At 43.1% G+C, this 109,727-nt stretch overlaps 2 protein-coding genes across 7 annotated transcripts; both read right to left on the reverse strand.

The window, feature by feature from the left end:
• Nucleotides 1-6,486: 6,486 nt before the first annotated feature.
• On the reverse strand, nucleotides 6,487-36,005 carry LOC130204894 (5'-AMP-activated protein kinase subunit beta-1-like). 3 transcript variants are annotated; one of them, XM_056431882.1, is made up of 16 exons: nucleotides 35,925-36,005; nucleotides 33,844-34,002; nucleotides 33,598-33,767; nucleotides 33,099-33,192; nucleotides 32,859-32,973; nucleotides 32,470-32,603; nucleotides 32,087-32,155; nucleotides 31,143-31,186; nucleotides 16,001-16,103; nucleotides 9,136-9,290; nucleotides 8,880-9,016; nucleotides 8,391-8,484; nucleotides 7,930-8,268; nucleotides 7,667-7,826; nucleotides 7,400-7,527; nucleotides 6,487-7,270 (listed from the first exon to the last, which is right to left on the reverse strand). In XM_056431882.1, exons 2-9 carry the CDS (start codon nucleotides 33,967-33,969, stop codon nucleotides 16,082-16,084), a joined length of 774 nt encoding a protein of 257 aa, XP_056287857.1. In that variant the 5' UTR covers nucleotides 33,970-34,002; nucleotides 35,925-36,005; the 3' UTR covers nucleotides 6,487-7,270; nucleotides 7,400-7,527; nucleotides 7,667-7,826; nucleotides 7,930-8,268; nucleotides 8,391-8,484; nucleotides 8,880-9,016; nucleotides 9,136-9,290; nucleotides 16,001-16,081. The 3 variants fall into 3 exon arrangements, with proteins under 3 accessions (XP_056287857.1, XP_056287855.1, XP_056287856.1); XM_056431880.1 differs by lacking the exons at nucleotides 16,001-16,103; nucleotides 31,143-31,186; nucleotides 32,087-32,155; ... (4 more) ...; nucleotides 33,844-34,002; nucleotides 35,925-36,005 and adding an exon at nucleotides 9,424-10,123; XM_056431881.1 differs by lacking the exons at nucleotides 6,487-7,270; nucleotides 7,400-7,527; nucleotides 7,667-7,826; ... (3 more) ...; nucleotides 9,136-9,290; nucleotides 16,001-16,103 and having other exon boundaries at nucleotides 29,406-31,186.
• A 5,593-nt stretch (nucleotides 36,006-41,598) lies between these two features.
• Nucleotides 41,599-88,781, reverse strand: phf24 (PHD finger protein 24). 4 transcript variants are annotated; one of them, XM_056433317.1, is made up of 9 exons: nucleotides 88,669-88,781; nucleotides 76,698-77,116; nucleotides 71,929-72,114; nucleotides 55,012-55,090; nucleotides 53,099-53,301; nucleotides 50,595-50,761; nucleotides 47,142-47,174; nucleotides 45,105-45,182; nucleotides 41,599-43,064 (listed from the first exon to the last, which is right to left on the reverse strand). In XM_056433317.1, exons 2-9 carry the CDS (start codon nucleotides 77,112-77,114, stop codon nucleotides 42,968-42,970), a joined length of 1,260 nt encoding a protein of 419 aa, XP_056289292.1. In that variant the 5' UTR covers nucleotides 77,115-77,116; nucleotides 88,669-88,781; the 3' UTR covers nucleotides 41,599-42,967. The 4 variants fall into 4 exon arrangements, with proteins under 4 accessions (XP_056289292.1, XP_056289291.1, XP_056289293.1 ...); XM_056433316.1 differs by lacking the exon at nucleotides 88,669-88,781 and having other exon boundaries at nucleotides 76,698-78,481; XM_056433319.1 differs by lacking the exon at nucleotides 88,669-88,781 and having other exon boundaries at nucleotides 42,972-43,064; nucleotides 47,146-47,174; nucleotides 76,698-78,481.
• Between the last annotated feature and the right edge of the window lie 20,946 nt (nucleotides 88,782-109,727).

Genomic DNA, 109,727 nt, shown 5'->3' on the forward strand with positions numbered 1-109,727 from the left:
TACAGATGTGTTCTTTTTAATCAAACTATTGCATCTCATTTGAGTCATTTAAGGTATATATTTCACAATGTTCAGTCATGGAAATTTGGTAAAAGACTCTCCCAGATGTGCTCGTTCTTTATTGATCAGTGTCCAAGAAAACTCTTTCCTCCAAACTCGAAATCTTCACATCCTGTCTGCAACTTTTTGATGATTTTCAGTTATTGTCTAATAACTAGAGAGCACGTCTTAATGCAAATTGTTACGGAGTTTGTGTCCGGCCTTCACTCATCGACGTTGTCCTCTTCCCACAGTGGAATGCTCTGTCCGACACCGAGAAGGCCGAGTTCAACGAACAGGCCGCCCGAGAAAAGAGGCACCACCAGCAGTGCCACCCCAACTGGAGCCACAATTATGTACGTACGACTCGCGTTAACGTCAGAATCCGGGAGTTCATGCAGCGAAGTCGCCGAAAGAGTCTCGTCCGTATCCAGGGTGTCTACAGGAATAAACCAGTGAAATTTAAGACTTTTTAAGACCACGTCGAAATAAAATTTAAGACCTAACTTACGATGGAAATATACATTAATCTAAATAAACTAATTCAAAGTAAACACACTGATGTCTGTTTAAAATTAACAGTGTGATGTAATGCAAAAGGATAACACAAATGTCATTGCTGTTGTAAATTATATTTATTAATAAATTTTCAGAACATTTAAGTCCCATGAACAAATGCTTATATCAAGTAAATATATTTTAAAAATACAGGCAACATAGTTCCTTTTGAACAAAAAAATCTATAAAATAACATAAATAACAATTCCAGCTGCTTTTAAAATGCAAATTCATTTACATAATACTGTGTGTGTGTGTGTGTTCTTATGTCTCTATGTGATGGATGTTTGTGCACAGGTTCATGTCTAATCCTGAGCTTTTGTGAATATACTAGGAAAACAATCCTTTTCAAACTGTATTAATATAAAAACTTCCAGTTGACATTTGGTCCATTCTCCTGGAAAAAAGAAAGAAAAAAGGCAGACATTAGCCAAACAACAGTCAACACATCTCTTCATGACACCACCACTTCAGATTAATGTCAGACTGGATAAATATGAATGAAAACTATTTTTACAAATTAAGCAACGTGAGCCATCCCTTGAGCCTAGTGAACACTATTTAGACATATTGACAGGTAAACACCACTCTACTTACTACCATTCTAAAACTATTTTTAATTAGTCTAATTAATGTGTAGTGCGCCTATGCATAGCTGTTATTAACTTGACACATGAGTAAAGCTTAACTATATGATACACATACTCATATACATGAGGTTAGTTAATACATATATATTTATGTTAGACTTACTTTGAGGTGCTGAAGTAGGTCCTGGGCGTGTCATGGCCCATGAGCTCCACAGGATCCTGACTGGACGTGGTCATTTCACCAATAGCGCACATGAAGTCCAGCTGTCTGCTCGCGGTGGTCTGGTCCAGAGTCTCGTGGAACAGAATGAAGAACACGGCGCCCTGTTGGACTTCGGTGATGAGCTCTTTGTTGCACGGCGCTGGATTTCCTCCGGTGACCTCCAGCGTTGACGTCGTTGCGAGCAGCGGAGCAGGAGCTCGCGGCGGAGCAGCAGCTAGCGGCGGAGCAGGAGCTAGCCCCGCGCGCTGCTGGCGGCCTTCACTAGTCTCTGTGCTTCTTGCTCTGCTCGTGAGATTCCACCGCTGGAAAGTCTCGCGACACACAACGCAGCTTCAGAAGCATTTCACCGACCGTGACCAGAAACACTCGTTCTTTTCAAGCCGTTGTTGAACTTGCATCCTGCCATGTTTTCTAAACTAGTCGATGCTTCACGTTGTAGGGGATTGATGGGACTGAATACGCGGGGCCCCTTTAAGAGAAGGGGCGTGGCCCCGGTGACACCAGAGACACCGCAGAGCGACCGGAGCAAAATACGGACCTGGCGGAACAGAATGCCTCATATTCGTAATGACATGACACCCAAAAAATGTAAGACCAATCCAATCTGAATTTAAGACTTTTTAAGACTTTTTAAGGCCTTACTTTTAGGAAAAGCAATTTAAGACTTTTTAAGACTTTTTAATGCCCCGCGGACACCCTGGTATCGGCTCATGTCGGACGGAAAGTCTTGGCGTCTTTTTTAAGCCATTGATGTTTTTTATGATGTCTTGATTTAAATGTCCTCTTCTAAAGTTTTCTATACATGTTTTTACCTGTCACTGCCGTACTGACTGATGAGTCGGAAACTTAATTTCGTTGCATGTTTTTACAATGACAATAATAAACATCTTTACCGTTGTGTAGGGAATGAAGAGAAAAAGACACAGGAGCTTGGCCGCCCGACTGCCCAAAGGTAAGATGAGATTTCTGAGGATCACAGCTTGTTGTGTGAAATGGGATTAAAAACTGAAATGACCTGCTCCTATTGGACTAAGATCATAGATAGTCAAAGACCATAGAAGAAGTGTTTGCCATGTTCTACCAAGTCGTAGAGGATTGCTCCGTGTTTTTGTTCGTTTGTACTGCAGAATTTTTATCGGGAAAGGTCAAGAAGATGACTGATGACATGCCAGCGCCCCTAGACATGGAGCCCCCACACCTGGAGCCCCTATACATGGAGCCCCGAGACATGGAGCCCCCACACCTGGAGCCCTTATACATGGAGCCCCTACACAGCAAAATCCGCAGTGTCAATTCAACACCAATAGAGTTAAATTCAACACTTTGAAAGTGTCTATATTGGTCCACCCTATTTTGAGTTAAAACTCCACTTTTAAAAGTGTTAAAAGATCAACACTGTGATAGAGTTGAGGCAACTCTCTCAATAGTTGACATTTATCACCAGTCAACACAGGCCAGTGTTGAATTTACACAACACTAGTGTGCAGTGTCAGAATTTAACACTATCTGTATATTGTTTTAACCCTCCTGTTACCTTTGGGGTCAATTTGACCCCATTCAATGTTTAACGTCTCTAAAAATATGATTGACATAATTCTTTTTGCTTCATATTTCATGACTTTTCCTAATTTATTGGGGACAACTGGGAAAACATAAAATGCACATGATATGTTTTCAATGTCCCGTACGCATCGGTGTTCTTTGGGGTCAATTTGACCCCAGGCTGTTTTTCACTGTGTAAAACATATGAAGAATCAACTTTTTAATTTATTTAAAGGGCTATTGAGGTAGTCAACAAACAAAGTACCTGATACTTAAACTTGGGAAACAATATTAATTCTAATCATTTTCTGGAGGTTATAACTCAAAGGGTAAAAGATATTAGTACATTTGAAGGTAACAGGAGGGTTAACACCGACTAGAGTTGCAGAGCTATGTAACACTATAGGGGATTTAAAATTAAACTCTGTATTTTACTCTTGTAGAGTTGATTTATATATATTTTAGGGCTGTCAGCGTTAACGCGTTAATCTATGCGATTAATTTGGCCGCGTTAACGCACTAAAATATTTTAACGCAACTTTGTTTACTTCCGGTGTTCGTTGAAGTTTTTACACTCCCCTGAGTGTCAACCCGCGGCAGTGCGGTTTAACACTGTTTCCGTTTTAAAACAATTATTTCTCCGCGAAAATAAGGAGCAGAAATCAGTTTAAACTCGTGGATGAATCAGTCGGGTTTCCTCCTGCTCCTCCTTCCTCCCGTCTCCCCCTCTGATACACGGAGGGGCGACGTGTCGGGTGACGCGGGCGGAGAGAAACCTTCACCGTGATTTGTCAATCCGTTTGTCTGTCAACATTTAGCGAAAAAAACAACCAATACTCAGTAAATCACAAAGGACCGACCCACCACACAGGTAAGGCTCATTAGCCACCTGTCAGTCAGAGAAGCCAGAGAACACGGCGCGAGGACAACTGAGCCTCATTATAGAGAGCTGAGATTGTTCTGGAATGTTTGATGTATAACACGTAGGTATGTGTCATATAAAAAAGCCTTTAAAAGGTGAATTTACATTTTTTTGTAAAACGGAGAAAATGAGCCCAGACTCCAGAGGGTTAACATATTTGAATGTCAGTCAGTTTACCAAGGCCACTGGTTCTGCTGCTGTTCAATGTGAAAGATGACAGGACCAATGGGGTCTCAATATACTTCTTTTTTTTTACTAATCTGGATGTTTCACCGAAGAAACAATTTATCATCCACAATATTAAATACCTCGCTGGCACTTTATAGGTAGGAGTCTCTTTGAAAACACAGCTCTATGAAGTTTTGTCTTTAAAAAGAAGAAAAAAAACCTTTTAATCGCGAATAATGAATTTCAAAATGTGCGATTAATTAGTTAAATTTTTTTAATCGATTGACAGCCCTAAAATATTTTTTAACACTGTAGGGAGTTATAATCCTCAATGCTATAGAGCGTATTCACTCACGTGACCACAACAAACTCTGGCGGCCATGTTGGGGTCCCACCACGGCATTGTTTTGCTTGTTTGTATGCCGCTCTTCCCTTAGAAATGACCATTATATCCTGAAGGAGATACGATTTCAGTTCAAAGCGGTGTGCCTTGTGATTATGGTACTGTGCCTCACTGTTGGATGTGGGACTAATGATTCAGAATATGGGTTTATCAGCTCAACAAGACAGGCTATTACTTCAACTTGTCATGCATCTACTTCGGCTTCACTCGGCGTATGAGCGTTAGGACTGTTCTCATGTGTTTCTGTTGCTACATCGGGTTGTGGGCACGTTTCCATTGACACATTCTCGTCAATAATCTCTTTTTGCTTTTTTCGCCGAGCGAAAATCAATGTCTTTCACTTGCGCAAAAGGAACTGTGGATGGAAACTTGAGAGGAAGCCATGAACATGGCAACTCCGTCGGGCGATGTCTGCCTTTACTCTGTGATTCATTTCAAGGTAAAATAAAACACTGGCTCCATGGGAACAGCACTCAGCACGGCCAGCCAAACAGTCACTGCTGGTCCTGAATGAGCACTGGAAGCGGCTTCATCCAGACACTCGTGCTGGAGGCGGAGCTGTGCGACTACGGATCATTGTATGAACCCAGACAGGGGGCGCTTGATGTTCCGACATTTGTGGTATTTCCACAACAAGTATAACGCAGAAATAGTTGTTAGTCCCATGGTCGATAGCGGAAATGAAAACTGTTTTACAGGAATGTGACCGGGCTATGTGCTGGTAACTAGGGGTAACTAGCGAACTAACCACAAAGTGTTGAGCGAGTAAAATCAGGTAAAAAAAGCGTTGCAAATATTCAATTCCAACCGCTGAAATCTTTCTTTGGTAATGCAGAAGGACATGAGGTTGCTGGGCTCTCGCATAATCAAACAGCGGACACGATAGCCAGGTCAACTTCTTCTGACATTTAATAAGTGGGACCCCAAGATGGCGCGATTGAGATTCTGACGTCACGTGAATACGCTCTATACATGGTACAATTTTATTTTGGAATTCAGTATACTCCTAGTATTTAATTACAAAGAAGAAAATCAATACAAAAGTTTGTTCAAATAAAACTTGTATTTTCAAGCCCATCACAAACATAGCATTTGCATTACAATAACAATTCTTAAATGGCAGCCTCAATAGCACAGGTCACACAAAACAATAGCACGGGTCACACAACATGGCAATGTGGCACAATGTATATTTTTTAGGGCTGTCAGCGTTAACGCGTTAATCTGAGATTAATTTGGCCGCGTTAACGCACTAAAATATTTTAGCGCAATTAACGCAACTTTGTTTACTTCCGGTGTTCGTTGAAGTTTTTTCACTCCTGAGTGTCAAACCGCAGCAGTCCGGTTTGACACTGTTTCTGCTTTTAATGCAATTATTTCTCCGCGAAAATAAGGAGCAGAAATCAGTTTAAACTCGTGGATGAATCAGTCGGGTTTCCTCCTGCTCCTCCTTCCTCCCGTCTCCCCCTCTGAACACAGGAACGGAGGGGCGACGTGTCGGGTGACGCGGCGTGGAAAGAACTTGTCACGAAACCTTCACCGTGATTTGTCAATCCGTTTGTCTGTCAACATTTAGCGAAAAGAACAACCAATGAACACTCAGTAAATCACAAGGACCTCCCACCACACAGGTGAAGCTCATTAGCAGCCTGTCAGTCAGAGAACCAGAGAACACGGTGCGAGGACAGCTGAGCCTCATTGAATAGAGCTGAGATTGTTCTGGAATGTTTGATGTATAACACATGGGTATGTGTCACATGAAAACGCCTTTAAAAGGTGAATTTAAATATTTTTGTAAAATGGAGAACATGAGCCCAGCCTCCAGAGGATTAACGTGACATATGTGAATGTCAGTCAGTTACCAAGGCCACTGGTTCTGCTGTTCAGTGTTAAAGATGACAGGACCAATGGGGTCTTAATATACTTCTTTTTTTTTACTCATCTGGATGTTTCACTGAAGAAACAATTCATCATCCACAATATTAAATACCTCGCTGGCACTTTATGGGTAGGAGCCTCCTTGAAAACACAGCTCTGTGTGAAGTTTTGTCTTTAAAAAGAAGAAAAACAACTTTTAATCACGATTAATGAATTTCAAAATGTGCGATTAATTAGTAAAAAAAATGTAATCGATTGACAGCCCTAATATTTTTTCATCCATCTCATTAGATAACTGTTTAGCATAGGGTCTATAATAAATCAACTCATCAATAGAAACAACAGAAAATGAATCATCCCTCTCCTTGATACAATAAGCACTGAAGTGACTGACAGTATTTGTTGAAAGTGTCCCGGTGCAAACGAATAAGGTGTTTCTTGAACCCTGAATAAGTGCAAAAGAATGAAGAACATCCCGGCTGTCCACATTTCAAACGTAATGTCTTTCCTGGATATAAACCATGGTAAAATCTCAAATGCTTACAAAGCAACATAGAACTTCTGTGGTGTAACTTGCAGATAAAACAAATCAACATATTTGCATCCAAGGATGGTGCGTCACCTCAGATACTTGTGTTCAGCAGTCTTGCTCTGAGCTCCTTCACACGAGGACTTTCCTTGGTACTTCCCACATCAATGTTGAACACAGTTGTTTGGATGAATGTGTAGAAGCTGTTAAGGGATTCGTGGTAGTGAACACTAAAGATGAAGTGGGCCTTAAAGAGTTCATCGAAAGCTGCCAGGGACGTCTGAGCCTTGCAAGGGACGGCCTTGTGGTCAACGATGACATAGAATCTTTGGATGTTGTTCTTCTCTTCACCGACACACAGGAGGATGGGTTGTCCTGGTTCCAAACTCTCAAGGAAGGTCTCAACACTGGCGCCAATCTGGAAAAAACAGAAGCATGAGGAACAAATTTAATGGCCCACTACATTACTAAAAACATATGTGCCTCTTCACAAAAAGAGTCCTTGTGAATATAACTAAATAAAGAAGCATATTAAAACATTGCATACCCTCAAATATCTCACAACATGTTTGATTGCTTGATGCGAGCTAATTTTAGGACTCTTCTTGGGTCCTTTTGCAGTAGGGGGAAGTAGGTGAACCAGCAGTAGGATGCTTGACAGGTCACTGTCCCAGCCTAGGGGGAAACCAGAAGAAATTAGAAGATTTAACAAAGACTTACATGTGAAAATAAATATATCCACATTATGCTCATACAAGATTTCTGAATCGGGCAAGTAAATTAATGTTTTAAAAAGATAATAAGCGATGCTTACCAGACGCATCTGAGGAGTGATGCCCAGACAACAAGTCTTCAACATTCTCATTAGAATTCTTGCAGTTTGCCAGGATCCTGGGTTTGAAGAAAGTGGGCCATTTTGCCAAGAATCTGCCAGAAGCCTCCTCTCCAAACATCATGGCAAAGTCTTGGTCAATCTACAGAAGAAACTCCGTAAGTCCCTGCAACCGTGCTGAAAGTGTAGTCCTTAAATGTACATTGTTCACTTTAAAAATAAATAAAACCATATGCGTTTCTTACCAAGCCAGGTGTATCGAGAAAACGTGGGAAAACATCCAGGACTGTTGAGGAGTCTTGCTGGTCTTGTTGAACTACCGTCTGACGGTATTGAAATGTTGCCCTCATTTTCTCTTTGACAACCGATTCATCAGTTGTATGTTTCAAAATGGAGATTGCCTCACGGCATTCCTCGCCAGACAGTTGCTTGTTAGTTTGGAGAAAATTTCTCTTGCTCTTTGGTCCAGCTTGATAGGTACAGGTGGTTGAGCATCTCCGAGATAGAAATGCAGTGTTGCGCTGGACTGTCTTTATCCTCCAGGCCAAATAACCAGATCCACTGTCAGCATCATAGAAGTGCTCCTATAAAATTCGAGAAGAAAAAACTAAACTAAACATAACTGATGGGTCACAACCAAACAAGGCAAATTCAGAATAACCTCCCTACATACATTGTAGTAAAAGCCATTCATTTACAAACGTACATATCCATTTTTTGAGTAAGGATCCCTGAGGTAAGGAAATAGAGTGGTAATGCCAAGAGCGTATTTTGTTCGCACATAGGTTGGTGGGATCCTCCTTTAAAAGTAGAAAAACATATTATTTTTCAAACTTTAAAATTGTAAAATGTCAAACTAAAAAAAGTATTATTATCAAGAAGAAAGCAAAAAAGACAGTCATCTCTAAAGTAAACCATATTAATGCAAACAAATGATTTGTGTTATCATGATAACTATTAGTCTTTTTGTTTACCATTCCCGTGGCTTCTTTTGCACTGATCATACATTCGCCCGGTTTTCCCATTGGCTAATTAATTTGTATAACTTAATTGCTTTAATATTTTTGCTCCAGAAATGAGATATTTTATATATATATATCATTTAATAATGTGACAGGGTTCTGTAACAACTGCATCTTATGCTATGAAGAAAAAATAGATTTAAGATCTGCACCAGTGAACATAAAATGCTTACCCATGAACTTCAATCATGTCAGCCACCAGTAGGTTTATCATATGTCGCCGGGTACCATCCGTCAATGTCTTTGTTTCGTCATATTCATGCAACACTTTTTCTCCCCCTGGCTTGGACTGAAGAACATCTCTCACCATCTAAAAATAAAAAGAATCAGACAATAAGTTATCATGTTAACCTTTACGGCAACAAGAGCACTCGTTTGGACAATGTCTTTGGGTTTCAGTTTTATTAACAAATGTAATGTGCTATATACCGCTTCAGCTGATTCCCGATCGTCGTGGGTCCTTTTCCTCCCACCATCGTTCTCAAGAATTATTGTTGCATCAGATGAATCAGAAGGCACAGAGGATACGGTGTCTGACACATTCGACTCAAAAGAAATTTCTGCTAGATCTGGTTGAAGCACAACTGCAAGACAGTTCAAAGAAATACACAAAAAATTGGTTATACCGTCACAACTCTACAATACTAGTCAGTAAAACAGCTCACAGTACATTACAGTTCATGATCCTCATTTTTCCCTAACAAAGCTAAGTCTTACCTCCAGACTTTTCTGTGGACACATTGACGGTAAGGTCCCCTGCTTGTAAAAGTTCCTCAAACACATCTGCATCCACCTCTGTCCCTGATTGATCCGTCAAGTGCAAGTCTGTCTGTAGAGGAAGACCTAACTTTCCTATTCTATAGGTCCTCCATTCTGACACCAAGTCAGTGATCGGGCCCTATAATAATAGTAAGATTGTGTATAATATGGTCATTCATGAACCAACTTCCTTTTTTTGTTGTTGGCGTGAACAAGTCTTCAAGTCTTGTGCTCTGCTGAGCCATGAGTCTGTTCCTCGAGTCTGTTCTGCCTCTACCTGGTTGTCACGATCTTCTATACCATACCTGCCATAAATATCATGATACAATACCATAAAAACAGTATACCATAAATACGATACTGGTATATTTATCTATAATAGTAATAAATAAAATATCTGTATGGTTCACTTTTTACCAACTTTTTCAACACTTAACAAATAGCAGTAATATTAGTATTAATACAGCAAGATATTAATGAAACTACATGGAGCCATCATAGCATTGATCAATGATTATCACTATGAGGCCATTAGTCTCTGACCAGAGGATACAGAGTTCATCAGGAAGAGCAGCTGTAGAGTTACAGAACTTTACAGACTGAACTTAAACATTTCACTTCTGGCATCTTTTTATTTTTTTATTTTTAAAGCCGAAAATTCCGCCACTTAACGCCCCTCGCTGTGAGCGCGCTGCGCTGTGCAAACAGCTTGACACGGAGCAGCGCGTGCGCTCTGATCGCTCTTTTAATGAAGTATTGAGACTAAAAATATGCTAAATCACATCGCTCTTAACGTACGGGTACTTTGTTAGCATCGCTCCACCGTGCAGCGACAGCAGCAGAAGTAGCGTCTAACATTCAAGCTAACCTAAACCACCAAACGCTGAAGACATCTTGACGCTGATTGGCCGAGACGCGACACGTCCCATCAAAGATGTTTTATTGCGAAGAGCAACACTTCACACTTTCTCCGCGTCCCACTCCAATCTCATAAACGCCGGCCGGCCAATTGACCCCCCCCCCCCTACCCCAAAACAAAAACTCTTCGGAGCTACACGATTCACGTAAGTCACCTATTTTGGTTTCAAAACGGCGAATTTCGCCGAAAGGTGAGGGATTCTCATCCCTGTTTGTAAACTTCTATTGACACTTTTATTATTATAATGTCTGAGCAGTGTGCAGAATATGTGATATAAATTCCCCATCATACACCAATTGTCCATTTTGACTTGCTCACAAGACATAACAATTGGTCAACATAATAAAAAAACAATTGATAGGCGAGGCAACCAAACATATTACTTAAATTTATATAAAAAAGACACTATAACATGAAGTGACATTCAAGCAAATAATTAGTTGTTACGACCTCAGACACTTAGGAAGTAGGACCCAATTGCACGACCCGGGAGACAGAGATAAAGTATTTGTAAGTACTTTATTTTTCGGTTCTGCAGTGAACAAAATGAAAGCGCTCACGTAGTGAGGGATCAAAAACTTTTCAAGAGCATAACATAACCCGACCTGATCATGGCAAAAGACCAGACGAACTGACAAGGAACACTGGGAGACAGGGGAATTTAAGCACATGGTAACAAGACACAGGTGGGACCAATCAGGGCGGGCTGACACTGATGAGCATAGGAGACAGGTGTGATGACAGGTGAAAACAATCAGGAAGCCTGGAATGAGAGAAAGCGAACATAAATGACATGAACCTCTCTAGCATATCTGTCGGTGCACAACAGTACCCCTCTAGGGCCAACTCCTGATGGCCCAGGCTGATTGTAAAAGTCGTGGATAAGAGTCTTGTCTACGATAAATGAAGCAGCTATCCAGCTTCTAGCCTCAGGACCGTAACCCTTCCAGTCTACCAGGAATTGCTTGCCCCTCCCCCTATTACGGACCTCCAGTAGCTTACGGACCTTGTAAACGTCACCCCCTTCAAAGAACTTGGGCGGTGGAGGGGGCTTGGAGGCGGGAACAAGTGTGCTCTCACACACCGGCTTGATCTTACTAACGTGAAACGTTGGGTGCACTCTCAAGGTCCTGGGGAGTTGCAAGCGTACCGCCGGGTTGATGACTCTGGACACTGGAAACGGACCCACAAATCTCGAGCCAGTTTCTTTGAGGCGACATGGGTGGTAAGTCTTTGGTAGAGAGCCAAACCTTTTGGCCTGGACTGTAGGAGGAGCGACCCTGCGATGAACGTCCGCAAAAGCCTTCATCCGAGCTGAACTTGGAGAAGAGACTGGCGACACCAGCCCAAACTCTGCGACAACGTCTGATCATGGCATGTGCCGATGGAACCCTCACCTCTTCCTCGTTGTTAGGGAAAAGTGGAGGCTGGAAACCATTGACACAATGGAATGGAGAGAGGCCTGTGGCCGCCGTGGGAAGGGTATTGTGGGCAACCTCGACCCATGTGAGGTGGTCACTCAGGTGGTCTGGTTCGGGAGGCGAGACAACGTGGCGTAGTCTCTAGTTCTTGGTTCAGACGCTCCGACTGTCCATTTGACTGAGGGTGATATCCTGATGACAGGCTGACGGTGGCACCTATGAGTCGACAAAACTCTTTCCAGAAGGCGGAAATGAATTGTGGACCCTGTCAGAAACAATGTCATTAGGGAATCCATGGATCCTGAACACGTGATTCATCATGACCTCTGCGGTGACTTTGGCAGAAGGAAGCTTGGTCAATGGGATGAAGTGAGCCATCTTTGAAAATCGATCAACCACTGTTAGAACCGTAGTCTTGCCTCTGGATGAGGAAATCCTGTCACAAAATCCATCGAAATGTGTGACCAAGGACGATGGGGAATCGGCAGCGGCTGGAGCAAGCCCATCTTAACTTGAGATGAGGTCTTATTACACGCACACACCGGACAAGCCGCTACATACTCGGCCACATTTTTCTTCATGGATGGCCACCAGAAACGTTGTTGAATCCTGAACATTGTTCTTGCTACTCCCGGATGGCACGAAAGCACAGATGAGTGAGCCCAGTGGATGACCTTGGAGTGAAGAGCCTCAGGAACAAACAGCAGATTGTTGGGACACTCGCTAGGCGCTGGATTCATGACATTTGCCTCTTTAACGTCTGACTCCACTTGCCAGGAAAAGGCTCCGATCACCCGGTTAAGTGGAAGGATGGTCTTGGGCTCTACCGCAAGTGGTTCGGGATCGTAAAGACGAGACAAAGCATCGGGTTGTGATTCTGAGACAGGGGACGAAAAGAGAGTGTGAAGTTGAATCTACTAAAGAAAAGTGTCCACCTGGCCTGGCGGGAGGTGAGGCGCTTAGCCTTTCTTATATATTCTAGATTCTTGTGATCTGTCCAGACTAAAAACGGTTGCTCTGCACCCTCTAGCCAGTGTCTCCATTCCTCGAGGGCAGCTTTTACAGCTAACAATTCCTTGTTTCCACGTCATAATTCCGCTCTGCCGTTGTCAACTTCATGACAGGTAAGCACATGGATGCATCTTGTTGTCTTCTGCAGAACGTTGAGACAGTACTCCTCCAATTCCCTCATTGGAAGCATCCACCTCGACCATAAACTGGCGCTGGGGATCTGGAATGGTGAGTATGGGAGCTGATGTGAATCTATCTCTGAGAAGTTTGAAAGCAAGATCCGCCTGGGGGGTCCACTTGAAGGAACCTTAGGAGAAGTCAGAACATGCAGAGGAGCAGCAACAGAACTGAAATTCTAATAAACTTCCTATAGAAGTTAGCAAATCCTAGGAACTGCTGAACCTTTTTCCTGGAGTCTGGTGTGGGCCACTGGGATACTGCACTGACTTTCGCAGGATCCATTTGGATATGATTAGGTGAGACTATGTATCCTAAGAAAGACACCTCTTCTGTGTGGAACTCGCACTTCTCTGCCTTGACATATAGCTGATTATCCAGTAGTTTCTGCAAAACTTGGCGGACATGGTTAACGTGAGATTTAGCGTCTGGGGAGAAAATCAGTATGTCATCCAGATACACAAACACTGAAATATTCAAGAATTCCAAAACCTCATTCACAAAAGCTTGAAAAACAGCGGTGCATTGCACAGTCAAAAGGCATTACCAAGTACTCATAGTGACCATTCTGAGTGTTGAATCCAGTCTTCCACTCATCCCTTGTTTTATTCTAACCAAGTGATATGCATTTCTTAAATCCAACTTGGTGAATATCTTGGCCGTTGAAGCAGTTCAAAGCAGATGACATGAGTGGCAGAGGATAGCGGTTCTTCACCGTAATGTCATTTAGTGGACTGTAGTCTATGCAAGGTCTCAGAGACCCGTCTTTCTTTTCCACAAAAAAAAATCCCGCTCCGGCTGGAGACGATGAAGGACGGATAATCCCTGATTTGAGTGAAGAGGAGATGTATTCATCCATTGCTGTTCTCTCAGGTCTCGAAATCGAGTAAAGTCTCCCCTTGGGAATGGGGGCTCCCGGTACGAGATCAATGGGACAGTCAAAATCTCGGTGAGGAGGTAGCGACAAGGCTTTAGACTTGTTAAAAGCTTCTTTTAAATCATGGTAACAGGAAGGTACCTTCTGTAGATCAGGATAGTCAGGGTGATCTATAATGATCCTACTAGAGTCTGTTGGTGCATTAACAGGTTGCGAAAGTTTACACCTGCCCTTACAATCCTCTCCCCATTCCTTAACTTTCCCTGAAGGCCAGTCTATGTGAGGATTGTGGATCTTCAGCCAAGGAAACCCCAAAATAATCGGGTACTGATTCGACTCAAAAATATGAAATTGCATGCTCTCGGTATGGTCCTTATTTATAGTAATCCGTATGGGCTCAGTGCAATGGGTAACTGTGAACAACAAGCGGCCGTCTAAGGCACTGGCACTAACAGGATGAGATAGCGGGACAGTTTTTATCTTTAGCTGTTTGACTAGGCCCCAGTCTATAAGGCTTTCGTCAGCCCCTGAGTCTATTAACACACCCTGGTCAATGGTCTGATTGTTAATACAAATGTCTACCTGAGTAACAGGTCGAGGAGGGAAGTCTGCGGAAAACTTGCTCACCAGCGCCTCCTTTTGACTGGTGAGCACGATCTTTTCCCGGGCACGGCGAGTTGATGACCCGGCTGGCGCAGTAGAAACAGCAACCCTCCGTGACGGCGCTGCCTCTCCTCCAGAGAAAGCCTGGTTCTTCCAAGCTGCATGGGTTCACGGAGTCATTCGGAAGTGTAGTCCTCTGATGGTCCGGTAACATGAGCTGGAAATCCTCCGCTGGCGGCGCGACCCTCGGGTAATTCTGGAAGCTGGGAATAACATCTCGGTTGCGTCGACGCTCCTCTCTCTTTCGAAGACGGTTATCGATCCGGATGGCCACAGCGATGAGGATTCCAGATCCCGGGGTGTCTCCAGTGGAGCCAGCTGGTCCTTTATCGGTTCGAAAGTCCTGTCATGAAGGCGTCACGAAGAGCGGAACATTCCATCCGCTGTCCGATGCTGCTGTACGAAACTCGATGGCATAATCAACCACCTGACGGTTGAGCTGACGTATTTGAAACAGTCTTCTGCTGGCCTCCGTAGCAGGCGATGAGTGGTCAAAATGCGCCTCATAGTCTCTATGAAATCGGCCAATGAGTAACATAGTTCGGTGTCTCTAGACCATTCTGCAGTAGCCCAGGCTGCAGCTCTTCCCGTTAAATGAGACACAATAAACGCCACTTTACCATGCTCAGATAAAAAGCTGCTGGGTTGTGTTGAAAATGCAGATCACACTGTACCAGAAAGGCTCTGCAATTCGAAGAGTCTCGGAAAATCTCTCCGGAAGAGCCAGCCGTAATGGGAGGACACAGCCTGACCTGGGTCTCCAGCTGGAGTATTGACAGGCAAATCCTCAGCTGTGGATGACGTCACCGGAGGAGCAGTCTGTTGATGAGTGAAAAATTATTTATTTGGGCAACCAGTTGTTGCATCTGTGTAGATAATTCTTCCTGAACCCCGCCTGGCGTCCTCTCAGCTCTTGTATTTCCGGCTGACTTTGTCCAGTTTTTCCTCGTGATGAAAAATCGTCACGCCCTGTACCGACAGAGCGCGTGAAGCGTTCTTGGGTCGGCTGGGTCCATAATGTGGTCAGTCTGCTCTGTTACGACCTCAGACACTTAGGAAGTAGGACCCAATTGCACGACCGGAGACAGAGATAAAGTATTTGTAAGTACTTTATTTTTCGGTTCTGCAGTGAACAAATGAAAGCGCTCACGTAGTGAGGATCAAAACTTTCAAGAGCATAACATAACCCGACCTGATCATGGCAAAAGACCAGACGAACTGACAAGGAACACTGGGAGACAGGGGAATTTAAGCACATGGTAACAAGACACAGGTGGGACCAATCAGGGGCGGGGCTGACACTGATGAGCATAGGAGACAGGTGTGATGACAGGTGAAAACAATCAGGAAGCCTGGAATGAGAGAAAGCGAACATAAATGACATGAACCTCTCTAGCATATCTGTCGGTGCACAACATTAGTTTACTCCAAACAGATACAGCTGTGTAATAAACAAGTACTACCAACCTTTCTCAATAAATGTATTGTAGTCTTCATAGCCTGCTTCGGTTTCTGCCACCTTAACATACTTCTGACTTGAACCAAATCTCACCTTGACCAGCATATTGTCCTACAAAGAAAAGAAAAAAACATTCATGAAAAGTCTAAAACTCATGTTTTGTTTTCCCCTTGCCTAATCTATGCCACCTGGCGTCGACAGTGTACGACTTTCATACTCCAAAAATGTCCTGACCTGGAGAATGCGCGACCCGCTTTCGTCGGGTTCAGCGGTTTATGGACCCGCTTAAGGAAAACTTCCTCCAGTCGAATTAAAGATTATCCGTGGCTCCATGATTCGGCGTGGTTTACCCAAGGGTGGGGTCCGAATTTCGATCACTTTGGCCGGGTTGAAAATCCCCCAAAAAATCCTCCATAACGGGCGGGTACCCTGGTGGTTTCGCGGCCGACCTCGGGACACGTTCGTCGGGTAAAGCGCTTAACAGAGCCGCTATTGAAAACGTTGGGAGAGTGGCAGCGCCTTGACTTCTGCGACTGCATGGAGCGCCCAGCTCTCCCATCGTTCACTTAAAAGAGCCTGAGCCTGACCTTCTGTTTAGCTAACTATGTGTCGGCCAGAACAGCAAGCTTGCACATCTCTTCACATCTCCATTGTGCAGACATGTTTGTCCAAAGCATGTTTTAATTACTTTACTCCTTCTGACATGTGCATTTTTCTGGTCACGCATTATATCGACACACACAAATGCTAGCACAAGTTCTTGACTGTACATGCTACCTTAGAACGTTAGCCACATGGCAGCCCTACCCACAGACATCGACACATGGACATACAAAATAACTTAAATTGCAAGTAGATAATGCCTACATGATAATACATTGACTTTCCATGTATTTCAAATAACTTCAGTTTAAATTTGAACCAAAACTACGAAAGTGCAAAGAGCAGAGTGGAAACGTGGCTTACCCCGAAAAGTCCCGACACTAAGAGGAAGTAAAGCTAACGGAACAGTGAGATAAATGCAGTCAAAATAAAATGCTCTCGACATTTCACGACAACCCCCACACATTTCTCTGTATTTAAAAGTGTCTAACCTTAATATGAAGCCCAATAGACTTGTTTAAATAATTTAAGAAACACATTTGGGCGAAATGGCAGTAATAAACGAAAAGAAAAGAAAATAGTGGACAACATAGGATAATTGTTAACCTGCCTTCAAAATAAATGTCTGCTTTACCATTACAGAATTCTTTAAAAAAATTACAATTACGGTTCATAATATAACGTGATTGCAACGTGTGTTGATTATTCTAATTTCTTAATGAGAAAAATGTCACTATTCATCCTACTTGGCTAACACCACAGTCTTTGGCTAGCTAAATATTCTTTATGCTATTCGGTTAGCTAAACATGGTGAGCTGGATAGCTAGCTAATGTTAGCTAACCATCAAGGATATACCTTTTCCAACGTTAATGTTACCTGTAGAAATACACACTAGGGTAGAAAATTTAATGAAGAGACATATGCTGAGACATACTTACACACGTATCTTCCGAGTCACAGTTGGAACTAGAACGGGCACTCGGTAGAGCGCATACCTTTGCATATTACAAGATTGGGCATTGAATTATGAACATTTTGGCATTAGTTGAATGCCAATTGGACAAAAATGTATCGTGCTATGGTAAAAAAAAAGATTTTGACCTTTCCATGACCTTGACCTTTGACCCGATTGATCCCAAAATCTAATCAAATGGTCCCCGGATAATAACCAATCATCCCACCAAATTCCATGTGATTCAAGAAGATTTGACCTGTTCATGACCTTTGACCTTGACCTTTGACCCGATCGATCCCAAAATCTAATCAACTGGTCCCGGATAATAAACAATCATCCCACCAAATTTCATGCGATTCGGTTCAATACTTTTTGAGTTCTGCGAAAGATTTTGACCTGTTCATGACCTTTGACCTTTGACCCGATCGATCCCAAAATCTAATCAACTGGTCCCCGGATAATAAACAATCATCCCACCAAATTGCATGCGATTCGGTTCAATACTTTTTGAGTTTTGCGAATAACACGCATACAAATAAATAAATAAATAAATACACGGCGATCAAAACATAACCTTCCGGCATTTTCAATGCGAAGGTAATGATGTCCGAACATGTCCAGTCCACAGAAAATAGTCTGACTGTTTGACTGGCTGCGTCAAACAATCTCCCGCCTCTTTCAAACATGCAGCCTTCTGGGGGATGGGTAACACTAGCTGTTGTGTAAAATCAACACTGTAGAGTTGTTTGCAGATTATGACATTTGACTCCCTGTATTAACACCAACTCATTTTGAACAATAACTCTCTTGGTGTTGATTAACACAAAACCTGAGTTGAAATAACTATATTTTAACACTCAACCCTAACACTGAAAATCCAACACTTTTGATTTTGCTGTGTAGACGGGGAGCCCCCACACATGGAGCCCCTAGACGGGGAGCCCCTATACATGGAGCCCCGAGACATGAAGCCCCCCGGACATGGAGCCCCCAGCGGAGTCCGACGACAAGGTGTGTATACTGCCTCTGTGTCTGCATGGGTTTTCTCCTGGTACTCAGGTTTCCTCCCACAAAACAAAAATCATGAAAGGGTTGTACCTCAATCCCCAAAAGGGAAATCCAAAGAATTAAACACCAAATAATTGTCCTGTCCTTCTGCTTCTCTGGTTCAATATATTTCAGTCGGACGAAGAGGATTTGGAAAAAGTCGTGGAAGGCGTGGAGGCCGTGGCGGCCGAGGAGGCGAACCCTGGAAGAGGCGGATCTTCAGCCCGCGTCACTCATGATGCCACGCCCCTGTAGTTGATAACACGTGTTGGAGTTTGACAGCGACACACCACCTGGACGACACTCACTGGAAGAAAATAGCGGTAGACTTCTACGTTACATTTATTAGCGTTTTATTCAGAAATCAGGATACAAGTAGACATCATGCATGGACCCCCCTCCTCAGCTGGGACCAGTGGCCCCAGCGCTGGAGAGAAGACGACCGTTCAGAGTGTGCAGCCATTTTAAATAGCCGAAAGGACCAGTTCTGATTGGTCAGGAGATAAGGGGGTGGGGTTTTCTCATTGGCTCTTGTTCCTCTGCTTCCGCCGTTGTCGCTCCTTCATTGGTTCTTCTGCCAATGAGTGCATATGTTGTGAAAGTGTGAGAAAGGAAGATGGAATTCACATGTAGCTTCCTTGACTGAGCTGGGGAGTTTTCTAAGATAGTCTTATCTCTTCCTAGGTGGGATGCGCTGTGGCGAGAAGGTCGTTCCCAGGATACTTACAAAGGGCCAGTGTAGGTGTGTGTGTGTGTGTGTGTGTGTGTGTGTGTGTGTGTGTGTGTGTGTGTGTGTGTGTGTGTGTGTGTGTGTGTGTGTGTGTGTGTGTGTGTGTGTGTGTGTGTGTGTGTGTGTGTGTGTGTGTGTGTGTGTGTGTGTGTGTGTGTGTGTGTGTGTGTGTGTGTGTGTGTGAGAGAGGGCTGTGGTTGAATCCGGATATTAAATTGTCAAAGCTGGACCTTTCCTTATCTTATCTGCGCTCAGTAGTTGTCTCTGTGGCTCTCTTGTTCATGTGTGTTGCTTTGTTCTATTCAAATCTAGGGTGAGCGTTGGTGCATAAAGTTCTTTCGTGTGTCACTGTTATCTTCTTTGATCAGTTCAGGCGCCGGAATGCCCTGCTGATGTTTCTAACTCTCGTCCAGTGTTTTTCCACTTTACACATAACATTTATGCACAATACACTAGGCTATGCTAAGCTATAATATATATATTCTTTACACACGCTATGCATCAAAGGAATTCCGCAACTGAATAAAAATGATATTTAACCCTCACAAACTTTTTATACACCTTTTTTTTAAATGTTAAATTCATTGTTACATTTTTAAAAGTTAAAGAACAATATTTTTATTTGGTTGAAAATTCCCAGGTTTGTGGGCCCCTATACCATCTCCAAAGTGCTTAATCCTGTGTCTGTCCGTCTCCGCCTCCCCAGGTCCCTCCGGGTCCACCCCACGTTTCACGTTTCAAAGATCAAGCCCGTCAAGGAGAGTCCCCTAGTTCCGGCGGCTAAACCACCGCCTCCTCCTCGGATTTTGGAGGGGGTCCCGTCTACACGGTGAAAAAACTGTTGGATGTCAGGAGTCGGGGTCGGGGACAACAGTTCCTGGTTGACTGGGAGGGGTACGGTCCTGAGGAGAGATCCTGGATCCCGGCTAGGTTCATTGTGGACAAGGGCCTGATTACAGATTACTATGCACAACGCTCACAGAACCCTGGGCCGTCTGGAGACGTCCCTAGAGGGAGGGGTACTGTCATGTCTCGTCGATTGTGTTAAGTTTTAGGTTTAAGTCCTGTTTTCCATGTCTGCTTTTATTTTGTAGTAACTGTCCTCTCTCATTTCAGAAACTTTATTTCCTGCACTGGTGTTTCCTCGTTAGTGTGATTGTCTGCTCCACCCCTGATTGTGTCCACCTGTTCCCCATTTTCCTCATGTGTCTACCTGTGTCTTGTGTCAGATCGTCTAGTCTCTTGTCTCGTCATGATCGTTCTTTATAGTGTAGTTTTTTGTCCTGGTTTGCTTTTCCAACATAGTTGTGATTTAGTTTTGTACTTTGTTAAAAGTCATTTTCCAGCATAGCTGTGATTATCTGTTTTTCTTATAAACCCTTTTTGATACCCCTGAACTTTGGAGTCGTGCGTTTGGGTGGTCCTGCCTTTTGAGTCGTGACACCCTCTCTCTTCACAGGACCAGCCAGCTCCTCCAAAGCCAGCAAGAAAGAAAGGGTGCCCCCCGAGGCTCCACCACAGGCCGTACGTGAAGAAGCCGCTCAACGCCTTCATGCTCTTCATGAAAGACCAGAGGCCGAATTATGCGATCATAGATAGTCAAAGACCATAGAAGAAGTGTTTGCCATGTTCTACCAAGTCGTAGAGGATTGCTCCGTGTTTTTGTTCGTTTGTACTGCAGAATTTTTATCGGGAAAGGTCAAGAAGATGACTGATGACATGCCAGCGCCCCCAGACATGGAGCCCCTAGACGTGGAGCCTCTAGACGTGGAGCCCCTATACATGGAGCCCCTATACATGGAGCCCCTATACATGGAGCCCCCACACCTGTAGCCCTGATACATGGAGCCTCTAGACGGGGAGCCCCGAGACATGGAGCCCTTATACATGGAGCCTCTAGACGGGGAGCCCCTATACATGGAGCCCCGAGACATGAAGCCCCCCGGACATGGAGCCCCCAGCGGAGTCCGACGACAAGGTGTGTCCTCTGTGTCTGCGTGGGTTTTCTCCAGGTACTCAGGTTTCCTCCCACAAAACAAAAATCATGAAAGGGTTGTACCTCAATCCCCAAAAGGGAAATCCAAAGAATTAAACACCAAATAATTGTCCTGTCCTTCTGCTTCTCTGGTTCAATATATTTCAGTCGGACGAAGAGGATTTGGAAAAAGGCATGGAGGCCGTGGCGGCCGAGGAGGCGAACCCTGGAAGAGGCGGATCTTCAGCCCGCGTCACTCATGTTGCCACGCCCCTGTAGTTGATAACACGCTATGCATCAAAGGAATTCCGCAACTGAATAAAAATGATATTTAACCCTCACAAACTTTTTATACACCTTTTTTTAAAATGTTAAATTCATTGTTACATTTTTAAAAGTTAAAGAACAATATTTTTATTTGGTTGAAAATTCCCAGGTTTGTGGGCCCCTATACCATCTCCAAAGTGGTTAATCCTGTGTCTGTCCGTCCGTCTCCCCAGGTCCCTCCGGTCCACCCCACGTTTCACGTTTCAAACATCAAGGAGAGTCCCCTAGTTCCGGCGGCTAAACCACCGCCTCCTCCTCGGATTTTGGGGGGGGTCCCGTCTACGGTGAAAAAACTGTTGGATGTCAGGAGTCGGGGTCGGGGACAACAGTTCCTGGTTGACTGGGAGGGGTACGGTCCTGAGGAGAGATCCTGGATCCCGGCTAGGTTCATTGTGGACAAGGGCCTGATTACAGACTACTATGCACAACGCTCACAGAACCCTGGGCCGTCTGGAGACGTCCCTAGAGGGAGGGGTACTGTCATGTCTCGTCGATTGTGTTAAGTTTTAGGTTTAAGTCCTGTTTTCCATGTCTGCTTTTATTTTGTAGTAACTGTCCTCTCTCATTTCAGAAACTTTATTTCCTGCACTGGTGTTTCCTCGTTAGTGTGATTGTCTGCTCCACCCCTGATTGTGTCCACCTGTTCCCCATTTTCCTCATGTGTCTACCTGTGTCTTGTGTCAGATCGTCTTGTCTCTTGTCTCGTCATGATCGTTCTTTATAGTGTAGTTTTTTGTCCTGGTTTGCTTTTCCAACATAGTTGTGATTTTGTTTTGTACTTTGTTAAAAGTCATTTTCCAGCATAGCTGTGATTATCTGTTTTTCTTATAAACCCTTTTTGATACCCCTGAACTTTGGAGTCGTGCGTTTGGGTCCTGCCTTTTGAGTCGTGACACCCTCTCTCTTCACAGGACCAGCCAGCTCCTCCAAAGCCAGCAAGAAAGAAAGGGTGCCCCCCGAGGCTCCACCACAGGCCGTACGTGAAGAAGCCGCTCAACGCCTTCATGCTCTTCATGAAAGACCAGAGGCCGAATTATGCGATCATAGATAGTCAAAGACCATAGAAGAAGTGTTTGCCATGTTCTACCAAGTCGTAGAGGATTGCTCCGTGTTTTTGTTCGTTTGTACTGCAGAATTTTTATCGGGAAAGGTCAAGAAGATGACTGATGACATGCCAGCGCCCCCAGACATGGAGCCCCTAGACGTGGAGCCTCTAGACGTGGAGCCCCTATACATGGAGCCCCTACACCTGGAGCCCCTATACATGGATCCCCGAGACATGGAGCCCCCACACCTGTAGCCCTTATACATGGAGCCTCTAGACGGGGAGCCCCGAGACATGGAGCCCTTATACATGGAGCCTCTAGACGGGGAGCCCCTATACATGGAGCCCCGAGACATGAAGCCCCCCGGACATGGAGCCCCCAGCGGAGTCCGACGACAAGGTGTGTATACTGCCTCTGTGTCTGCGTGGGTTTTCTCCTGGTACTCAGGTTTCCTCCCACAAAACAAAAATCATGAAAGGGTTGTACCTCAATCCCCAAAAGGGAAATCCAAAGAATTAAACACCAAATAATTGTCCTGTCCTTCTGCTTCTCTGGTTCAATATATTTCAGTCGGACGAAGAGGATTTGGAAAAAGACGTGGAGGGCGTGGAAGGCGTGGAGGCGAACCCTGGAAGAGGCGGATCTTCAGCCCGTGTCACTCATGATGCCACGCCCCTGTAGTTGATGACACGCTATATGCATCAAAGGAATTCCGGAACTGAATAAAAATGATATTTAACCCCCACAAACTTTTTATACATCTTTTTTTTATGTTAAATTCATTGTTACATTTTTTAAAGTTCAAGAACAATATTTTATTTGGTTGAAAATGTGTTTGTTTTTTAATTATCAATTATCAAAACACATGCCCCGGACTCAGCCAAACCACTTCCGGGAGTGAACGCTGGCGCGTCTAGCTGCCGCTGCTCTCCGGTCGTTTTATATTTTTAAAGTTTTCTACGATTTTTTGCACAGTTTGCAGCAGACCACCTACTCCTGGCGAACGTGGTACTACTAGTCTCTATCCTGGGCTTACTGTCAAGCCGTTTAGTTTAGTTAGAATTGTGTTTACAGCGAGTTTGTCGTCCTACCTACCCGAACGCTGACAGCTACGCTGCTCGGTGAACATCTGTCCGTGGATCATGTGGATCTACAAGCTTGCTGTGAGCTTTGTGCTCTTGTGGACTGTCCTGTCCTTCGTAATACTCCCAGTCTCACCCCTGATCCACTACTTGAGCGCGGAGCTCCTCCAATTCAGATTCCACCGATCTGCTCCTCCGCCTATACTATACCACTTCCCGGACACCGCTCGCCACCCCCGCCGGAGGTACATTCACCGCGGAGCGGGACGATACCACCGCATCGATAACTCCACTGCCATTAACTCATTCTGGTCCTCCACCCGCCGCCACCCTCCGAGAAACACCCGCAGGAAGGTGGACCACAGCACGTTAGCCAGCCTAGCCAGGTCGGCTAACGTTAGATTTACCAACCAACACTCCGACGTCAACTTTGGATTGTTCAACATCCGTTCCCTCTCAGGCAAGGGACAACTACTCCAAGACCTCCTCCTCGACCACAAGTTGGACTTTCTCTGCCTGACTGAGACGTGGCAAACCCCTGACGACTTCTCTCAGCTGAACGAGTCTGTTCCACCTGGGTTTGTTTACACCGCACACCCCCGTCTCACCGGAAGAGGAGGAGGTCTCGCGATACTTCACCGCGAGACTTGGAAGGTCTCATCAGTATCATTGCCAGTATCCCAGACATTCGAATCTGTGGCTCTACAACTGAATGGTCCTACTCCAACCGTTTTAGTCAATATTTACCGCCCACCCAAACCAAATAAGGACTTCATCAATGAATTCACCACACTTCTCACACACATCTGTTCACTGTCTCCCAACATAATTCTGTTGGGCGATCTGAATATTCACATGGACAACACTAATCATCCCCTCACTAAGGACTTCACTTTTTGCTTGGACAGTTTTGGTCTCCTACAACATATTCACTTCCCCACCCACTCTAAAGGTCACATTTTGGACTTGGTCTGTTGCTCTGGTCTCACTCCCCTCAACTGTTCTGCTGTCGATCTCCCTATCTCCGACCACATGCTTATTTTATTTAATTTAAGTTTAACATTATCCAAATTCAAACAGTTACGTGTCATATCCTTTCGCAACATCTCAAACATTAATCTAGCTGACCTCACAACAGGCATTGACAGTTTCCCCATCATCACCCCCTCACACACCTCGGACCATCTGGTTAATCTTTAAAATGATAGTCTCCATACTCTGCTGAACTCACTTGCTCCCCTCAAAACCCAGACTGTCTCGTTCCCCCACTCTGCCCCCTGGTTCTCCCCTCACCTCCACCAGTTGAAAGCCAAAGGACGTCAGTTGGAGAGGCTTTCCACCAAAACCGGACTCACTATTCATAAACAGATGCACCATGCCCACATCCTCCTATACAAAGATGCCCTCTCCTCAACCAAATCACAATACTTTACAAACAAAATCACTGCTGGTGCTGGGAACACCAGGACCCTTTTCTCTGTGGTCAATAATTCATTCCGCCCCCCTGATTCCCTTCCCCCTCACTTCTACTCCACTGAACACTGTAACTCCCTAATGTCATTTTTTAACACTAAAATAGCTGCCATCCATCAGCAACTGACCCCTCATACGTCCTGTTGTCCTTCTACTTTTATTCCCCCCCCCCTCTCTGTACCTCTATCCTGCTTCCAACTCCCCTCTGCCATCGTTTTATCAAAACTCATCCAGACTTCCAAGCCATCCACCTGCCAACTCGACCCCCTCCCATCCTCCCTGGTCATAACCTCCCTCCCCTCTCTGCTACCCCTGATAACAGCTATCATCCACTCCTCCCTCACCTCTGGTTCTGTCCCATCACCTCTCAAATCTGCTGCTGTTACTCCAATACTCAAGAAACCTGGTTTAGACCCCAACATTTTCAATAACCTCCGTCCCATTTCCAACCTACCATTTCTCTCTAAAATCCTAGAAAAAACAGTGGCATCTCAGATTCAGACTCACCTCTCCAACAATAACCTCTATGAACAGTTCCAGTCCGGTTTTCGCCCCCGTCACAGCACAGAAACAGCCCTCATCAAAATCTCAAATGACCTCCTCATGGCAGCGGACTCTGGACTATTATCAATCCTCATCCTCCTCGATCTGAGCGCCGCCTTCGACACCATCTCCCACTCCATCCTCCTTGATCGACTAGCCTCCATTGGAATTTCAGACACACCCCTTTCATGGTTTCACTCATATCTCTCTGGCCGTACTCAGTTCATTCAGTTAAAATCATTCACATCACATCCCCCCCTCTCCTCCGGTGTTCCCCAGGGCTCTGTCCTTGGTCCTATCCTGTTTATCATCTACCTCCTCCCACTTGGACTCATTTTCCGCAAACATAACATTCAATTCCACTGTTACGCGGACGACACCCAACTCTATGTTTCCTCCAAACCCTCTTCCACGTTCCGCCCCTCCCTCTGTGCCTGTTTACAGGAAATCAAAGACTGGATCACCTCAAACTTCCTCAAATTGAACAGCAATAAAACCGAGGTTGTCCTCATTGGCTCCAAGTCCACTCTCACCAAGCATCCCAGTTTCACCCTTACAATAGACAACTCCTCGGTCTCCCCCTCTCCTCAGGCGAAGAGTCTGGGTGTCGTCCTCGACTGCACACTGTCATTCCACACTCACATCAACACCACCATCCGGTCTGCCTACTTCCACCTCCGAAATATCAACCGCCTCCGCCCTTCACTCACACCCAACAGCACCGCAATCCTGGTCCACTCTCTTGTCACCTCCCGCTTGGATTATTGCAATTCCCTCCTCTTTGGTCTCCCCCAGAAACTCCTCCATAAGCTCCAACTGGTCCAGAACGCTGCTGCCCGCATCATCACCAAAACCCCTTCGATCTGTCACATCACCCCTGTTCTACAACAACTCCACTGGCTTCCCATCAAACACCGCATTGACTTTAAGATCCTGCTCCATGCATTCAAGGCCATCCACAACCTCGCCCCTCCATACCTGTCTCACCTCCTCCAAATCAACATCCCCACCCGGTCTCTCAGGTCTGCTTCCTCCATCAACCTGACTGTCCCCCCAGCTCGTTTGTCCACCATGGGGTCACGAGCCTTCAGCCGCTCTGCCCCTCGCCTATGGAACTCCCTCCCCCCTGACATCAGAAACATTGACTCTATCACTTTATTCAAAACTCACCTCAAAACTCACCTTTTCAGGCAGGCCTATGGCTGACCTGTTCCCCTCTTGGTTGCTCTGCTGCAGACTGTTCTGCTTTTTAACTGTTTTGCTTTTTAACTGTTCTGCTTTTTAATTGTGTCCATTTTTAAATATGTTGTACGGCGACCTTGAGTGCCTTGAAAGGCGCCTTATAAAATGAATGTATTATTATTATTATTATTATTATTTGGCTCCATACAGACACCTTCCTCTTTCTGTCTGTGTGAAGTTTGTATATTCTCTGTGTCTGCGGGGGGTTTCTGGTCCTCTGGTTTCCTCCCACAAATCCCCAAAAATCTTCAATTTCGGCTAATTGTAAACTCTAAATGATCAACTTTAATCAATGAGAAACATGTAAGAGTTTCTCCCTTTTAGTACCTAAACAAAATAAATGTGAAAGAAAATAAATGTTTCTGCCTCTCCGGTTCAATATCTACTGTGTGAATACAATTGCGTGACATGATGGTGACGATAAAGAAGAAGTGCTGGCATCTGTATAAGTTGTGATTCTCAGTAAACTGAAGCTGATCAATAAAATGATCAATTTTACATCATGAAAGAAGTTCCAAATGGTATTTTGGGTTAACGACAGGAGCTGGTTCTGTAGAATTATATTCTTCTTTTAAATCACTTCTTAAAACCCATTTTTATATAACAGTTCATAAGTGATCTCGTCCTTTTATGCAGAACTTTGATACCCCTAATTTAGTGTCTGTTCTTTTATTTATTTTTTATTTTCATAAATATATTTTTTTACATGTTATATTTGTTTCTTACTATTCTATTTGTTTTTCCTTGACTCTGTAGAACACTTTGTAAACTTTGTTTTTAAAGGTGCTATATAAATAAAGTTATTATTAATATTACAGTAAAAAAAACATCTAATCTTCATCAATAGAGCGTATTCACTCCCGTGACCACAACAAACTCTGGCGGCCATGTTGGGGTCCCACCACGTCATTGTTTTGCTTGTTTGTATGCCGCTCTTCCCTTAGAAATGACCATTATATCCTGAAGGAGACACGATTTCAGTTCAAAGCGGTGTGCCTTGTGATTATGGTACTGTGCCTCACTGTTGGATGTGGGACTAATGATTCAGAATATGGGTTTATCAGCTCAACAAGACACGCTATTAATTCAACTTGTCATGCATCTACTTCGGCTTCACTCGGCGTATGAGCGTTAGGACTGTTCTCATGTGTTTCTGTTGATACATCGGGTTGTGGGCACGTTTCCATTGACACACTCTCGTCAATAATCCCTTTTTGCTTTTTTCGCCAAGCGAAAATCAATGTCTTTCACTTGCGCAAAAGGAACTGTGGATGGAAACTTGGGAGGAAGCCATGAACATGGCAACTCCGTCGGGCGATGTCTGCCTTTACTCTGTGATTCATTTCAAGGTAAAATAAAACACTCGCTCCATGGGAACAGCACTCAGCACGGCCAGCCAAACAGTCACTGCTGGTCCTGAATGAGCACTGGAAGCGGCTTCATCCAGACACTCGTGCTGGAGGCGGAGCTGTGCGACTACGGATCATTGTATGAACCCAGACACGGGGCGCTTGATGTTCCGACATTTGTGGTATTTCCACAACAAGTATAACGCAGAAATAGTTGTTAATGTCCCATACACATACACTTAGACACGCACATGCATACACACACGTACAACCACACTTACACACATGCATATAGTCACACATGCACACACATACATATACACACACGTACGGAGATGAGTTGCTCCCGGTACAGCGCCACCAGGCTGGAGGGCAAAGACACGCAATGAGACCACCGGGACCGGAGAGACGGAACAGCGTCAACAAGGAACTACAAGGAGGCTACAGCGCGTGTGGGTGTTTGTTGTTGTTGTGGTCACTGTTGCGCCAATGCTGCAACCTGTGCACGATGAAACACAATCGGGCTACACACAACACGCACCACCTGCATGAGACTTGATGTCCGTGTTCACCGACTGACAAGTAACTGTTTAGGAACATCCAGGACAGTGAATGCTACATAAACACAATAGTTGTGTTATTGTAAATCATCTATGTTTAAATATGTAACACACAGATTGTGTTCACTGTGCTGACACAGTGACTGTGTTGGAAGCGTCTTTGACCCGATTCTTTCTGTTCCGGAGCTCACGATACATCCGGAGCACCGCGCTCTTGATATCCGGTGTTGCGGATTAAGAAGCGACCGTGTTAATAGTCGTGATAGACCAACTGATCCGTTTCTCCAGGTTAATATCTCTGTATACAAATAAACTGAATTGAATTGCATTGTATGTTGTGGTGGGGAGCTGGTTCTAAGCTTCTACCCAATCAGATGAAATGTTAAGGTCAGCCCCGCCCACATACACCGTCAACATCAGCCAGTTATGGCCGACCTTAAGAGCGACAGTGTGCTCAAAAACAAACAGACACACCTCATGTGCATTTGGAACTTAATCTTTATTACAAATATCTCTCAATTTAAACGTCTCGCATTTTCACATCAAGAAATGATCCAGATCACCACATTCTGAGACAACAGCAGTCGAACAAAGTGAGATCTTTCCTGAAGAGATTGTCAGCCTCCGCTGGAGAAGGAAAAATAATTAACACCAAGCTCTCTTTTAATAATTGCCATTCCACCAAAGATGAGAGTAGATGCTACGACTTTTTTATAAACTTCCAACAAACACTGTCCAGACTTCATCAAACACATCAGACCATCAACAGTACAAAGATGAACGAGTCTCACATGATCCTAATCTGGCCCCCCGAATTGTGATTATTCAAGGTGCTCTGGGTCACATATCCATCTTACTTTGTCAGAATATCTTCAATATTTAATTCCCCGTCACATCGGAAAGTGGCGCTGCTATTAAAAGATTGGCAACGTTCCCCGGCACACAGCGATGATGCCGTGCTGTGGAACATTTCTGGAAATATTATAATTATTAGGAGTCGGACCCAACATTATTTCTGGAATGCATAAAAAAAAAAAAAAAAAGTGATTCGGCTTGAAATATAGTTCAGACGAGTCAGCGTTATTCCTCCGATGCCAGTCGTGCTGCAGGTGTACATACATTGTATGCATATTCTACACTACCAATAAACTCTGGTTCTCATAGTGCAAAGCTAATAAAAGTTTGAAATATTTTTTTTTTTAAACAAAATGAATTCCTCAAAAAGAACATATATATTATTATGGTGTGGTGGTCGTGACTCTAACCAACCAGCTGCTCTTTGTGCAACTCCTGACCACAACACTGCAACCAACAACACTGCAACCAACTAAAGAAAGTGACAACAAACCACGTCATCAGCCAAAGTAGAACAACAAAAGAAAAAAGAACACCACGGAGTATTCTCACAAATGATAATATGTGCGCTTTGTCAGTAAATATAACTCGACACGTTCTCAAGGTTAACAGGAATGTGAAAACAGTGGAGAACCTCCTCCTCTTCCTCCTCCTCCTCCTCCTCCTCCATTCTTCAGCTTTCGGTCCCATTTTCCCAGAGTGACCATTTGGGCTGGGCAATATCTGGATTATTTTCCTTCTTTTTTTCGTGACACCAGACTAGATATCATCTTAGATTTTGGATATTGTGATGTGGCGCGAGTGTTTTTTTTATTTTAAAGGCTGCATGACATCATAAAGGCTGCCCTTGCTCACTCAGTCGTAGTACCTCCACATTACTGATCTCAAATCTGGTGTTTTGGGGATTCTCTCCTCATGGCCCGGCCCTAACTCCCCTTACATTTCTGTTCGTCTTGACCACAGATACGTCAACAAAATGTCCCACCTCCATTATTACTGCCTATATCATCTACGAAGCAAAGACGGCGTTGCTGACACCTACAGAGGGCAATCAGTGAACACATTTTAAAAAGGCAGGTTACGTGGGATTGGAATTGCCGAGCGACATTTATCATCCTGGACAGATGTGCACAACAACTGGACACAAAGGGAGTGGACGACATAGAATCTCCGAGCCATTTGTAGCCTTTGCTTAAAAATCGTGGATTCCCATCCAGGACCCCGCCAGAAGAATTCCTCTGCCGCCTCGACGTAACAAGTGGAGCTGATGTTTTGTACACTCGCTGTACAGGGGTACACACGGGGAGCGGATTTCTCAATGTCTTCAATCAGATGGGCTTGTAGAGCAACGTGGTCACGTACTTTTTCTTGTAGCGGTGAGTCGCGCTGAGCACCATCACGCCATCCTGTGACCGGGGAGAGAAAGACGACGTGGAAGAAAAAAGAAAATAGACTTAAAAATAAATACAACTCATGAGAAACAATGGAAGGCATGCGCGTGGAACCGAGGGGAACAATGTTATCAGTCGTCACCACGCGCGGCGTCGGGATTAATGGCGGGGCCGCCGCCCACTCACTTCTAATAAAAACAGGGTTCTTACACATTTTGATCAGTGGATTTCCAGGACTTTTCCATGACTTTAAACCAAATTTCCATGACCAAACTGAAATCTCGGTATAAACATGAAAACTGTCGAAGATGTTGCGTATTGAGAGCTATCACTGGCTTATAATTTGAGCGTCTGTCTTTAAAAAATATATTAATTATTTCAAACTCGGCGTGAATGAACATGTGATTTTAACAAATTTCCATGACTTTTCCAACATTTTTATGATTTAAGTTTTTTCCATGACTTTTCCAGGCCTGGAAATGACCATTTTAAAATTCCATGACTTTTCCAGGTTTTCCATGACCGTACGAACCCTGTAAAAATAAACTGAATTATCTCAACGGGTGGAAATGTCGACCACGACGACGCTTTCCCCCCCGACGTTGGGCTCGTGCCTCCGGTACACTTCCTGCTTCCTGCAAAGACGGTCTGATGGAGAAGTTTGGATCAAACCTGCCGGTTTCTCCCCAACATCTGTGGGCCATTTCTCAAAAATAACTTTCACCTTCCGATGGATATGTCAATAAGACACGAAAAAAAGAAAAGCCGGCATCTGTCCTTCAGCTCTATCGTCATCATCGACATGCCATAGATACAATCTGCTGAGCTCGCCAACAGCTGCAGCGGCTTCTCAGTTTCTACTCAAAACGCCAACCAGAACACTAAATACATGTGTTTGTTTGTTGGTGGCTTTACCTTAATGGAAAGAGCGTAGAGGTGGTTGAGCATGACGTGGTTGGGTTCTGGGAGGAGTGCCGGGTCACACTGGATCGGAAAAGAAACGGAAGGAAAAAAAAGGAGACTTTCTTTATCTTTGCAATGAGCAACCTTCACGTTGCACATTGTTATTACATTACATGTCATTTAGCAGACGCTTTTATCCAAAGCGACTTACAATAAGTGCATTCAACATGTACGTTGTATGACACCTGACAAAAACGTGACTATTTCAAGTTAATGCATCACAAGGACGTGACAAATAAAGTGCCAAGATGAATCAATAAAAGAGAACAAGGAGTTTATTATTTCAGCAAAATCCACCATGGAAATAATTGGCACTACGTCTCCCGGCTACTTACAGAAATTCCAGTGTCTTTGTTGAGGATGACCTGTAGCAGGTGAGGCGGGAGGATGGGCGGAGACTTAAACTTCTCTTCCTGTTTAGGAACATATGCGTCCTGATGATACGGCCCGGGAGGAGAGCTGGAGAGGTCTGATTGGGAGGGAGTTGGGGGGGGGGGTTATAATCCGTTTCATAATCAGGACCAGACATTTTAATTAGGTATTAATGCCATTTAAGTTGTAACCGATTTAATTCACTTGAGGATCATGGTGCATGATTCAATAACGTTTATTTCCACTTTATTTGCCTTAATTCAAAATATAAAAAAATAAAACAAATGGCATTGTGTCCCGGCGATGGGGCCCCGCCCCCCACAGAGTCGAACGGGGCTCGTCCGGCACTCACCTGACATGTCGGAGCATTTCTCCGAGTCCACCATGAGAGCGTCGAACACCTCGAAGTCCGACTTCCTGACCTGGATGATGTTGTTGATCGTCCCCAGCTCACTGGTCACAACCGGCTGCGAGGAAACGGCAGTGACAAAAAATTGACAACTTGAAGTGCGGAAATCTAAACGCTGCCGGACGCGATTTGTTGAACCGACTGCCTCATGGATCCGGTATGATTCACTCATGTAATACTCGCCTCCACTGGGTCGTGCGTCCACTGGCCGTCCACGTAGAACTTGTACTGGTGCTCCCCTTCCGGCAGATCAACGATGGCCACAAAGGTGTTCTGACTTTGGACACGGATGACAAAAGAGGGAAACGTTCGGCGCACACAAGTCGAGTTAACACAGCACGTCTCCTCAGCCTCATTGACAATTATGATATGAATGAACAACTCATTAACCCGGGTCGAGAAAATGACAGAGAGGTGGAGGGAACGTTTGGGGGGGTGTCAATTCACACGGTTTTCATTCATCAAATAAAAAGGTGTCATCATGGAAAAACAATCTTCATATTTGCACTTGAATGGTATTAGCTTGGACGAGAAATGGCAAACGATGTCCCCATAACAACAGTGCTCCTATTGTGGACCTGAAATATAAGAACCTGCTCAGGGACTACAGACGAAAAATTTGCTCTGGAATATTTACATTGAAAAATTAATGTAACACTGAAAAAGAAACTCTACCGCTCACCTTCGTATGAGAGGAATCTTGTTGACCCAGTTGTTGAAGGATCCGGAGAGGTAGACCTCCTTGCCATCCCCGGTCCAGCGAAAGACCGTTGGTCGGTCCAGAGTCGGCCCTTTGTCGTCTACGTCCAAGTCCTGCTGCCACGCAAGGAACTCCTCTTTCTCCGAGGGAGCCTAAAACAACCGCCATTATTTCCCCCGGGTGCAAAAATCGACGCGACCCCATCTCCGAGGCACCGGCGCAACTTACCTTCATGTCCTCGCCGTGAAAGATGTCCGCATCCTCGGGGCTGTCCATCAGGATTTTGGGCCCGCCTCCCTCCTTGCTCCCTCGGCTGTCCCTCCGCTGAGCCCTCTCGCTGCTCGTGTTCCCCATGGCTGCGTCTTCTTGGCGGCTGGTACAAGGTCACTGTGAGGTCAGAAAGAAACAATGTGTAAAGCCGGCCAGCAGTTTAGAATTAATCATTAACAGTTGCTCCCCGGGCGCTTCACTGCAGCCCACTGCTCCATTTAACTTAAGGATGGGTTAAATGCAGAGAATACATTTCATATATGTATATAACTATATGTAATATGATAAAAAAGTATTTTTCTTTCTTTCTCTTTCTATCTGGTGACAAAAGTTGCTTTTTAAGACCGTGTCGCTCAATTTTATTTAATTACACCCAAGGTGTTTCACGACAGTATACCATTTACTTACCGAGACCAGAAACCTCATTGAGGTTAGAAAATCCATCACAACCAACACCAACTGGCTGTCATCTTTTGTTTTACCCATTTGTTTTTCCTTATCTATGACATCGCTTCGAGATAGTACAAATGCAGTGCCGGTTGAATAAACAATGGCATCATAACCTTGAGAAAAATAAATAAATAGCGGGGCCGGAAGGCATTTATAGCAATGGATCACCTATTTACAGGATGCTTTGAGTCGAGATGAAAACAACTGATTGCATTAATGTGTTTTGTGTTTTTCCATCTTGAGAAACACACCAAAAAGAGAGACTGATTATTTCTGGTCGGTCTATGGTCAAAACAAAAAGTATCAACAATTGACTGCGAGATCTTATTTTTTAATAACTTGGGTAGTTATAAGTAGTGCAACAGATCACACTCACAGTTGTGCACGCATCACGGAACAGAGTCACAAATCAGAGCTGCACAAAAGAAAATGTGAGCAAAATGTAACTTTTAGAGATCCCTGATCTTTTATTTTTGCCGCTGATACCATTTGAAGATCTATATTGGCAGATACAGATCCCTTCATTGAGCTGGTCTACATGGCTCCAGGCTGTATTGCCTTCTAAATGTTATCCTTTTACTTTGTTATAGTCATTTATAGTGTGTTTTCACAAAATTCAAATGATTAGGAAATACAATGTTTTACTTTTATTGATTAAAACAAACCTTGTCATTAGTAGTTCCCATATTTAATATCTGCTTCGACATAGTGTAAAGAGGTCTATAATTAATCTCTAATAAATATATATATATATATATAAATTGCTGTGAAAACATCTCCTTCAAACAAGTGGATTTATTAAAGTTTCTCACCAACACTACATGTTACGAGACTCCACGTAAACACGTCGTGATACCGTTTGAATGTACCTTCGCTTCAGTCATTTTTTACCGGACGGCACCTGAACGCATCATGATGTAGCTGAACGGATCCTTTATCTGTGGTCCCGTTAGCCACTTTACCGACTCTCCTCCGGTCTATTTCAACAGACTGCTCGTCAACAACGTACAACTTGATTTCACACTGATGGTGAAGGCCAAATGTCTAATTAATCAGCGGTTCACATGCGCGCCGATCCGTGAAGGGGGCGGAGACCTGCTCGATAACGTTCCGTTACACCACCAGCGTTAGCTATCAGATATCTAGTGGTGTAACGGATCGTTGCCATCTAGCTACCAGCTACCAGTAGAAGTCGATATTCCTGAGTGTTGCTCTGCTCGCATTAGGTGATGATGATGGGAGTTTAAGTTATTTGCCGACTTTGCATCAAATTGACATTAACCACGAAACGTGACGTTATAGCTCGTGTTCTTAAACGTCACGAGCCAGACAATTAGTTAGCTCCATTACGAGCTTAAATATTTTAGAATTAAGAGTAAGAACCGTCCGTATTTAAGCTACTGCACGGCGGGGGCGACGTTTGATATTTCACCTTGCAGCTTGCCTCTCGGTGTGCTGCGTACCACCCGAACCGCTGCTACCCTGCTCGTTAACCTACATGGACGCGACTGAGATTCCACCAGTGAATGCACCGACTGCATATACGCAGACATGCGTGTTGCTTTTTTAAATTCATTTCTTAATTTTACCTGACGTCTGCTGTCGTCGGTGTCCGTGTTAGCTCATCTGACCTGTTCATGAAGGCAAACAAAACAAAACATTTGGTCACGCTCAACAAACCCGCCCCCCTCATCAATTCGCGCACGCGCAGTAGAGCAGACATTTATCAGGAGTACACTTGATTTAAAAACGTCCGAATTATCGCACAATAACGCACACTACGCACACACAGAGAGAGAAATTAATATATTATTTATTCAACAATACATATCTGTGTCAGTGTTTAGTATTTTGTTTTCATGATAATATGGTAAAGGCCGTAGCCCTGTGCTGTAATTGTATGTTTTCAACACTAGAGGGAAGAGTGAGCCCAGCGACAATGTAAACTGTCTGCAGTGGGCAGATTAAAGGGTGAGCCAATTACTTTCTAATGTAGGTTACAGAAAAATTAATATGTTTTGGTAGGAACAGGAAGGGAGGTCAGTTAACTTTGCTTTTGGTTTTCATGAAACTTTTGGGGATAATAACAATTTAGCATAGACACTAAGTTTGTCTCTGTTCCATAATGTCTTATATTTTCAAAATGAATAAATAAAGTTTTTATTCAGTAATTTTATTCAGTATTCATCTGTAAAAACGGATTCACTTTCAGGGAATTGTATAAAATACACCCAATATAAACAGTGTATCATCTTAATTAATCAGGTGACCTGTGCAACACTTTCTAAACAATTGGGAATAAGAACGGAACAAAAATAAATCAAACAGCCAGGCCTGAAAGCCAGACGGCTGTGGTGGCATATCTGGCACCATGACAGCTGAGGAGGCCGAGTGGGCTCCAAGGAAGAAGTTGGCCATGGCTGCTGGTTTGGAGGTGGGCTGTGATGTCTTCGCTTTCGAACGGAGGTGGATCTAAAACTGCATCGGCGAGATGGTGTGTGGCATGTTGTACATTGTATTTATCAATCTGTTGTTATGTGTTGAAAATCAGTATTTCCATTATTATTATTATACATTTTAGGAACATTTCCTTCTTCCTATACCAACGCCTTGATTGTCTGCTAAATCCCAAACTGGGAGAGCTCGTTAGACCAAAAGAACTTCCAATGAACTCCGCAGATGTGAGAGATGGGCTGACATTTCGCCACGGCTCCATCCCGGCGCCGCTTCCACAGCGACGTCGTTGTTTACCACCACTCATCCCTGCTGGGTGAAGCCATGGCACAGCAGCAGCAGGCACGGGCCCTCCGCCACGCTCTGTAGGACAAGCCAGATAACCTTTTATACTGAGGGGCCGTGTTCGTGTATGTGTGTGTGTCTGTGTGTGTCTGTGTGTGTGGGGGTGACTCACAAACTCACACTAGTTGCCTTGGCACTCTCTCGCAATCACTAAATAAAATCACTGAAAATGTAAGACATTATGGAACAGAAAAAAATATGTCTAGGCTTTATAGGATAAATAGTTATTATCCCCAAAAGTTTCATGAAAATCAATAGCAATGGTCTCTGACTTTCCTTCCTCTTACCAAAATATAACACATCAAACATTGTGGTTTCATAACTTTAAAAAGGATTGGTCAATATTTTCATATGTGGGCACTGCTGTTAATTGCGCATTTCTTTTGCAATATTTTTCGAGGCGGATGAATACACGTACAGTGCTCTCCTGAGTATTTTTAGAACAGCAAAGCTATGTTTGACTGTTGTAAGAACTCTTGGGACCAATTGGTTATGGTTTTAGGCTCATGATGAGAAAAAAAAAATACTGAATATTGTCAGCCTCACCCTTCATATAAAATCCTGAACACATGGCTTATACGTCTGTGAGTTTCACACTTTTTGCCTGAAAGCTTGATCGGTCAATATTTTCTTTGGTCTTCTAGAAGTTTAAATGAACTGGAACAATTTTTTTTTGAATGGATGGTTCCATTGACTCCATCCAAATGAGTCATATGCACCAGTGCAGCTGAATGACCCGTCTGTGTAAAACAATATGAAGAACAGTGTGCAGGCTCTTTTGATGCAATCAATACCCATTAGGTTAAAGTGGTCCAAGGTTATATTTCACTCGTTTATCAAAGACAGAGTCGTCTTTAAACCTTGTCAAAACATGTGCAAGCAAGTATAAAATGATTTTCAATTTGCATTGTAAAAATCGTTCAGAAATATCTGTACTCAAAACTAGAATGTGTACTCAGTGCAGTGCAGATTTCTGAGATATGTTCCTTATATTTGTAACATTTTATGAACATGAAACTGATCATTTCTTTCGATTATCATTGCTATATGTGCTGCTGTCTTCATAGCTTAAAACGTGGCCTTAAATCAAACCAGGAAGTATACTTTATTTCAACCTTGTAAAGTGTGTCAGGCGGACTTTCTTTTCATATTTTGTTTTTGGAGACTTACAGTAGTGACTTGATCCTCAGTTAAATATCCCAAATGGCCTGAAGGCTGCATCACAGCTGGGCTTTTAAACAATCTTTCTCATTAGCTGGTAATTTGTGAGGCTACTTGGGTAGGACAACCTCGGAGCTCAAGTTCCCCATTTGACCAAGCATTTAATGCAGCAATTAGCCTGGTCAAGAACGCCATGATTGAATCTGCTATGAAACAATTACATAAGATCCTCATCTCAATGATTTCCCTCCCACACACACTCTCTCACATTCTTTGTGTCCTTTGTGTCATCTCTCTCTCCAGATTTGTCTCTGTGTCTGTCTCTCTAGTTCTACTGTGTGTGTGTGTGTGTGTGTGTGTTGTTCTCTCTTCCATTCTTACTGTGCGACCTTCGCTTTAACATTTACGGAGAGATGCTTCTGACATTTTTTTTCTTTTACTGACGGATGAAAAAAGTGAGACATTAATCTTGGAGGCAGAATAACCTTTTATAACCCTTTTGCCTGGCTACTAACACAGTTAGGATAAACAGGAAGGCCATCCAGGGACTCCAAAATATGAGAACCAGTAACAACGAGAAAGGCAATGTCCTCTGTTGCTCTCCTGAAGGTTTCTTCCCTTTTCTCCCTGTGAATTTTTTAAAATTCTATTTCTTGGGAGTTTTTCCTGATCCGATGTGAGGTCAAAGGTCAGGGATGTCGTATGTGTACAGATTGTAAAGCCCTCTGAGGATAATTTGTACCTTGTGATATTCGGCTATACAAAATAAACTGAATTAATAAGCCTTTATTGTAGCAGCTAAATTATCCCAAGTCTTCCTGAAGGCTATTAACGTCACAGACAACAGAGTTCCCCTCACACGTCCAAAACTGATGCTAATCGGCTTCATTACAGAGAATGAGTTGCCTATGTATGAAAAAAATGATGTGATTGCCTCATTGGTTGATGCTTCTATTTAGGAGATGCAAATACCCGGGTAACACATTCTCTGTAATGAAGCTCTTTAGCACCAGTTTTGGAAGTCGTGCCAACAAACACTAGTTACACGCATACAAAGCCTTCTCAAATGAAACTTTTCACCTTCACAGAAAGTTTCGGGTTTTTGGAACAAAAGCACTTAGTTCGGATGAGGATGGTTGGCACGACTCGACGAACACCACGTGACACACGAGTGACACACGACTCACTCGACTAAAGACTGACGACAGAATGCAGAACACAAACGGTGGTCTTCTGGGCAAGAGTCCTGTGTTTGCTTCCCACCTTGTGTGGAGTAGTAGTAGAGAGGGGCGACGTATTGTTGGCAACTCGGTACTATACTGGTTCTACAAAAGGTCAAGGGAGCTTTTCTATTTCTGGATTTTGGATCGTCTCAGAAAACAAGCTCTGTGACAACCACAAGTGTAATGATACTTCGGCAAGATAATCTCCATATTTGAAAACACTGCTGTTCTGGCCTTTTAAACACGAATGAGTGTTGTTGTTAGACACGTAAAAAAAAAGGCTACAAAGTTCACGAGAGGGGTGTCTCATTCAAACGTTGACAAAAATGCTGACTCAGCTCCAGGTTCAAGGACTCTGTCGGGGATGCAGGTGTGTTTACATTGTATTTAGTTGAAGGGATGGAATATGATAAGTATCCACACACATAGGCTTAAATACAGGCTGTGAGAAAACAAAGAGAACAGAGGAAACATGTGGAGTAGGTCCTCATTGAGACCTCAGTTGATGGATCCAAACACAGCTTTGGTTAAGTTTCTGTATTCTGTCTTCCCGTTTCTGTCCGGCTCTCCAATGAGAATGTGACCTTTTTGGTGGAATAGGATCCTCTTTCATTTTGTATTGTGGGCAGGTAAAAGCTCCGGTGGCCATGATGCCTCTAAGAGCTGTCCTCTTGATGAAAGCTGGAGCAAACAATCAGCTCCCGACGACCCTCTTGACATTCAATCTCAAACGCACGCCGGCGTACGCTTTGCGATCGTACGGGTAAGCAAGCCGTGTGCCCCCCCCCCCCCCCCCCTGTGTAATGTGTCATTAACACTGGATGAACTAAGTGTTTTTCTGCTCCCAGCCACTTGAGCAGAGGACAATCAGGTTGAGGTGGCTGATAAACGATGATGCAGCGCCGAGGCTCACCAGAAGAGACACTTATTGGCGATGGCGTGCAGAGGGCGTGTTGGTGGACGGAAGCCGCTCTGTATTCTGTTCGGCTGTGGATACCTCTGCATCTCTTGCCAGATGGCAGCGGGGTGAACAGGCTGTGTGGATTGGGAGAGGCACCGGCTTGAAGCGTCCTTTGGGCTCATAGATGGGTACCAACGGCGTCCTGGGCGACTTTAAAGATGTTGCCCTCCTAAGAAGTTAAGCCCTTTGCTGAGCCTTTTTCTTTCTTTCTTTTTTTTAGTGGATGTGTGTGATGCAAAAACGTTCTAAAAATATTGTGTCATATTTGGAAATGAATTGAAATTGATGGCATTAAACAAAAGCAAACTTCTCTTTTCCTTGCGACTGAAATGGAGCCCGATGGCTGTCGTTGTTAACAGCTCTGACTTTTTTTTCTTTTTCAGCTTTTCAGTCTTAACTATGACGTCAACAATCGGCGCACAAAGGGATGGCTTTAGCAAATAATCAGTTGTCGTTGTTCTTCTATTTTTAAACATTTGTATCTATCAGCGTGATGCTGGTCGTGTCAATATGCTGTCAGGGGAACACTAAAGGTGTGTCTGACTTGTTCCGTTTTTAACATTTGCCAAAACAGTCGTATAGCAAAGTTGGACTTACAATACAATTTCATATTAGAGAACATCCATTCTTAATTTGGTAATAAAGAGAATAACAAGAAAGAGAAAAACGCAGAATAGCTTTGGTTTCCATATTATTATTATAATGATAAGCATAAGCGGACATAGCCAATTCCCCTATAAAAGCAATAAAATCAGGAATACAAACTAAATACAACATTTTTTTCTCTTTATATTTTAATATGTGCATTAAAAAAATGTGGGACAATACTGGGCAGAACTATTTTCACAATTCCTTCTAAATTAAGTCCAAATTAATGATTCCATATGCATAGTAATTAGCTATTGAATTAAACAGCAATGTGATTATTTTAAATGTAAGTGTAATATATTCACATGTATTGTTTGTGAACAAATCTCTTAACATTGTGCTATCCTTGGCTTGTTTCCTTCTTTTTCTGGTTGGCATTGGAGTTGAACAAATATAGAAAAGAAACCAAGCCAAGATTCTCAAGTAGAATATATATTATGCATTTGTGACACATCCCTCAGACGATCCCGATTCATTTCATAACCATACTTTATTGACAAAGAGGACATAGACCCATCATTACATGGCATAAACAATACATGGAGTTCTACTGGTTACAACACGTTTCCAGTGATTCAACTGGCAGTTTTCATGTGCATTTTTAAATAATTGTACCACCTGTAACATTATAGAATCCTCACCACGTTTTTTCCCATTTACATGTTTTTTTGTTTTTTTAACAGTTGTTTTAACAAAGGACAAACACTTGCGCCAGATTTCCCGAAGTCTCTCATCATTCTTCCTGACAGTGATCATGTCACACAGCAGCCCATCCGCATCCTAAGGACGACACAAGAGGAGGGCGGATGTCTCCACCTTGACCTTAATGCAGCTCTGAGCGCAACGGGAAAGAAAAAAACAAACTTTATGGCAGTATATGCAGGTCTTTTACCCGGGTTAGCTTTCGTTAAAGTTCACGTCCCTTTTTTTTCTTCTTTTTTTTTTTACAGCTAGTACTTCGGAAGAACAACTCTTGGCTAGGGATAAACAGAGGACACATTGGAGGATACAGGAATAAATACAGCATTATTTTTGATGCATTATAATAATAAGAATTCATACCGGCGTGAATAGCAGTTCCTAATATAATATCAGCTTTTCATTCCCGCTTTGGTATACGTTCTGAGAATGGCAGCTGCGGGGGAGGGGGAGGAGGGGCTGGGGGTTGGTTAATCTCCATCCCCCCCCGGAAGTCGATCCACTTGTGAAACACGACGGACGGTGAATTTGCGCGTGCCTCTGGTGCAGTGTGAATAACACAGATCCATTACAGTAGCAGGGAACTATTATTAGGGCACGGCGAGGCCCGAAAGAAACGAGTGCGTGAAACAGAAACAACCCGTCACGCTGAACGTACCCGCATGGAGAGGTGTGTTATGCAGCTTGAGGGGCCGAACAGTGTGTGGCACATGGTCATTTAATGGAGCGCGAGCATCATGGTAGCTTTGATTTGGACGCGCGATCGCTACACTCAATGAATCCGCCTGCTACAGCAGTCGTGGGGGGGGGGGGGTGTTCTCTTGCCCGTCTTTTTTCATCTAACATTTGTCGGAAGTATGTCGTCGGAGTCGTTTCGTGGGCCCGTGGCGGCTGCAGTGGCGTGCGTCGGCTTCGGCGTCGTCAATCAGCGGGGGTTTGCGTTGTCGGGTGTCGCGGGTTGTCGGGGGAAACGCAGAGGAAGGAGAGGTTCCATCGAGGCCTTGATCCGCCGCCTCTCGGTTCATCCAGTTCGCTCAGTTGACACAAACGTGTCTTCCTCCATCTTGTCGACTCTAGGGTACAACCTCTCTCTAGCTCTTTTTATCTTTCTCTCTCTCTTTATCTTCTCTCTCTCTCTGGATTATAGAGGCACACGGATGTGCATGGCAGAACTATTGGGCCGTGCAGCCAATAGGTAGATGGCACTCTCCTTTAAAAAGTCTGCCCAGGTCACTGGCCTGTTGGATGAAGAGAGTTTTTAGTCATTTAAAACAACAGCACAACAACAATAGAGAAAGGGCGGTTTAGTTTAACTTACAGTAAAAAGACCAAAGATAAATCATGAATTGAATCTACTGCCTGCAGCCATTGCCTGATATATCTTCCTTCTATGTGCCATTGAAGCTCCATATTACCCCAGAACTATTAAAAACATATCAATGACTACATTTACATGGACACCCATATTCCACTTTTATTCAGAATATATGACAATATTATTCAAATTTGATATGGCTCATGTAAACATCATATTCCGTTTGGATATTCGGAATTATTATTCTGGTTTTAGGAGCCTTTTCTGGACATTTATACAGCATATTTGGAATATGCTCCTCTTTCACTCTTTCCTGTGTAGGACATGCTCTGTGCGTTAAACACAAACCAGCTAGCCAATCGTTTGTAAAGCTGGAGTAGAGATGTATGCCCAAAGGAAAAGCCCACATTTGTGGTCGGAAAGATAAACACATCTATTTTAAACATCATAAAGGACTTGGATAATGCATAAGTATTGTTACGCGCCGACCTTTTCAAGATGGTGGTTGAAGAAATGAAAGAGGGAGGCTGAGTCTGTCACGCTAATTGGAATAAGCACAGCTGCATGTAAGCAGGAATATTAGTGGAATTATTTATTTTCATTAACCATGGAAACAGCTTATGAGGAATATTGTCTTTTTTCAAAATAAGGGCTTAAACTTAAAATATTTAGTTTATACGAATATTTAGTATACACGAGCCACACTTGCACTCGGCGAGGTGTTCCCTCATAACAATAAACGTGCCCTGAAGCTTATTTGAAGTAAATCCTTCAAAATAATCAAAATAGTGCACCAAATATGTATTTATCCGCTGGTAGAATTTCCCCCATAAAAACGCATTATTTATCAAGATTTGCTGAAAACTACACGGCCCAGCTAGTTCATTTCTTTTATGGAAAATATCATTGACCCTTTATTTAAATATGTATATTTTCATAGAAGTTAATGGTCCATTCAACGTGGTCTGCAAGTTAGTAAGAGACAAACTTACAGATCGCTGGTTTTGTCTCTTCATGGAGTTTTTGACATTCAGAAAAATATAGAATAACACCTGCCATTTTCTGGCCACAATTAATCATTCTGACCTTTATTATTGTCTCTTAAGTTTCGCTCATGATAACTGTACTAAACATGTGCAGGTGTTACCCCACACAGAATACACCACTTGACAATACAATATAGTGAACGTGCAGTAAAACAATATTTGGTAATATCACAGTTAAGCCTGTGATCTCCTGTAATTGGCCTCATGCTGTTTTAATTATTAATACCTCTGTCTGCATGTTTTGCTAATTGGTACTCAACTAAATATGACTCTCTCGTGTAGCTCTCTTGTTGATTGTGGTTCCCTGTAGTCGCTGCCTCGTGCTGGTGAATTAACTGTGATTATTGCAAAGTGTTGTTATGTGGTATGAGGAAAAAATTTAAAAGCCAAGATATGCCAAAAAGGACTCTACATCTGAGGTTCCAGGCAAAGCCTGAAGCCGGAAGGGCGCTACTTTTTAATCTAATTTGCATTTGATTTATTACCTCGAGTACTTCAGTAAACATTGGGAACATGAATTAATGGTCCCAATGGTTGCTTTCAAGTCTTCTTCAACTCAGCATGATTACAGCATTCATAACATACATGTTCATCCCATTTGGAATATAATAAATAATACGAGTATGCTCTAAACTAAAGGCTTTAAAACTTGAAACCATTTTTTTGTGAAGGTTTATTTTTGTCACCTGAAAATGTCTTGTTCTGCTTTTGATTGTATTTAGCTCCACCCTCTGGTTCCAAAAAACCAAGATGGCGACGATCGCAACGCCCAACTCGAGGCTTCAAAACCATCGTCAACAACCCAACGAGTAAACTCATATTGTCATATTGTTACGTATTTCTTCCAGTTGTATTTTCTGAATCACACACACACACACACACACTCATGAATCCACTTCAAATACAAGAGGACCAACCTGCTGTCGTCAGTCTTGCTCCTACCACTGCCGGAGCTGGCGGGACTGCTCTCGCACATGGGGCCCACGTGACTGATGCTGCACCACAGGACAGAAAAGTACCCGTGAGAAAGAAGGCTACAAGAACAGTGAAGAGACAATACTTTTCCTTGCTCTGAAAATAACGGAAGAACAAGGGAATTCATGTTTTTGGAAGGAAAATGTGCAACATGCGAAGTGAAGACCGATTGGAATTTAAGTGGAATTACAAGGACATTTTCTGTTTCACATCCATAGTTCCTACATTCAAATAAACTTATTTTGATTGGGTATCGGTGAGCCCATAGAGGTAGTCAGTCACTTGAAAGGCCTTGTAAAGTGCCGTGATGTGTGTGAAGGATTCAAGTTTGAAGTTTCAAGGATTTTACATTCCGAGTTCTTTTGCCCATGAGATTGTGTAGAACTGGGTATGTGTTGAAAACAGAGTCATCAGATGGCATAGAAATCAACAAAATTCGGTCCAGTTTTTGAACAGAAGGCAAGAAGTCTCGTCTGGACTCGGCCGCCGTCAGCTGCTCCAACAGTAATCTTCAACTTTGTAGAAATTGGAAAGCAAAAGTCTCAAATCTCTGCTTAAAAAAAAAACTAACTTAATTCCCAAAAATGTCCATCAAAACCTCATGTTTAGATCGCATTCTGTGCTGCTTGCCGACTAAGACTGGAGCATGGAGCCACCAGTGTAGAGGCGCTGATGCAGGTTATCTCTTCCTCATCTTGTAGCGCAAAGCTCTTTTACGTTTACTGGCCAAAATTCCATTCTGACAGTATGTGTTTCTGATTTCATTCAGTATTCAGTTGGCATAGATTGCATTAAAACTGGCAGGAATTATCCCGCTAGTTTTAATGCAATTACGCCAATAAATTTGTCTATCAAAGTCCTTAAAAATGCTAATATGGTAAAGTTACTGTTTTCAGTCTCAATAGTGTTGAAACTCATACATATTTGAATCAGCAATTCATCCTTTTGCAATAATCTATGAAGTATATAAAAATAATAGATAAAACCACTTCAGTTTTTCAAAGGTCATAGGCTAGTGGCTTGTTTGTCCACGAAGTGTGAAACTCCAAGAGAATCATATATATCTTTGTATTTATTACATTTTGTTTTAACACGTTAGTAAAGCAATGTTTAAGTCGCAATGTTGGCAAAATCATAAAAGAATAAACCCACTCTCATTCACACAGGGAGGCCGACATATTATTAATTAAACCCTGGTAATGGACGATACCCAATGCCAAGGTATCGCGATCGCAACAGAAAAAAGTCAGATTGGTGTAACATAAGTAAATAATGGTGAAAACATCTTTACCCAAGGTCAATTCATTAGCTGTTATTTCTCTTAGCCAATGGTTAGATAAAAAGTGCACAGCAAATCAAACTACAAACAAAACAAAAAATAATTCAGACACAACGGCACTTTCCTAATTTCAAACCGACACGGATGTCTTCCACAACTTCACGAGTCATGAGTTTTATATCTTTCAGAGTCTTATAGACTCTCTTCTGATGGATGGCTTCTTGAAAACCCAGTTTTCAGACTCCTGTGATTTTTATTTGCTTTCTAATGAGCACGAATGAAGTTGCATCTTCAGTGCACTCCTTTGGTCCACAGTGTCCTCTTATGTTGATAAGTGAGGCTTTTGAAGCGAGGCTCCACCGATGAGAACAAAAGTCTTTCTTTTGATCCCTATAATTAAAGGCCAGCCTGAATTGTAACCAAGCCTTGGTATAACAAGACCTAATCACATGAACGGCTTAAACTCCATTCAAGGAGGTGTCCGTCTTTGATTGCTGAATATAGTCTCGTAATCTCAGATACTGTTTGGATTCCTTTTTCTTCTTCTTCTTCTTCTTTTTTTTAAGAGCGAAGGGTAATCTTCAGAATTAAATCAGAATGGTGGGGGCTGTCGGTGAATACGTGAGCATTGCAGGGGTGCTCAAGGGTGTTGAAGTGAGGGGAAAACGAGACAAGCCATGCAGTGCTGAGTCACACTCACCCACAATTCATAGGAGAGCAGAGTCCCATGAGTCTGTGGGGGAATGCCACATGTTGAATAGGTGAGAGGGATGGAAATGGTACAGCAGAGGAGATTTGACAGCACAAAAAGGTTAGAAGCAGTAACAAGCACACGCGCGCACACACAGACGCACACACACAGAATACATACAAATGTGACCTCATCAGAGTCCATCAGAGCCTTTTTTCCTCGTATAACTACTCTGATGAGGTCTGTCTATGAGTATAGAAGCTCATAGACATTATAAAAGCAGATTTTTATATATATATATATATATATATATATATAAAGCTAATAAAAGCTGAATTTATATATATATACCTGTATATATATATATATATACAGGACTGTCTCAGAAAATTAGAATATTGTGATAAAGTTCTTTATTTTCTGTAATGCAATTAAAAAAAAAAAAAATCATTCTTCTTTCATTTACAAATCAACTGAAATATTGCAAGCCTTTTATTCTTTTAATATTGCTGATTATGGTTTACAGCTTAAGAAAACTCTAAAATCCTATCTCATAAAATTTTAATATTTCCTCAGACCAAGTAAAAAGATTTATAACAGCTGAGTGTTTGTCAAGGCTCAGGAAACCCTTGCAGGTGTTTCGAGTTAATTAGACAATTCAAGTGATTTGTTTAATACCCTACTAGTATACTTTTTCATGATATTCTAATATTTAGAGATAGGATATTTGAGTTTTCTTAAGCTGTAAGCCATAATCAGCAATAAATCAGAATAAAGGCATTACAGAAAATAAAGAACTTCATCACAATATTCTAATTTTCTGAGACAGTCCTGTATATAAAATCAGCTTTTATCAGCTTCTATACATATAATTATAGGAACAAATTATATATCTACATGTCACAGCAATATATATATATATATATATATTTTCACAGCATTTTATTTATATATATATGTGTATATACAGTATATGAATATATATGTGTATATATATATATAAATAAAACGCTGTGAAAAATATATATATATATATATATATTGCTGTGAACCGCTATGAACTAAAATATTTGTCATATTAGTTGCAGGGTTTGTTAAATTGTTGTGTCCAGACCTCGTGGCCATATTGATCTCAGCCAGAAAAACGTATCTGTACTGAAAGAGGCTTCAAAATAGCATAATTTAAGTGAGTTCCAGGCGACAAAAAAAGCAAAAGCAACCAGCTGTATTAATCTAAAACATGCCAATTTATGAAAAGCATAAAATTCCGTCTTGCTCAGCATCAAACCGACGGGCACTTTGTGCCTGCTAATGACACGAGTGGCAGCCCAGGAGACACAATTGAATGAAACACATAAGTTTCGCGCTTTTAATATGATCATGGAAACTATCTAAATTTACTTTTTAAATTGTTCCCCCCACTTTTAATCTTCACGTGACTTATAATTAAAAAATGTTCTTCTTCTATTTCTCTGTCAGCGTTGTGCGTTGATTGCATTCTGCACTGGACAACGTGCCAGCCGAAGACCTTCCAATCTTTCCGTTTCTTTCGTGTTTGAAAGGTGCAGAGGACAAAGAAGGAGCATTACGTGTCTCGTTAGAGTGCAGAGCGAGAGGGAGGGCGACGAGTCCACTTTTGTGCTGCATTAACTTGGGGAAATTTTATTCAAGGCAGATATTCAAAGGGTCGTCGCTGTTGGGTTTTGATTGTGCACACACGCCCGAGGTCACGCTTGAATTATATATAAATGTGGCCAGTGCAAAGTTCAGAATTCATGTACCATCTATCCTGAAAGTATCATGTGGGGTGTTTTTTCCCCATTCTATTGTTGATGTAGAGATACTATCCTCCCTTTTGATATCTTGGAAGAAAAGCCCGATGGGTTGCATTTGATGTAACCAGCAAATGGCTGTTTTCAATTTAATTAGCTAACATGAGTTTTCTGCTTTGCACACATGGACTGCAGAGACAGCTGTAGCAATAGAGCCCCGCAGACCGTGTGTCATTTAAAGTTCCTGATCAATGTAGACGTTGACGAGATTTACAATACAATGGTCTACCGTTTTGAAGCTTCATTGACGGACAGTACAGCTCACGCCCCTTCATGGGAAGTCTGAGCACATACAATAGTTAATTGGTTCAGGTTTGGATTTGTGGCCTTTCTCCATAAAGAGAATGTGTCAGTGTCGATGAACACAATAAACGTTATGCTGACGCAGTCAAATTCCATTTTAGCAATACGGTAATTGAACTTTTATTTGGGCAACTTTGAGAACACAACATTGACGTGTCATCAACCAATCAATCAAGTTGCTGACAGTTGCTTATTTACACATCCAGTAGTTAGAGAGCATTACGATTACATTTGGGTCGTGTTTGTGTCCGAGTGAATTTATGTCCAACATTCGCTCACTTGTAGCTCTGTTTTTGGAATCTACCAACACCTGACGAAAATATCTGGTTCTCCAGCTGGTAAATGCTTAATTATGATGACCGGCTGGTTACGGTAGCAGTGAAACCGAATCAAGACAGTAATGTAGCAGCCAGACAACCAAATAATGAGGTACAATTAAATATTAAGCCCTTTGAAGCCATGGGGATCTTCAGTGATAATTCTGTCGGTTCATTGCAAAGAGCAAACCCTTGTCACGTTATTATTTTTACATAGTTTTATAACAGAACATGATTGATTATAGCTGCTTAAATGGCAACAGATATACAAAATAACCTAATTAACTATGAATTTATCTTATTATGTATATTAGTGGTAGTAGTTTCTTAAAACATATTAATAGTAATGTAAATGCAGATAGTGCAACATGGGATACAAATGCAGCTCTAAGAAAGCAGCTCTAAGAAATTCATAAAAGATTGGAGTTATGCACATCAAATCGTAATTATATATACATATATATGTATATGTATATATATATATATATAGATAGATAAATTGTGAAAACATTATTAATATTTAATTATAAACTCTGAGTTCAAGCCCAGGTTTTACCACTCAACTGATAGAAATTTTTTTCTCTTGTCCATCTCAGATGCTGAAGTCACAAAAGACTGATTTTCTCATTTGATAGACTGGGTATTGGTAAAGATGTGTGTGACCTGCAAAGCAATGGAAATGTTATTGGGGATTACGTGGACCGGAGTGAGAATACGTAAGAAAGAACTCGGGTTCCTATCTTGCTTCCAGTCTTCTTCCTGAGTGTCTCTCCTGCCCAGGCGGCCAAGCCTGTTTCCCCTCTGCCAGCTGCAGTTGGCATTCTGATGAGATCCTCACTACTCCAAAAAGTCCTGCTATAGACTTGAACACGGATGCGGGCCTTTTATCTCAGTCTGGACATGGAATCCTTATGTTTTCTTCAAAGGATTCAAACTAATGCTCTGGGTTTTTGAATTTGACTTTTCTCCCGTTGCGATGCACTGACCGCCCTTTTTTTCGGTGTACTCACCTCACGTTGCAGGACTGCGAGTCTTTGTTGAGCTTGTGGAACCAGGACTTCTGGGCCTGGCGGCTTTCTGCTCTTGTGATCACGCCATCTTCATCCAGGTCCAGATCCAGGAACACCGACCGAACGCTGTTTCGCTCCTTGGCAGACAACAGGCGCACCATCGAGTTCTAGAAAGAAAGGAAGAAAACAAGTTGAAGAAAAAGGAATCCAAACAGTATCTGAGATTATACAGTTTTGATGTGATGTTTTTCTTGAGTCTTGAAGAAATAAAATATGCACTTAGAGGCTGTCTTGACAACTTTAATAAGAAATAGCAACCTTTCATTTCATATTTTCAAAATATGAGAAATGTCTCATGTCTGGTAATTTGTATGTACGTATCTGGTCCTCTGTCCTTCTCTTATCTGTCTGACTAACTGTAACTAAACCTAATTACTTAACTTTAGTTTTACAATATTGTACTACGCAAACAATGTGAAAGAATGTGAAGGCCATGGGTGGGTGGGTGTTTTATTATTCATTATTATTATTAATTTAATTTATAATTTGTTATATTATTTTGTTTTGCCTTTGTTATTTTTTTTCTTCTTTTATTTCTTTCTTTAGTTTAGTTTTTTTCTGTTTTACTTTCCCGTTCTCTTCTTTACAATTGTAAACTGACAAACATAAACACACAACATTTAAATACTTGTTCTTTGATCTCTGTATGTCATATTGTGCATTATCATCAATAAAGAATATATATAAGGACAAAAAAGAGTTAATGCAGTTTTTATTTACCCATATTAATTCATTACTATCCTCCTCTTTACGCTGCTGTAATTCAGGAACCTGGATATAAGATTTTAGGGCCAATATCTTTGCCCTTTATCATATCAATCACAGAAGCACATATACTACATACAACAGACATTGACGTAGCCTATTGGCCGATTTACTCCATGCTACACCAAAACCATTAAAAAAAAACACACATTTTTAACTCTTGTGAAGTGAAAAGAAAACAAATTGTCATTCATGGAGGTGGATGCAAGGCAACTTGTATGTAGCATTTGCTTCAGAGCCTTCCGAATAAACTAATCTCAAAGTGAAGTGTTTGACCTGTGGTCCTGCATTCTCTACGAGGCTGATGAGAGAGTTCTTCTGCAGTTTGTTTGCTGATCTCTGCCACAGTAAACCGAAAAAGAAGAATTGCAACAGAATTACTTTGGCTTTGTTTTTCTTGTAAATGAACTGTGGTCACGATTTGACTGTCTTTTTTCTCTCAAAACTACCGGCGCAGCTTTGCGATCCTGTGCTTTTGCTTGATGTCGCCTAGCAACACAAGTGGCAAAACCAGAATAGTACACAGCAAGTGTGTGTGTTCCATGATGGTAATGGTGATGAGAATGCTTCACGTCATGTGGTTCTCAGCCTCCTCTTCGGTGACGAGTCGTGCCCCCGAGTCCCAACATGTGTGACTAGTTTAATCTTGCTGTATAAAAGACCAGTGGGGAGGATTTTCAGGGTGTCATTGGATGCTGTAGTAAAATCAGGAAGTTTATAAGTTGTGTTGGAGCATGTGCACTCTTTGAAAAAGCTGATTGCTTCTTATTTTTCTGTCTTTTTTATAATTTTATCGCTTGGTTTCTTCACTTTTTTTCCCCTGTGAAAGGTTTTTTTTCTATTTTTTGGGAGTTTTTCCTGATCCGATGTAAGGTCCTTGGACAGGGATGTCGTATGTGTCCAGACTGTAAAGCAAATTTGTAATTTGTGATATAGGGCTATATAAAATAAACTGAATTGAATTGAATTGGTTCAAGGAATTGCTGCTTGTCTCCCGGAGTTTGTCTCGAGTTTTCGAGAGCCGCTCATCCTTTGTAACATTATTATATCTAGAATCAAGAGGCATATATGCACGACAGCCAATGAGCTACAGAAGACATGCTGGACTCAGAGCTCCCAAAGGCCCTTGAAGGCAGAGATGTAAACCGCTTGGAAAACAGTCAGTTAATTATAAGGTTATGAGTCCCAGAGGTTATGAGTTTCAGAGTCTCGGGCCTGTGGTACAAAGCTGTTCCTGAGCCTGGCGGTTTTTGACCAGGCACTGAAAATAGGTTTACAGGCCTTATGAAACGGAACAGCGTCAGGCCAGTTTAGAGGGAAAAAATGAAATGACGAAAATAAACGTGAACTAGTTCATATTTGGGACTGTGAACTTGGTTTAAAATCTATAATTTTGAGCTATGAACTGATTTTTTCAGGAGCTCTCGTCAAGTGTCCACATGCCAAACGCTGGTTATTCATATCGAACATGTCCAAGCTGCACCAACTTCGACACTGCACGTCTTTGGGTCCTCAGAAATATACCCGCCAAGTGGGAAATAGATTGGATTAGCAGTTACCGTGATATGTGAGGAACAAACACACACACACACACACACACACACACACACACAGATCCTTTGCTTTACAGTTAGTTGTTTTGAATGTATGCAACTCGTTTCCCAAACCTAATACATTACCTCCGTGCGCAACTTCCGCAACACTGCCAGCGACTCGAAGTAAAGGAAGTCACACCATTCGATGTGACCCTTCTTCTCGGGATCCAGCGCCGCAAACTGGGCCAGGACCTCCTCCTCCTGCTCATCAGTCAGGTCCTTATCGAACTGCTGCTTGGATGCAAAGTGGCGGTACTGCAGCAGCTCGTCTGACACCAGGCACGACTCTGCAGCGGCAGGAAAGAACAATGTATCCCATCAGGCCTGATTAGTCACCGAGCCGTCTCTCCAGATGCAATTAACCTATCGAGACTCGCTCTCCGCAGAGAACGGGTCCACCTCCCGCTGTTTCACCTCCACCCGAGCTGAGGAACGATACCACGCGTTCGGAATTAGACTTCGAGAGATGAGGGGAGATGATGTAACTCTGTCGGAGCGAAACGGTTGATTTAAAAAAAAAAGCAACAACTGTAGAAAATTTGTTTAATGTTGTATGTCATGTATGTCTGTAAAAGAGGCAGCACTGGTACCCGTCTCCAGATCAAGGTGGCTTGTTTATTTAAAAAATAAATGTAACCAAGAAGTCTCTTGAGGTTGTAAATATGTGTCTTGACTGGCAAAAAATATGTTTGGGGTTTCTTTGCTATACAATGTGACATAATATTATTATAGTCTGAATTAATTGAATTGGGTGTTATTCCTTAAAACTAGCACTGCAATGTTGGTCAATTTATAACGTTGTGTGTCTGTTGTGCGTAGAGCCAACCCGTCCTCCCTCATAAGGCGCCAAACCCAAGCTCGCTCAGTGCTACTCGGCGTCGCACATACTTTAGTGCCAGCATGCGACTCGCTGGGCTTTTCACCTGAACGCCGATGTCGCCAACACATCGTCGGTCTAGTTAAAGTCAACCACGCTCTTTTCCTACATCTAACTCAGCGGTTTTGTTCCCTAAAACTAACTTCCTATGAAGACGTAAAAGTATTGTGAAAAGACTATGTGTGAAACTTGAGTATATTGACACGCTGTCCCTTGCTGACTAAGAGGGATACGTGCAGCGTCCCAGCGTCGACGCTTAGGAGTTGGAATTTGACGCGTTGGGGTGAGAATGTGTTGATGGACTTTCAGGCTGTCCGCAGGGTGGAAACGGAGAGATGAAACCGATAGACAGATGGGCACGGGTTTCTTTTTGTTGTTTCTTAGTCTGCTTCCTTTTTGTGTTCATAAAGAGAGAGAGAGAGAGAGAGAGAGAGAGAGAGAGAGAGAGAGAGAGAGAGAGAGAGAGCTAGAAGTAATACAAAAAAACTTTTTTTCTACACTGTGCAGATTTGAGTTAGGATCGTTCATGAGTTCAATAAATATGTATCTACTTCTACATTCTTATATGAGTGAGGAATATGAGTAATACATATCTACTTTTGATTGAGGAACAATAGGCTCATGTGGTTATCTAACTTTTCTGAGGCTGTTAAAAAACTAAATACTTTTATTTTATGAGAGAAATTATCCCTGGCAAATTTCCAACAGCCCCTTACCCAACTAGGTCTATGGAAATATAATACCTAGACTAAAAGTCTACAACCAACATTGTCATGCCTAAATAAATATCAAATTCCATAATATATATTTATTATTTTCTTTATTATTTTTCTTTATTTTGTATTAATTATCTGATTTATTTCATAATAATAATTTAGGATAGGAATATATGAGCATTTTTGCTTCTACCTATACCGTTTCAGTCTATTTGTTTACTATATTATATAGAATAATAGTGTATTGTATTGCAATGATTGACTGAATAAAAATACACAACAACAACAAAATACAGAACAACAACAACAACATAACGGCTGAACGAGACAGACTGTACCGCCAGTTCCTCCTGGCATACAAGGAAATGTATAATGCATGTTCCAGCTTTGATTCGTTGACCCACCTGGGATGATCTTGCACTGCTTGAAGGTCTCCATGAGGCTGTACATCTCTTCCTCTGTCAAGAGTAGATTCAGATTATCCTGCAGAAAAGGAAGGAGGGCAGACAATTTCATATATACACACACACACACACACACACACACACACACACACAGACAAAAGATTAGAATGTGCTCTAATTACATGGGCTTAGTCCCAGATGGGTCTCCCGTAATTAGCCACAAGCATACTAAGTATTGGATTGTGAATGCATCTCGGCAACTACTCTGTTTCCCAGGTGCTTCATGATGATGATGTGCTGTTCTGTGTCTCACTCTCTTCATAATGGTATCATTTGTAAAAAGAAAGCCATGAGAGAATAGTAAATGCAGAGTGACGCTGCATGTCTTGTTAGTACTTGACAACGTCTAAGAGTCCCCTGAATGACGATACTCACTATTCTCATTATTGTTTGTGGATCCATAAACAAATTTTTTGTGAATAATTAGCAACACTCTTGATCTGTAAATGTGTACATTAATCTTGATCTTGGCACATTTACAGAATTTTTTTTATTGAACATGCATTCTCTCTACTGACCATGAGGGGGCGACTCCTCCTGGTTGTATAGAAGTTTATAAGAAAATTACTCTCCTTCTCTCTTGATTTGTTTCCTCAGTAAATATTGTAAACATGAGTTTATGGTCTGAATCTCTAGTTTCATGTCTTCTTCAATACAGCGTGATGTTTATTTAGTGAACGATGATCCATTTAGAGTAAAATAAACCATGAAGCAGGGGAGACTTTAGGGCGAGGCTTGTACGACCACAACGTTGTCCCGTCTGAGAGTTGTCTGTGTGTCCGTCTTAGAACTTGTGTGTGTGTTTTCAGTTCACGAAAGTTATTTGTAAATGTAAATGTTAGCTCCACCCTGTCGTGTCACTACCTATGCAAAAAAACCAAGATGGAGACTGCCAAAAACAATATGGCAGCGGGCAAAAGGACGAACTCGAGGTTTCAAAACCGCAGTCCACAAACCAGTGGGTGACTATGCTCACTTCCTATAAACATTCTGTGACCATGAGGCTTTGAGTGTAACACATTTGTCTGACCTGAAAAAAATTTAAATTTTAAATTTTGATTTTAATAATAATAATAATGCATTTCATTTTGATCGCACTCTTCCTTCAAAGAATCTCAGAGTGCCACACATATAGTAAAAACAAATAAAACCGATTAAAACATAGTTAAAGCAACCCATAAAAAGAAAAAAATCAGAATGTAATAGCTGACAATAAATTAACTCAAGGTAAAAGAAATGCCTTCCTGAATAAAAAGGTTTTTAGGCCAGTTTTAAAAGAGTTCAGTGTCTGAGTTTCCCTCAGGTGGTCAGGGAGACTGTTCCACAATGTGTTTGCATTATTTCAAAAGCAAAAGGGCATTGTTTTAAATGTGAGCATCTTCTCACACAAACGCACACACACAGACCAATTCTCAAAACTGTATGTGGCCAAAAAGATATGGAAAATGAACACGATGAAAGATGCGTATAATTCATACATGTCTTCATCAGCAAATCCACAGGCAAATCAGAGGAGACGCTGATTTACATCTGTATATTATTTGTACATTATTAATCTGTCGTGTGGGGCGAGGTTTGGACCCAAACGCAGCAGGCAGAGTTTCAAAATAAAAAGGTTTCTTTAATTGTTCACTGAGCAGAACCACAGTCTGGCAACAGGAGAGAAACAGGAACAGTGACAAGAACCGGACAGGAACAAAAACGACCAGACAAAGAACAAGCAGAAAGACACAGGCTAAATACACTGGGGAAAACGAGACACAGGTGGAGACGATCAGGGCGTGGCTGGGGACAATCAGGAACGAAACAAGCACAAGGAAGGAAGCGCAGGGAAACAGGAAACGAGACAGGGACTTCAAAACAAAACAGGAAACACTCCAAATCATAACAGTACCCCCCCCTCAAGGGACGGATTCCAGACGTCCCACCAGGGTGGGTGGAGGGGAGCCGGAGGAGGGGCCAAGTGCATGGCGGACAGAGTCTGGGGGGCGGGCCGGAGGACGACCACCCGGACGAGGGACTCGCTCCGGAAGACGGGCCGGAGGACAGGAACGGGAAGCTAGGGGAACCGGGGCTGGACGGGACGGTTCACGGGGAACCGGGGCTGGACGGGACGGCTCACGGGGAACCGGGGCTGGGACATCGGGGACTAGAACTGATGACGGAACGCCGGGGACTGGAAGCGGAACACTGGGGACTGGAACATCGGAGACTGGAGCTGGTGACAGAACACCGGGGACTAGAGTTGGTGACGGAACACCAGGGACTGGTGACGGAACACCGGGGACTGGAAGGGGAACATTGGGGACTGGAAGCGGAACATTGGGGACTGGAAGCGGAACACTGGAGACTGGAACACCGGGGACTGGAACTTGTGATGGAACACCGGGGGCTGGAACCGGAACCCCGGGGACTGGAAGCGGAACACTGGGGACTGGAACATCGGAGACTGGAACCGGTGACGGAACACCGGGGACTGGAGCTGGAACACTGGGGACTGGAACATCGGAGACTGGAACCGGCAACGGAACACCGGGGGCTGGAACTGGCGACGGAACACCGGGGACTGGAGCTGGAACACTGGGGACTGGAACATCGGAGACTGGAACCGGCAACGGAACACCGGGGGCTGGAACTGGTGACGGAACACCGGGGACTGGAACTGGTGACGGAACACCGGGGACTGGAAGCGGAACACTGGGGACTGGAACTGGTGACGGAACACCGGGGGCTGGAACTGGTGACGGAACACCGGGGACTGGAACTGGTGACGGAACACCGGGGACTGGAAGCGGAACACTGGGGACTGGAGCCGGATGCTTCCACGAAATGGTCCGATTGATTATGTCGGATAAACTCTGCTGAATCTCCTCCCGGGTCCTGGGTGCTGGCGTCGGTGGAACCGGAACTGCCGGGTGCTTCCACGAAATGGTCCGATTGATCATGTCAGATAAACTCTGCAGTATCTCCTCCCAGGTCCTGGGTGCTGGTGTCGGTGGAACCGGAACTGCTTTTCAACCCACAATGGCAGAAGGAGGAGAAGATGTCGATTTGGTCGAGCATATACTTGAAATCTGCTTTGGGTGCGACAATGCCCTGTTTAGTGAACAAACGAGTGCAAGTGACTTTTTTCTTCTTCTTTTTCTCCGTCATGATGCGCGCATTCTGCAGCGCGCGAGACGGAGAGCCGAGAGAAATGACATGCTGTTGTGTAGATACGATCAACATCAGACGGCTGTTTAGTTTAATAAATAAACGAAGACGTGCTATAGAGAAAATGACGGGGGCGGGCCAATTTTTTTTAATGTCATGCGATCTACCAATACTACGCCGCGATCGACGTATTGAGCAGCCCTGGTCTAGAGCCATGGCATCATAATGATAGTAATAAGAGGTGGATTAATTCGGGTGGGACTGTGTAGGACCTCACTGAAGGCCCAGGCCCCAGGCCCCAGGCCCACGGCCCGCCACTGCACTGCTTAGACCCTTCAAACACAAATGGAGAAAAAACACGCCCCTCAAGCTAATAACAAGCTAAGAAGGAGATGGCAGATTTGGATCAAAAACAGACATGTCAACGCTAACTGTAAATTATTCCACACGCATACTAAATGAATCAGGTGAGAAGTTCAGAGAGCCGATAAAAAACACCCGTCGCCCACAAGCAGAACGCCCCCAAAGCCCGGCCCCTGCAAAGTCTGTCGCTATGAGAGCCGAGCAACAGGCTGCATCTCCTCAACATGTCACCAGGAGCACGTCAGCTGCCGACACCTCGCTGCAACCTCTACAGACCAAGAGTGTCGCTAATTATTCACATATTATTTGTTTTCATTTATACCGCCTTTGACATACCAGCCGGTCCTCCCCGCTTCTGTCTGGGTGTTATGTGGTGTTGCTTCACTAACTTCATCTTGCGGGAATCGCATTGGACAGACAATTAAAATCACATGATGCGATTGTCTTTTTATCCTTCTTTATCCATTTGTCCCAGAAGAAAAATGAGCCAAGATAACAAGCTCACGTAATGTCTGCAACACACAGTTAACGTGTGTCGCTATTTATCATTTGAACAGAGTGGAACTGTCGCCCTGAAAGTGTCCCAGCTGACTGAGAGCGAACAGACGGCTGTTGTTTTCATACCCCTTTCTCCCCACTGGTTTGTGCTCTCTCTCTGCAGTTTGGCAGGTTTTTATACAATCACCCGAGCCCACAGCGGATACTGTCATGGAGACCACCGGGCCTTGAAGTGGATCCACTGAATGCAGTATCAGAAATGCCCAGATCCTGGGATGGTTTCTGGACCTCTAGCCAGTTCACAGTGGCCTCTTTGTCCCAATATGTAATTCCCGTTACAGAGCTGTGAGCTCGTTGATGTTTGAGAAAGGCACGATCCCTTGTGTTGAGTCTCTTGGCTCACACAGGGTTTCCTTTAAGACATTATTTGTGGACACAAAATCCTGCTGTAATGTTAGTCCATTCCAAAGAAGGGAATGTGATGTTGCCTCTTGAGAGGGTGTTTGATTGATTTGATTGATGGTTTTTTTTCATTGATTTGACTCCCAACTGGCTCCCCCCCACTCACTGGATGAGGTGAAGATAGAACACTGTTTGGTCTGTGTCTTTCACACGCTATAATTAGAGGTGTGGCGTGTGGAACCGAGCTGCGGCACTATTGATGTCAATGTCTTGAAACCTATTTATCATGTATCATAATAATAATAAAACCAGAAAAATTAAAAAAAAGTTAAACAATTGGAAGATTCCAAAATAATAATAACAAATATAACATACATCTTTCAAAAATAAAAAGGGTTCTAACATGAAAACATGGAGAATTGCAAGGTAGCCCCACCCTAAAGTATTCCCTGCTTTATGAACTATTTGACTCTAAATGGACCATTGTTTACTAAATGGACATTGTGTTGTATTGAAGACTTGAAACTACCGATTGAGACCATTGACTCATGTTTACAATGTTTACTGAGGGAATAAATCAAGTCAGAAGTCTTTTTCTCATATACTTCTATACAATCAGACTTCTTTTTGCAACCAGAGGAGTCGCCCCCTGATGGCCAGTCGAGGTAATGCAAGTTTGCCTGCTTAAAACGTCATTGTGTTCATGTTTGTTTTCTGATAACTTCCGATGACAATTTGCAATCTATTGTCCAATAAGATCAATACATTTCCTTTGCCATGTGTTTGGTGTATCATAATTAAAACAATGTGCCATATATCTCTGCATCACCGCTCTTATCTAGCCTATAATTTTTTTCATTTTATTGTGTTTCTTATATAATATATATTACAGTGCTCAGTGTGCTACATTTTAGGAAACTACTGATTAACATCCCCACAAGATTTCATAAATGATCCATTTATCTGTACACGTCTGTCAATCTAAAACTGAGATGAGAATCTTTAACGAGCAAATTAATCATGCTGTCATCAGGAAGCTTCTTCCTTTGTTTGTTCCATGCCAGACATTGTTTCTAATATGCAATGTTATTATGCTTATACAGTTTTACCTCTGGTAACACCAGTGGCGGGCCGTCAGGGCCAGCAAGGCCTTCTCTGCTGGCCTAAACATCATCAGAATATATATTTTTTTCTAAATATATTTTCCCACAAATATGTATTCAATTATTTCCCAGAGTAAGAGTTATTCTCTTAATTTCATAGCGTTCCTCTTGGTTGCGCTGCTGCCAGCGCCAGGTTGAGATTTGGAGGGCTGGTCTTTATGTTAGATCTTTTATCCAATCATATTCAGCCATCGTGTGTTGCCAGGGGGCTAAAATCTGCCCTTAGGCCTTCAGAATCAACATTGCGGGCGCTGGTAGCTTCAAGTGAATGGGAATGACAATGTTGTGTCAACCAATCAGCTTTAGAGTTGGCTCCTCTAGGCCTTCTAGAAGGCCCCGGAACCGGCACAGGAGCAGCTAGCAGGCGGAGGGCGTGCACGTCTTTTGATTGGATTATCAATATTGAGAGGCGGGGCCTATGGGCAGGTAGATGCAGAACCTCAGAACTAGGAAACTGAATTTGATAAAGGAATTAATTCGCGGACTACAAAGCTGTTTTTTCAACCCACAATGGCGGAAGGAGGAGAAGATGTCGATTTGGTAGAGCATATACTTGAAATCTGCTTTGGGTGCGACAATGCCCTGTTTAGTGAACAAACGAGTGCAAGTGACTTTTTTCTTCTTCTTTTTCTCCGTCATGATGCGCGCATTCTGCAACGCGCGAGACGGAGAGCCGAGAGAAATGACATGCTGTTGTGTAGATACGATCAACATCAGACGGCTGTTTAGTTTAATAAATGAACAAAGACGTGCTATAGAGAAAATGACGGGGGCGGGCCAATTTTTTTTAATGTCATGCGATCTACCAATACTACGCCGCGATGGACGTATTGAGCCCTGGTCAAGAGCCATGGCATCATAATGATAGTAATAAGAGGTGGATTCATTCGGGTGGGACTGTGTAGGACCTCACTGAAGGCCCAGGCCCCAGGCCCCAGGCCCACGGCCCGCCACTGGGTAACACCGACCTTCTGCAAAACTATGAAACTGGCCATCCGTTATGGATGCTGTAATTACATTTAAGTATGTCTGATTTCCATCTCAACTCATATTTTAAAATAGAGACATCAAAAATGTATTCAAGGATTTATGCAATACCTACTGACAGCATCTGGAAAACCAAAGGCTCCATGGTGGGGCGAGTATAATAATAGGAACACGTTCTAATTTTAAAGTGGCAGGTTGCATTAATAGTTATATCAGATGGTCCTGTTCAGTAAGAAATGACACCATTGATTTTCTTTTCAAACTGTTTTAAATAGTCTATCTGCCAAAAGCAGGATATGCATTTTTTTCTTTTTAAATCTTCTTTTGGATTTCAAAGCTGCGAGAATCAGTATTTTAACGTGAACGATGAATCGGATCATAAAATAAGAGCCTGACCCTGCAGTTCCCCTCATGCATGTGGATCCTTTTAAGTCTCTTTTAGCTCATAGTTTTGCAAACTACACTGAGCCTCCTTTCCAGCTGCAGGTTTTTAGTGGGAAAAAGCTCTGATGAGCTAGGACACAAAGTGGACACAGAGGCCGAGAACTCCAATTTGAATGAACCGGTTCACTCTCTCTCTCTCTTTCCCTTCCTGAATGTTCTCCTTCTGTTCCTCACACACGAAAGGAGACAGCCAGAAAAAGAGGATCTTTCGCTGTCCTCTCACTGATTGTGTGACAACGCCCCCCCTCACTCTGACCGCAACTCTGGCAAGGGATTGTGCTTCTCAGGGCGTGCATTGCGAGAGACAGCGAAAGCCGCCACTCCACTCTGAAGGGTCCTCCAGCAAAAGCGGCTCTTCAGCTGTTTATTAAAGCAGATTGCATTGTGCCTCTCGACAACCACTAGAGAGTCGTCGTTTTTTGGAAATGGCCTCGGAAGCTAAAGTTAGTTATTTTGTGCTTTAAAAAAAAAAAAAGATTACAAAAATATATAGGCTATCTTTAAATGACCTCGAGTTGAACACGTTTCCCTAGCTGCTGCCGTACATGGAACAATACCTCGTCAAAAAGCTCACCGTGCTTATCTCACCAGTGCTGAAGAATATAGTCTATAGGCTATAATGAGCTGTATAACATCATATAACACATCTGATAACACAGCCTATTTAGTGGCGGCATGCGAACACCGAATCTCATTTAGCACAGCCAACTGCTACTTTACGGGCAGAGCAACTGACGCGGTATGAAGAGTGTCTTGTGAGTCGCTAATCATGTGAGTTGCTCGTTACATGAGCATGTGAGTCACTAGTCAAGTGAGTCACTAGTCACGTGAGTTGCTAGTCATGTGAGTTGCTAGTCACGTGAGGCGCTAGCCACGTGAGTCACTCGTCACTTGAGTTGCTAGTCATGTGAGCAAATGAGTCGCTAGTCACATGAGTTGCTAGTCATGTGAGCAAATGAGTCGCTAGTCACGTGAGTTTCGAGTCATGTGAGCACATGAGTCGCTAGTCACGTAAGTTGCTAGTCACGTGAGGCGCTAGCCACGTGAGTCACTCGTCACTTGAGTTGCTAGTCATGTGAGCAAATGAGTCGCTAGTCACATGAGTTGCTAGTCATGTGAGCAAATGAGTCGCTAGTCACGTGAGTTGCGAGTCATGTGAGCACATGAGTCACTAGTCACGTGAGCACGTGAGTCGCTAGTCACGTGAGTTGCTAGTCATGTGAGCAAATGAGTCGCTAGTCACGTGAGTTGCGAGTCATGTGAGCATGTGAGTCACTAGTCACGTGAGCACGTGAGTCGCTAGTCACGTGAGTTGCTAGTCATGTGAGCAAATGAGTCGCTAGTCACGTGAGTTGCTAGTCATGTGAGCACGTTAGTCGCTAGTCACGTTAGTTGCTAGTCAAGTGAGTTGCTAGTCATCTGAGTTGCTAGTCATGTGAGTTGCTAGTCATGTGAGCACGTGAGTCGCTAGTCACGTGAGTCGCTAGTCATGTGAGTTGCTAGTCATGTGAGCACGTGAGTCGCTAGTCACGTGAGTTGCTAGTCATGTGAGCAAATGAGTCGCTAGTCACGTGAGTTGCTAGTCATGTGAGCACGTTAGTCGCTAGTCACGTGAGTTGCTAGTCATGTGAGTTGCTAGTCATGTGAGTTGCTAGTCATGTGAGCATGTTAGTCGCGAGTCACGTGAGTCGCTAGTCATGTGAGTTGCTAGTCATGTGAGCAAATGAGTCGCTAGTCATGTGAGTTGCTAGTCATGTGAGCATGTTAGTCGCGAGTCACGTGAGTCGCTAGTCACGTGAGTTGCTAGTCATGTGAGCAAATGAGTCGCTAGTCACGTGAGTTGCTAGTCATGTGAGCAAATGAGTCGCTAGTCACGTGAGTTGCTAGTCATGTGAGCAAATGAGTCGCTAGTCACGTGAGTTGCTAGTCATGTGAGCAAATGAGTCGCTAGTCACGTGAGTTGCTAGTCATGTGAGCAAATGAGTCGCTAGTCACGTGAGTTGCTAGTCATGTGAGCAAATGAGTCGCTAGTCACGTGAGTTGCTAGTCATGTGAGCAAATGAGTCGCTAGTCACGTGAGTTGCTAGTCATGTGAGCAAATGAGTCGCTAGTCACGTGAGTTGCTAGTCATGTGAGCAAATGAGTCGCTAGTCACGTGAGTTGCTAGTCATGTGAGCAAATGAGTCGCTAGTCACGTGAGTTGCTAGTCATGTGAGCAAATGAGTCGCTAGTCACGTGAGTTGCTAGTCATGTGAGCAAATGAGTCGCTAGTCACGTGAGTTGCTAGTCATGTGAGCAAATGAGTCGCTAGTCACGTGAGTTGCTAGTCATGTGAGCAAATGAGTCGCTAGTCACGTGAGTTGCTAGTCATGTGAGCAAATGAGTCGCTAGTCACGTGAGTTGCTAGTCATGTGAGCAAATGAGTCGCTAGTCACGTGAGTTGCTAGTCATGTGAGCAAATGAGTCGCTAGTCACGTGAGTTGCTAGTCATGTGAGCAAATGAGTCGCTAGTCACGTGAGTTGCTAGTCATGTGAGCAAATGAGTCGCTAGTCACGTGAGTTGCTAGTCATGTGAGCAAATGAGTCGCTAGTCACGTGAGTTGCTAGTCATGTGAGCAAATGAGTCGCTAGTCACGTGAGTTGCTAGTCATGTGAGCATGTTAGTCGCGAGTCACGTGAGTTGCTAGTCATGTGAGCAAATGAGTCGCTAGTCACGTGAGTTGCTAGTCATGTGAGCAAATGAGTCGCTAGTCACGTGAGTTGCTAGTCATGTGAGCAAATGAGTCGCTAGTCACGTGAGTTGCTAGTCATGTGAGCAAATGAGTCGCTAGTCACGTGAGTTGCTAGTCATGTGAGCAAATGAGTCGCTAGTCACGTGAGTTGCTAGTCATGTGAGCAAATGAGTCGCTAGTCACGTGAGTTGCTAGTCATGTGAGCAAATGAGTCGCTAGTCACGTGAGTTGCTAGTCATGTGAGCAAATGAGTCGCTAGTCACGTGAGTTGCTAGTCATGTGAGCACGTGAGTCGCTAGTCACGTGAGTTGCTAGTCATGTGAGCAAATGAGTCGCTAGTCACGTGAGTTGCTAGTCATGTGAGCAAATGAGTCGCTAGTCACGTGAGTTGCTAGTCATGTGAGCAAATGAGTCGCTAGTCACGTGAGTTGCTAGTCATGTGAGCAAATGAGTCGCTAGTCACGTGAGTTGCTAGTCATGTGAGCAAATGAGTCGCTAGTCACGTGAGTTGCTAGTCATGTGAGCAAATGAGTCGCTAGTCACGTGAGTTGCTAGTCATGTGAGCAAATGAGTCGCTAGTCACGTGAGTTGCTAGTCATGTGAGCACGTGAGTCGCTAGTCACGTGAGTCGCTAGTCATGTGAGTTGCTAGTCATGTGAGCACGTGAGTCGCTAGTCACGTGAGTTGCTAGTCATGTGAGCAAATGAGTCGCTAGTCACGTGAGTTGCTAGTCATGTGAGCAAATGAGTCGCTAGTCACGTGAGTTGCTAGTCATGTGAGCACGTGAGTCGCTAGTCACGTGAGTCGCTAGTCATGTGAGTTGCTAGTCATGTGAGCATGTTAGTCGCTAGTCACGTGAGTTGCTAGTCATGTGAGCACGTTAGTCGCTAGTCACGTGAGTTGCTAGTCATGTGAGCAAATGAGTCGCTAGTCACGTGAGTTGCTAGTCATGTGAGCAAATGAGTCGCTAGTCACGTGAGTTGCTAGTCATGTGAGCAAATGAGTCGCTAGTCACGTGAGTTGCTAGTCATGTGAGCAAATGAGTCGCTAGTCACGTGAGTTGCTAGTCATGTGAGCAAATGAGTCGCTAGTCACGTGAGTTGCTAGTCATGTGAGCAAATGAGTCGCTAGTCACGTGAGTTGCTAGTCATGTGAGCAAATGAGTCGCTAGTCACGTGAGTTGCTAGTCATGTGAGCAAATGAGTCGCTAGTCACGTGAGTTGCTAGTCATGTGAGCAAATGAGTCGCTAGTCACGTGAGTTGCTAGTCATGTGAGCAAATGAGTCGCTAGTCACGTGAGTCGCTAGTCATGTGAGTTGCTAGTCATGTGAGCATGTTAGTCGCGAGTCACGTGAGTTGCTAGTCATGTGAGCAAATGAGTCGCTAGTCACGTGAGTTGCTAGTCATGTGAGCACGTGAGTCGCTAGTCACGTGAGTTGCTAGTCATGTGAGCAAATGAGTCGCTAGTCACGTGAGTTGCTAGTCATGTGAGCAAATGAGTCGCTAGTCACGTGAGTTGCTAGTCATGTGAGCAAATGAGTCGCTAGTCACGTGAGTTGCTAGTCATGTGAGCACGTGAGTCGCTAGTCACGTGAGTCGCTAGTCATGTGAGCAAATGAGTCGCTAGTCCTGTGAGTTGCTAGTCATGTGAGCAAATGAGTCGCTAGTCACGTGAGTTGCTAGTCATGTGAGCATGTGAGTCGCTAGTCACGTGAGTGAGTCGCTAGTCATGTGAGCACGTGAGTCGCTAGTCGCGTGATGTCGTGAGCACGTGAGTCGCTAGTCACGTGAGTTGCTAGTCATGTGAGCAAATGAGTCGCTAGTCACGTGAGTTGCTAGTCATGTGAGCAAATGAGTCGCTAGTCACGTGAGTTGCTAGTCATGTGAGCAAATGAGTCGCTAGTCACGTGAGTTGCTAGTCATGTGAGCAAATGAGTCGCTAGTCACGTGAGTTGCTAGTCATGTGAGCAAATGAGTCGCTAGTCACGTGAGTTGCTAGTCATGTGAGCAAATGAGTCGCTAGTCACGTGAGTTGCTAGTCATGTGAGCAAATGAGTCGCTAGTCACGTGAGTTGCTAGTCATGTGAGCAAATGAGTCGCTAGTCACGTGAGTTGCTAGTCATGTGAGCAAATGAGTCGCTAGTCACGTGAGTTGCTAGTCATGTGAGCAAATGAGTCGCTAGTCACGTGAGTTGCTAGTCATGTGAGCAAATGAGTCGCTAGTCACGTGAGTTGCTAGTCATGTGAGCAAATGAGTCGCTAGTCACGTGAGTTGCTAGTCATGTGAGCAAATGAGTCGCTAGTCACGTGAGTTGCTAGTCATGTGAGCAAATGAGTCGCTAGTCACGTGAGTTGCTAGTCATGTGAGCAAATGAGTCGCTAGTCACGTGAGTTGCTAGTCATGTGAGCAAATGAGTCGCTAGTCACGTGAGTTGCTAGTCATGTGAGCAAATGAGTCGCTAGTCACGTGAGTTGCTAGTCATGTGAGCAAATGAGTCGCTAGTCACGTGAGTTGCTAGTCATGTGAGCAAATGAGTCGCTAGTCACGTGAGTTGCTAGTCATGTGAGCAAATGAGTCGCTAGTCACGTGAGTTGCTAGTCATGTGAGCAAATGAGTCGCTAGTCACGTGAGTTGCTAGTCATGTGAGCACGTTAGTCGCTAGTCACGTGAGTTGCTAGTCACGTGAGTTGCTAGTCATGTGAGCAAATGAGTCGCTAGTCACGTGAGTTGCTAGTCATGTGAGCACGTGAGTCGCTAGTCACGTGAGTTGCTAGTCATGTGAGCACGTGAGTCGCTAGTCACGTGAGTTGCTAGTCATGTGAGCAAATGAGTCGCTAGTCACGTGAGTTGCTAGTCATGTGAGCAAATGAGTCGCTAGTCACGTGAGTTGCTAGTCATGTGAGCAAATGAGTCGCTAGTCACGTGAGTTGCTAGTCATGTGAGCAAATGAGTCGCTAGTCACGTGAGTTGCTAGTCATGTGAGCAAATGAGTCGCTAGTCACGTGAGTTGCTAGTCATGTGAGCAAATGAGTCGCTAGTCACGTGAGTTGCGAGTCATGTGAGCAAATGAGTCGCTAGTCACGTGAGTTGCTAGTCATGTGAGCAAATGAGTCGCTAGTCACGTGAGTCACTAGTCACGTGAGCATGTGAGTCGCTAGTCACGTGAGTTGCTAGTCACGTGAGCAAATGAGTCGCTAGTCACGTGAGTTGCTAGTCATGTGAGCACGTTAGTCGCTAGTCACGTGAGTTGCTAGTCACGTGAGTTGCTAGTCATGTGAGTTGCTAGTCATGTGAGCATGTGAGTCGCTAGTCACGTGAGTCGCTAGTCATGTGAGTTGCTAGTCATGTGAGCACGTTAGTCGCTAGTCACGTGAGTCGCTAGTCATGTGAGTTGCTAGTCATGTGAGCACGTGAGTCGCTAGTCACGTGAGTTGCTAGTCATGTGAGCAAATGAGTCGCTAGTCACGTGAGTTGCTAGTCATGTGAGCAAATGAGTCGCTAGTCACGTGAGTTGCTAGTCATGTGAGCAAATGAGTCACTAGTCACGTGAGTTGCTAGTCATGTGAGCACGTGAGTCGCTAGTCACGTGAGTTGCTAGTCATGTGAGCAAATGAGTCGCTAGTCACGTGAGTTGCTAGTCATGTGAGCAAATGAGTCGCTAGTCACGTGAGTTGCTAGTCATGTGAGCACGTGAGTCGCTAGTCACGTGAGTCGCTAGTCATGTGAGTTGCTAGTCATGTGAGCACGTGAGTCGCTAGTCACGTGAGTTGCTAGTCATGTGAGCAAATGAGTCGCTAGTCACGTGAGTTGCTAGTCATGTGAGCAAATGAGTCGCTAGTCACGTGAGTTGCTAGTCATGTGAGCACGTGAGTCGCTAGTCACGTGAGTTGCTAGTCATGTGAGCAAATGAGTCGCTAGTCACGTGAGTTGCTAGTCATGTGAGCAAATGAGTCGCTAGTCACGTGAGTTGCTAGTCATGTGAGCAAATGAGTCGCTAGTCACGTGAGTTGCTAGTCATGTGAGCAAATGAGTCGCTAGTCACGTGAGTTGCTAGTCATGTGAGCAAATGAGTCGCTAGTCACGTGAGTTGCTAGTCATGTGAGCAAATGAGTCGCTAGTCACGTGAGTTGCTAGTCATGTGAGCAAATGAGTCGCTAGTCACGTGAGTTGCTAGTCATGTGAGCAAATGAGTCGCTAGTCACGTGAGTTGCTAGTCATGTGAGCAAATGAGTCGCTAGTCACGTGAGTTGCTAGTCATGTGAGCAAATGAGTCGCGTCACGTGAGTTGCTGTCATGTGAGCAAATGAGTCGCTAGTCACGTGAGTTGCTAGTCATGTGAGCAAATGAGTCGCTAGTCACGTGAGTTGCTAGTCATGTGAGCAAATGAGTCGCTAGTCACGTGAGTTGCTAGTCATGTGAGCAAATGAGTCGCTAGTCACGTGAGTTGCTAGTCATGTGAGCAAATGAGTCGCTAGTCACGTGAGTTGCTAGTCATGTGAGCAAATGAGTCGCTAGTCACGTGAGTTGCTAGTCATGTGAGCAAATGAGTCGCTAGTCACGTGAGTTGCTAGTCATGTGAGCAAATGAGTCGCTAGTCACGTGAGTTGCTAGTCATGTGAGCAAATGAGTCGCTAGTCACGTGAGTTGCTAGTCATGTGAGCAAATGAGTCGCTAGTCACGTGAGTTGCTAGTCATGTGAGCAAATGAGTCGCTAGTCACGTGAGTTGCTAGTCATGTGAGCAAATGAGTCGCTAGTCACGTGAGTTGCTAGTCATGTGAGCAAATGAGTCGCTAGTCACGTGAGTTGCTAGTCATGTGAGCAAATGAGTCGCTAGTCACGTGAGTTGCTAGTCATGTGAGCAAATGAGTCGCTAGTCACGTGAGTTGCGAGTCATGTGAGCAAATGAGTCGCTAGTCACGTGAGTTGCTAGTCATGTGAGCAAATGAGTCGCTAGTCACGTGAGTTGCTAGTCATGTGAGCACGTTAGTCGCTAGTCACGTGAGTTGCTAGTCACGTGAGTTGCTAGTCATGTGAGTTGCTAGTCATGTGAGCACGTGAGTCGCTAGTCACGTGAGTCGCTAGTCATGTGAGTTGCTAGTCATGTGAGCACGTTAGTCGCTAGTCACGTGAGTCGCTAGTCATGTGAGTTGCTAGTCATGTGAGCACGTGAGTCGCTAGTCACGTGAGTTGCTAGTCATGTGAGCAAATGAGTCGCTAGTCACGTGAGTTGCTAGTCATGTGAGCAAATGAGTCGCTAGTCACGTGAGTTGCTAGTCATGTGAGCAAATGAGTCACTAGTCACGTGAGTTGCTAGTCATGTGAGCACGTGAGTCGCTAGTCACGTGAGTCGCTAGTCATGTGAGCAAATGAGTCGCTAGTCCTGTGAGTTGCTAGTCATGTGAGCAAATGAGTCGCTAGTCCTGTGAGTTGCTAGTCATGTGAGCACGTGAGTCGCTAGTCACGTGAGTCGCTAGTCATGTGAGCACGTGAGTCGCTAGTCATGTGAGTTGCTAGTCATGTGAGCACGTGAGTCGCTAGTCACGTGAGTTGCTAGTCATGTGAGCAAATGAGTCGCTAGTCACGTGAGTTGCTAGTCATGTGAGTACGTGAGTCGCTAGTCACGTGAGTCGCTAGTGACATGAGTTGCACGGCAGTCGATAGTCGGGCAAGTTAACATCAACCGTGCTTTTCTCCTAAACTTGACAAAATGTTGTTGTTTTTTTGTCTAGTAATGTAAAGGCGGACGTTTATTTTAAAAAGCCGTTACGCTTGAAAGGACCGCATTTTGGCACGCTGTCATTGACTCGTGCAAAAATGTTGCTGGACGGATACGTGGAGCGGTATCATTTTAAGCTTAGGAGCATTGAACAATTGCTCATTGCTCGACACATAACTTTATACAAACATGGGAACATGCTCCTACATAATAAACCAATTCTCCCACCAATTGCAATTTGATAAAGTGCAATTAATTAAGGCAGTATTGGTTAATTTCACCCACCGCTATGAAAGCTGTCGCTGAGAATTGTACTCAGCTGTAGCTAATCAGTGTCGCTAACGCACTGACGCTGAGAGGATACGTCGTTGATCGTTCATGATAGCAGTTGCACCTGTGCTTTTCCCGCCGTGACATTGTAAAATGCTCTAAAATAATACGATGTTGATGTATGGTTGAAATGCTCTGCACATAACAGCTCTGAAAGCGTTCACTCTGTGAATCATCGTTAGCTCAAGCAGGTTAACGTTAGGTGTCGTCAGTCAGATGTCAAGCTGGGATTCAACAGCCATTTGTCCTTGTTACCATAACTGGCGAACAAGTCAGTATCAACACTTGGAATACCACGTCTGAATGTTGCGATCATTCTTGGTAAATTCACTTCGGAGTTGACACTCCTCTAATTAACTGATTGATCTACGATAACAGTCCCCAGGATGACTTTGAGAACAGTTTGGCTTATCTGATACTGCACTTCTTTTAATTTTCTATACATTTTGTACAATTCCATGTCAATAAGAAACATAGCCCTCTAGTTTAACTTGTAGAAAATACACTTGGATGTCTTTATTCAATTGTTCTTCTTTTTCCATAAGGCTTAACAACTGTAACATTCTTGGGGGCGGGAGTTTTGTGATAAACCTTGTTGGCATTGGAATGTCCCGGCTTGGGTCGCCTTAATCACTTGCGGCACCTGAAAACGGGGACTGAATTTCGTTCATGTGTTCATGTGTTTATGAATCAATAACGAATATAATGATCAGATTCGCCCCCAACTGTATTTATACAAAGGGAAGAGGAATCTAGAATAGGGTTTTGCTGTTTGGTCACAAATTTCCTCCCTCAGCAAAACTCTTTTTGTGGTCACCTTTTCATCCCGTCCCTTGCGCAAGACAGTGCAAGGGACGGGATGAAAAGATGACCACAAGAAGAGCGTTGAAATTTAAATAATGGAGGAAAAACAATTAAATAATCCTCCAGAATTCCTGCACAAAACAAAGGCCAGAGGAACAAATGTAAACCCTAGAACTGACATGGTGTATATTTTGGTATACCTTCATGCATCATTTTTGTTGTTGTCCAGCAAGGGACTGTGACTTTGAGCTGCGCAGACTTACGCAATAGTAGCAGCTCCATCCAGTAACAGTGTGGGCCGTGTCTTTCATCTCCTGCAGGGCCTCGGCTTGCAGGTACCCCAGCTCCCTCAGGCAGCCGTCGTGAAACATCCGAGTGCAGATCCTGCAAGGGTAAAGGTCGTCGGCCGTCCACACCTCGCACACGTCGCACATCTCATCGCTCGGCGGCTGAGGTAAAAGACAAATCGCGTCAGTTACTGAAAGATTTTTGTTACAAACTTGGTCTATGATCCCAATTTTTGCATACATGCGGATTTGGAAACACACATGAACAAGCATCGCATCCATCAAAGCTCTGGATAAGAAGGCTTGGTGAGATGGTAAGATTCGGCATCACTCCATCTCTATCAGTGGTGGGAGTGTGGTTAATTGGGCGATGGGTATTGTATAATGTACTTCTGTGTTCTTTGCACACGGTCTTTGATAGATTATTAAGACCGCACTGTGCCTTTTGTCGAACATGTGTTCATTGTCAGTTATTCTCTAACCTCACCGTGGGCTTGATTTTACAGCCAGGGTAAACACAGCTGTCAACCCAGGGGAAATGACTGTAAAATGCTTCACTGGTTATCGACGCTGAGACATTGTCACACTTCTTTTTTATTTCTATTTCAGTGCCTCGGCACCGGCCTCACCCCCGCTGACGCATCACAGATGAGATCTTGTCAAAATTCGTCAGTCACAGCTTACCTTCTCGTTATGGCTCTCTTTCTTATGACCTGATGAATTAATTTGCATCAACAAGCATTATAGTCTGTGTCAAAGTGAGATGGGGGTTGCCACCAGGGACAAAAACTGGTAAAGAAGGTAATTTTGTTACACAGTATAACATACGTTGGATGTAACAAACCACACACTGGCTTTGGCTGCTCTTAAACCTAGTGGGGCATAGACAGAATAAAACATTCTTCTCAAGATTCTGTTAAAGGAAAGGCCATAGGGGTCAATACATTCCAATAGGTTCCTCCCCTTGGGAACATGAGTGTCCTCAGCAACCTTCCTTGCAGTCTGCCTGTGAATGTGTGAGGTACCGTGTGTGCACCGCTGACATTTAGACCCGAGGGTTAGTGATAGAGAATAGCTCATGTTAAAAGAGTAAAAGATTCATCCCTTTTCCAGCAAAAATTAACTCTGAACTGTGATAGATAGCTAACATTTTGATATTACGTGCATACAATATAAAATATATATATTTGGGCTGCATTAAAAATAGGAATACAATCAAATCCACGACATTAAAGTAAAACGGACAACTCAACCCAGGGTATTGTAAGGATTTAGGATGTGTGTGTATTTAATGTTAATGTGGGGTATTAGTTATGTTTGACACCAACACACTGATGTAAAACTGGGTGTCATCAGCATAACACTAAAAAAGTGACACTGCCCCCGGATAGCGTGGTGTAGGAAGCTTATATAAGAATAATATGGGTCCCAACATCAGACCTTGAGGCTCATCGTACCGGACATAAGAAATGTAGGAGGCAATTTCCAATGGAGATACAAAACTTCTAATGTGTCAGATGAAAGAAGAAAAAAAAGGAAAACAAATGTAGCACATATTAGCCGAGCAAAAATGTGCCATAATATTCAATTCAATTCAGTTTATTTGTATAGCCCAATTTCACAAATTACAAATTTGTCTCGGAGTGCTTTACAATCTGTACACATAGACATCCCTGCCCCAAAACCTCACATCGGACCAGGAAAAACTCCCAAATAACCCTTCAGGGGAAAAAGGAAGAAACCTGGAGGAGAGCAACAGAGGAGGATCCCTCTCCAGGATGGACAGATGCAATAGATGTAATGTGTACAGAAGGACAGATTTAGAGTTAAAATACATTCAATGAATATGACAGAGTGTATGAATAGTTCATAGTAGGCATATTCCACGATGGAGACCTCCACGATCCATCAGGCAGATGGCGGTGGGGAGGAGGAGGGCGGAGTCTCAACAGTGGGCGGAGTCTCAACAGGACAGTGGCGTGGTCAGGAGCAGGAATTCCACGACCCAGACCTCAATGATCCATCAGGCAGATAGAATCTATGTCGTCTCATAGGGTCCGATGACCCCATGAGACGTGAAGTCAGAAGGACTCCGGGAGAAAGCAGAGTTAGTAACGTGTGATTGAGAGATGAAAATTCATCCTTAAGGAGAGAAAAATGAGGAGATAGGTACTCAGTGCATCCTAAAACGTCCCCCCGCAGCTATAAGCCTATAGCAGCATATCAAGGGGCTGGACCAGGGCAAACCTGATTCAGCCCTAACTATAAGCTCTGTCAAAGAGGAAGGTCTTAAGTCTACTCTTAAACGAGGTGACTGTGTCTGCCTCCCGGACTGAAATTGGAAGCTGGTTCCATAAAAGAGGAGCTTGATAACTAAAGGCTCTGGCTCCCATTCTACTTTTTAAGACTCTAGGAACTACAAGTAGTCCCGCATTTAGTGAGCGTAGCTCTCTAGTGGGGCAATATGGTACTACAAGCTCCTTAAGATATGATGGTGCATCACCAATCACGGCTTTGTAGGTTAAGAGAAGAATTTTAAAAGTGATTCTTGATTTTACTGGGAGCCAGTGCAGAGCAGCTAGTGCAGGAGTGATGTGATCTCTTTTCTTAGTTTTAGTGAGAACACGAGCTGCAGCATTCTGGATCAACTGGAGGGACCTAAGAGATTTATTAGAGCAGCCTGATAATAAGGAGTTGCAGTAATCCAGTCTCCAAGTAACGAACGCGTGAACCAATTTTTCTGCATCTTTTTGAGACAAGATGTGCCTGATTTTTGAAATATTACGTAGATGAAAGAATGCAGTCCTTGAGATTTGCTTTACGTGGGAGTTAAAGGACAAGTCCCGATCAAAGATAACGCCAAGATTCTTTACAGTGGTGTTGGATGCCAGGGCAATGCCGTCTACAGAATCCACATCACCAGATAATTGATCTCTGAGGTGCTCAGGGCCGATTAAAATTACTTCGGTTTTGTCTGAGTTTAACATCAAGAAATTGCAGGTCATCCATGTTTTTATGTCTTTAAGACATGCTTGAATTTTACCGAGTTGGTTGCTCTCCTCTGGTTTTATCGATAAATATAGTTGAGTATCATCTGCATAACAATGAAAGTTTATGGAGTGTTTCCTGATAATATTGCCCAAAGGAAGCATGTATAAGGTAAATAAAATTGGTCCAAGCACAGAACCTTGTGGAACTCCGTGATTAACGTTAGTGGTTATCGAGGCGTCATCGTTACAAATACAAACTGAGATCGATCTGATAAATAGGATTTAAACCAAATTAGTGCCGTGCCTGAAATGCCAATCGACTGCTCCAGTCTCTGTAACAGGATGTCATGGTCAATGGTGTCGAATGCAGCACTAAGGTCTAACAAGACCAGGACAGAGAGGAGTCCTTTATCTGCTGCCATTAAGAGGTCATTTGTAATTTTCACCAGTGCCGTCTCGGTGCTGTGGTGTTTTCTAAATCCTGATTGAAATTTCTCAAATAAACTATTATGATGTAGAAAGTCGCACAACTGATTTGCGACCACTTTCTCAAGGATCTTGGAGAGGAAGGGGAGGTTAGAGATCGGTCTGTAGTTAGCCAACACCTCTGGATCCAGAGTGGGCTTCTTCAGGAGAGGTTTAATAACAGCCACTTTGAAGGAGTGTGGTACGTGGCCTGTTAGCAGAGACACATTGATAATATCTAATAGAGAGCCGCCAATATTGGTAGTCTACCCTTCGCGTTCAGTTTCAGCCTTCCCTAAGTGCATTATTACTACAAGGTACACCCTTTTATTTGTGTACCTCTAAAGGAGGTGCAGCACCGACAGTACAGGAAGTTTCCAGGTGATGATTACTCTTTACAAAATAGGAAAAGCTGATGGTGTCAGTGAACCAGTGAACTCCATCCCCCTGTTAGTCAGCGTCGCCCTGGATATGGCCACCTCTCTGAGCCACCGCCAAAGCAGCCCGCCCACCAGAGGCCCGCTGTGAAGAGCTCTCGCGCACAACAACAACACATCTAGTGTGGAAATAAAAAAGCCTTTCGGAAGAAAAAAAACTTCACTTTTTACTTTTTTCTCACCTTCAACAAGGGTGTCGAAATAAAGTTAGGAGTTGTTTTACATTCTGGCTGAACTGCTTCATTATTATGCCGAAGTTGAGGGAGGAAAAGAGATAATGCGCTGCTGTTGCAATGGAAATTATTTGACTTCTTGCAGACATCTCTTTAATCCCAGGATTTAGGGATTTATAAAGTGTGAGTGTGTAACAGTTTAGCTCCACACCTTCCTTTTTGTATTAGTTGTTTTCTTCCTGTCTCACTAACTATCATGTCATTCCAGATCCTGCTTCCCATCTCGTCAGTCCAACTCCCTTCACCTGCCTCTGATCACTCCCTCGTTAGTCCCTCATTCCCTTCACCTGGTCTTCATGCCCATCTCACCTGTTGCCCATTCCCTAATTAGTCCCTGTCTACTTAGGTTCCCTCCCTTGCACTTGTCCTCTGCCAGATTGTCTTGTGTTTTTCCGACCAAGCCCTCGAGCGTTCCACAGTGTGTTTGATTATTCTGTCTGTTCCGTTCTTGACGACGCTCTCAGTAAAGGATCTTTATTTGCATTATCTGTCTCCTGAGTCGTGCATTTGGGTCCACCCTAATCCCCCACGTGACAGAGTGTGTGTTTTGTCAAATCAAGGGTTTAGTTTTTTATAGTCCTGATTTAAATAACACCATTATTTAGGGCTTCATTTCATACCTGCTCTTTCTTTAACAGCTCCACCTGAACAGGCTGGTCGTCATCCGCTTCCCTTTTGGGCCGCACGAAAGCGGGCGGCGTGAGCTGATAGCTCTTGTCAAGATCTCCAGGCTCCACCCCTTTGCCGTCACGTAACCTCGACCACGCCTCCTGGTTGGCCTTACGATCGTCCCTCGCTTGAGCCGAAGTCGACGAGCCTGCTTTATTGTCCGTTTCCTCCTTCTCCGTGCCCTCTGCGTTCTTCTCGACGGGAGTGGCTGTGGATTCGGCAGGGCCGCCGGCCTCCTCCCCTTCTCCTCCGTCGGCTTGTTTGTCTGGAGCCGGACGCTCCTTAACGCCCGCCTGGAAGGCCGAGACGACGGCGTTGCATTTCTGCACCTTCTCCACCTGGTGCTTCTTTGACATGAGCACTCCCATCACTACAGACGGATGGAGAGACAGAGAAAGGGAGAACGGTTACACCAGTACGCTGCATTTTACAATTTATCACAACAGTACAGTTATTACCTCAGGTTAATGGCCCTGAAAATGTGTTTTTCACATTTCATTTGATCAGGAATATTGAACAAATATACTGGACTAAATAAGCAATGATGAAAGTCAAGAGAACATCCCTAATTAAAAGAAAATTCAATCTCAAAAGGTCAGCATGTGGGAATCATTAGAACCAAACGCACACAATAACATTTACATACAAATAAACTGAATTTTTACGGATTACAGCCATTTTGAACATGTTTATTAAGACAAAAAAAAATGCAAGAGAATAACTTGGTTCCGTTTGGGCAACACAACATCGTTAGGTTAGGTTTTGTAAGACCATCATGGTTTGGCTCAAGATGAGTTAATTTGGTACGTTATTTAATTTAAAATAAGTCAACAATGACTGTTTGTTTCAAACGGGACACAAACTTCTGTCTCCTGGGTGAAAGTCCTGTGTTGATCTATCCACTCCTATCCAACCATAGCGCATTCTGATGTGGACTTTTGAGGATTATGCTTAAAACGTACTGATTATTCGTCAAACAAAGTATTTTCCTCAAAGCGTAATTGACTATGCAGATTCATTGGATTGATGTTTAGGATCCGGGGCTGGCACTCGGTAGAAATTTGCCAGAAAAGGCTTTCTGCCAAAAAAGGCTTTATTCTAATCCATTACGTTATCTTTTCTTCAATCTAATCCAGACAGCCTGTTGCCTAAAGCGAAGAGGATTCATGGCGGAAAGCCCAGAGGGCAACACTTCCCCATGTGCAAACAGGATGCCAGGTGTGTTGTTCGATGAGCAACATAAGCAAACAAACCCGCAGCTGTGCAGATTGTGATTTACATATTGCTAAATTGATTGGTGCGTGGAAGTGCGTGATGTCGGTATTTGCCAATACAGGTCTTCCAATTTAAAACCTGTAAGAAGAGCAAAGAACACAAAAACAGACCAAATCCCTACTACTCAGAAGCTAATTGAGAATAAGGTCACATGAATACACAGTCATGCGTAATCATGGTGTAATCATGTGTTTCCTTTCAGAGAATCCAATAAGGTAAAGGTGAGAGCTCTCTGTAGGTAAACAGAGATGAGAATATCAACCTATGCACATATTTAATCTCGTTGCTTATCTCATTTTATAAGTTATTACGGTGTCTTTCTTAGCTCGGTCCATTTCAAATCTCCCAAATCTCTTTCTATCGGCAACAATGTCCCTGAACTCCTCTTCTTCTTACGAATAAACCCTGCCCATCTGCTCCCGTTCTCACATTTCTGTGACTCACTGCTCGTATTTTGCTGTTCCCTATCCATGAAGATGTGGATATTGACTGAGATTAAGTTTTTGCTTGAATGATTCATGCGACAAATATAAAAGGCGTACACTGAGAAAGTCAGTCCCATAACTCACGGCACAATGAACAAACATTGCATGATATATTTGTATATATATTGTACATCAGTTACGAGATTTCAAATCCGAAATCGGGCCCCTGTATGTGTGTCTAGGTTGCCTTCAAACACAAAGGTGTGTGCCCATATGGTGAGCTAGATACTGTACATATCAATGCAGATATCTATATTTTCCTCTAATATGTCTGTGGCTTTCATCTGTAAGACAAAAACTTCCGGTTTTGGAAGGTCATGTATCCCCATCACGTTGATATATGGATGAAAGGTTTCTTTATTTACAGTCGTTTTAAGTAATCCATTTATAATAGGTTTAAATAATAAACCACACTAACAGACGCATTTTATAAATTGTGTTATTTTCCAACGTGGACTCCCAGTCATGTGACTCAAGTTACAAATGTGATGTCTTTAGACTTGATAAACTCAACTTGGAACTTAAAACAAATGACTAGTGACTTGGGACTTCATATTTGATACCTTCCCCCAAGATAAAAAACTTAAAAAGTGTGCGACAAATTAATTAATATTCAGAATCAACTACAAGGCTACATTCCCCAGATCGACTTTGTTTGAACCAATCCGACAGCATCCACTCAAGTTCAAGTGGCAGTGGAGAACCATAAGGAATTAACATTACCGGAGCTACATTTGAAAAATGATTTTGTAAAAAAAAATTGTGCTGGTAGAAAATTTCAGACGTAGAGCAAATAGCATTACTTTGGCTGAAGAGCGTTTAATGACTCAAAACTCTTGATTAGGACTGAAGACTTGCCCGACTTGATTTAGGACTTGTATTGTGACTTGAGTTGTGCCTTGAGTGCAAAGACTTGAGACTTACTTGTGACTTGTATAACAATGACTCAGTCCCACTTTAATTACAGCATGTGTCTATGTGTCTTTGTCTGGAGATATCTGGTGAACATACCACTGACGAAATACCAGCAGTGTGTCCTTCCAGAAACATCCTAGTTACTTTTGAAAGCTTCACGGACCTTTAATGTGAAAAGTTTTTTTCTGGAAATATTTTTTCCCAAAAGAAATAGTTGACCATCACCAAATATCCAACATTCCTGTTTTGAAGTTTGTACACGGGTTGATTTTTTCCCAGCAATAACTCCAAATCACATCGCCTTCAAGGGAGCTTTGGTTTTACGCTGAGTCAGGTGTTTTCCATCTAATTGCCCCAAACATATTTCTTAAATTGTCCTTCATATCAGTGTGACCTCAAGACCAAAGGTCATCCTCTTCAACCCGTCGTCCATAAAGATACCGTTTTTTTTATTGCTAAATGAACTTTCTTATTTATGTCAGGAGGCCAGATGTTGTTTAGTTTAGACTTAGAGAGTGAGGAGTTAACCTTCAGTGTGTGTGTGTGTGTGTGTGTTTATATGAAATGTGTGGTTCTTTTGTCATGGTCCCACAATGTTCATGCTCAATGCTCATAGGCAGCATCAATTATGAGTTTGGTCGGCCGTCGATGTCTGATATTACTTCTCAAAATCTGACTGCCAAATGCGGTATCTAAACAAAAATGAACTGCACCATCCCAGCAGGTTTTCAACGAGTTTTTGTGAGTGATACAATATATAAATATTAGATTTTTACAATGTTATTGTTTTGGAAATAGAATAGGGAGGTCTATCAATTTGAAAGCATATAAATGCAACAAGCTTTTTTTTAATGAGATATCTGCTTTCTTTCCTCATTGGGCTGGAATCAAACTATCAGAAACTCTCCCCCCAATATTTTCAACTGAATGCATAATTTCGGAACAAATACGACGGAATCATACACATTACGGTGCGGGGACACACTGTGCTGGAAAATGAAAACAAAGAAGGAAAAGAAACGCACAAACTTGACTAAGTTCTCATTTCCACTTAAGTGGGACGCAACCGTGAATTCCATTTTTGAAAAACAGGCGCCTCGTGGATTCAACTTGATTACATGGTACTTATGGAACATGTGTCTTGGTTCTCAAATGCAATCCCATCCATCAGTCTCCACATAAGTGCTCTTGTGAAATTCAATCGCATCTGAAGTGAAATGGGAGTCATTCCCTCCTCTCCCTTCCTCCCAGGCTGAGGCTCTTAACAGCCTTCGGGCCTTATGCTCTCAGGCTGCCCGTGGATTCCAGGTGCTTCATAAACTGTAGATACTCATTTGTGAATTGCACAGACTTCCATACTACACTGCACTGGCTCTGATTTCATGCATTTAGATTCTATAGAAAACATCGAAAAAAACAAACTGTGAAATGACATCACAAACCAAAACAAATTAAAAGCTTCTCGATTGATTTGTTCTAGTCTGGTTTGTTGTCGAGAAAAGAGGCAACATTATGTCGTATTGATCGCAGCACTGAATGTCTATTACGGCTGGCGTCTCTTCAAAGGGAGGTCAAAGGTCGAGTTAGCTAAAGCGCAGCGACCCTGCCTCTGATATGGATTTATTAACTGTGTGTCATCACACACATCTTCATCATGTGTCGGGTGAGTCGTTTGTTCACAACAGGAAGGGGAGGGAGGGAGGGGGGCATGGGGGGGGGGTACAAATTATGAAACAAAGTAAAATACCGACGTGCCAACTGAAATCACTCAAATGTGTCGTTGATGGAAGAGGTGTTCAGAGTTTGGCAGAATTTCAGTTCCAGTTCCAGAAAATGACCCAAAAAAAGAGTGGGGAAAAAAAAGGTTTTAGAAGATTAATACTATCTGCTAAGCTGTGGGGGGAGGGAAAAACAAGCAAATTGTGACTCTTCCTCAAGGACAACTACTTCATTTGAAAGGTTAGCCTTGTTAGCAATAAAAATCTCTCGCCGTCTAATAAATGAAAGCAACGTGCTGAGAATATGCAATGGTTAAAGAAACATGTATGCAGGACTGCGGGGCACTGGATAGGCTATTATCTGCAGGAATGACAATCATCTCAGTGGGCTTAGCGTTGACGAGCTTGAAGGCTAGAAGGTTCTGCTCCATTATGTTAATGCGGGCGTAGTTCGGATTGGTTTTGGTATAACGGTAAAGAGAAAATACAGAAATGTTTCATCATAATGGCTATTGTAAAACATATTTCCAATCGTACCTCTTTCTGGAAAGTATTGCTTTCTACAATCTCATTCAACAATACTCTGCCAAATGCACATTGTCAGGCACCTTTTTATGAAACGTTTTGACAATTTAGTCTTTATTGTTTTAAACTCTTTTCTTTTTCTTGCTATGTGTATGACCACGCCCTTGGCCGCAAACACTTAATGTTGTACAGAAGATGGAATTCACATCGTTAAAACCATTGGTTCTTAACCTCATGGTTCAAGGTCCAAGGCCTCGCAAGATACATCTGAAGGAATGAGGTCATTAAAACGAAAGGACTTATGGTACAAGCAATTATCTTTGATATCTTTTGAATTGATCTTGAATCTTTGATTGTGAAAGGAGAGCCACTGTGGTTGAACATGGTCGCAAATACAAGAAAATTAAACTGAGCCAACGATGTTAGAACCAGTGGTATATAAGAGGCATTCACAAATCCCAAGGCAATCCATCCAGCAGCTGATGAAATATTCTCACATTTGAAGTGTCAAACTCATGGTGGTGCTGGAGGTAGAGTCTGGCTATCGCCAACAGATAATGGTTGGTGATAGCCAGATACTTTTTTGTTGTTGTTGATTGTAATGTTTTGTCTCACTCTCCACTGCGAACCAAGAATACCTAAGGGTACAAATAAAGTAATCGGAACCTGAACCTGGGATTCATCCTCTGGGAACCATGAGCACAACATTTCACGGTAATCCATTGAGAACCGTCTAAACCGAAGTGGTGGAGCGACCTTTCAACCGACCTTCAGACTGACAGTTCTGTCTCAAGAGCCACTAACATGGTAAAAAGTTGAAGAAAGCACTAGTTTGGATATGGTTTGAACCACTTAAATATAAAAGAAGATTTCTTCCAAACAGCTCATGCATGCACTGAAAATACCGTCTGTGTGGGTGGTCACAATACAGGATGGCAGTCTGATTATCATGGGGACTTAATTATCCACTGAAGTGACCTTCCCGCTCTGGCTCGGATCAGCGCTGGCACAGACAGCGATGGCCTTTTAGATGTCAGAGATGTCAACTCGTAAACTCTTTCACACTGACCCGTGTAGGGAAGAAAACGTTGACTTACAATATTGGTATGGTTGATGTAGTGGTGCTAACACAGCTGGATCAGTGCAGATAATGGGCTGTGCCTTCTTAAACGGCATTAATCAACAATACCCAAATTGTTCTTTAATGGCAAACAAACTGAATAGGCTTCAAAAATCACGAGCAGAATTGCAAAATATAAAACAATAACAACAAACTAAATGCTATTACAAGCCCCCAGGGCTTCGTACACTCTATTAAATCAATGTCGACGGTAAATAGCACCATCATTACCCTTGTGAAAGTCAAACACTCATAACTCGGTCAAAATATAATTTCTCCACTGTTCAAGAATCATAATACACAACAGAGGAACGATGGGACAATCGTGTCTGTCTTCTTGCATTTTTATTAAATTCCATGGCCCAAACTCGTCTTTCTCAACAATCTAATAACCTATTTTAAGGGAACCATAGATATAATATCATTTGTAATAATTTCCATACCCCAAACTCGTCTTTCTCAATCTAATAACCTATTTTAACGGAAATATATATATATATATATATATATACCAAATGTTTATTTTATATTATATATATATAGTTACCATACATATATAAATACATACAAAAAGACAAGGTGGGGGTTGAGGAAGAGAAATGTGATTTCAGGTTGAATATATATATATATATATATATATATATATATATATATATATATATATATATTTGACGCCATGTACCTCTCACAATATGCACTCCTCAAATAAAACTGGAATTGGAGCCACTGCTAATGAGAAGAGATCTGCGCACACAGAGAATACCGTGTGATTTTCAGATCAACTCGTGAATTTTAAATAGGGGCCTCATGGTATATTCATATTTTTATTACCTACTTGTATGGCTCTATTCTGACGCAAATGGGTCAGTGTCTGGCTTTGATACCTGAAGTTATGAGATAGCGCTGAGTAACTTGCCACGTGGTTGCCTCATGTCTGACATCCCAAAGCCTTTGACCACGAGCCTGTCAAACAGCTCAACCCTTTGTTCCTGTCTGCCTTCATACTCACAAGAGAGGTAGTCCATATATTGGTTTTCTGTGGATGCCAGAGCTCTAGTGAGAAGCAAAGATATCCATGCTACCAAACTTCTTATAAAGATGATCTTATTTTTTGGTTTTTCACCATCCTTCCTATCAGTCATCACATCATTGCTCATCTATTATAGTTACTAATCCAACTAATGCCTTAGACATTTGACAATGTGAGTCTCAGCTTGGCATTGTTTTAGCATGAAGCCTTCTGGGGGAGAGTTGAATGGTCTATATCAGTTCGTTCTGTAGTCAGTTGAAAAACTGGCTCAGTACCTACGTTAGCTAGGGGCAGGGAGCTAACAACGGTGACAATGTTTCCGACCCCTGAAAGCGAGACCCTTAAAGGTGCAGTGTGTGGCATTCGTCAGCATCAAGCGGCGAGGTTGCAGATTGCCCACTGCCAAGCGTAAAGGCGAACTACGGTGGTTGACGCAAAACCGTGAATACCTGAATGTCCCGATCTGGGGCGATTGTTTAGGTCTGTCTGTTCTGGGCTACTGTGAAAACATGAGGACCTGCTCCGAATTTAGATATAAACGGCTGATTCAAGGGGAACAAAGATAAGGTACATACAATCTCTATCTTTACTGAGAGGTATAGGGTTTCTTCACATGTTCTGGTCGGTAATTATGATATTGTATGTAGTCAGCAGGGTGATTGCGTAATAGGTCATAAGGTCTGGGAGAATACACACAACCCAGGATTGTAATTGTAATTGCTTGTTCCGTTATTAATTTGTCGACTAATAAACTATGAGCTACATGTTCAGGAAACTTGCCCAACGCTGCCGACTTCTGTGGTGGCAAATTTTACATTACCTTCGTCTTCCTTCTGCCTTTAATTTATGGGAGTATCGATGGGTAATCTGACCGGAATGACGTCAGTTGGCGGGTTCACAAAGAATACAGCACTGCGGCTACACACTAGGGGAACGCAAGATAGATTTCCCATGAATCCCATAGAAATGGTGGCAGTGAGGTATAAAGTTGTGCTCCTGGCACATCTGGAAAATAACATCATGGCCACCTCATATGAACAAGTGGATTCAGAGAGATGTCAGCCAAATATACCTTCCAAAGGTTCCGGAGGAGCAAATACGACTAATAAAGCGATAGATGGAAAGTAGATTTTTTAAATGAAAATTGTAAGGAAGCCCATCGAGAATCATGTTGTATGGTAGCTAAGTGTGTCCTCTTCCCACCGACATGGCTTCCATGGCGTGTCTACAAACAGGTCATGCGTATGTTGTGTTAGGCTAGAAGGAGGGAGGAGGTGTTATGGGAGGTGCGCCTGTCACGTGTGCAATGCTAGTAGAATCGGTCTCTGTCCTAATGAAGTTTGACCTGTGTGCATCCCACACATATCCTGCGCAAAAAGGCATTAGTAAAGAAATGTGTGTGTCTTGTTTTTATAAACTCCAAATTAAGTCGTTTGGATAATGTTTTGCCTCGACGTGATTTCGCCTCAATGTCGGATCTTTGCAATTGCCTCGGTGAGTACGATGTGAGCATGTCGGAAAGAATTTAGGGGCCAAAACGCACAGAAACTGAAGACGATCCTTCAAATGCCAAATAGATCAAGTCGTCATACCACATAGACGAGATAGTAAATATAGGAATAAAAACTCCCTCGGGCGTGACGCTCATTCGACTCGTGCACGAGCATGTGCCTCTGAAGCTGTGCTCTCCTTCCCGGACTCCTCTGAATGATTTAAATGCCCCCGGATAAAAAAAGATCCGCACGAACGGATGGAAAACAAGGCCACTCCTTGGGGCAGATTGTGACATACATGGCTGGGCCGATGTTATTCTGCACTGCGACAGATCGTCTCGAGGCGGCGTAGAACTCCGGCACTCATTTTCCGCGTGCGTGACCCGGAAGAAGAAATTCAATCTTGACCATATTTCTATACTTTTTCCACACGTGTCCACGAAACAGGTTCAGGTTTTAATCAGAATCAGAATCAGAATTGTATTTATTACAGTCTATCTGATCCATGTCAGCAATCGAGTGTGACGAGCTCCCGAATGATGAAGCTCTCAGGAGCATGTTGGTTTAATTAAATATTGATGATTTCAGAGGGACGGGGGCACCAAAGTGTTCTTCAAATCCATGTGATTTCTTTTTCATTTTGGAGCTCTTCGCTCATTACCGAAACTCTGCCCGGCCATGGTGCCCCCCAAGCTGAAAATGACTTAAGTTGGAATTGGAATCCATTTCCTCCTGTGGAGTGCAGTGTATTAGAGGCCAACGGGGACACCTTAAGGTCTATATTAGTATTCAGTCCTCCGTTGCCCCAAGTGTCGCCATGGGGATGTTATTGAGATCTGCAGGGTGCTCATATAACCATTTATCCACGGCTGACAAACATCAGTAGCGACGGTGTCATACCTCCGTAGAGAATTCTTTCAGTGGAATATATATTTAAGAATTTATTGCGTGTTTTAACATTTCAGGTGCATTTGGTCGGTCCAGGTGCCTGAGAAGATATCGTCTATTAAGATGTAGCAAAAGATTGCCGATGGGCAAAGTTCAACAATCTAGTTCAAGTGACGTCCCCTTCTCTTTTTTTTTTTAGAGCGGGCCTTTGAAATCCATCACTTCGTACGTCGTCGGGTGGAAATGTCATTGTCAAAGGAGTCAGAAAGAACCGAATCCGCTGGCAGTTGACTTTTTTCTCGGTCACATATTTTGATTTATTTTTATCCGCACAGTGCCATCTGTGGTTTCCAGCGTTACTGCTCGTGACCCCTTTTTCCGAACCAAGCCATTTTGTGATCGTTCATCAGAGGTCGTATAGCCTGAGTTTTGGACATGTGTCGTAAGCAGTTCAACCATAGGGTCTTGTTTCCTTTCCAGGTTGTATTCACAGGCCCCTGCGGAGCAAAATTAATCCATAGTGCAACAACCCATGTGCAGCATTTATGTTATTTATCTCCACCATTCTGACACCTTAAGTTTATCTTCAAGGCCCTTTGAGTTGCCGGGTCCCGATGGCAACCACTGCTTCACATGACAAACCATTCAAACCGTGTAATACTTAGAATCTCATGTTTGAGCTTATTTTCACCCCACAGCAACTGTTTGTCCGACACTCGGTGTCAAGTCAACGAATATATCTCACGTCATGAAACTTGAAACGGGGACGCTGTATCTGCCAATGTTCCTCTGACTGTATATCAATCCCCATTCCCGAAGCTGTTGGATGACACTGTAGTGTGCTGATTAGAATCCCAACCAGCCCTCCTTTTCATTCCTTATTTCGGGGGAAGAGAGAAAGGAGGGAGGAGGGTGGAGGGGAAGAGATTTAGTTTTTTTCAATGGGAGCCCCACAAAGCATGCGTGGGAACGAATCCCCCTTCAGCCGAGGGATCTCGCCCACAGACCATGCGAGGCAGAGACCTGGAACTAATTACGCGAACGAGTTCACCCTGTTTCCCGTAATGACGAGCGGGTGGCGTCATTAACCGCCATTTAAAACGACGCAGGTGCACGCGCACTCGAGAACGGACATGTCGAATGTGAGAGTTGAAGTTCGGTTTCTCCTGCTCGCGTCCACTTTCTCGTAGGCGGGATTAACACAGCGGTAGCTGCATGCAACTCGCGCCTCCTGGCATGCCGTTGCCTCCTCTCCCATCCATGCACCGGAGCACAACAACCAATGTCCTCCACAACTACAACAACAACAACAAAGCATGACAACAAATGCAAAAAGAGGAGGGGGGTTGAAATGCAATGTTCCTAAATAGAAAGTGGGAGGTGGGGGATTTTCAACCTCAATGCGTCGTTAGGCTGGAAGCATCACGTTGGGATTCAGGCGCTGCCAGGCAAGAAGGAGCCTGTGCCAGCTCAGAATGCTCTTGAGCGAGAGAGAGAGAGAGAGAGAGGGGGGGGGGGAGAGATAGAGAGAGAGACCCACAATAAGGCACAGAGCAGCCCGGGCTGCAGGGATCTGTCTGAGAGCGAGGCGCAAACAGGACTCACTCAAGAGGGTTTACAGCACGAGTTGGCTCGTTTGTGGGCCCGGGAAATAACGGCGGTGAAGTCTGATGGAGGGCTAATGGACAGCAGCACCCCCCCCTCCTCCCTCTCTCTCTCTCTCTCTCTCTCTTCCTCTCCACACACACACCCATGTGTGGGATGGTGCTGGGAAACGTGGAAAGAGAGTGGCCGGGAGGGGGGGTGCAGGACAGAGCACAGTACAGCATGCTGCGCAAGATTCAGAACCATCCAACCATGCATTTCTCTTATTGATAGGCTACAGCTTCCTGGATAAGGTCACTAAGGACCCCCCCCCCCCCCCCAACACACACACACGCAGACACACACACATACACACACATGCCTGGTTCTTTAACACGTATTCTCCCGATGACGTACATGCACACGCACTCCCGAGAACTCCCCACATTGTCTTTTCACTCGAGCTTTCTCTCTCTCTCTCTTCTCTCCCGGGCTGCAGTTGTCAGTCCAAAGGCACACAACGGTTACGCGTGAACTCCCGCAGAGTTTTATGATAACAGAGCGCGCGCCGCGCATCCACACCCATGTGGGATATACTGACCTAAATATGCAACTACACATGCATCCCGTTGCAAGCATCTGCATACCGGCTCACCCCGGCAACCCGCGGACACACACTGGTCCAGTGACAGCCCCATTGAACGCAACACCTATACGCACGAAATGTAACGCGGACCAGCGTGTAACGTCCCGTTGGGCAGTTTTGGTTATGTAACCTGTTCGAAGAGGGGGAGGAGGGGGGGGGGGGACCACGCTTGACTTATTGTGATACTCACCATTCATACAAAATAAATAAGAATAATAGAAGAAAAAAAGAGCTTCCGTTTACCTCGGCTTCTGTGGAGACTTATCTTCTTTTTTCTTCTTTCTTTTATCCCGTTGCCCCCTTTGCTGTCTCAAGCCCGGCCGTCCAGCATGGCAAGACCTCCACTCGAATGTAGTAGTACGCGCCGCCGTTGCTGGCCCCCCGTGGGAAGGAGCCCCCCACCACCACCAGCACCACCACCACTCAGACCCCCGACAGCAGCAGCAGAGATGACGTAGTATCCTCCCTTCCTCCTCACAGAGGACGTGTGCAGGCGGAGTGCAGCTTCTCTTCAGGTAAAGAGACTTCTCCAAGAGCCGCGGACAGCTCCGGTGCTGAAATCTCTCTCTCTCTCTCTCTCTCTCTCTCTCTCTCTCTCTCTCTTTTTCCGCCCTCCTCCCTGAGCTACACCCTCAGCATCCGAGGAGACTGCGCGGCTGGAGGCAGGAGGAGACTGTCGTGGAATACAGACTCACCGCTCTGAAGATCGGTCGAGGATTTATAACCCATCATGTTTTGCAGTCCCCCCCCCCCCCCCCCATCCCTACGCCCTTCTCTTCCTCCTCCTCCTCTTCCTCCCTGCCTCCGGTAGTTAGTTTTTCGCCACGCCATCTTTTCGGGTTAACAACTTGTGGGCTCCTCTCTTGGTGCGGGTGTCCACTAGGAGCCTGAAGGTCTCCAAATAACAGCGATGCCAACAATATGAATAGGGGATCATTTGATGTTGTTGTTCTTTTTCACAGAGTCAATGTTTCAGTCCAATGTGATCATAACAATACTAATCTGTTGTGATTTTTTTAAATTCGAGATTAGAGTAATTAACCTTTGGATTAATGTTGATTTGAAAATCAAGATTATTGTGACCTTCGATAGGATAACCCGTTGGCCAACGAAAATACAACAGGATGTGTATTAAAAAAGGCCATCGCAGTTTCCACATCGCCCATTCAAACTGTTTTGTCTTCAACCAATAGTTCAAAGACATGCAACTCAGATTAATTTTCTTTCAATGTACCACAATCAGCATCAAGTTATTCTCGTCATTTGACTCAGAAATGTAAATGAAATTATTGATGGATTAAAATATACTCAGAGAGTTTAACACATAATCCAAACATAACCATTAGCATCCATTATTATGTTGTATATTGTTCAATATCTGGATTGACATATTACACAGATATGATGCTAAACTTTTATTTGAACACTTGTATATATTAATACTTTTTTAAAAATCCTTTAAAAACACCAGACTAAAAAAAAACCTTGAGGAACACCATGGAATATTTTCTGAATTTTCTTTTTCAAAATATTCAGTCTTAGCATACTGAATCGAAAGTTTTACAACAATAACCTCTCGCTTAGGACCTTGCACATTATTATTTGTGTGTGTGTGTGTGTGTGTACTGTGAGCTCTCGAAGGTGAGCTGCTCTCCAGTGCCTTCTCCAGCAGTGTATACGTGGTTGATGTATGAACAATAGCGTTGTTCCACAGCCTGCTGGTTCAAATGGAAGGCCGTGCATTATTGATGAAGACGTAAGTGCACACTGAACCATCGGTGTTCAGGGAAGAGAGGAAAACAATGGTACATACGGTATGTCACAAGGGAACCCCGACCTCTCACATTCCTATATACATTCCCCCCCATGGAGTCACCTCTTTATAAAACAAATCGGGAATGGATTTCTCTCTCCGTGTTAGGCTTATATGGCTTCATTTTCACAAAAATCCTTTTCTTTTTACATTTCTTCCGGCAATCAATTTTCCAAATGTTGGTGATTGTGCACTTTAAAGGGAAGGAAAAAAAATAGTCAACATATTTAAGGGGAGAGATAATGTGTAAATTAAATATGATTAGATATTTATAGTAAATAAGAAAGTAGTCCAAATCTTTAAGAGGAGAGATAATGTGTATATTAAATATGATTAGATATTTATAGTAAATAAAAAAGAAGTCCAAATCTTTAAGAGGAAAGGAAATGTGTAAATTAAATATAATTAGATTTATTTTTATTTTTTTAACTTTTCTTTTCGGGGCTCTAAGTGAAGACAAGTTGCTTGGAACTTTTTTCTTTTTTCTTTAAAGAAGGCTGGGAAAAGCAAATAGCTATGACCTCAGTTCCTCTTTCAGAATAGTAGCATTGGTCACAGTCTGCCACTATTAGTAGTCCATTCACAGTCTGCTTGCATTCTTATATAATAGCGTTCCCAAGGATTTGGAGTTGAATTTTTTGGAGCACTGCAATCACTGCCCTTTCAGCCCTGAATAACTTCCCCTTGTGGAATGAGAACAATGGACCCTGGAAGCCCCATGATGATCCGCCCCCCCCCCCCCCCCCGTTCGAGTGTGCACTAATTGCACCTTCCTCTTTCTATATTCTGTCACTCGTTGTTGTGGTTTACGAAGTTGTACTGCGAGAGTAGCAATTAGAGAAATGACCCCTCATTCAGTAAGTGCCTTCTGATTAATTACACCCCATAATCATCATCTTCGTCCAACCAAGGTGATGATGATTGTAGGAGAGAGGGGGGGGGGGGGGGATGATGAGCCCCCGGAAAAGGTAAAAAGGGAAAGCAATGCCACATCCTTCTCATTCTGATTCTTCTTCTCGTGTAAAACCATGGTAAGAAAGGAAAAAGCCCTCTGGGGTAAATTAGTAATTTATGATATTGGGCTATATAAAGTAAACTGAATTGAATTGAATTTAAATACTTGTCTCTTAGAAAATGTCACACTATTACTTTACCGTCATCAACACTTTTATCGGTCTAGTTTTGCACTAATGAAGCTATAGAAACCTCCTAATCACACATGCGCCTCTCTTTAGAAACACTATTCTGTTCACACACAATTGATTTGTTCATTTCAAACCCTTAAAATCCGTCAACAATGTGCTTCAATTTTGGTTTATTTAGAATTCAACCTCATCATGGGATGAATGAGCATAACGTGTGAAACCAAAAGCAAAATTATAATGAAAATATGTCACATACATTTTTTATTCGTTTAGACATATTAACATAAAACAAATCCACAAATGTCAGACAGAAACATAAAAATATATATACACCTACAGTATATATACATATAAACATACATACATATATATATATATATATATACACATATTCAAATATATATATACTTGTACATAGACATACATACACATGCACACGCAAAACAGGACACAATGATATATATATAATATATATACATATACATATATAAATATATATATACATATATACATATATACATACATACACATGCACACCCATACATACATACATACTCCAAAAATCATAAAGAAGATATGAACATTAGGACATTTGGTTCTCCCCCTGTGTTCATCCACTATCATATTGCCATTTTTGCTGTATTGTGGTTCCTACCTGTAGAAAACCCTTCGTACCGGCACGACGCTCCTTCCCCAGTGACCGCCGGCGTTGTTCCAGGTGGCACTTTAAACACGATGTGTCACATGGAAGACTCGGAGGAGACCATTTTTATTCCTTTTTTTGGTCAGACACTTCAAGGAGAATGCGGGAAGCACTCAACTCGTGTTTCATTTGGCTCTGAACAAATTGTTCTCCGAAGAACTTGAGATGATATTGCATGTGTTTGCATACATATCCAGAGATCAAGTGTTGTATTAGGTCTTGCAAGCTACAGACAGCTATAGGTGACATGTATAGGGCCTTCCACCTGACCCAACCAATAGTTAGCTTTTAAAAAACACAGCTTAAATGTGCATCTAATATTCATAAAACTGCTGAATAATGTATGTAGGGTTTCATTCTCATGGCGATGCAAATAGATGACTCTTTTGTATGACATGTTTATTATACGTATAGAAGTAAAATACTTGTTTTGCTTTTACGTGCTTATACTGTAAATTTAGCCCTTTATTGTTTCCATAACCTGCTGTCGTTTCAGTTGTTTATGTCTTTTTTATTTTTTTTGGGTGACATCCAGTGGCGGCTGGCCCCAGCCACCTTGAGCCACACAAAAAAAATATATTAAAAAATATTATAATAATATGAATTATATATATATACATATATAAATTATACAAATTGTCAATATTTGTGGTTTGGAGATATGGAACATACTATAATAATAATAATAATAATAATAATTCGAACTTATATAGCGCTTTTCTGAATACACAGACGCTTTACATGGGGACAAGAGACACCGACAAACAGAACAAAATAAAAAATATATACCCAGTAATATTTGCTTCTACAATCTGCTGTCATTTCAGCGGAGAGCACTCCTGTCTAACGTGAAAAAATTGTTCTGAATTGAATGTGCCAGCGTTATCATTGTCAAATGCATTTTGCGCCACATGAGAAGAACTGAAGCTTGACAAGCTTATCAACAGCCGAGGGGGCGTTTTTTCTTCTTCTTCTCTGTCCTTTGTCGAACATCATCATTCACTGTCAGAGCGTAATGTGTGTGTTCATGTCTCCGTCTCGTTTCCAATAGCCCTTTATCTCTTTTGTTCAAGCCGACTTTAAATTCTGGACTATTTCATTTTCCTATTTTCATTCAGCCCACGTAGCTGAGCAAAAAACAACAAAGAGAAAGTCAAAGATACAGAGGTCAAGCATGCTGCTTGCAAAAATAATTAAGGTGAAGCTGCTTTGCTTTCGGGGGATGACGAGGACTCTTTTATGTCACATTATCTAAACATGTATTTCACATTTTACAGAAAGCTCTTGACAGGAGAAGGGGTTTAGGATCAGCCTGGGCTTAAAGCTTCTTCTACTTCTTTCATGTTCAAGCAATCTCAGATTACTGAAAGATGACTGAGCCTTGCATCTCAACACAATGTTGATTAGAAAAATGAAACATCACTCTAATTTTAAACACGTCCTTACATGTTTGCTTGTCGAATGTGTTTTTATTATTTCGTGTAAAATGGAATATTTATTTTTCATTCATAAATCCCTGCTGTACATTGGTGTGTAGCATCCCTTAGTGTTTAGCTTTAAAGACTGTATGCTGGGAAAAATAATAACTTGTTGGTGCCAATACCAACACTGTTGCTTAGCAACTGATGAGTTTCGCAACCGATATCAATTTCACTCCGATAGATATAATTTTCTGTCTCCAGTGAGTTGTTGTTTTTTTGTAGAAAGTGCACAATCAGTCCCTCAGACACCAACTCGTCTTCATACAGAGTGTCACAAATAACAGCAGAGATATATTTAGTTTTTAATAATCAAACCTCCCTGTTGTTGTGTCATACATATTGTTAAATAGAACACATCATCACCGTCATCATCAGAATTTGGGGCAATTACATTCTAAAATCATGGTCTAGCATCCCTTTGAAAATGTGCTGCTTGAAGAATTGTCGAAAGCATTCGCCATTTGATCCCATTCCAACTGTCAGGACTCGAAATATGCTCATTTGCATATCACAAGGAATATAAATTACCATCTTCTGATTCTATAATCTTAAACCATAAATATACAACTTGCAGTCCATCGTGAAAAGTCTACACTGTCAGACTCTCACCGGCAGCATGACAGCGGTGTGAAGCAGTGAGATGAGACAATGACCTTGTAAAAAAAAAAAAACTCAAACAACGAACCATTTCTAGGTCGACAGTTCATCAACAGGTGCAATGAGCACCGGCGCAGTGACTTGAATATCCGAGGCGGAGGAAGTTGTGAATGTTGTACTCCGTCTGCTTCAACATGACAAATGTGCATCATTTATAGCTCTCGTCCTCAAGATTTAGAATGCAGCTTATTCGCTCATTCGGCTTGTTTTAATGCCCATTTTGGACAGAGGCTCTATGTTTATTACATTACATTACATTTAGTTGACGCTTTTTATCCAAAAGCGACTTACAGTCATGTTACAGTCATACACCGTAGCTACAGCAACAGGGAGCGAGTCAGGGTTACGTGTGTTGCTCAAGGACGCATCGACTGAGGGAATAGGGATTGAACAGCCAACCTCCTGCTGATGGGTTGTCCGCCCGTCCAATCCATTCTCGTGAACTTTGGTACAAACGTCCAACTGGACTCAAGGATGAAGTAATTGAAGGTCAAAGGTCAATGTCTCATTCTCGTGAACGCGATATCTCAGGAAGGCGTTGAGGGATTTCCCTTAAATTTGATACATTGATTATAATTTGGTGCAAAAACCTCCCAAAATGTTGTCCATATCTGATGAATTCATATGCTAATTATGAAACTTTTACACAAAATATCTCATAGGATATAATGATGAAGTGATGACATTTCCCTGAAGGGTTGTTTGGGAGTTTTTCCTGATCCGATGTGAGGTTTTGGGACAGGGATGTCTATGTGTACAGATTGTAAAGCACTCCGAGACAAATTTGTAATTTGTGAAATTGGGCTATACAAATAAACTGAATTGAATTGAATTGAAATTTTGGACTCGACCAGTTGACGGAGGCACATAATCGCAACGCTGTGATTCTATTATAATTCAAAATTATTGTTATACCGGCTAGGGCAATTAGTAAATATTAACATTATCTTTGTCAAGAAGTGTATAGTTTTAGCTGGACAAACATCCATTTCGTGTTTTTGTACAAATAATGTTATAATAAAACATCCTGCTGGAACTTTCTGACACATTACATTTAATTTAGCTAATGCTTTTATCCAAAGAGACAAACAATCATAACCCATACGGGCAATTCAGGGTTAAGCGTTTGCTCAAGGACACATCGACTAGGACTAGCTGGGAATCGAACCACCGATCCTCTGTTTGAAAGACTGATGAGCTAACCACTGACCCACTGATGGACCTGTTAACCACTGACCCACTGACGGATGTGCTAACCACTGACCCATATTTAGTTTTGTTCTACATTATTCTCTTGCAGTTTTCTGTCATAAGAAAGGTTTCTACGTCATCCTGCACCAAGGCCTCAAGCCTTAAAGAGGCAGTTACCAATATATTCATACAAACTATGGATCATGAATGTCCCTCAAAGTGACCAATCCCCAAAGAATGAACCTGTCACTCAGCTCAACAGAGTCATGTCTTCCGCCATATGGGAATATAGTGTAGCATTTATCTGCTAAAGAGTCTGATATTTCCGTCAGTGTTTGGTAGAGTGCAAAAACAAGAGCATAAAGAGAGTTATTAAAGAGAGAGTAAAGATAAGTAATCATTTGTTTGGTCTGTGGCCCTGCGCCTTCAAACCGAGACGTTCTATGTAGCCCTTTAGCGTGGGTTTGGACCTGTGAGCAGCGTGTCATGCAAAGTGTCATATCGAAATAAACTTATCTGTTCACAGGAAACATACAGATAGCACTTGTTAAGGTACATCTCAATCAATTTTTTTAATTCCAATGTCAGTTTACTTAATTTTAGATATCTACACATGTTACATGACTGGCTTTAGCTATGCAACAAAACTACGGTTCAATAATATCAGTGTTTACACAGAACACGAGTAGCGGCCTGCCGGGTGAAAGTCCTGTGTTTGTTTCACCCATCCAACCGTGGGTCGATTCCCAACTCCTCCTGTTCGCCTGTCCAAGTGTCCTTGAGCGAGACACTGAACCTCAGGTTGCTCCCCCGGTCTGTTTACAGCAGCCCTGTAATACGGACGGATGAAATGCAACGGTCCGATATCATGAATGTACCTGTGTGTATGTTATGATGGAGCACAAACTCAAACAACGTTGGTCATCTTTCCACTTTAGTCAACCTAAAACCTTGAACAAGCTCTCAGTGGGCAAAAGGGAATCCGTAGAACCGTTGACCAATAACGGATGCATGGGTGGTTTTTAGGATTGTGTAATGTGTACACTGACACTGCAAGAGATGCTGGTTTGTGGTGAGAGGTTGAGGACAGGAGGTAAGTTTGGGGTACCCTGTACATTTGTGCACTCATGTAGGTTGTGTCTAGAAACACGAGGCTATTGGTTGGTGCTACCTCTGTATTGTTTTGACAAGAACTTTGTTAGAGAAGCAAGTGAAGCCATTTTGTTTGTTTCTTTTCATAAAGGTAGTTAGCCAGGCCTAGTGTTGTTATCTTGATTTCATTTCTTTGGCACAACCACAACTATCCCAATCTCTCCCACATTATTGAACCTTTATCTTTTGTGTTAAGAATAAATATTATTTGAATCCATTACTCCTACTTTTGATATTTTTCACATATTCTTTGACTGTCATGTGTTCGTTCCCCCCCCGCTTATCCCCGAGACCACAAAGGGGACGTAACGCAATTTAGGATAGAGTTTGGGGCAACCACGGTGATGAGAAGCTGGATGGCAGAGACTTTGCTACGTCATGCAGTGCAGATTTGTTTTGCTCAGAAATAAATCGCATCACGGAAGCCAAAGCGGCTCCATAATATCCCTTTTATTGAGATTTAAATGTAAAATGACTAGATATAGTAACTTTAAATTGACTGCCCCCCCCTGTCTTTCCTCTGCAGTGGCTTATCCCACACTCACACATCCCTGCAGTGATAGAATGAAGTGGTAATTGGATTTCCACCCTCACGCCCGGAATCCGATAGACCGTCGCCAAATGCTAATCTCTTATACCTGTCCATTACTGCGGCGTGACCAAACAGCGAGGAAGAGCGCCGACTCATCCGGTAGCGGCGCTACATCTGGAGCGCAGCTGCTCACTGTCACGCCGCGGAGCTCGGTCAGCGGCATGCGGCTCACCTCGTGACTGGGCACAGTCGTTGTGATTTTTATCCAGATGCCGCCCGCAGTTTGATGCCGCTCAAGCCCTCATCAATCAAGGCCACCGTCCTTCCTCCTCCTGCTGCTCCTCCTCCTCCTCGTCAAAAGGATTGGGTTTAGTGAATCGCCCGTGACGTGGATGTTCGTGCAGATTGAAGTCAAACTGTGCACGTATAGGCCCCGTGGTCGTTTCCTCGATCCACGGGGTTGATTAATGATTTGGAGACGTGCTCGTTTGCCTCCGACAATTTGACGTCTTTGTCTGCGGATTCATTAGCCGATCTGACGAAGCCCCATTATTCAGCATCACTCCCCAGAGCTGACGGAGTGGATCTGCCACCGAGGCATTACGGACCACAAGCATCCATTAGGACCAGGAGAGGGGAGGGCCGAACACAGTGTCGGACAGCTTTTGAATTTAATTAAATGTGTCACCTTTTTGGGGGGGCCTATTTATGGCCTGGACGCAGTGAGGGGGGCCACTGGCTGTGACTCCTGCGAGCACAGCCAGAGAACGTACCGGAGCTTGAGCTTCAACAAGACGCCGGACTTGTGAGATGAATTGTTCGAGAGAAGATACGGTCGATATGAAAACACGTGGTAGAATCGCTTCAAATAACAAGATTGTATAATGTCGGAGGAAAAATCCTGAATCATTGTTCTCGATTGTGCGAATTTTTTGAACATACCATCTGTGTACATGTGGCGGAAGAACTGAGACAAGTTCAAAGGTGCGGTGACAAGACACCGATGATGACAGGGAATATCGTGGGGTTACATAACTTCATGGACTCAAGCTAAACATAATCAATTCGAGACTGCCTTGTCCTATCACGGCGCTCCGCTTGAGCAGAATCAGCTGAGTCGGTCGAACACGGATGTTCAACTGGGCTTCTGTGAACGTATAAAAGACAAGAAACTTGGACTAAACGACAGCAGTACTTTCTGACAGTCTTACTTGAAGGCTCGGAGATTCCTGTTCCATTCAGCTGAATCATTTCATGACTTGTTTGTATTCAGGGCATGGTTGATTACTAAACTTGTGAGTGTTATAGGACAACCATGCTTAAACTACTTTTGATTTCTCACAAAGTAAAGGAACACTAATTTCCACCACATATTCCGATGTCATTTAGGGATTTACAATCTTTTAGACTAGAACTCCAGAGTCAATATCGTGATTATAGTGAATAAGAAAAACAACGAGGATCCTAGAATATTTGTGATGTGATTCAAATTGGGCTAGGAAGCTGCTCAGGCGATAATACATGGGAGGGAGACTTCACGGATCCATATTAGATTTCTCTGAGCATTTGCAACCAAATTAACTTCATTTTCTGGCAGCGATAATCAATCCATGCCGAGAGAAAAGTAAACATAATCCAGGGAGCACTCATTGTCCCAAGCAAACAGACTGAATGATGCGTTTGATGGCTGATGATCGGTCATGCAGCGTGATTCGATTGCGAAATAAGTAGCGCTTTATCAACTTCAACTTTCCAAACACTCCCATCTTTCCATTTCTTCATTTCCAGTGTTTTCACCCCCGAGGGCTTGGTCGGACAAACGGGTGTCCTTCGATAATCTTCTACTCATGTCCCGAATCAATTTCGTCCTGCGGATTCGAATTGACGCCCTACTTTAGAAAGACTAATTGCAGACGGCAGCTGGAAGTGGAAACAGAGGGCAATCTGATCGGCAATGCACATTTATTTCACTAAAAAACCTCCTCTGTGTGTATTTTGACTTTTGTCTTTTGATGCTAAATAATAAAAAGTGTAAATATGAATCACACGGCCACCATGACATTGGAGTTCTTTCTGCTCACACCAGCGCACGCCGAGATGTAACGTGATCTGTGGCTACCAAGGTAACCTGCCTCTGCTGCTGGGGCTCTGAAAGGACTGTGCGGGGTTAATTAATTAGAAATGACGTGACAGAAACGGAAACGACATCCGAGACCACCGGAGACGGCGGGCTGAGTCCGGATCGGCCTCCCAGTTCGAGAGCAGGGCCTCCCGAAGTTGTTGAGTAAAACTATCCGAATCGCTTCCACCCAATGATGTCTTCCACTTTTGGAAATGAGAAGGATAATTTCTGTGCACTCCGAGGGAGTAATGAAAGGAAAAGCCATTAGCCGTGCATATGAGAACCACCTTCCCCTGACTCTTTTAGGAGCAGATAATGATTCAGAAATTAGGAGTAGATAATGTTTGGAGTACAAATGACAGTCCATATTTCCATGGCAGCTGCCCAACGGAGCATTTTAATACAATTTAATATTTGATGGGACCTATTCCTTTAATGGGAACGCCGTGTTTCAGTCGCACCTGATAATGGGGGGCCGATCACAATTGAAGGGATTTGGTCAACAGCCTGAATCTCGGCTACAGACACAAAGAAAACATACAAACTCTCCACAAGTCGTCATGTTTCTGTAAAACCACAAAAGACTCCGTCACCAACTACGTGAAGAGCAGCCCTTGGGCATTGTCCAGAACCTATTGCCAAATCCAATGCATATTAATTAGCAGTCATTCAAGTCTCCGTGGATTATCATCCCCAAATAAAAACATAATTGGACTTCTGTGCGGACGGAGAAGGAGGGATATGACAAGCTCATTTGGGAAAAAAACGGATGACAAACAGACAGCTGTGGGCGAAACGCAGCATTGCGATGATCTAATTACTGTCTTCCGCACATCCTCTACAGTTACAGTACAGCTGCCTCCCCAAATCACTGGCTATGTTAATAAGTTAAATATCTCGTGCACACGGAAACCAACTGAGGAGTCCCCGGCTGAGCAGGCTGGCTCGTTGGACCCGGTGTCCTCGGTATAGTTGGTCAGGTATTTAGTTGTGAGACATTATACGTCACCGTTTTGTGGTGCAACAAAACAATGACAAATGTTTAAGATTATAAAAGACAGGGGAAAAAACACTCAAAGGGGGGAGAGAACACCACCTGATGGTTTTCACTTAGCGTGATTGCTGCCTTTTTTGGCCGTGGATATTAAACATTACAGTAAGAGGGCCGTCATTTAAATTACGGTAAGATTAAATTTCACGTAACGACTAATCTGCCTCCTCGGGACTGTGTGAGCACAGCAGAAAACACACACATCAATGTGAAATAAGAAACAATTACGAAACATTGGCATTGACATTTAATGATCACCAAGTGTGAATCGTGACACCCTCCTCAGTGATTGTGTATATACTTATTGCTTTTTATGATGTTTTTATTAATGATTTCATGATGAGGCAAGTAATTGATCGTAACCTGTATGTTTATTGCTTTTTTATGATGTTTCTGGGATAACCTTTCTCTCCATTAGTGAAGGCTTGTAATATCTGGCCACAGGGACTACAGTTGATATCTAGCCTTAGCTAAGACTGACACATTTACCCCTGGGTTGATCGATGTGTACGGCCCCTGTTCAAATAAATAAATCAATGAAATGAAATTATTATAATGCAGCATGACATACTGATCTTCTCAACCACACAAGGATTGAGGCTTTCGAGGGGTCTCAAATCAAATTTCAGACACTGACCGTGTTTACATGCATTTGAATAACTGGCTTAGTCGGACTGAAATCGAATTATCCGTTTCATGTAAACACCTTTGTTCGACTATGTGCGGTCCGACTACGATCCGATTAACACCCCTGGATAACTCGATCCGATCCGGTTGATAATTCGACTATCGCGGCATGTAACGGTGAATTGGATTAGGAACTGGACTTTGCGTCTTTGCGCATGCTTGAGATCCCGCCGCCCTCCTCCCCCCTCCCTCCCATGTCGTGACCCGGAAGTCGAAAGAGTCGAAAGAGACGATAATGTCACTATTAACATCATGCAAGAATAGTAGAGGGATGTAGCTTCGCCTTGCTCTCTGTTCGCCATCTTTCTCGAAATGTTGATGTTGTTGTTGTTGGTAGTGGTGAAGAGGTCAAGCGGAAATGGCTGTATCACCACGAGTTGTAATGAAAACAGCGCCGCCTATGGTATCGGATATGACATGCTTTCGGCCAATGATTCAAATTACTCACTGCCATGTATATTGGGATAACAGCAGATCCCCCAAAAGATAGCATAGTCCGACTAAAGCAAGATTCGAATTATACCATCATGTAAAAGCACTGACTAGTTGATGTATAGCTAAACCAATTGACTGAATACATTTCAAACGAAAGAAAAAGGACAAACAAATACATTAAAGTTTCATCTCGACACTTGAAAAGTACGAGTTGAAGGTCTGACCACGAGCAGGAGAGAAATAAAGCACTGCGTCGACACCCCGTCATTACGCACAAACACCTTGGCGCCTCGCTGTGTCAGCCGTGATGCTCTTGTGTACTTGAGGAAGAAAGACATGCTTAGCTCGCATGCATAATTGATCGAGTCGGAAAGAAAAAAAAGAAGAAAAGGCCTTTGCCAAAGCCCTAATGTGAAAGGAAATGGACTGCCACTTATCTCAGATGTGCGCTGTTATGGATGTCTTGTTTTCTCATCGGAAGCCACTCTGGCTGTTGCCAAAATGGATACAATATGGTCAAAAGGTCAAGAGGGTGGATATATAAATAGGACTGCATATCAAGTCATGAAGATGATGTGAGTACTTACAGTATTTGATTAAGAGAAGTGCTCGCTGCGTGAGGCACCCGCCATGTTGCTGGTTCTGTTCCTCATCCTGCCTGCATCGCTCAGCTGTAAAAATGTCAAAGAAAGGCAACAAGAACAATGATTTTTAAGTTACAACTTCCAAATGTATATAAGCTACTGTCCTTAAATCATAGACTGTATTGAAGAAGTGGACGTAGTGTTGACTTCACGACAAGTCTGCGGTTTTGAAGCCTCGAGTTTGGCACGTTGGCCGTCGCCATCTTGGATTATGGCCGTCGCCATCTTGTTTTTCTATTTTTCCAACCAGTTAACAGAAGTGACCATATCTGGACTGCTGGGGAATGACGCCGTGGTAGTGTTGTCTAATTGGATGGCCTCTTGTCGTGGCACTAGTGTTGAGCCACTCGACACAGTCCTTACACTAAAACTACATGCTGCGTTGAATATGTATCTCATATTGTTTTTAGTGGTGGAGTGAACAACTCTTATTTTGGAAGGCAGGATGTAAAACAAATCTATTTTGTTTTACATCAATGGCATGGATACGACTCCAGTAGCAGCCTGTCAATCCCCATGTAGCCCCGCCCTAAAGCATACCTGCTTTATGGTCCATTTGACTCTAAATGAATGTTTAAAAAGACTTTAAACTAGCGATTAAGACCATACACTCATGTTTACAATGTTAACTAAGGGAATACATTAAGAGAGAAGTAGTGTCACTTTCTAAGATACTTCAATACAAACATAAATATTTTTGCACCCGGAGATGTCGCCCCCTGATGGCCAGAAGAGAGAATGCAAGTTTAAAGCACTTACATTTATGTATTAGTAATAAATAAAACAAGCGCTTATGACACTGAGCCACAAAGTGAACTTTGTTTTTTATTATAGCATTATATGTCAGACTTTGATAGCAACATAGCCGTATTGATTCATACACTAAATCCAGACAGAGTGACGCTTTCTTTCTAGACATTCCTGTCACGTATATCCATGAATTCACATTATGTTTGATTAGTGGGGGACCTGGACTATCTTCCATAATGGTGTTTTAAGATTTTTGAAGAGAAATGTGTGTCTAAGGTGCTTGAAATTTGTTCACAGCTTTTATCTGCCAGCAGGCACAGACGGTTTTATCTTTCCACCTATACATTAGCATTGAGGATATCGTGCTTGTTATTTCTTTGTCTTCTCCTTTAGATTGCTTTGTGTGGCACACGGCTGCAGATAAATGGAAATGAAACAATCGGGCAGCTGTTGGCAACCGTGAAAAATGGCAAATTGTTGTTCAAAAGCGACAGCACGTCCCCCGAAAGTGAATGAAATACTGGGCTATAACTGTTCATGATGTTTTTATATCGTTTTTTGCTGCTCTCTCCTCCCGAGTGGTGACTTTCAGATAGCAAAGCTGTTTGAAGATAGAAGGCACTGTGGCCTTTTGCAACAGAAGTGTTTGTTTTTTTAGCAGCAGGACCAGATTCACCTGTTGGTCCACAAAAAAAGAGGATCTGTAAGCTGTCATGTTTCTGGCCGCCTGCCAAATGTAAATACAATACTAACTCACTTTTGATCTCTGATTTTGTTCTTTTCCAACTCATTAGCTGCTATTTGCTCCACTTTATGGAGTCGATAACTCATCAGTTGGAGTACAAAGGACAAAATACACACGACGGCAAGGGCGTAGGTTTGATCTCAGAGGTGGGGGGGACACCATGTAGTATTTCCTTTTCTTTATCTATATATATATATATATATATATATATATCGGGCAGCTGTGGCTACTGATGTAGCTTACCACCACCGGTATATGACTCTGGACTCTGTAAAGCGACTTTGGGTACTTAGAGAAGCGCTATATAAGACTAAGGATTATATATATGTATGTATAGATATACCTCATAACCTCAGGCTTATAGAATGCCAACCACTGATACCTACTGGTGTTAATGGTCTACAATTACAGGTAGTTGAATACATTCATAGAGCTATCTATTATTATATCCCAGTTTAGTCTCTGATCTTTTAATGTCTCAGATAGAAGTTTAAAATAGCAACTTGCCATCAGTTTTTAAGTACCCTATGCTGAATGCATCCAAAGTATCTCTGTCTCGAACCCATATGTAAGCAGTGTGATGGTGCACTCTGGGATCCCACTTACATGCTATGAGCATGCACCTTGGTTGACTGTATTGTAACCAGAAAGCACTTCACCAAAAGGAGTTAAGACACATGGAGAGTGGAGACTTGTACTGTTGCCCCGACCACATCCAGAGACGATCAGGGACGTATGTTCGACCACGTTAATACTCAAATATAAAGCACAGTGGAGCAACTTAAACGAGCTGAATACAGACAGAACTGTCAGGATATTGCTGAATAGATTATGAGAGAGAGACTGGGTTTTGACAGCAATTGATCTAAAAAAATATTCTTCATTTTTCTTTAGATTTTCTGTCACTGTTTTATTTTGTATTTTCTGAAACTGTGTGTAATGTGCTACTGCTGCTGTCTTGGCCAGGACACTCTTGTATAGGAGATTTTTAATCTCAATGAGGCATTTCCTGGTTAAATACATTTAAAATAAATAATAAATAAAATAATGTGATCACAAACTGCTGAGGGAAGGGTTAATTCCAGGAAGAAACTATGATATTATAATAAAAAAGTATGACAGAAGCTGTATTTAATGACCTGCGCTGCCGCGCTGCTCCGTTGTCGTACTCCAGATTGCTCCTGACTTCTTGAACGTGTTGGTTGACATCGGCCACATTTTCAGCACATTTTCACCTCTTGTCTCGCTCTCACACAAAGAGGACTCTGGATTTAATTTCAGGAGCGGTCTAGACCACAACTTTAGGGATATTAATATAATTCTTGTGCATTGTTCAATTTATTTCTTCACATCATTACCGGCAATTGCACGTAGAAAACACTTACAGTTCAGATGCCTTCTGGTTAATTGATCGAGACATTTCTCGTGGTACACTTATACATGTACACACACATACACATGGAGGTGAGAGAAGAGGATCCTTCATTTGTTGTCTGAGGGTGTTTTTGATGGGATTGTGAATTCTCAGATCAATGTGAGCAGTGCCTGTGGTAAGTGTGTTCCACCTTTTATCATAAGTGGGTCGGACTCACGCCGGTCCGGTCTTGGTCTCGACTCGGTCTCGGTTAAGGTGGTTTTAATGAAAAACTATAATTCCTATTTGCAAAAAATGTATCCTCCAGATCATCTCATGCTCATATTTTACTGCTTGACATGTGGAAAGTTGCATCTCAGGTTTTTGTAGAGTTATGTCTCTTTCAATAAACTCATGTGTGATAAGGTGGAAGGGGAATGGAAAGGAAAGGTGTTACGGCCTCTCGGTTATCTAGGGTGCACAGGCCGCAACATACAAAGAAGGGATACAGCTAGTGTTGTTACGAGATGTCCCGACGCTTCGAAGCGTGAGTCGAGTAATGGAGGGGGCGTTTCCTCGAAGCGCGTATCGAGGCTTGCTTCATTTAGGGGAGGAGCCAAAAATGAGGACGTCCGAAGCCTCGCTGCCCGGCTGTACCACGTGACTGCTTCGGGAAGTGGTTCAGATTTTGCCAGGAGGTTTGACAGCAATATAAACCCCTCAGGATCCATTCAACATGTGGGTTGTTGGTTGAGAGTTTGGAGAGTTTAGAGAGAGAGCTAGTTTGGAGCGTTAGGAGAGTGAGGAGAGAAGGATAGGTGATAAGATGGAACTGTTGAGAAACTGTTATTTCTGAATAAAAATGAATAAAATGTCCCTTGTCCAAGTTACACAAGCATATTCAGTCCCCTCTTCCTAGTCACACACACACGTTCACTGTCCTCTGCCTGCTTAAGCCCATGCCATTTTCCTAAAGGGACATAACATTATTACACAACCTGCCATATCATATGATACTACCATTTTGGGAACATTTACACACACAGAATACATTCAAAAAATATTTTATTATGCACATATGTGATAATTTATGTACAGAAATGATTTGGTCATACATTTTTGTAATTCATAATCATTCCCAACAGCCATAACAGACACAACAATTCAATGCATCACATTATGTGGTTCAGATACAGCTGCCTGTGATTATGCACTTGGCCAGTAGGTGGTTTCGTGTGCACATGAAGCTTCGAGAAATGAACCCTTTCTCGAACCAATTGGCTGAAGTGGTTCGATGCCTCATGAGGCTTCATCTCACCATCACTAGATACAGCTAAGGGGGAAACAAAGGAGGCAAACAATAAAGTTAAATACTTGAGCAAATAAGGAATATTTATTTCAGAGTTACGGTTTAACAAAGGGCAGAATAACACAGAAGGAAAATCGAAAAGGCATCAGGGTCTCCAAGGCCAACACAACAAACAAAACCCAGATGCTAACTAGAAAACAAAAGATACCACTGACCTATCATAGAAGAAAGGAAAAACGATACTAAGCTCCCTTCTGACCACAAAACAGGAGAAAATGGACACAACAAAAATGGCAATCTTGACTCGAAAACACACACATGGTGGCCTACACTTAGGCACCAGGTCACAGGATAGTCAAGCTCAGAGGTGAAGAGAGAGAGTGAGAGACACCTAGTCTGGGTGTATATATGTCCCGCCCACTGATTAGGTGATCCCTCTCAGGTGGTGTTGCTCCAGGCGTACCTGACCTGAGAGAGATAGCTCCACCCTCTTCCTGAAAGAGGGCCCTCTCAGTCACGGGATGTAACAAAAGGAAATATAATAAGTGGCAACTAAACAGCTGGGCAAATCCATAAAACGGTGCTGACATAAAAATAAAAAAAAGTAAGCAACTATCAAGAGCTGTGTATTAAATTTAAACATGACTTTTAATTGGCTTGTTCATCCTTCATGCATGAGCTATTGCTAGAATTGGTCACAATCTTTTGTTCCTTTTTCCTTTCTCTCTGTTTGTTTTTGAAGCATATTTTTATTAAGCGCCATGGTACAAGAACATTCGCTGATGTTTTCAACATCTGTGTATTTTTTAGCAGCTGACGGCGAATGAGCGTCTACTAATATCTTGTTATTGACTTTGCATGCAACCGCACCATGTCCTTAATTAATGTTGTGTTCAGTTAGACACATTATTTATTAAAAATGCACTGATTAAAAACAAGACAGAAATATTCAATAATCAATTGACAAACAATCTTTCCTATATCTTCATCAAAAGACTAAAGTAATGACTGCAAATCAGGTCCCAAAGTAACACTGGTCAGTATCAAAAAAGTATTGTGCTTTGATTTTTTAATTATTATTAGTGCACCATATAGCAAAATACCTTGATGTTGTATCTTTTATTATCTATCTAGCCCCTCTTTCAATTCCTTCAGTTAGACTCTCCTGATTGAACTGAATTGCCTCTTCCAGAGTTCCAAAACACGACTTAGATCTACAGATCCATGACGATAAAAAAAGAAGTTGCTGCTAAAAATATCAATGCTAAGAATACAATAGCACCAGCAGTATTTGTGATGACAAGATGAAACAAAGGAGTTAAAAGCTTTCTCTGGTTCAACAACCCGTCGTCTTGTTTCTACTCTGCTGGAAATATCTGTGACTGTAAGAGAGAGGGAACAAACACACTAGAACACTGTCCTGCTCTCTAAAGGATCTTTCTTCTCTTCGCTGTAGTAAATCTCACTAATTGTATTGATCTCCCTTCCAACTGGAAATAAGTGGTTGAGGTGAGAGAGCCTCCACCATGTTGTTTTGCTCTCACATCCGTCCTGTTTGTCTGTCGGCTGCTTACAGCAGCGGCAATAATGTGGATGTGATGGACCGCTCTCGGCCACGTTGGCCTCATTCCCCAATGGATGGACTTTATTACAAGGATAGTCCCTCGAGGGCATCTGAGAGAGACTAAGATCTGCTCTGCCTAAGTGGAAGCACATCGAGAACAACAGATTTCAGAACGGTGAGAGCGCAATCCAGATCGTGTGCGCGCCTATTCCAAATTGCTCTTTAAATTTTTCTCCAGCTGTTGAACAGCAAGAGGTTGCTTGCCGCTAATTTTTTTATTCAATTCAATTCAGTTTATTTGTATTGCCCACTTTCACAAATCACTAATTTGTCTCAGAGTGCTTTACAATCTGTACACATAGACATCCCTGTCCCAGAACCTCACATCGGATCAGGAAAAACTCCCAAACAACCCTTCACGGGGGGAAAAAGGGAAGAAACCTTCAGGAGAGCAACAGAGGAGGATCCCTCTCCAGGATGGACAGGTGCAATAGATGTAATGTGTACAGAAGGAATCATACACAAATTAAAACACAGTAACAACACAATCAATGAATATGACAGAGTGTATGAATAGTTGGTAGTGGGCATATTCTACGATCCAGACCTCCACGATCCATCAGGCAGATGGAGGGAAAGAGGAGTGGGCGGAGTCTTTTCCTTTTTTAAAACCTTTTTATTTTACTCGACACATTTTTAGTATTATTTCTGGTGTGTGGGTCTTCACTTCTTTGTGTCATTATTACGCATTTAGACCTTTTGCGTGGCATTTGACGCTACTTTTTCGCATGTCATTTAACGCCACATCATTACCGTGAAACGGTCGGGGTTGTCTTTAAGGTTAAAGAAAAACACTTAGTAAGTGTAGAGTGTACCGCCGGCCACTAGAGGGCAGCGTCTAATTACCTGACCGGATATGCCACGCTGCCTTCCGTTAATGTCAGCGTCCGTTTTAGTCTCGTCATTCATCCATTCCACCTCGAGGCGAGATGTTCATCCACTCATTCATGTGAGAACTGTTTACGTTATTAGTTAATGTGCATATACCGTATATCGTTATTTGTATATGTGTATTACGGTATTTATTACATGCATAATTGTAATACTTTGTCAGCTCATCTTGCTGCACTGTCTGTTTCAGGGTGTCTTCATCTCTGTCATTAAACCCTTAAACTGACATTGAGGAGTGTGTTTCTTCATGAAGACACCATGGTCGTTGTTGGATGCCCTGCTGCTGCGAGTTTAAATCCGGAGACATGTCTGAAGCACTTGTCGCTGCTCTATTGACAATTCATGGATTTAGCCACCAGCACGCAGCGCCTATCATGGCGCCCAGGCCCCCACCCCTCGAGGCCCGAGACTCGATCGGCCCAAAGTTGATGTGGGCGTGTCAATAGAGGAATGGAACGTGTTCATCCGCCGTTGGAACATATTCGCGCGGTTCAGGCATAGGGATGCCCAGGCCCCTTCCAGCTGTTTCAGTGCGCTGGGCCTTTACTTGGAGACAGCCTGTTGAAAGCCGTCCCCGATGCCGCCTCCGGACCCCTGCCAGACCTAATCACCGTCATGCGAGCCCTAGCTGTCATCCCTGTCGCTACATGTGTTCTGCGCACCGAGCTACTTCAGCTACGCCAGGAACGCGACGAGACATTCCGCGCATTCGCTGCCAGAGTGCGGGGTAAAGCAGAGACATGCGCATATAATGCGGTATGCGAGTGTGGTAGGGACGTGGACTATACCGACCACATTATCCGTGATGTTCTGCTAAATGGCATCTATGACCCGGACATACGCCGCGAGACGCTTGGGACACCTGACATCCTGGTCAAACCAGTTAACGACGTTATTGCACTCGTCGAGAACAAAGAGATGGCCCGTAACGCTCTCCCGTCGTCCTCTCTGTCAGCCATGTCGTCATTCCAGCGCCTGAAGACGACTCCACAGGCGCCCGGGCCCTGCGGATAGGG

This window comes from Pseudoliparis swirei, chromosome 15 (genome assembly GCF_029220125.1).
Source record: "Pseudoliparis swirei isolate HS2019 ecotype Mariana Trench chromosome 15, NWPU_hadal_v1, whole genome shotgun sequence".
NCBI classification, from domain to species: domain Eukaryota; kingdom Metazoa; phylum Chordata; class Actinopteri; order Perciformes; family Liparidae; genus Pseudoliparis; species Pseudoliparis swirei.

What these genes read in the sequence shown, in the direction of transcription:
- LOC130204894 (XM_056431880.1), bottom strand. Translation starts at nt 9,016, where the DNA reads ATGGTGAGAGATGTTCTTCAGTCCAAGCCAGGGGGAGAAAAAGTGTTG. An exon ending in GACATGATTGAAGTTCATGG is followed by an intron (nt 8,485 to 8,879) that starts GTAAGCATTTTA and finishes CTACTTTTAAAG; the next exon opens with GAGGATCCCACCAACCTATG. An exon ending in ATGTTGTGAGATATTTGAGG is followed by an intron (nt 7,271 to 7,399) that starts GTATGCAATGTT and finishes TGTTTTTTCCAG; the next exon opens with ATTGGCGCCAGTGTTGAGAC.
- phf24 (XM_056433317.1), bottom strand. Translation starts at nt 77,114, where the DNA reads ATGGGAGTGCTCATGTCAAAGAAGCACCAGGTGGAGAAGGTGCAGAAA. An exon ending in GCAGTGCAAGATCATCCCAG is followed by an intron (nt 53,302 to 55,011) that starts GTGGGTCAACGA and finishes CTGCCGCTGCAG; the next exon opens with AGTCGTGCCTGGTGTCAGAC. An exon ending in TGCGGAAGTTGCGCACGGAG is followed by an intron (nt 50,762 to 53,098) that starts GTAATGTATTAG and finishes CTTTCTTTCTAG; the next exon opens with AACTCGATGGTGCGCCTGTT.